The 143,215-nt window shown below is 43.4% G+C and overlaps 2 protein-coding genes and 3 pseudogenes across 2 annotated transcripts; all 5 read left to right on the top strand.

Annotated features, from left to right (window-relative positions):
* The first annotated feature begins 15,758 nt into the window (after positions 1-15,758).
* LOC141955017 (zinc fingers and homeoboxes protein 1-like) lies at positions 15,759-18,523 on the top strand (annotated as a pseudogene).
* A 13,507-nt stretch (positions 18,524-32,030) lies between these two features.
* Positions 32,031-42,324, top strand: LOC141954999 (zinc fingers and homeoboxes protein 1-like). Its single transcript, XM_074895072.1, has 6 exons — positions 32,031-32,089; positions 34,153-34,228; positions 36,821-36,963; positions 37,753-38,271; positions 40,548-40,680; positions 42,298-42,324. Exons 1-6 carry the CDS (start codon positions 32,031-32,033, stop codon positions 42,322-42,324), a joined length of 957 nt encoding a protein of 318 aa, XP_074751173.1.
* Positions 42,325-51,309: 8,985 nt separating this feature from the next.
* Positions 51,310-78,659, top strand: LOC141954998 (ATPase family AAA domain-containing protein 2-like). The gene is made up of 25 exons (XM_074895071.1): positions 51,310-51,379; positions 51,849-51,912; positions 52,912-53,019; positions 53,892-54,000; positions 54,223-54,338; positions 55,595-55,769; positions 57,014-57,102; positions 57,445-57,604; positions 59,191-59,281; positions 59,721-60,035; positions 61,298-61,424; positions 62,804-62,987; positions 64,536-64,721; positions 65,998-66,130; positions 66,265-66,473; positions 67,729-67,888; positions 68,342-68,464; positions 68,559-68,708; positions 69,882-70,280; positions 70,898-71,019; positions 72,984-73,112; positions 73,481-73,535; positions 76,377-76,429; positions 76,591-76,783; positions 78,520-78,659. The coding sequence occupies exons 1-25, from the start codon at positions 51,373-51,375 to the stop codon at positions 78,657-78,659; spliced, it is 3,597 nt and encodes a 1,198-aa protein (XP_074751172.1). The 5' UTR covers positions 51,310-51,372.
* Positions 78,660-95,245: 16,586 nt separating this feature from the next.
* Positions 95,246-98,010, top strand: LOC141955021 (zinc fingers and homeoboxes protein 1-like; annotated as a pseudogene).
* A 13,481-nt stretch (positions 98,011-111,491) lies between these two features.
* On the top strand, positions 111,492-121,505 carry LOC141955023 (zinc fingers and homeoboxes protein 1-like; annotated as a pseudogene).
* The last annotated feature ends 21,710 nt before the right edge of the window (positions 121,506-143,215 follow it).

Here is a 143,215-nt window from a genome sequence, read left to right as displayed (position 1 = left end):
GTTAAATGAATTCCCTTGAGCCGGTTAGAGGCAAATGCTGGTTTTTATAACTGAAATGATTGGCTTTTAACTTCAGGCTAGTGGTTCTTGTGTCTTTGCTAGACTGAAAATCCCTCTGTCACCACATTTGGGTAATGTGTCTGTATACTCTGATTGTCCCCAGACTTGCCTTTGTAAAACATAGCAGTTTGAGGTAGAGCTTTTCTTTGTGAGGCTCTCTCTCTTTCTACTCTCTTCATGTTTCTTATGACTCTCTTCTGGATTATTTCCTCTCTTACAACAGCCTTGATGACCATGTGCGTGGTTTAGCTGGATTCAGTGGCCTGGTGCCTAGCCTTAATTACTGTCACTCATGGCTGTTGGTCGTTATCTGCACAGACAGTATTTATCACTGCATACCAACATATCACTGGAGACTGTTAGAGCTGTGTATCGAACAGTTCTGCCTTCTGTAGATTTCTGAGTACTGAAGAATTTCTGTCGAATAATGGACTTTGTGTTATCATTAGGTTTCCTTTTGTTCCTGATGTACTGAAAAGACTGTTTCTTGTGTCTTTTGCTTCACTGAGCAGTCTATTGCACTTCACTTAAGCTTATTGCTATGCCTGAGCATGTCCGTGGGTTTTTGCCCCATTTGTTTACAGGTAGTCTAAGGGAAAGGATTAAATTTTGGTTAGCTTCTTCATCTAGTTATGATTGACACTGCTGACCCTTTTGTGTAGATGTGCCTTTAGAAGAGTCTTATTTCAAAAGCAGTCATCTATCTTTGAAGTCAGATTCTTTCCTCTAGTCTGAGTTCAGGATTTTTTCCACCTTTATGGAACTGGAACTTTTAAAGCAGCAAGTACATATAAACCGGGGTTTTATTCTGTTTGCACTTAATAAATATCACCAGGGCACAATGACTTGTAGCTAAGCTGTGGCTAATCATTATTTTGGTGATCGGTTTCTCTTTACGTGGCAAGCAGAGGTCTAGTCAAGAGTTCCATGGTGTCAAATTCAGTATTTTTATGTTTTCTAATTTTTAGAAATCCTGAACCTGTTGCAAAATTTACAGAATTAGCTTTTCAGTGTCTGATTATTAAATTAGAGTCCTGTGTGGTAACAGTTTTGGGGTCATGGCATGAGGGAAGGTTCTGAATGGACATGCTGTTCTCTTCTGGGTATTAACGGTCAATATTCCCTCTCCTTGTGCTTTAGATGTGGTGTCATTGATCCATGAGTGTCCAGGATGGTTCACCTCTGAGTTGTCAGTGACTTGTTTACAAGTGACGCAGTTTTCAGTATAGTACCATTTCCCCTTTTTCTTCTGTTTACTTTGTATTTCCTAAATAGGCAGCAATGTTGATCTTAGTGTTCTGCTCCTGTATCTCCCTACTGTGTGTCAGTAGCCTCACCTTTGTGAATACATACCTGTAAGAATACAATTTTCTGATGTTATTTTTTTAAGTTTCTGATATTGCCAAATTAGGCATTAAAGCAGCTTCTTTTCTCAGGCTATCAAAGGGATGTGATTACTTAAGTTTTCAGCATTATTAGTATCATCATTATTAGTTTCAATTAATTGTCTTTATTCTGATTCATCTTCTCTCCTTTTTTAAAATTTTTTTTGTGGCTAGTTCAGTACCTTTCCAAACATTCAACCCCCTTCGCTGCATAGACAGTTGTTTCTTTTTCTGTGGAGGTGGGAGCCACCACAAATGATACATTTCCTTATCCCGTACCAGCCAGATGGCATTTCACAATTCTGTGCCTTGCATCACTTTAACTGATGGTTCATTTCCAGTTCTATTGCCTTTCTGTCAAGGAACTAGAAGGAACTTTGGAAGGTCCACTCAAGTCTTTTTCATATCTTCAGAGTTCAATGAACTGTAACGTATTTCATAAAACAGTGTCTCTACTACCAGTGGATCCTTTCTAATCAGCTTCAGAAATCGGCCAAAACTGAGCAAAAGTCTGCTGCTGTTGCCTGTGGGAAGATGTGTACCAGGCTTTTATCCTGAAGAGCTTTGAGATCATAGTAGATGTTAAACTGCAATAGAATGCCGTGAAAAGTGTATAATCTAAAGGGGCAAGAACTGGAATGTAGAGTAGAGCATGCATTTATATTGTTAAAAATCTAAAAAGGGCAGTATCACACTAAAGCACAGAAACTAGGAAAATTGCCGATGACTAAAAGAGGAATGAATGCGGCTAGATGGAAGAATGTGTAGGAAAACTGGTGAAGCACTTTCAATATGCTGCTTTCTGCACTCCGTAAATTATGTCAAATATAGCAAAGAACTTAATGTTGCAAAAATCCTTTAGCAGCTTGACCTCTGCTTATGCCTAGCAAGTACAAAGGAGCTCAGTACCTTCTACTTCCAAAGAACCGCCTTCAGCTTGTGTTTGGAGCCATTTAAGAAAGTGAGTTTGGTATTTTAGGTTCACTCCGTGCAACTTGGCCTCCCTGGTGACATTCTGCAATCTGCTACTCACCCTCCTTACCCATTGGTCTCACTAGGAGTTGAAGTGCTGCCAGGGGACCCACAATTTGAAATCATTGCTCAAGCAAGCTTCGAAGGCTGACCGTTTTGTTTAAACTGTGGGCAAACAGAACTGTATCATGAGGCATACATAACACCTGTCCTTGCTCTTTGGCAAGGCCAGCATCGTTCAGTGAGCTCCAAATTCACCCCACCAGACAGAAGGACAGAAATGAGCTTTTGAACTTTCTAATGGTTATGATAAAAGTTCCACACATCCAGCACTCTGAATCTTCAAAGTGTCTTATGAACCATGTCTGTGTGCCCAGGTGGCCAAGAAGGCCAGTAGCATCCTGGCTTGTATCAGAAATAGTATGGCCAGCAGGACTAGGGAAGGGATCATCTCCCTGTACTTGGCACTGGTGAGGCTGCATCTCGACTACTGTGTTCAGTGCTGGGCCCCTCGCTACAAGAAGGACATTGAGGTTCTAGAGCATGTCAGAAGGGCAACGAAGCTGGTGAAGGGTCTAGAGCGCAAGTCCTGTGAGGAGCAGCTGAGGGAATTGGGTATGTGTAGCCTGGAGGAGGCTCAGGGGAGACCGTATTGCTCTCTACGTCAAAGAAGGTTGTAGCAAGGTGGGTGTTGGCCTTTTCTCCCAGGTAACAAGCGATAAGACGAGAGGAAACGGCCTCAGGTTGCACCAGGGGAGGTTTAGATAGGATATTAGGAAAAATTTCATTGAAAGGTTTGTCAAGCACCGGGACAGGCTGCCCAGGGAAGTAGTGGTGTCACCATCCCGGGAGACGTTTAAAAGACATATAGATGTGATGCTTAGGGACATGGTTTAGCAGTGGGCTTGGCAGCGTCAGGTTAATGGTTGGATTCTAAAATCTTTAAGGTCTTTTCCAGCCTAAATGAATCTATGAATTGGATAGGAAATAGCTTTCAATGTCAATTAGGCAATTGTGTAGGTTTCAAGGGCTGATTCCTTGTTTATAGGTGAGGAGTGCATTTATTTTAGCATTGTTTTACCTTACAAAGCTGCTAAGAACTCTATAGATGGGAATGCATGTTTGTATAGTCGCAGGCAGTCTTGGTAGAGGTCTCTAAGCTTGGCTTTCCTAAAAATTGAGATATATTAGCCTAAACAAAACATGGTACTAACATGATGGCCTTGCTCCCTGTGTTATAATGGAAGGGCATGCTTCCTGTGTCAAAGTGCTGTTGATTTTAAGCCTCTCCTATTGGCTCTGTGCATTGGTGTAAGGCTCTGTTTTGCTAATTCAGTCAAAATGAGATCTAGGAATATTGTATCCCCTAAGAAGAGGGGACACAATGGAGAAGGAGTCAGGAAAGAAAAATTATTACTACCTGAGCTGTAGAAGACTGGTAGTTAAACCTTAGTTACAGCTGTGTGCTTCTTGAAAATGCCCAGACTCCTGTTTAATCTTTAGAATACTTTCAAAGTAGAATACTGCCTTTTTATCCACAGGTCAGCTGCCTTCAGCAACATCAGCTGGAGCTGAGGGTGCTCTGCCAATCAGAGCTGTATCAGGAGTAACTACTGATTAGACAATAACTACAATTAGGCAGTAACTACAGGCACCTGGCAGCAGTTGCCACCTAACTAGGTGGAGCAAGTGGTAAAACTCAGGGGTTTCTGTTTCTCAGTAGGATTCTCAGCAATGTGAAACACATTTATAGCTTTGGTGGAATTTTTGGAGCATTCAGGACTGCACAGTGTCCAGCCTTGTTTGCAGTGTTGAGTACTTATGGCTCTCTGTCCTCCAGACTTCTCAGTGGGGGTCTGAACTGACAAAAGGTTCATCATACCTGGAGCGTCACATCAATTCAAGTTTTTTGTGCGTGGATCAGTTTGAGCAATTGGTGCCTGTACAAGATCTCTGCCGGTACTGTAGCTATCCGTTAAAACACGATGCAAACCCACACAACTTTACTCCTTGTATCTTATGAGTGGTTTTCAAATTTGGCTTCTTAATACGTTTTCCTTAAATTTATTGCAGTTTGTGGGTAAGTAAAGAACTATTTTTTATATTTCATTAAAATAAATAATTAAAGGTAGAATTTTTGGGGGGTGAAATGATTGCAGCTTTGGGTGTTTTATCTTACAGTCCACAAACATTAACTTTAAATACTAATTTAAATCCTAATAATTCTTGACAAGTAGCATTTTTTTTTTTTTTTTCCTCTAGTTTGTGGGTTCCTGCAGGGGAAAATAAGGCTTTGTTAATATCAGCTGTTTGTTTCTTTTGGGGAAAGGCAGGAAGTTGTGAGAAAAAAGAGTAATATTGAAGTAAAGTAAGTTTACTCTTTCCATATATAGTAGAGCAATAGTCACATGTGCACATCTTTAGAAATACATATATTAATCCTTGTCTATAATGTTCAGAGAGGGAGAGGTTTTATGTTTCTAAATACACGGAAATTTTACTTCAGAATCCTTTGCTTTGAAAGCTTTCCAGTATATTAATATCTGTGTGGATGATGACGGTGCATAAACCACACTCTGTGGTCACGTGTGCTTACTGACAAAGAGTGAGGAATGTTTTCACTGCAGTTCAGGCCAGATGCATATGGGCACGAGCTGGTTCTAAGGGCAGATTTGCGGATATATGCTCCTTTATTTGAGTGAATATCCTCTTTTGGGATGTAATCCTCATGAAGTTACTATCTGTGAATTAGCGAACAGGAGCCCTCTTCCTTACCAGGTAATGTTTAATTCCGGATGCTGCAGAGAGCTGGGGCTGAAGGTGTGAGCTTTCCGGGGGGTTGGAATTGAAGACTGCTCTGCACCGGAGCAGCTTCTCCGCACTACCTTATGCGGGAAGATTCAGCCTTTTCCACCCGAAACAACGAAATGAAAAGCTCAGTCAGCCATTTCATCTTGAGATACCCCGCCCTCCAAAACAAATACTAAAAAGATGATGTAGGTTTTGGCCCATGCATATCCCAGTAATTTCCACTGATTAAGTTGATGCTTGTAATTGGATCTAGACAGGCCATATTTTGCAAAAATATCTTTTTTCATCTCAGTAGAGGAAGTTACAAGATTTATATAGTCCCTTTGATATTTTATTTAACCAGTAACTGGTTGGGAAGGAAAGAGTGTGTTTAGTTTACCATTGTCCTAGATTTAGTTTTAATATCTAATGTTTAAATGAAGGGGGGGTTGATCTTTATTCTTAATGATTCATGCTGCCTCGAAGCACAGTGGTTTCTAGTTGTGTGCTGCCTTTCTCACTGGGGGATGCAAACAAAAGAACAGTAATTTCAGACTCCTCCTTCAGTTTCCAAGAGAACCTTAGCAGCTCAGGGATAGCTTTGAATTTTAAAAAGCATTTTTGTTCCAAATTATGTAGTGATTGCACACAAAATAGCAGTGCTGTAATATGCAATTTAGAACAAAAGCATGATGGTGCTCATTTGCTTTTAATACTGCTTTTTCCAGCGGAAAAACAAAAAGTGGATTCAGTTCCCATAAACCAGTCTTGCAAAATCCTCTCAAACATTTATTAGTCTAGACACAAAATATTCTCAACCGGCCTCAGATTGACAATGGCCAGGAAAAAAAAAAAAAAAAAAGGCGAGCTAATATTGTACTTGGCTGTCAAAAAAGGGAAAGGGGAGGAAAAAAAAGCTTGCCCCAGTGAACTAGTTACTAGTGAACCAGTAACATTTTGCTGGGGCCGCCTACAACAAGAGATGCATCTTATTCCCACGAGGTTTCCAGGCCTGCCTATTCTCTTATGCTAAACTTAGACACTCTCATAAACATTCTCCTTGAGTACCACACCCCACTCGTCATATCCTGGGCTCTTCTAATTTGGTTGATTCAAGAATGACACTAAACATGTTCATCTTGCCTCTCCTAACCAATCTTTGTATTCTCCCATCTCCCCCCCCCAGTTATCATTTGCCTAATGCATTAATTCAAAAACAATCCTAATATATGGGAACTGGCATAACTGATAGAATTAAAATTATTTAAAATAGGTGATTTAATCACAATTTAGATCTGTGTGTAGAGATCCTTGATTTGAAGTATTTCTTCTGATCTTGATTTGCATTTGAGCTTTTGCTAACTTTCATAAATGATGAATGATTCTCATTGTTTGATACTGTGGTGGTTTGAAAAACTTTGTTTTGTGAAGGGAGAAATTGTATCAGTGAGTGTTTATTTCATCTGTCCTTTACCTCAATGTACATTCAGAGTATTAATTTTTACTTTTTGGCAATTTCTTAGAAAACAGTGAATTATGCATATCTTGTTCTTCAGATAATGGTTAGTGCCTGTAATTCCCAATTTATGTCCTGTGGTTGGAAATGAAAATTTAGTTAAGAATTCCCCTAAACAGCATAACATGTCTGTATTATTAATTAAGCTACTGTAAATATGTAGAATATCAAAGAATACATTTATTCAAACATGGCTATTTTTTAATGAGACAAAATATGAAACTTTTTCATACTTCTTAGCTGAAATGTATTGTTTCTGTGATGTTGTATCCATGTCTGTTAAGGTTTGAGCTCTGGCAGAGCTCATGCTCAAATGTGAATTGGAGATTTTACACAGAAAACAACCTGTACTGCTTTTTCAATTTTGAGGCAGGACACTTCTGTCATTCAGAAAATAATTTGTGTCTTCACTCAGTGCAGATGTCTTCAAAGTGAGTGTCTGTCTGTAAGGTTAGTCCTTGACTGCCACTAATTCAGTGTTTTCACTAAGAATTTCCAGTGAAGATGATATGCTTCTAAAAAAAATAAATTATATGAACTACAACTGTCCATTTTAATACTGATTTTTTCCTCAGTGCTTTTATCCCATTAATAAAGACTTACCTCTTTACAGTTAGAACAGGACTTCAGGCAGTCATTGGTGCTCTTAATGAGGATGACTGGTTTAATGCTGGTAAATTAGGTAGGCGTTACTCATTGCAGTGAACGTGTTCAGTGTGTTCTTGACACATTAGCGTAAATTAACAAATTACTTCTAACTAAAACTGATTTTGATTTTCCTACTCTAAATAATAGGAGGTATAAACATAATATTGATTCTTTTCTTCCTTCACCCCCAACTCTGATGCTATCTTGTTTGGTGATGTGTAATATTTTTTTTAGGCTTTTCTGTTGCTTCTTAAATGTGTTTTTTATTAACACCTACAGTATTTAGAAATAAAATTCTACTGCCTATTCTCATTTAAGTCAGAGAGAGTATGATTTTGACCCTAGGATATTTATGCAGCTTTGAACGACCACTATATTTTAAAACAGAACTAATCCAATTTTTTGATGGTGTTTAAATCAAATGGAAATAAAAAAAAAAAAAAAGGCAAGCAGCCCCACAGCTATTCATTTTAAACACAGTGTTTTAGTTAGCTACATACTTTCCACTTAAATCCTGTTGTGCTAATTTTCCACCATTATACTAGCATGTGAGAGACAAAAAGCGAAACTGTGTAATCTGTTTTCGGTGATTGTCGCTGTCACTTCCCTGCCAGGACCGAACATGGGAGGCTTGTGTTTCTCCTGCAGGAGTTGCTCACATGACAGTCAGCTCCAGCAGAACAGGGCAAAAGGGGCAGCCCCTGGCTTGCCTCAGCCAGTGGCTCCCAAACTGGGGGTTGTCTCCTCAGCAGGGCTCTGAGCAGTTAGGAGAGGGGTCCCACGTGTCGTAGAAAGTAAGTCATGGAGGTGAGATTCACAGTCAGAGTTTGGGGCTTCATCCTGGATAACGATGGAGCGGGGAACCAGTCTGGTGAAAGACTTGATTCCTGCTGAGTTACTTTGCTGCTGCGTCGAAGGCCTTCGTTTGGGTGAGCTGGGAGCAGTGGGGGACAGCATTACTGCTGGGCTCCTAATCCAGCGGTGCTTGTGAAGCAGAACATGTGAAACACAGTCACTGCAAACCTCCTGCTCCCTCTGCCCTGGGCTGAGGTACTTGTTCTGGTCTACTGACTCTTTAAGACCCTTCATTACTCCGTGGTGACTTGAGTACGCAGTTACCTCTCTGACTTCTACGGGTGACCGTACTTCGAGATGCAGCTTTTTATTCCATGTGTTATACTTGGAAGGCTCTATAGCCCCCTGTCTTTTACTCTTTTTGTCACTGAGCTGATTGGCAGTAAACACTGTTTATCCACTCCGTGAATGCGTGATGGCGGGGGGGGATCCGTCTTTGTCGCGCACAGAATAAGACATTATCTCCCACAGAAATCAGTGGGAGCATCTACGGAGTACAGTACAGAACTCAGCAGGGGGGGTGGAGTCAGGTCACTGTTGCAAATTAAAATGCTTTGCTTTTCACAAAGGTTAGCTTGGTACACAGTGGTATTTTACTAGATAGATGAGACCTGCAGAGAGTGTTTATGTAGGCAGCTTGAGCTACCCTCCTTCCTTTTAGTTATAAGCTGAAACATCCAAAAATGGTGAGGAGAAAAATTAAGAGTAGAAGGGGCTTCTGGAGATCATCTAGTTCAGCGTCCTGCTCAAAGCAGAGTTAACTGTGAAGATAGAGTTGTTTGGGGTCTTACCAAGTTTTGAAAATTTCCAAGGATGGAAATTCCTTAAAAGTTCCCAGCAGATCTCTAAACCTCTCCAGACAACAGTTACATAAATTACAGGTCTGTATCCTGGTGTATGCAAGTCTGTGCGTACATGTGGAGCATGTAGCAGTGCCTATTAGGGTCACCTGGTGAGTCCATTGTAAGTCCTTGTTTTCGGTTTCTTATGACCATTGAAATGAGAATTTCTCACACATAGTTTCTATTTGGAGACTGCTTTTGTTCTCTGTTCGTTGAGTTTTGGGGGAACATTCAACTGGTTTAAGAGCAAAATTAACATCAAGGAGCGAAGCAAGGAAAGGCAATCTCAGTGTAAAAGCAGTATTACCATTCTTTTTCTGAACAGTTCTGTGCCTCAGGGACAGAGGAACTTGACAGAGGAACTTGAAATTTGGCAAGGATATAGCCCTGAGGTCTGAGAAATGCATTCCACTGTTTAAAAAAAAAAAAAAAGGCAGAATTGTGAATCATAATGTATCACTGCCTTTTGTATCCAAGGTAGAATTTTCGGGATCTTTTGTTACCTGCTTTTGATCATGCCTTTATGCCTGTCATGCACGCTTGCGAATGCCACTGGTCTAGCAGCAAGGTGTAAAAGTGTTGGGAGTTGCTAATCCCTGAGACCTAGTCCCACTTGTTTAAGGGTAGAGTGCTCCCAACACTGTTAATTACTGTTGAGAAGATACCGTTTTGCCATGATGACAGGCAAATATTAGTGAAAGTAGATAGCAGCCGATTTGAAATCTGGTTTCCAATGTGAGAAGGGCACATGTGGTTAGTTGCAATCAGTGGAGGAGGGGGAGAGGAGAGGGAGACAGTTTGTGCCGAGCTGCGTCACCTTCAGAAGTGTGGGGGTTCCTGTGTAGCATGAGGGATGATTAGAGAATGAGTAGGGCTGTCTAGCAAAGGAGACCATCTGCAGGACGGCTGCTTTGGTCTGTGAAGAAGCTGAAAGGTGTCTGGGGACACAAACTCTGGGAAGTAAAAGGAAGATCTTGTATTTCCAGCACTAGACTAGGGCCTGGGAAAACGAAGGTCTCTAGAAATTTTTTGTCTGGGAAAAAAGTGAAAGCAGATTCAAGTTGAAAGGAACATTTTGTGAAATCATGTCTGTGCCAGATAATTTCATTTTAAAGAAGAAAATCCCAGGAGAAATAAACCTTTTGTTTTGATGTTTTAAGGATTAACTTTTTTGATAAACAATTCCTAAAATGAATAATTTCCTTAGTGTTCAATTTTTTTTAAAAGCCAATATGAAAGATTTTCTGGGTTGAATTAAATGTTTGTTCAACCCAAAACACATTTGAAAATCTTTTCATGTCAGTAATTTGATTTCTTTCTCCTTTCCTTTTTCTGTGTAACAGCACAGCAAGCAAAACAAAACAGAGCTGTAACTATGCAAAAAAAAGTATCCCTAACTCTGCTGCCATTTTGTTGAGTATGATAAGCAGTCTGATACTCACTTTCAAGAATAATCGAGCAGACATGTCTGATGTTAAAAGCACTGAGTGCTCACAATTTGAATTGAACACTTCAGTGGTTAAAAAAAGAAAAAACAAAACCTGCTTGTATGAGGTTTAGCTACCAAGGTGACTGCATCATGTGAAAAATAAATGTTTATGTGACTGAGGAGCAGAGACACATACCATATATGTTAAAGGTACTTTGTCAGTGCACCCATGATTGTTAAGTACTTGCCATGTTTGATCAGTAGCTTCTATGTGATCAAATGTAAAAACTGGTGATGGCTTTGTGTGTCAAAAGCAGTGGCACAAGTTACTGTCCTCCCTGTAGAGATACCTGGGGGAAATTTTGTAATAGAGAAAGACAATCTAGGTTATTTAGTGGTCACTTCTGGCCTGATCTTCTAAGTTAGTTTGGTGGAACCTGCTCATCACCCATTAAAACCAGTGGGGATAGGGAGAATCCAAGAAAACCTACTCGCAGGTCCCGTGACAGGCTCCCTTCAGCCTCTGTTGGGCTTCGTGTTCTCTTCCCAGTGCTCCACATGGGTCTGGCTTTGGCATACCCTGAAACTGTGTGTGGGCAAGCAGTACAGTCGTTTTTGGAAGATGCCTCCCTTATTACAAATTGTAATGTGACAAGGACCCTAAGCATGCCCTTATCTTTGTAGCACACATGAAGTCCTGCTGAAATAATTTTGACAAGTTTTGTGCCTGTGTTGAATTAGAACCGGAACTAATTTAAAAACAGGGATGAGATGTGAATATTGCAGAGTTTAGGTAGAGAATTTGCCTTTATTTTGGAGTCATAAGCAGTAATGCCCCCCTGATCTTTGCAGATAATGAACAGCTGAAGAAAATGGCACTATAAAATTAAGTCCTTCACACACCTCGCTGAGAGGCAGTACGGATCATAGCAGATCAGCCTACACTGGGCTGTGTGCGGAATAGTTTTTGACATGGATATATCTACTCTGAATAAATGGTAATAGTTAGAAGGAGGCTAAACAAAGGATCAACGATTGCATGTTGTCATGGATTAATCAGATGCTATAAGAAAAAGACAAAATGTTTTCTGCGTTGAGAGAGATCGTAGGCAATTTGTAATCTAGGTGATTTTAAAAGTTAGAAACAGTTTCTATTGCTTCATCTTCTCCTGAGCCACTCTGTGCATGTTCTTAAAATGACATTTGGGTTTGGATTTTTTGTTGGCACACTTTTCCTGCACACAGGATGGAAGTGTCATACAGCAAGCAGGGAGAAATGCCTTTTCATAAAGCATACAACCTGAACACACAGTGAACACTTTCTGTAATCTCATTTGTTTTCTTGATGCATTGGTTACTCCTGTTTGGGGAGGGAAGGAAGAGGTAGGTAAAAAATTTGTGCTAGAAACAGATTCTTTTATGTGTGTCTTCTGCTGTCAACCCCTCATCTTTTCCTTCTCAAACTATAATCAAAAGGGGCAGAAGGTTTCTGCCTGCGTTTAGAATATTTATATAAATCTTTATCCAAATCTGCTATAGAGACTACTTTAAATGTTGAATTCCACTGTGGAGAATAAATCTATTTTGATCTTGAGAGAACAAGAATGCAACTAATTGAGAGTTTTGCTTCAGATTCTTTCACTGAAAAATTATGCTTCTAACATAAAGCAAACACCTGGGATATTTCATTACAAACCAAATTACACAATGTCAATATTAACAGCGAGGGATAAAAATACAGTCCAGATGAAAATAGAAAATCTTAAACAATGTTTTGGCTTGTCCCTTATATATTTTAGGGTCAAATACATGACTAAATAATCTGAACCATTCGTGATGATCTTCAGGAATTCATAGAGGATGGGGAAAGGTCTCAGAGGACCTGAGACAGACAAACATAGTACCTAGTCTTAAATGAGGGAGAGGCATGAGAAGAGGAGGAGAACATGTAGGGAATCACAGATCAGTTAACAGGATCTTCATTCCCAGGACAATACAGGAAGAATTTACTAAAAATCACTGTGTAAGAATGTAGAGAATTGGGAAAATGTTCTTAAAAAAGGTGGATTTGTCAAAACCGGACTATGTCAAGCCAATCTGGTTTCATTTTTTGCTGGAGTAATCAGCCTACTGGAACAAAATGTTGCAGACCTTACTGAAGCCAAGATAGATGGCAAGGTCCCACATGGCATTCTTGTGAGCAGTACAGGAGAGGTGTTCTAGAGGAAGTACAAGGCTGATGCATAATTGATTTGATAAACTACTTGAGTGCAAGTTTTCATAATCCCCTGGTAAACTGAGAGAACATGTCAAGCAGAGTGGTACAGATGGAATAATCCTGTTAGCGCCAAGGAGAAGAGAACGGAGGTTTCTGTAAAGTCTGTGGAGGAAAGAAGTCTAGGAAGGGTTGCAAGCATCTTGCTTTGTTGAGATTTCAGTGAATGCTGTCGTAGCTCTTCATTAAGCTCTGAATTAAACCGGGTTTTGAAATCACAACATCCTTAAAAAAAAAAAAAATCTTACATAGCATAGTCAGAAGAGCGTAGATGCAGCTTTCTTTTTCTGAGATGTGCTTGTGTTAAAGAAACTTATTTCTCCATTGGTAAACAGTGGAGGGGTAGGATAATCTGCCTGTGCACGATGAGCACAACTGAACCACAGCAGGTACGTGGTACAGAGATTTAGCTAAACGGCTGCAAATGCTGCAATTGCATATGGATCTGTAGGCTTGGAGACGCTGTGAATGCTATTGGGTAAATGAGGAGACTGGAGAAAAACGCTTACTGATTTATTGGACAGGTTTCCCATTTTATTTATCTCCGTCCTTATCTTGAACACGCTTCAACACTGCATGTCAGGTGAAATGTTGCTTTCACTTGGGCTCTGTGCCATCCCAGAACAGGACCTTTAGCAAGCTCTTATGTTCACTCATGCCGCCCTGCATGTAGATCCTACGTGCTGTGCTAGGGATGAGGCACTGTGGAGTACCGCAGTCGCTTTTTCAGACTGCAACTCGCAGTCAGCAAAGCTAGCTGTTAAGTAGCTTTTGAAAACGGGCATTTCTGGCATTTTAAAAATTTTACTCAAGATTGCAGAAAGATTAGGTAATACCACCCAGCTCTTCCCCAAGAGCATTGCTCAACATTGAGTCTTGGTAGTTGTCTGTCTTTTGTCAAGAGCCCTCTAGCCCCATAAAAAAAGCAGTATGGTTAGTAATGCTCTACCTCTTGTCCCTCAGGACACTGAGACAAATGGATCCATTTAGCTTTGCTTCATGATTCCTTCACTGCAAAGATAAATGAGATGGTGTGAAATGCATTATATAGGCATTAAAATAAATATCTTTTACACTTCTGTGTAGTTTTACAGACTGTCAGCATTAACTTGTAGAAGAAGGGTATCTTTCTGTTTCAGTACTATTAAATAATTGCCATCCCAGAATGATGATTACCCACAATTTATTGAGCACTGTCGGTGTCCTTAATACCATGTAACCGTATCCTTGGCATAAAAAGCCTATCGTGTCAGGCTGTGCACTTTGAATGTAAGCACAGAAGGAGTGCAGAGGGTGACTGTCAAAAACATTTGGGGAGGATTTTTATGAAAAAGTGAGGTGAGGCATACAGTTTCAAAAAAGCAGCTTATGGAACAGCACTGGGCAGCAGCTATGGATGAACAGTTTTGTCTTTTGCCTAAAGAAAAAATGGGAAGCTGAGAATTACTTATCTTCTTTCCTACCCACAAGTCCTGCTCTGCCATAATCAAAACGAAAGAATCTTCTTACCGTACAGTGAAAATAGTGTTTCTTTTCCCCTTCCCATTTCTTGTAACTGCATTTCTTCCTTTTACACTGTTCTTTTTCCTTTAAGACTTTGTCATGAACAAAGCTGGCCTTCTGTAACAGCTACTGAGTATTCCCCTTGAAGTTGAGCATGCCCCCACTTTGGGAAGTAGATGATGTTCCACTGTCTAAAAGTTAATGGTACCTATGGGATTTCTGTTATGAGAAATCAGTGTCTGATTTTATTTCAAGAAGAAAACTACTACAGAATTAAAACCCTCTGCAGAAGTTTGTGCATCATTTCCAACAGACTAGATCTGCTCCCTGTGGGATAAAATTCTCTCAAGTCTATGCTATTTAAGGTTACATTTATTCTCTGAATTTCTGTAGGCCTGAGATTTATTTGGTGGTACTTTAGATTTCTTAGAAATGGACAAGGAATTCTAAACATCATTTTATTTGGCTTCTGCTTGCTATATCAGTCTTCAATGCTTTTTTTTCTCCGGTACAGTTCACACAATCAGTCATGTCCCTGTTAATGCATAGAGGCGTGAAAACAGATTTCAGTTAATTGCCATGTGCTAGCAATCAACTTTTATTGGTTTGGGATTGGTCTTCAACTGGAGAATGACATTTGGGGAGCTAGGAAGAAAGGATAGTCATCTTTTGTCTGTCAAAGTGCCTTAAAAAAGGCATTGTTCTGCCTGTTTTCAGTCTTGGGATAAAGACATACTCATGTTTGCATATAGAATGCAATAGAAAAACACTCTTAGGCCTGCCTTTTCTGGGACCCTTCACAACCTCAGACATGAGGGACATGACAGAGTCAGTAGTAGAGATGTCATACTAGGGTTGAGTTTTTGATAGAAAGGACTTGAGCTCATGGGGCAGTCGAGAAATGTTGCCAGAGCTTAGGCAAAGCAGTTCAAAGGCAAGTTATATAGGACAACTGACCTCAACATTATGCCAAGAAAAAGGGTTCTGAAGACAGGGAAACAGTCAGAAGGTTCCCTGTCTTACACCATCCTGTGTTTTATGCCTTTCAGTGCATTGACACGCACGAAAACAGATTTCAGCCTACAGTAAGTGGATTGGATTTTGCCTTTCTTAACTTAGTTTGAGTAACTCTTTTTGGAATGGGTCTGCTGTTTTCAGGGGATGAACAGTGGCAGATTGAACCACAAAGGACTGAATTACCTTAAGCCAAAATACGTAGCAGAATAGAAATTACTCTTTAACTAATTCCACTGTCTCTTCTTTGCTACAGGTGGTGGATGTGGACTTTAAAGCAGTCTCTCTCAACATTTCATCCTCAACTATTTCTAACCTGATTGCACTACAAAAGGAAATCTGCTAACGGGATAAATGTTGAGACTTTACAAGAACTGACTTGAAGTACCGAAAGCCATTACTATTAATCAAGAAGAGCTTGAAGTTAGGTCTGTACCTGACCAGTCAGTATCATTCTCACATAACAGGCATGGCAAGTAAAAGAAAATCAACAACACTGTGCATGGTCTTAGCCAACGAGCAGGATCCGGATCTAGAAATGGTATCAGAGTTGGAGGAAGGACCACCTGTACTTGCGCCAGCAGATAACCCTACAGCAGAGAGCGTAACAAGTGATGAGGATGTTCATGAGTATGTGGATTCAGACAATCAGAAAAATACAAATAAAGTAGAATAAAGTAGAAGGTGGTTACGAGTGTAAATACTGTACTTTTCAAACTCCCGATCTCAATATGTTTATTTTTCACGTAGATTCAGAACATCCCAACTTAGTATTAAATTCATCCTATGTTTGTGTAGAATGCAATTTTCTTACCAAAAGATATGATGCTCTCTCAGAACATAATTTGAAGTACCACCCTGGAGAAGAGAATTTTAAGTTGACCATGGTGAAACATAGTAATCAGACAATCTTTGAACAAACAGTGAACAATCTCACTTTTGGCGGGAGTTTTGTTAGAGAAGAAAATGTTGAACAGGCTGACTCTTCTGAGGTCCCCTCATCAGGGATCTCAATCAGCAAAACTCCTATTATGAAAATGATGAAAAACAAAACTGAGAATAAACGTATTGCTGTTTTCCACAATGTAGTTGATGACATTGCTGGTGAAGAAAAGGGAACTGAAAAGGAGCCAAACTCTGAAGAAGTAGTAGAAAACCCACCACCAGCAGTTTCTGAGTCAAAAGCGAGCCATTCAGGTGTTTGCAGTGCAGCAGATGTGGCTAGTGCCGTAGTGACTCCAGCACCAGTGCTTCAGCCTGGGGTGGCACAGGTTATAACAGCCTTTACAGCTCCACAGAACTCAAACCTGATTCCAAAAGTCCTAATACCTGTAAATAGCATTCCAGCCTATAATACTGCTTTGGATAACAGTCCTCTTTTGCTTAACACCTACAACAAATTCCCATATCCAGCCTTGTCAGAAATCACTGTTCCACAGAACTCAAACCTGATTCCAAAAGTCCTAATACCTGTAAATAGCATTCCAGCCTATAATACTGCTTTGGATAACAGTCCTCTTTTGCTTAACACCTACAACAAATTCCCATATCCAGCCTTGTCAGAAATCACTGTTCTTTCCACTCAAGCTAAGTCACACAGAGGAACAGATTAGAATATGGTTTTCTGCGCAGCGTCTGAAACACGGTGTGAGCTGGACTCCAGAGGAAGTGGAGGAAGCAAGGAGGAAACAATTTAATGGCACGGTGCATACCGTGCCACAGACAATTACTGTTATTCCAGCACACATTTCTGCCGCTAGCAATGGTTTGCCTTCAATTTTACAGACATGCCAAATAGTTGGTCAGCCAGGACTTGTTCTCACGCAAGTTACAGGTGCAAATACGTTACCAGTAACAGCCCCAATAGCTTTGACTGTAGCAGGAGTCCCAAACCAAACACAGTTACAGAAGAGTCAGATTCACACTGCTCAGCCTGTTGCAGAAACCAAACAAGGAGCTGCTGTTCCAGCCCCTCAGCCTATCAAAAATGAATGCGCGCTGATGAATCCTGACTCCTTTGGAATCTGAGCGAAAAAAACTAAGGAACAGCTGGCAGAATTGAAAGTCAGCTACCTTAAAAATCAGTTTCCTCAAGATTCAGAAATTGTAAGACTTATGAAAATAACGGCCCTGACTAAAGGAGAGATCAGAAAGTGGTTCAGCGATACATGCTACAATCAGAGAAACTCAAAGAATAATCATGGGATTCATCTCAACAGTGATTCGTGTGCCACCATTGTTATTGATTCAAGCGATGAAATGAATGAGTCCCCAACGGGAGTCACTCCACAGAACAAGTCATCATGGAGCGCTTTTCCTGATTTCAACCAGCAGAAATTCAAAGAGAAGACTGCTGAACAGCTGCAGGTCCTCCAAGCAGGTTTTCTTAATAAGCCAGTCCTTACTGATGAAGAGATGAATAGGTTAATAGCCAAACTGACCAGGAGAGAGTTTGATGCCTGGTTTACAGAAAGAAGGAAATTGAATGTCTTGAAAGAAGAGGGAGCTGACTTGAACGAGAGCAATGCTGGCAGCTCAAAAGAAGAGACTGGAGAAACATCTGTGGGAGATGGAGCAGCAGGAGCCAAATCAGTGTATTCCACTTCAAGCAAAATAGGCAAAAAATCACCAGAGCAGTTGCACTTGCTTAAAAGTTCTTTTGTCCGTACTCAGTGGCCATCTCTACAAGAATACAACAAACTAGCAGAAGAAACTGGGCTCCCAAGATCAGAAATTGTGAGCTGGTTTGGAGATACTCGCTATGCTTGGAAAAATGGAGGATTGAAATGGTATTATTATTACTAGAGTGCCAATGCAAACAGTCTGATTGGCCGAGGCTTTGCGAGAAAGAGAGGAAAAGGAAGACTGAAGGGGAGGGGGAGGCCTCGGGGGAGACCTCAGGGAAGCACGAGGTTAAATTGCTGGGACAGAGGTGTGTCTGTCATAAAATTCAAAACTGGAACAGCAATCCTAAAGGACTACTATATGAAGCACAGATTCCTTAATGAGCAAGACCTCGATGAACTGGTAGCCAAATCTCACATGGGATATGAGCAGGTCAGAGAATGGTTTGCAGAAAGGCAAAGAGGATTAGAACTTGGAATAGAGCTGTTTGATAAGAACAAGGAGGAAGATGAAATGCTGGAAGATCAGGAAGATGAGGAAGAAACAGATGATAGTGATACTTGGGAACGCCCCTGACATGTTAAGCGTAAACTTTCAAAATCAGATTGACATGCCATTTGGGATTTGGGGGCCAAAACCCAACTAATTAGGTTGGATGTTATGGTGAAGAGCCAAATGATTTTTCATGGCCTTCAATTTAGCAAGCACCTGCTCAGCATTTTCCTTCTACATAAAAGAACATAGGCAAGTGTGGTGGTGCAATTCTTACCCCTCCCTGCCCTCCTTGCTGGGCTGCTTGGTGCCAGGTGTGATTCCATCCACATTCCCCCAAGCTATCCACCAATCTATGGAGATAAGGACTGATAACCTTGAGGAGCCTGGCTCCTGCCCCTCCCAATTGCTTGGAAAAGGTTATAATGGCCCATCATCTCCTGATGGCCTGACACACCTATGCCTGGGATGTGATCAGATGGAACAATAACAGGGTTGCATGTTATTCAAATTCTTGTGCAACTGCCGGAAGGCACCAGATAGTATTTGACAAAAGTCAGTTATCTTGGTTCCTATAAACTGCGACCACCAGAGAGACCCTTTGAGCTCTCCTGGATCGCAGCAGCCTGTGACCAGCATCTCCCCTGAGCTGGGACGCCTCTCAGGTACCAAAACCCTTAAGGTGTCGTCTGCTCCAGGTGGAAGGCCAGGGCGAAGTCCCCCCGCTCGAGTCTCAATTATCGCCCGTTGAGGAATGCCAAGGCATTGTGAGTATTTGCTCTAAACTCGAGAGGGAAATTTTCTTTGAGCTAGCTTCTATTTCACCTGTTTGTTGGTGGGGATGTGTGTGTGTGGGTACGTACCCTTACCCTTGTTCCTGTGTGCTTGTCCCTTTTGTGTTCATTTCACCAAATCCAAACCCCTTTGTTTCTGTATGTATATGTCTGGTTTGTGTATGTGCATGTACATATGTGTATAAACTAAGGTACCGTTAAGTAAGTTAGAGTGAATATTGTCATTTTAGAACCCGAATAAGTCGCTTTTCTTTCTGAGCTATTTTGTATTGACAAATAGTTGTTAGTTATTAATAAATCTAGATTATTTTTCTAAATCATTACCGTGTCAATACTTTCATCCGCGACAGCAAGATGCTACCTGTGCAGGCAACAACTATTTGCTTCCTTGCTACAAAGCGATGGACATCCTTAGGCCTAGCCTAGGACATGGGGTTATAAGTCAGATTCAGTTCAGCTCCTCCTCTTCCGCATTATCAACTGGAAGATTCATGTTCATCATTCATGTGACTGCTTCTCAATATTTAATTGCTTTATGTTGTTTAATTCAAAAAAAACCATAGACGTGTTTTTCGTTGATGTAGGAGAACATTGCCCGCTCATGAAGGATGAAAATGCAAAAACCTAAGATGTCTTTTTGCAAACACCACTTCACCTGAAAGGTTTCAAGGCCTGGGTTTATTCCTTAAGGAAAGAGTTCAAAACAAAAGAGAAGGGGAAAAGTGTGACAAAGGAATCAATGAACCTAGGGGTGAGGATTGCTTGGTTTAAGAATGCGAGGTGATTATGGCACCTTTTGTGTACCTTCAAAGTGTTTTGGGTTTACAGAACTTGTGCTGAAATGTTCTTTGTTGATAATTATTTAGACTGAATGAGTCTAATGCTAGAAGATGCTTTTTGTTACATTCAATCAGTGTATCCTACATCAATTTAATTTAAATGCCTGACAGACTTCGTGCAGTTGATAGTAACATTTGTTTTTAGCTTGTGCACTCTTTGTTGGAAATGGTAAGAAAAGTACGTATATTTCTAGCTGAAAAGAATAATTTCTTGAAAACTTACACTGAATTTTAAGGTAAACGTGAGGTGGAAGCTGCCTAAAAGCTGTTCAGAGTTGCTTGGAGTTCTCTAAGAATACACAGATACAGAGATGAAAAGCGTCTTTGGCTGCTAGTAAGAAAGTTTTTCAAGTTGTGGCTATGACATGATGTTTATTTCTCAAAAAAAAAAAAAAAAAAGAGGTTATATGGCTTTTAGATTCTTAGAAATTATAAACACGCTTGTGTTTAGTTGTTCTGAATAAGAATAAGAATAAGTGATAGCCCAGTTGAATGATTTGTGCGCAAGTTTAACCTAAATTCATCCTGACAGATTGAGCTCACCTCACCACTATGCTGATTGTTCTTGAGGCTACTGGGGAAACACACTTATTTTTAGAGGTAGTTTGATCTATGTGAAGTGAATGTCAGAAGTAGTTTAATCTGATACAGAACATCTACGTCTTGAACAAGTGTCTTTAAAACAGAGGGAGGGGGAAAAGAAGGCCATTTAGTCTCAACACATAGAACTCTGAGTTTGAATTAGCAACTTAAAAACAATGGGCCAAATTCACAGAAGTTAGTTTAGGCAGATGTCTGGCATCCTAGAAAACTGGCACTCTGAGGACAAGTAGTTTGTGTTCTTGCTACGATCAGTCTGTATTTTTTAGGGATGTTACTTTATACTTAGATGTCAAAAGGTGATGATGATTAATTGGTGCTGCTGTTATTGCCAGCATTGTCTGCTTTTATATTGACACTAACAGAAAGGATACTAGCAACCTCCTTTTGTACATCTGTCAGCATCTCCTCTGTAGGCTTCTGCATCTGATGACCAATGAGAGACAGATTAGTGTAGAGAAAATACATCCTAATGTTTCCACATTTCCAAGAACCTAATCTGGAATTACTCTTTCTTCCTCACTGTGATAACTGTCAAAAGACCAAGAAAGTCCTTTTAGTCATGATATTCTGAAACAGAGGAGCCCATGTTAGATCTGGGTTTTGTGCCTGGTAGTGGGTGAAACCCAGATCGAAGCAAGAAACGTCTGATGAAAAAAATATTAACTCGCCTTTCTCCCTGGACACTTGTAGCTGTCTTTCTGCTCGCAGGTTGAACAGGCTGCCTGAATTACAGGAGGATGTTGTCTGTGAAAGCCATTTCCTGCGGTGAGCTCTTCTGACTATTTGAGATTGCTGGAAAGAAAAAGGCAGTGGCTTTTGGTGTGTGTCATGAATTTGATGATGAAACTATTGCCTGGCTTCCAAGATTCAAATTGGTGAGGCACAAAGTAGCCAGTGGTGCTGGAGAGGACTAGCCAAGAATCCCTTGGTTTAACTTTGGAATGGGGGAGGAGCAAAACCATGTTGTCAGCATATTTCATTGAACTCTGTATGGATGTGAGATGCTGTAAGAGAGATCAGGGTCTGGCCTTTTCAGCATTGACTGCTCCGTGTGGTTGGGAGATACTCTTGTTTGGCTGGTAATGGTATGGATGAGGCTGTTGTAGATACCAGCAGATAGAATAAAGACTTATATTAGCTTCAAGCTCTGCTGGGAATAGGGGGTCAAAAATCTGGAGTTGCCTTAATCCTTAAGCTTGACCCAGAATTAATTTTCTTTTAAAAAACCCAAAACTAAAACCCGCCCAAGCAACCTGTCCATAATATCTCCACTTTTTGTTAGCAGAGACCGCATTTATATTATCATTAAATCCAGCCTTCTTTAAAAGATGAGAAAAAAATAAAGATCCAAGTTAATGATCTGATTAAACTGGGAAATTTTCCATTTTGGCAGTGTTCTGTTAAATAACACTCGTCTACAATGGTAGGCCTTAGCACATCTGGTCTGAAAAACACAGGAAGAGGAAATACATTGTTTATCAGACTAAATATAGTTGGATTGAATTTCTTCTTTCAGTAAAATGGTCAGAGATGGCGGCTAATGTATACTGGGCCAGATTTTCAGTTGCTGTAAATATTACAGTTCCACGTATTCCAGTAGTTATAATAGTATTTACAGCCCATTGAGGATCATCATCTCTGCAGAGTATAAAATTTAAATTAAGCCATGTGCTGTGGATCAGCTAATGAGAGATGCGGAGTGTCCACATTTCCTTTGGGCTACGTGCACACTGTAAGCCTTTCAGTTGTGCCAAGGATGAGAAAAATCTGGGTGAGTTCAGCCTAAAGAAAGCAATTGAATGCATTCATTATTGCTCCTAATCTGTCTGTTATTTCTCTTTGAACAAACAGAGTCCATCAGTTACCAGTTTATTTCATGTTTGCAGCACGTGTATTTGCACTGTGTACTGGGAGAGAGGGAAGCTCCTTCCGGAGGCCTCCTGTGTCAGGAGAGGAGCATTGGAAAGAGCTATCAGCATGCTGGTCTCTGTCTGTGAATTGTGGTTGTGGCTGGTGGGAACTCAAAGCTACTGGTAACAGTAGTTTAGCTCAGATTCATCTCGGCCAACCTTAGGCTGCTGTGCTCCTTGCATAGGTGCCCGAGGCACACTATATGGTCACTTGAGAGGAAAGAAATTGCCTGGTGGGTGGAGAGGATATGGCACCTTCTCATTCTACCGGTTACATACAGGAAACTTCCTCAACCTAAGCACATCAGCAAGTGTCTTTATGATGAACCTGAGCATTGCAGTGCTCAGCAGCAGCACGCCCCTGCAGCCTGGCTCCCTCCTGTAGCTTATGCACACCTGCAGGATGTTTTGGAAGCCACTTGGACTGAGCTGTGTTGACAGTGGGGAGCGAAGGGGCAAGAAAGTATGTCTACCCTGGGGTGAGTGTCCAATGTGGGGTTTTATGGATTTCCCTGCTTGGTGAAGAACTGTGTGTAGATGAGCCTGTGGTATGTTCTCTCTATTTGTGTGGAGCTTCACCTCTTAGGTTTGAGCCAGTTATGAACCAGCTTCCAGTGATTGTCATTGAGAGTGAGATGAAGAAACTGACCTTGCTCAGACCTTGCCTCTCGTTTGTTCTCAGTCTTCGTTGGGAGCACTGTTTCAGAATTCAGCTGTGAGCACCAGTTCCTTTAGAGCTAAGGTTGAGCTTTCCTCTCCGTCTGCTGTTTCTGCCAGGAGTACCTGATCTGATAACACCAGTTACTTGCTGTATCTAGAATTCAGCTAAAGGGAGAATAAAGATAATCCTGTGCCAGAATGGAGTGAAAGAAAGGGTTAAAAGAAAGCAAGTGGTGTCACAACTGGGTGAGGCATCCACCATCGTTGTATCATGCTGCTTCATGCCATGTTCTGCTCTTGCTTCTGAGTACAGTGAAGGAGCACAGTTCCATCTTAAACAGTGCTGTCTTCCCAGTATCAACCTCTCACTGACCCCATGGTTAGTGCTTGTTGTAAAAAGAAAGAGCTAGTCCTCCCTGGAGGTTTGAATGAACTAACAGAGTGCTGGCTTGTAAGAAGTGGAAAGAAGGGAAGATGTAGAAGCTTGAAGGCTTTTGCTTGCCCTGCACAATTCAGTTACCTAGAAGTTGATAAGCAAAGCAAATTTTACTCTTGTTCTGACAGAACAAGTAAAGTATTGCAATCACTCATTTTTAGAAATCTCTGTCTTGTTTTCAAAGCAAAGGAGAGGAAAGATATCTAGTACCTCATGATTAGAATTTAGTGGATTGTCTCTAATACAGTATAGTAAATGAGGCCATTCCCTTTTCAACCTTGTCCAGTACCTTTTTTTTTTTGGTTTTTTTTTTTGTTTTCATGCCATTATATGCAATATGGTCTGGCAGTAACTTTGATTATAGGGAAGGAAACTTGCAATGATGTCCTCACATGACATGAAATAATTTTTCTAATGCAAGATTTGCTGACTTTGGGCAAAAGCCTATTTTCCTCCTGCTCGCCAAGGAACTGTTGAGGCAGGCAAGTGCACTCCCTTCTCTACAGAGCAGAGAAAGCATTTCTGGAGCCCATACAAAGTGATTCATGGCTTTATGCAGTCCCCGTAGGCCAGAAAGCCTAAAGGTGCTGACACTTTTCCTCCTCCGTTTTCCTCTGAAATGAGAGCACAGCAGTAACTGACAACTAGTCTGTGGCTGCTGAGTAACCAAGCTGTAGCTTAAGGTGGGGAGCGTTTTCCCTTTTGCACTTAACAGAGTACTATGTATCCAGGCTGGATTTCAGCATTTGCTTCTGTAATTACAGCAGTATCGATTTGCATCCTCCACCTGAATGTATCTGTCTATATTCATATCTCCCAAGGAGAGAAGATAATCTTTAAGCTTCTGTAATATTAAATATCCTTGCTCTAACCTGAATGCACAAAAATAGAGTGCAATAACATATAGCTACTTTCTTTGATTTAATTTATTTTTTCTTGGAAAATAATTTTGCCTACATTCAGTGGTAATGAAAAGATGGTGGCTGTGATTAGAGAGCAGTGAAACTGTTGAGAGTTGTTCATGATGCTGATGTAAACTAGATATGGGAAGGGCTAGTAGAGGGCTTGGTTCCCTGCACTGAACAGTGCTGGATTACACCTATACTCTCCACCAAACTTGTAATGTAGATTTAGCAAGTAGCATGACACAAACTTACTAGGTCAAGTTACTTGAGGTTTGGTGATGTGTTAAAATTCTGTAGGAAAAGATTTTAAAATGAAAGATGTAGCAAGGTGAAAAATCCCCTCAATAGCTACTTATACACACTCAATAGCTCAAACTTTTGTATTGTTTTCCCACCTTTAAAAGGGGAGATTTTGAAGCACAGGCAGGTAACATCCAGTATTTTCAAGTTTAATGATTGGAGCTCTTGGGAGTTTTTCTCCTTCTGTGGTGAAGAGCATCTTCACTTTTTCAGTGGATAGTCATTGCAAATCTGACTTACATGACATTGTAAAATGTAGAGTGATAACTGAGGATCCTGTAGCACTTTTCATGAATTAAGGTGGGATTCTTCTGCATTTGAGCAAGACACTGCAGCTAGTCAGTATACCTAACAAATGCAAGCCCGTTGATCCTACATGCTTGGAGTTGGTCAGATGAACTGCACCCTGAACTTCATTGACTCTTAACATGTGGCTTGCAGGCAGACACGGACACTACAGACATCTGAAATTAGGTGAGGTGGATCTTCACCTGGGAGTGTGCTGGCTGGATTGCAGCACTTGTCTTTGTGTTGTAGTTAGCAATGGTACTTACCTCTGCTTCTGACTTGATGCTTGTTGGGAAGTGTGAGGCCTTTTTTTTTTTTTTTTTTTTTTTTTCCTAGAGCAGGTAGCACTACAGTGGTGAATAAAGTAACTGATCTTTGGCTATAATACTGTGGCCTAAAAATGATTTGGGGTTTCTCAAGTATTTTAGAGATAAGATTACTATATGAACATATGAACTATATGGATCGTGCATAACTTAGAATGTGTTAAGACACATAATATTTGTGTCCCAGATGATGAAAGTATTTCCTTATGCTTGTCCAATACTAGATACCTATCATGAAACTTTCCCTAAAGAACGTGCTAGAACGGCAGAAGATTCAAATCTTCATCTGTGATATGATAAACTGCAAGAGCTCTGTTATGATGTCAAAATATTCCCCCTGCCTCCAGTTCCAACTTACAAAGGTGTTTCCTATTTTGCATAGTTGGCTATCTGCATGTTTGCTTACAGTCTGTACAGAAATGCACTAAAGCTGAGTTGCCCTACCTGGGAAGGCTTTATATTGTATAGAAAATGTGGCACTAGGTACGGCTCTTCATGTGCACAGGAGAGTTAACAGGTGTCGATCTCGTTTACAGAAATGATGGCGCTTTGCAATTTTCTATAATATATTGCAATATACTTAAATGTCCTGTTTGACATGTGAAATGAAATTAAGGTAATGCATTGTTATATATTTGAAGTATGAGGAAGACAATTCACTCACGACCAGCAAGGTTTTTAGAGGGTGTCCAGTGTGTCGCCCTCTGTGATCTGTCTGTTGTATGTGATGTTAAAGGAAGCAACAATACTGTCACTGTTTAGAATGAAGAGTTTCTTTTGAATGATGCAATAGTCTACAGTGTCTTTCCTTTGTAGTTGCCCAGTGTGGTGAAGGGGAAGCAATTCTTGAAAAAGTTCAAGATAACTGGTTGACTGTGAATGGGCCTAATCTTTTGTGAAACCAAGAAAATTTTTGGACACACACAGGACTTGAATACCAAAAGGATTGGAACTTAGTGTTGTGCCAAAGTTAAACTACTGTAGTTGGCAGAAGTTCCGCACTGTAAATTGAAGACTGATTAAAAGCTTGTAAAAAAAAAAAAAAAAAAAAAAAAAAAAAATCACATTTTAATACAGTACATTTTTATTCTGATACGTAATGGAAACATTCTGTTTTAGACCTTTTTTGAAGAGGCTTCAGTGACCACTAGATTTTGTCCTCTTATGTTTTGTTTGGCCTAATACTATATGTTCTAGTAAAATGGGCTTTATTGCCTGTGTTCTTTGATATGTGATTAAGCTTATAGCTTTGAGTGGCCGAACATTTTACAGAGTAAAAGTCCTTAGAAACAGTATAACATAACTGATATTTCCGTGTCTTATTTATCAGGCTCTGCACAAACTTAGAAAGTTGTGCTGGACTTGTACAACTCATATACGGGAACGCAGCGTACTTCTGGATATTACAAACCTAAGCCTTTGTGGCAGTATGGATCTTGTCTTTGGATTTATTTTTGTTAATTTCTTGAGGCAAAGAGACAAATAAATGCTGCTGTAAAATATTTGTAATATTTGCCATTATTGCTTTCTGTAGCAATTACTGCTTTTGCTTCAACAGATAAAGAAAATAAATCGGAGATAGAAAATTCCTGGTAAGAGAAAGGATCATGTGGGAACTTCTGAAAATAAACTTTGTACCAAAAATTTGAAAAAAGAAATAATGGAATAAATGTCTCTTTACTGAGTGCGTGTGGTTTTAAGAGGTGATGTGGAAACCAGGAACCATGTCTATATGAAAATGTCAGAAACCAGCTCTTCTCAAATGTCTTTTTTTCCTGTTTCACAAAACTGAATTTCACTGATTCCTCAGACGCATTGAATTTGGAGAACTGGCTTGGCTGAACAGCCAGCGTGAGGTCAGCTTCACGTGCAAGTCAGTACAGCTGCTTGTTGCTGAACTGTTCTGCTGTGTCAGCAGGCCAGGGACTTTCACGTGATTTTTCTCATTAAGGCAGATGCTCTTTATTGCATTTAAAAGAGTAGAGGCGAGTAGGAACCACTTCCCTGCTGAAGTCCCTGTCAGTTGGACATCATGCTTCATGGCTGCTTTTGACATTAACATGTGCCTTTTCCTCAGAGAAGAAGGGTCTGAGAGGAGCACTTTCTGCACCTCTCTGGTGAGCCTGACTTGCTGTCACCCACAGAAGCTCCCCACCAGTGGCAGTGCCGCCGTCTTGCATCAGCATGGCGCATCACACCTGTCTACTCAACTGCTGGGCTCCAGCTGGAGGGCTCAAGACCCAGTCTTCCCTTCAGGACCCGGCATTGTGCCTGCAGACCTATCCCTGCCTGAGAAAAAGGTATTTAAGGAGGTACAATCACTCCTGTGCTGTAGTTTGTCAGTCCTGAAAAATTACATCCCTAGCTGAAGCAGCGACCTGTGTGCAGGCCTGGAGATGAGTGCTAGTACCCAGCAGAGCTTGGTGTTTGGCCAAATGGTTTTACTCGATCTGGGGAAAAAAAGAAAAAAAAAAAAGGGGGGGGGGGCGGGGGGAGGGAGAAAGAATGCTTATTCAAGACTCCGTCAGCTAATGAGGGAGTTATGAAAAGCCCTGGATTATGCACACAGTCACCTTTTTTAAAACAGTTACCTTTTTTGTTTACAGTGTTGTCAGCAATTCCAAAATGCTGCAATTCAGTCGATATTTTCACAAGAGACCAGCTGGCTTTGTGCGTTGTTTCCCCTCTCCCAGCCCCCTCTTCCCAGCCCCTTCCATTTTCCATTTGTTTTCATAACAATACTGTCAGCTACTATTTTTAGAAATTTAAAATACCAAGCTACTTTGGGCTCTGCCTTATTTTTCTCTTTATGCCAAAAAGTCCCCTCTAGAATGATGTTAAACTGCTCCCTGTGGTCTTGGTGTTGCTTTGAAATGCTGATGGTGGTGGTCTTCAGTCTGTTGCATGGTGGTTTCTAACATCTTTGTTTTTTAAATGACTTGCTGCACTTCATATACTGCAAAATGAAACCTTTGAATATTGTGTTTCTACTGCTGTAATGTTGAATTATTAGCATTGTGACTAATTCCTCTCCCATGTGTGTTTCTTTACAGGCTCAGTGCTGAGCTGGTGCTCATTACCTTAAAATACTTATTTGGTAGAAGGAAGAAAAGGTAGAAAAGGAACGCAAGTGTGTGTCACACCTAGTTGATTTGTGTCTTTGGGTGAAAATAAAGGTCAGTGTTGGCAGTAATTCTCCTCTTCGTGATTTTCAGTTTTCCTAAATGAAAGCCAAATATAAAAAAATGTAATTGCAGTGAAGCCTGTCTTAAGTGACTAACGTGGAAGAGGGTCCACAAAATAGACTCTAATAATGACGTGTTCTGAACTGAAGGACATGGTACAAATAATATTGCAATAGTAACTGCTCTCAGTCTTGCAGTTTCTTTCCAGCAGCTGGCCAGAGCCCCCAGGTGAAGTCCAGCTGCAAGGATGTCTGTGCAAGCATGGCACCCAGCACCCACAGAGTGCAGAAGCAGAGGCCCACGGAAGCCCTGTGATGGAAGTGGCTCATTTGTCTTAGTGACAGCATGAAGTTAAAAACTGCATCACAGATGTATGTTTTGTGGTGTTCTTGGCTCTAAATTCAATTTCACTTGCAATGATTTGTGGAAGGGAGCAATTGTGGGCAAAGTCCATTTTTTATTTCTACATTTTGTTTGCATTTGCTCATTGAGTAGTTCTTTCCCTGTGCTTTGCCTCACGCTTTCTGTGGGACTGATACTTGTACAAGGCAAATATGAAGCCATAGAAGCTAAATTTAATAGCTGTTTCCACTGGTCCTTTCCAACAGTGCAAAAGCTGCATGGGAAATGAGGCACCGGAGAATCAACAAACAGTTTGGTTGTTTCCCTTGTGGAGGCAGCCTCCCCTGCCAGTCTCCATATGGAAAAGGAAAGCAGGAATGGAAAAGCCCACGAGTTGTGCAGGTCGCTCAAGGGCAGTCCTGAAGCCCTGCATATATTTCTTCAATGTAGCAATTTTTTTTCTAACTCTAGATTTGTTTCTCATTGTTCCTGCAAGACAGCAGTATTGCAGTAAGTCAGCTCAGTGTAATGCATGTTATTACAGCAGAGGTCTACAGCAGCCAAGGCTGCTTAAGTGGTGTCCTACAGGAGTTGCCACCTGCGTTACTTAGCCCTGCCCAGTCCTGAAAACCACAGTAGTAAAGTTTTAACCTAGAGAGGTAACAAATCCACTGTGGTTTCCACACCCTGGTTTCATCATGAGTAGCAATTAAGCAACAAGTGTAACTGTGGCCATGGGAAGTTAATGAATTTTCAGAAAAACTGATAAAACTGAAAAAAAGGGCATAGAAGAAGGTATACAAACTTCACTGTGCCTAACACCGAATCTGTTGGGGTTTTTTACAGTTAGAACAGTAGACTGAGGATACCACACTTTGCCATGACTTCTGCATCCAGCTTGTATCTTCAGACCATGAAGGTACAACCTTGGTGCTTGTACTACACGGCTGAGTGAAGAGGTTCAGACACATGATTCACATCAGTACTGGAAATGTGCAGGCTTGTGCAGGAAGATCTTTGCTTTAGGATTCTCCCTGGCATCTGATCACCTTCTTCCTGACTCTCCAGAAACCTTTTTTCCTATTCTGTTTTCAACAGCATTCTGGTCAAAACCGAGGGTGTATTCATTTTGTTCATCATTTGTCATGCTAGACAGAAAATAGTTGCAAAACCCATTAACAGCTGAACACATCTGTGTGTGGTGCACCCTCTTGGCAATAACAACTTTTCTGGGTTTTGTGAGGCCCGAGGGGGAAGGATTATGGCCTAGTTAAGATGGCTTGCCAGGGTTTTGAAAGGTTGCACTGTTTTAAGGTAGAGCAGGCAAATGAACCATCTTTTGGGGGTTATGTCTTCTCCTGACTGTCCTAAGGACCCCTAAAAAACTTCTGGCTTCTGCTAATAACAAACAATTCTTGCTCTTTGATTTCCATGATGCATGACCCTTCACCTCCCCACTCATTTTCGTTGCATCTTACTAGAACTGTGGGGTGACTTGATAACTTCTAAAGGAACCAGATTCCATGGTTCTGCTCTTCTGGAGAGATGAGAATGCAGAAGGACATTCCCTGCCTGTTGAACTCAGTGCCTGTTTGAAGCAGTGCTGCCTGGGATCACCTCTTCCTGCCCGGTTTCTTGCCTGATGCCCTTCTGCTCGGCCCCTGGCCTCTGTGCTCACATGTTAATACTGCCCTAGTTTCAACGTACTCTTCTCTTTCCACAGTGTGTGAGGGTGCCAGAGCACTTTTCCCCTTCAAGAGTAAGGACTCATTTTAGTTCCTGTATTTGCCTTTGCTCAGTCCTGTTTTACCTTCCTCGAGGACGGATCTAGGTTAGCAAATGTAGCTTCTTGCTCACATTTGGCTGAACTGGCTTCTCAGCTAGCTTGAGATGGATGTTCATTCTGATCTACCAGGACTTTCTTTAAAGATGTACTGAGTTTGAGACAAGTATTATTTTTCTGAAATTTGGGTCAGTAGCTCTGGCTCAGGGGGTCAGGCTTCTGTCACCCTCAGTATGACCACTTACTGTTCCAGGACGATTGCTCTTGAGCTCTGCAGTTGCATCTCATACCATCATAGTAAGATATGCTAGAGCTCATCTGAGCTCATCAGAACTTTAACTGCAGATTTGTTTGCAGTTTGTAGTAGTGGTAACCTCTGTATGGCCCTAGCCATGAAATGTTATTTGTATTACCCTCCCGAGTTGGTCATGGACAATATCTCCTTATGTGTGACACTATGCTAAGAGGATGAAAGATGGTCTCTGCTGTAAAGAGCTTGCAATCTAAATAAAAAGCAAGAGACAAGGACACAGTGAGACAATGTCAGAAAATAAAGAGCTGCTCCCCTCTTTTCATGTTTAGGGAGAAGCCTATGACTGTCAAGAAAACTAATCTTCCCTCAAGGTATGAATATTTCACAGTGTCTGGAAGAATCCACTTAAGATTCAGGAGCCGCCCATCCTTTGAGGAGTGCTCGCTGTGGGCCTTACTGCCCTCTTCACTGCAGGCAGCTCTCTTGCTTTGAGGAGGGAACTAGTCTCTCCTTTGCTTTCTTCCAAGAGCAGCTACTTTCCAGCATATTTTAATAAAGCTCTAAACCATGTGAGAGCTGCATGGTCGATGTGTGTGGATAGTGCCTACCAAGGTAGGGCCCTAGTTGCTGACCAAGGTTTCTTGTTTCTACTGTGTGCTTGATGGTCTCTGAAAACTTTGTGGTGTACATGCTCCTGGCACAAGAGTGGCTGGACTGTGGCGAGGACCCATGGAGGCTATCACAATACAGATAACATCAGTAATTAGAGAAGCACTGGGGGAGAATTCTTCCAAATTAATTTTGCCTCAGAGTAGACTGGAAAACGAGGAGAAGAAGGGCTGTCGGGATCTAGACAAGCTTCATCTGCCATGCTGTATTTTCTTTCCTTGGCCAAGAGGCTCAGGCAATAGAGCAGTGTGACAAATTCCTGCCTATCGCTTGACTTGTCTTCACCACCCAGGCTGTGGGCTCTGGGCTCACCCTGACTGCAAGATGAAGCATGCTAGCCTGCCCCCAGTTACCGAGGTTGAAGCTGGGTCACAGCACCTCACCACCAGCGTAAGGAAGCATGCTCGTGTAAACAGCTACAGTAGCTTTGCTGATGCACGGGAACTTGTTCATCAACCACAACTTACTGGGGCCCGTTTGTTCTCTTGGTCTGATGTTCATGTGCAGAGCTGGTGGTTTAGGCTGATGGTGGAGTAATACCTTGGCTGCCTTTAGGAAGAGATTCATCTATGGCTTCTTTTATCCCTGAAGATGCCTACACAGCGCAGCTGCAGCCATGCAGGCTCTTGTAGGGCTCCTGTATCTCTGAGCCCCCTCAGAGCTGCCTCTTCCAGAGATTTCTCCTGTGTGAAGCCAGGGCTAACAGCACCGTAGCAAATCATGCTGTGCAGACTCAGGCAAACAGCTTTACTTAAGTACAGTGGGAATTTGTGTTCTGGCAGCTACATTGATGACTCGGGTCTTAGGGGAGAAATTGAGCAAATCTCCAGTGCTGACAAGGCACAGGAATTTCCTAAAGTTGCATTTTTTAATTTCTGTAATTAATACATGAGGAACCTTTTAAATGTCTGAGGGGAGGCAGGGGGAGAGCCAGGCAAGGGAGGAAGGAGGAAGAGAAGCAATTTTATGCCTGTGATTTATGACTGAAACCATGCAGTCAGCTGCTAGGCCCCCTGTGTGGTGCTCAGGAATCACTGCTCTCCTATCGCTGATTTACCAGACAAAGGCACTCTCTGTTGCAACACAGAGCCTCTGCAGACCACGCTGGTATCCTCAGAGGCCACGGCGGCTGAAACCCCCAGCCCGGGAGGACTCGGCAATCCAAGCTGGCAGCCAACCGGCTTCTCTGGGATTTGCCCCTGGGAGTGCCTTGCTCTTTGTGTTTTACTTTGAGCTGGGGCCACATTTCACTTTGATTACTCATGTTTCTTTTTTGTTTTTTCTTCTTTTTGATTTGTTCTTAATCGTCTTGCTGGATTTTCATGCTTTGCTCGTTAGACTGGTGTGTTGCAGCATGACTGGCAGTCCTGGAGGAGTGGGAAGGGAATAGGTGTGTCCAGTGTCCATGAGACATGCAAAAGAAGCCTCAATCCCCTTTTATTTTTTTGATCAAATCTACCTGCCAAAGTTGAGGTTCTACCCAGGGATTTATGCCAGCTGTTGCTACATCCAGTCATAAATATGGTGGCATGGAAAGATATTTTGGGCATGTATCCACTTAGAACAACAAAAACCCACATGTCTACTTAGAAAGGAAACCTTTAAAATTATGCATACAAGCAGTGCTTTGGCCTCAAAGACCGTTCTGGTATAGCCAGGTTCATTAGTCCATTTTGCAGGTTAAGGAAGTACAAGGATGACTTTTCAGCTCACCCTCTCCAAACCTGCGTGGTGATTAGATGGGACAAAATGGACCTTCCTGGGTGGATGGACTGGCAAGGTGGAAACAGCATTGCAGTACACTTAAAACACAGCACACTCTGTGCATGGTAGTATTGTGAGGCAGGGCAAACAGCTGAGGTAGCTACAACTTCACCTAGGTGCTGTTAATGAGGAATGGTGTGCCTGAAAATCTTTGTCTTGAAGAAGCTCTAGGATCAGTCTTCACTTAGTCATATCCCCTTTTGGGAAACCGTGTCTCAAAAACGCTGAGATTTCTCAAGTTTCCACCTTCTGCTTTGGAGCAGAAGTGAAATCAAATGGAAAAGTTACCAAAATACACTCCCACCCGCCCCCACGTAGGCACTGAGCCAAGATACTAACAGAACAACTCTGCAGTTATGCAATTAATTTATCAAAGCAGCTTGGTTTGACTATTTGTTACAAGATCTTACATTTCCATTACAGTGACTTGTGACCAAACTCCTTGCCAGAGCTGGGGAGGTGCGACAGCCCTGCTGCCTGTCCAGGGGTGCAAACCGCACCCGTTTACCGCCCCCTCCTAACACCGACAGGCAAACGCCAGAAACGGGGAGTCAGCCAGACGCTGCCCTGAGGCCGGGCCTTCCTCTGCTCTTGCTTCGCTCGGCGGGCTCGCCCCTGGAAGGCCGGCAGCACCCGGGCTGCCACCGCCGCCGTTTCCAGCCAGTGCCCCAGCTGGCTCTCCCCTCCAGCCCATGCAGCGGGGGAGAGCATGAGGCCTTCTCAGGGCGCCTGCCCCAGGCACACTACCGGCAGCAGGACTTTGAGGTATTTCCAGGGCTCTCACACGGCCTGGGGGTCTGAGCCGAGCCTGGGCCCTGGTGGGTGGAAGCTGTGGGGATAAACTGGGCTGAGCCTGTGGTCCCTGGTGCGCTGAGGAAACGTGTCTATTTATATAAAAGCCTCCCGGTAGAGCCGTGGCCTGGAGATGCTAGAGTGAGTGGCAGGGTTATATCCAGCTTGGTGGTTCCTCGTTTGTGCGGAAAGCATGACTGGCCCACGGGCAGGGGTGGTGACCTGGTGAAGAGCAGTCCTGCTGGCTGAGCTGCTGCCAGGCCACGATGGGTAACTGTTCTGGCAGGCTCCCCCAGCCAGATGTCATCTTTCCAGGAGTCAGTGTGAAGTCAATGTGAACTGGCCAGAAATGTTGTTCTGCACCCAGAGCTGATCCAGATCAGGCTTGCCCACCTGAGCAGTTCAGTGGTGAGCAGAGCTGGTGTTTGTGGCCGTGAAAGTCATAGTCAGCCAGAGGTGTGTGTGTGGATTTCTCTGCTCCTGGGGATAATACCATGTCCCACAAAGGCTGTCTCATCTCTTGTCAACCACCTGGCTGCTGCTCACCTTTTTCAGAGCTCCCCCTGCTGCCAGGTGAAAGCTGACCTTGGTTGTCAGGCTCGTGACAGTTGTCTTATGAGCCGCCTCATGAATTGCCCCACCTCTCTGTTGCTCTCTCTCTCTGGATGGCTGGTTGTGCCTTTGGGGTGCATTTACGTTTCTGTTTCTGCTCCTGCCTGATGTAGTCCTAGATCCTGTCCTCACTGCCTACTTTCTGAGCCTCATTCCTGATCATCCATGCTCTCCTGCCTTTATAGTCGTAGTTGCAGGATCCAGTCTTTTGTTACCTTGTTCCTGGTTGAAACCAGCCACTTCCGCCCTTGTTTCAGCTGTAATAGCTTCTTGTTCCAGGCTATATGGTTTGCATTACAGGCTCCCTGATTTCAAAGCCCTCAGGCCAGCTTCTAACTCCACTCCTTCTGCCTTGCCCACTGGATTTGTGGACCTTTTTGTATATCTCAGCTGGCACTGACTTCTGCTTTTTAATGTTATTCCAGTGCTACTGCTGCCTTGTCTATACACAACAGATGCTTGCCAGTCTCAGCTGAGACACCCTGAATGGATTCATAAAAGTGTGCTGAGAAGAAAGATGCCTCAGACGGAGGTCAGACATGGCTGCTGACCCTCAGGAAGAGCAGATTGCTTCTTGCTGTGTGCTGTGGTGCCCTCTCAGTGTAGAATGACACCCCTTCAGATCTCCTAGTGGAACAGACCATTGGTCCCTAACCCATTTCTGTCATGATGATCCATGTTAAAAATGTCTAGTCTTCAGTCCTATTGCTTAGCCTGGATCACTGTGACAGGACCAGAACCAGACTGCACATAAAATTACAGATTTGAGAGCACTGACCCTAGAAAGGGGGCTGGAAATGAATACATGGGGGTAGTAATCTCTTTGTTTGTTGTGAATACACTTTTATGTCAGCCTAGGCCACGTGATAAGAAATGCCAGGGACAGCAGTGATCTAAGCTGTGCCCATTTTTAAGATACAGGTGACTGTAGAATCTACTTGGAATTCGTAATGCCTGATTCTTGCCAGGTTATATCACTTTGTCCCGTAACAAGGCAAACAGGGGTGTCTTGCATTCCTTCTGTGATCCGTTTTGACCAGTGGCTGCTGCATTCTCTGGACAGAAGGGAGATGTCTCTTTTGGTCGAGAAGGAATGCAAGCTTAACACCAAGGAAGAAAAATATTTCAGCCATTTTGCTAGGAAGTATTTAGGGTATGTTGCCTGGAAGCTCTTTGTGTTAGAACCATTCAATTTTGCAAGGAATAATTAAATATTCATTGTGAGAGATTGGAGAATAAGCACTGCTCTTTAGTCTTCTGGTCTGAGCACTCACATGGAGGGGGAGGAACCAAGATCCCAGCCTTAGCTTCACTGAATACGTAATTTAATGTATTTAAATGTTAATTGGAGCCCCGTTGAATGCCCTGAGCATTAAGCTACAGAAGTATTGCTCATTCTTGTCTTTTTCCTTAACCCAATTAATATATAATTATTTTGTGCAAATTAGAACCACCCTACAGGAATGATAAAGATTCACCTTCCTTGCTGTATTCTCCGACTTGCTGATTATTCATGTGAGGTGAGGTACCTGCAGGTTCAAACCTTCCTGTGGACAATGATATGAATTTGAAACAAGGTCTTCCAAATTTAGGTTAAGTGCTCTGATCATTGAGTTGGTGGCTGGGGGAGGTACATCTTGCGTTGCAGATGATCCCTTCTGGATCAGTCCTGGTGAGGGAGAGGTGGACTGATGTGTAGTAAATCCTGCCAGGGCTTAAGCACGAGTTAGGATTGAGGTTGCTCATCACTGTCTAGATTTGACTGTGTAGTACCAGGGCCCTCGTCTGTTGCTGGCATAGGTGATAGCTGAGTCTGGAGAAATGAGAATGTGGACTTCAGCTCCTGAATTCCCTTTGTGACTGTAGTCATAACCAAAGCGTACTGTCAGGCTTGCCTTTAAATGAAAATCTCTTACTGTTTCGTTTGGCTTTTCTTTTTGTCGACACTACTAGAAAGCCCTGTGTGAATATTCAAACTGCTTACTACTCTTACCTCCCAGTAACATTGCAATGAGACAAGATGTCCAAGAGGGCCAGGCTCGGTGTTTATGTCGCTTAGGAAGGCATAAGGAGGCTCTGGATATTGCAGAAAAAATGGTAAATAATGCAATCGTTCTTTTAGATTTTGAATATTAAAATATTGCCAGTAGTTCCTTTATATGGACTATTTTCTGGAAAAATAATCTTCATGTGTACAATCCTTCAGGATGTTCAGTGCTCAGAGTATTTGGTAAACAGAGGGTAACTGTCACTGCAGATATAATCACTCTTTATAAATCAGAACACCCTGTACCACAATGAGCTCCCTGTGCAGGGAGGCTGCTAGTCCTGGAAGGGACTAAATATCATGCCCTGCCAGGCAGAATTAATGTAATGTAATAGGAAGTATAAGAAAGGGGATAAATGAATGCTTAAATCTTTCCACTATAAAAGGACGGCTCAAAACTCCCTTTTATTTCCATATACTCGCTGCCAAGCTGCCACCAAGAAGAGTATCTCACCACAAATTGAGTTTTTCCCATAAAGGAAAAAGTCCAGAGGCTCTAGAGTCTGCTAGAGTTTTACTGCTGCTGTTTATTTTACATAAAAGGTGTTTACGCTACAAAGAAGGGCAGCTGTATAAAACTCTGAAAGCATATAAACAAATGACAGCATTTGAGCCTCCTTGCCTTTCAGACTGGGACAGGGCAGCTGAAGGGAATGCTGTCAGCTTCATCGTGCATGATCTCTATCATGTATCGTTTAAAATTAAGAGCGCAGTTTTGTACAATTGAAAAATTACCTCTAGTGATATATGTGTGTCATTATTAAGGGAGACATTTTCTTAGGCTCTGAATGATGATTCTGTTCCACTCCTGGTTTTAATCTATTATCTTTTGTTTCTGGAGAAGCAGTGCTACTAACACAGATCACTTAACAATGGTTCTCAACCTGCAGTTTTCCATTTACCAGGGTCTGGAAAATGTAGAAAAAAAGATCACATGCCTGCAGCAACTGATCTGCTTACATCCTTTCAACCCTTGGTACTGGAAGTTACTTGCTGAAGTTTATATGAGCCTTTTACAGAGCTTGTCTTCATCAGTCATTCCAGAAACAAATATAAATCAGTCTGAAGAGGTTATTGTAAGGGGTGGTAGTTTCAAAACATCGACTGGAAGAGAGATTAATTTGCAGCCTCACAGATCAGACAGCCAGAAAGAAGACGCTTGGTCCGGCCTTGCTACAGAAACCAAGAGTGAGAATGCAGTGACTTGTAGCAGCAGCCAGGCTGTAAAAGAATTCCTCTGCGCTTCAGAAGAACTGGAAAGGATGGACGAAGGGGAACACACAGCCTCTGAGTCCTGGGAGCAGAACATGTCGAAGAAAGTTGGGATAAAGGCATGTGCCTCATTTATTAGAGCAAGGTAACTAAATGTATTCTTAGAATAATGTTAACTTTGCCCAATCGAGAACAATTTAAAGCATATTTTTCCCAGCCTTAATATAATATAATAAATAAAAATATTTATTTTCAGTTTACATTTTCAATTAAATGTTTGTTTTGGCATTGGCAATGCTAACTTAGAAGCACTCTGCTCTTGCTTCAGATCTTAAAAAACCAAATCCACAGCATGGTAGCTCCTGAGTGAAAAGAGTAAACCAGCGTCATACACTGTTGAGAAGTAAAGCGTTTTTTAATGGCCTTATTATATTAATCTTTTCAAGTAATTATATACAAAAGGGCTTGTTCTTCAACAAATGCTTCTGTTAGAGCATGGCTGTTTCCTGGTTTGGTATTAAAGATGCAGCAGCAGAAGTGCCCCAAAGGGAAGGCTAGCCAGTCTTCCTTCTGCGAGTGCCACCTGTCTTATTTGCTTGAAGCCTCATGCTTGAGCAAAAATATATTTTGTAATAATACCCCAATCTGCATAATGGATGAGGTTGAAAAATGAACTCTGTGACAGCTGATTGACAGGCCTGCATTAAAATGCTCTTTCCTTTTCTTCCCTCTGTTGCTAAAACTCTTGCACACAACAAAAATCCCCAAAGCGTAATCTGTCAAAGAGATAATTAGGAACTGGTTTTGTTAAAATAGTCTTGGATTTTTTCCCCCCCTCTTGCCTCTCAGTAATGTATGAGTCACTGAGAGTATTTAAAGCCATTTTATGAACTTCCACAAATGTTGACAGCGAACACCTGTTAGGGCAAGATTTAAGAAATGTAAAAAAAGATATAGTAGCTTCTAATTGTACTCAGGCTAAGAGATGGTGACTGTAATTGCTACTTGGGAGAAGTTAATAAATGTAGTACTGATATTTAATATTAAAGCTACATTCATATTAAAATAATCTGTGTTGCTTGTTTTGGTGTGTATAGTTCAGCATTGAGACAATTAAAAATTGTGGTATTTGCTTGCTTGGCTGCACAGTTTCACAAAATGTTATTGTGGTTTATATTTGCAGATACACTTGTCCAGGGTAAACTTGTCCCCTGCTCAGGGCTTATGCATTAAATAGGTTGTCTAATATTTTCAGGTCTGTTGGATTTTAAGTGCATGTTGCATAAACAGGTACAAGGTAAATTGCACCTGGAAAGGGGATGTTGGTATTGCTTTTTGTAGGAAATAAGGTTCTGTGTTAAAACATCATGAGCTCTTCTAGTTTTGTCAACCAAAAAAAAAAAAAAAAAAAAAAAAAAATTGGATAAATTGTTTTGTTTAATTTTTATTCTTTTTTTTACATTATGTTGATGCAAATTTTGAAACAAAAATGCTTTACAAATTAAAAATACTTTCTGTTTTTACTTTGAATTTCCCAGTCAAAACTTTATTGAAATTACAAATGGTTTACTGGCTCAGACTTATAAATTTTGATGTTTATAATGCTCAACTTTAATCTAAGATTTTCTCTTCATAAAAATACACTCCGTTATTGTAACACCTGCTTTGTTTAACCTTGGTAAATGTGATACAATTTGTTGTCCTATATGCATAAAGCTTGAGTTAAACATAGTTTCAGTCATGATACTGCTAAGTTCTAGTAGTCTCTTGGTTGAATATAGTTAGATATTTCCTCTGCTGACGTGTTTTACAGTCCTTGTGTGAGGATGACTCTGGAAACTGCCACTGCGCTCTCTGGTCGAGCAGTTGGTGATGGGGTCCCTCAGTGACACAAACCCACATTGTGAGCACAATGTCTAACCTTCACCAAATCATGGTGGTGACTTCTGGGGCACTGCCTTGAATATAAAACGGTGGTGAAAGCTGTTAGAAAATATTCCAGGGTTGGCCTATGTGGGGAGAATGAGATTTGTCTAAACCCCCAAAATTTCTAGCTTTTCAGGTTACAAAGTCAATCACTGCCATAGGCAAAAATGCACTGCTGTCTTGTTAGGCCTTAATAAGGATGTGGGACTCCTGATGTACTACAGTTAATGCTAGCAGATCCAAGCTTCACTTTGAAATTGTGTGATGGATGCATGGAGAGAAAAATGTTTGCACTTCTCAGTACTTCTGTGGTAGCAGGGGTATACCATACCCATAGTAGATTGATATGGATGTATTCACTTCTTTGCAGGTTTTGCAGTTAGCAAAAGTCAGGAAGAAGAGCCGTTCTTAAGTATTGTATTTTGGTTGGTTTTAGGTTTGCTGACTTGCTCTTTTGCCAGCTGTGCCTTTTTTGAACTGCCTTTTTTGTTTCAGGCTTTTACTTCAGCTTACTCGGTTACAGCAGTCATCCTTTGCGTTAGAAAATAACATAGAAGGTCAAAAAGAAATTGATGACAAAGTGGCACGACTTGGTTTCGGTGAAAACTCCTTGCTGTTGATGATCAAGGTAAGGGGATGTTTCACAGTGTGCAAGTTCTCAGCTACACGTAGGCTGGTTGAGGTACCTGAGCCAGTTCAGGCACAAAGTGTCTGTAAGCATGACACTCCCCTCAGGTAATTAACTGTGCCAGGAAACATGGTAAATTAGCTGGGACCAGTTGTCCTGGTAGTGCATTATCTGGAACTGACAGTGATAGCTATATAGCTTTTGGGAATGTTCAGGGTTGTTAAGTTTCTCACTGGATGTGTACTTGCAGATGCATCATCACTGTGAGTTTCTTGGGATGCAGATTTTATCTCAGGAATTTTAGATACCACAGAGTGAATCACAAGTATGAAATGGAAGTGGAGATTACTTTGATGACCACAGCAGTATTAAACACTTCCAGAAAAAGTATTAAACATTTTCAGAAGATGACAGAGACATCCTTTTACATTATTTCTTTGTCCTGTTTGATGTACTGGATTCTATTTTTAAAGAAATACAAAGGGGGAGAGTAACATTGCATGACTTTATTCATAGAGATTAAACATTTTTAGTGCCATTTATAGAATTTCTGACTTTTATTTTAAGGAATAAAAGGAAGCTAGTGAGATTCTAACTTCGCTGTCAGTCTTACAGCTTTAAGTTAGTGAGCACCAAGCCGTTGCCAGGGTGGCGGTAAGTCCTGTGGGATTTCACCGTAAGAGGGCAGCAGCATGTAGACTATCTCAGGTTTTGGGAAGCTTGGAAAAGAAACTTGTTTCCTTGCTTCCCTTGACACCTCCAGGAGGAGATGAGTGTTGGTGCCTTTGCAAGGTGAGCACTGAATGCAGAGCATTGGTGTTGAGAGATCCGCTGGCGCTCAGAGAGTAAAAGTCTCCCTGCACAAGCGTAGCCAGAAGCTGGGCGGGGTTGTGCAGCTCTGTAGCTTGGGCACTCAGTTCTCGGTGGTTACAGCAGAGTGCAACAGGCAGACAACTTGATCGTGACTTGGAAACTTCTGCATGGCATGTGGTTCATGTGTCAAGGGCTTTTCTTGTAAAAATCTGTTATCAATGTCATATTTGTTGTTTTCTCTGCAAGTTATTTTCTTGTTTCTCATCTTTCTGACTGAACAAGATCAGCAGGCATAAAAAAAAAGTGTATCTTCAGTTGCTTTGGTTTCCTGTGGATAAATGCTGTCCTCTCGAAGGAAATCTTTTATTGTTCCTCTGAAGGCAGTTATAAATGGAACAGAAATAGGAGAAAAACTCTACTAACTAGTTTTTAATCCCAGGACATGCATGTTCAAACTTGATTGCTCCTCAGAACCAATTTTGAAATAACAGGCTTTGGTTTTTTTCATTAAAAGACAAGTTTATATGAAAGACTTTGCTGCAATAATTTTTTAAAAGGATATCAAGTTATCCACAAGAAAAGCATGGCAGAGAGGAGCTTTAGCTTTGGAAGCTGATTTTCCACCCCCCCCGCCAAGAACTACTTCTTGGTGTAGAAGCAGTCCGAGGCTCGCCTGCCATTAGTTGTAACACTATCAAGACAGGAGAATTGAAAGAACAAACTTGCCTAAATGAGGCAGAATTTCCTTCTCAGCTCAACAGATGTGTTTCAGATAAAAGTGTTCTTATTTCCTTCTTTTCCTAGGAATTTTCCTCTGGCAAAATTGTATGATTCAAGGGACACTGTTTAAGATCGATGCGAAAAAAACATGTTGCCCTGTTCAGACTCTAGCTTTGATGAAAGCATGGAAATATTAAGTGAAAATGTCAGTCGAAGACACTTGATGAGGTATTGTATTTTGAGATGTCCAATCTCTGTTCATTTTATAGAATGAAGAGGAAAAGTGAAAGCATGCACAATGAGTCACATCATGATAAATCTACAGCTAAAAATCTGTGGGTGTATATGATTATGTTAATGTCAGTGCCAGTATCTTAGAACTAGAATCACTCTTCTTAGGAAATGTCTTTTGCTTGTATAAAAACCATGCCTCTTTCCCCAAATCCCTTGAGACTTCTCGTCCACTTTGGTTTGGTTTTGGAGATTATTTGCCCGACCCTGAGACTTAAAGATTTGCAGGTTTAGGGAACGTCCATCCCTATAAAACTCTTTGCACATGATAGACAGCAGACTTGGGGTCTGAATCCGTATGGTCCACAGGCTTTTATTTGCATGATGTGGAGCACTGGATTATAAACCTGAAGTTCCCTAGTCTTGAGGGGGGAACCATACAATGCGGTACGATACGATACAATACTTCTATACAATAATTCTAATCCAGTAATTCTTCTCTCCTCTGCCCTCTTTATTAATGTAGAGAGTTGGCAAAGCCGAACTCAGACCAAAAAAATGAAGACTATAAAGAAGGTAAGTAGTTGTAATTCCTTAGGATTCCTTTTTAGTCTGGTTTCTGAGAAGCATTGCATTTGGTCACTCTATTTAACTTGCCCCCAAAATCTTCTGAACACATCAGCCAGAATCGGCTGAAGTTGTGAGTATTGATATCTCCAAGATAGTGAATTTCCTATGAGTTTTGTGAAGAGAGGTAAGTGCAAATAGGAGGATGTGCTGTTAATTCCTTTCAGGCTGTGGGAGAGCACAGTGTGAATTCCAGCCTGTTCTTAGGCACTGGAGAATCTGTTCCTTAGCCTGGGTTTCTTGGTGACATAGATTTTTCTGGAGTTTGCAGGACACCAAGTAATGGAAAATCTGTCTTGCAGCTAGGAGGGAATGTTGCAGTATTGTCGTGGTTCAGCTAGGATAGGGTTAAGTTTTCTCCCAAGCAGGGGGAAGGGATCTCTAGCCGGGTTATTCACACCATGCTGATGTCAGGTCCGTCATGGCAGTGCGGGAAGCTTTCCTTTGTGGCTTTGGTGGCAGAAAGCACGCATGGCGGGCTGGCTGTATCCTTGCGGTATTTCTCTGTATATCTTTTGTCTCGTTTACTGTCATTACTGTTTGTTGTTGTTACTATCGCTACTGTTGTTGTTCAGATTGTTTTATTACACTGTTGTATTAAACTTCTTATTTTAACCCGGGGTTTGTGCCCTACTTGTGTCTGGGGGTGGGGGAGGGACAACGGCAACGTGGTCTCCGGTCCCAGCAGGGCCTAAACCAACACAAGTATTATCATAGAACAGTTTGGTTGGAAGGGACCTTAAAGATAGATCATCTAGTTCCAACCCCTTGCCATGGGCAGGGACACCTTCCACTAGACCAGGTTGCCCAAAGCCCCATCCAACCTTCCAGGGAGGGGACAGCCACAGCTTCTCTGGGCAACCTGTGCCAGTGCCTCACCACCCTCACAGGAAAGAACTTCTTCCTTATCTCTAATCTGAATCTACCCTCTTTTTTGAAGAGTTTAAAACCGTCACCCCTCGTCCTGTCCCTACACTCCCTGATATCGACTCCCTCCCCAGCTTTCCTTTAAGTACTGGAAGGCTGCTATAAGGTCTCCCCAGAGCCTTCTCTTCTCCAGGCTGAACACCCCCAACTCTCTCATCCTGTCCTTGTAAGGGAGGTGCTCCAGCCCCCCGGTCATCTTCTGGGCCCTCCTCTGGACCCACTCAAGCATGTCCTTCTTATGCTGCCAGAGCTGGACACAGCACTGCAGGTGGGGTCTGACGAGAGTGGAATAGAGGGGGAGAATTGCCTCCCTTAGCCTGCTGGCCACACTGCTCTTGATGCAGCCAAGGATACAGTTGGTTTTCTTGGCTGCAGATATACATTGCAGTGTCATACTGAGATGCTTCTCACCAACACCCCCAAGCCCTTCTCCACAGGGCTGCTCTCGTTCCACTCATTGCCCAGCCTGTACTTGTGCTTGGGATTCCCCCTACACTTGTGCAGAACCTTGCACTGGGCCTGACAGAAGTTCGTGAGGTTTGCACAGGCCCACCTGTCCAGCCTGTCCAGGTCCCTCTGCATGGCACATCCCTTCCCTCCAGCGAGTCGACTGCACCACCCAGCTTGGCATCATCAGCAGACTTGCTGATGGTGCACTCAGTCCCCCTGTCCATCTCTCCAGCAAACAGATTATTATATATTGCAATATTTTATGATATTGTAATACACTATAATATTGATTTCATTGTAGTGTTGTAATCTTTATTGTTTGTTTATACTATTGAATTAATTATTATAACATGCAAGTTAGAAAATAATTCAGTCAGGAGACGCACAAACCCACTGATGTCAGGAAGGTGTCCCTCGAGCTCAGCGATTCATCTTGGAACTGAATTGCCGTGCTGAGAGCACAGGAAGGCTCAGTGCTCCTAGGCTGTTTGCTGGCAGCTGGGAAAATCCGTTAGCTCCAGGCAGTGTCCTGCTAGCCTTGGGCTGTATGCGGGAAGGGACCTGAAATGCACTTTGTCTGTAGTAATTCAAGTTCTACCTGTGCAATGTACATTGTTATTTAATGAGCTCTGCCTTAGTGTTATTGTTGCTGATGATGAGAGGGAAGCATAGCTGTGTTTATACTGACTATCTCACTGATCTCTCCACTGTTTTAATTATAGTACAAGTAACAAACCCATGGCAAGTGATGGTGTGTGGTAAGTACTGGGCAGATCTTTCTTTGCAAGCAAGCAAGGGTTTGAGTTCTTTGGTATTTGTCTTGAGGAATTTCTTACCTTCTAGAGATTTTGTGTGATGATGGAGAAAATTAAAGTGATGCATGTTTAAACAGTGTACTAAAACCACGCATCTTAATGAGAGACTTCCCACGTAAACAATTTTTTAAAAAAACAATTAGATACAATTTTACATGGATGGAGCAAAAACACTTGATATGGAGTTATATTCGGGAAGAAGTAACTGCATGGAACAAAAGTTGTGTGTTTGTTTTCATCAGAGTGTCTTTTCAGTCTATTAAAAACTTGAGATACAGGTCGTGCTTTTAAGTAGGTAGTTTAAAGAGAAGTAATTTAAGCTGAATGCTGTGGTCACAACAATAACTTCCAATTCAGTATTTGAAGAAAAAACCCCAGTCCACTGCATATTTTCTTTACATTTTATTAGAGCAATGGTGAAATAAAGGGGAATAACGTATTTTCTGCCTCACAACATTTTATATACGAATGCATTTTAGTCACCAGAACATTGAAGATGAGAGCTGAAGCAAAAGCTGCAGGACAAGTCCATGAAGAAAATGAGGCTTTGGAAGTCTGCCGAAGCTGCAGACTTCGACAGAGTCATTACACCGCTACAAATCAGTCTGTTTTGTTTGACAAACTTATAACAAAGTAAGTGGGCTTTTTTTTCACCATCTTGCAAAAGTACTAAAATGAGCCTTATTAGCAAGCCTTTGTGCTATGGCATAATACTGGCTAGGGACTTTCTCCTTTGGACAGCAGAAAAAGGTGCTACTCGTGGCAGCCAGAGCTAGATGTATTCAGTGGTTAGGCTGAGACATGTCCACGTGCCCCTATGTAAACATTCCGTGCTACCATAGTTACCAGGCTAGTAGGTTCCACCACGTTCCGTAACTTGGAACTTTCTGGATCTTTCTAAGACCTGGTAGTGTTCAGCTGCTGTGGACCAGGTAGGGTCTGCTCCTCCTCCTCCTCCTATGCCCCTATGTCCTGTAATTGTTAATATACGGATTTATATAAGGTGGGAGCCTTTTTACTTCACAGCCAATCTGTTTAACCGATTTTTGGGGGAATACGTGCTTGTGGCTGTTTTAGACTTCCAGACATGCAAGTGTGTGGGGGAGGCTGTCTTTGGAAGGTGCTTCATTTGTAAAGACTCTGGGCACAGTTTACGTTTAAATTACGTTTAATTTTACGTTTAAAATCCCAGTCTGTTTTGGGATTGCCAGGTGCAGAGACCTCTTCACAGTAGAGCATCTCTTATGTGTGGACTGGGTGGATTTGCATGTTGTCTTGTGAACCCAAATGATCACTTTATGTTGTGATTTTTGGTAGCTTTAACTTGCCCTCTGAATCAATTTTCTTAGCATCCAAAGTGCCTTCTTAAATTTTAATTAACTTTTCTTCCATGCTTAATGAATATTTTTATAATGCTTGGTTAAGTTAAGCTACTGAGCAAAGTTTTATACAGCAAGGGAAGTAGTCCTAGTGTTTCTGCTTGTCTGTCAATGTCTTAATTCTCTTTGTGAAGCCCAGATGGACATTGTTTTCTGAAAGGTTTGTCAAGTGTAACAGCAGCAGCATGTTTTTTCCAGCATATATCGTCACGGAAAATCAACTTGAACCTTAAACTACGGTTAAGAGAAGAATAAGTAACCTGTTGTCTGAGGAAGGCTGTGAACTAAAAATGACAATGCTATCATGCAGAACAACTTAAGTGTTATTAAAAACTGCCATAATTTTTTTCTGATGCTATCACCTTCAAAGTTCTTTTTTTCCTACTAAGCCAGACTTTTTTTCAAACTGTTTAGCTAGAGAAAATAAACCTGAAAAGAGTATATGTTTGCAAGTCCTCAAAGCTTGTTCTTAAATCTCTCTATGCTCTTGCATGTCAACTTTTTATCTTAGTACTGCAGAAGCAGTCTTGAAAAAAATGGAGAAGATACGTAGACAGCAAGTGATGGAAGACTGTGAGATGTTCCGCAACACAAAAGTAAGATATTAATTTAATTTACTATTTTTGTATCAGCAGTGTATTTCACATAGGGAAACTAGTTGTAATTTTAATTTAGCTGAAATAACTTCTTCCAAAGAGTAGTGTAGTCTAAAACAACATTTGTTTTTGCTCTGTAATTATAGTATAATATCTTTCTCTTATAGTTATGCTACAGATATGCTCTAAGGGTGGAGGGAATATCTTCTTCAGAAGCCATGAGGTGGCAGTGAGATGCTGAAATCCATGTCTTCTACTACACTTTCTGAATTACCTTACGAATTTTGAATAGACACTGTTACAAACAGCTGTTTTAGGTCTTGGCTTTTCACTTCAAATCTTACTGAAAAATTAATTCATTGATGTTTGCTTCAGCTATGTTTGTTCTTGTGCCAGACTTGCCTGGGAGCTGAAGTACTCCTCTGTCCCTAGAGGAACTTCTGTTAAAATTATACACAGCAATCATATTTTCTATGTCTTATTTTTGCTCTGTTAAATTAAGTTCTTGCTGTCCTTTTGAATGACAGGCACTTCATTTCTTAAACATATTCATAGCCTACTTTTGTACTGTTTTATTTAGATCTGAAATCCTTTTTTTTTTTTTTTTTTTTCCTAATGAAACCATAATTGTCCCTAGTACTTTGTATATCATCTCTGAAATGCCTGTATGATTTTTTTTTGTCTGCTGGGAGATGCTTTTTCTTGTGTTCTGCCACACTCTTGGATTATTAATCTGTGACTGATTGATACACTTTGGTTTTGTATCTGGAGAAGTATTTAACTATCACGTGTCCTAAGTCCTATTTCAGAGCAGAAATTCTTGTCCTGAAATCGTGAGTGCCAGAATGATGTTCCTATTCTCTCTTCTTGTACTTAAATTTCATCTTTTGTGTATATGGAGTACCTCGATAGTGTTAATATAGAGGCTCCAAATATGCCCGTGTTAGGTTTTCTGCATATTTGTGACTGATCTTTCTTGTTTCTTTTAATTAGGGAAATCTTGATATTTACTCCCAAGGAGAGGAAGAAATCCGAACAGGTGGCAAAGAAATAGATGATAAGCCAAATGACATTGTAGGTTAGTTCTGTTTTAGATTTTCTTTACTGTGCTCTAGCCAAAAGCCTTGTCTTAAACAATTGAGATGAGCTGAACTACTGGGTGTTTGTTACCTCTTGAAACATTCTGTATTGTTGTTGACATTACGAGCCATAGTCATGGACTCTAGGGCTGTAGCGTAGTGTTCTCAGATCAGGTATTCAGAGAAAAAAAAAAAAAAAAAAAAAAGAAAAAAATCATTGCTTTTGCAAAATGCTTGCAAGATAAAAGGCAAGAGATGGCTGTGGACAGGTGGGAATACAAAGAACTGAACGGTGTTGCTCCGAATGAGAAAGAACGATCTTGCTACAGCACAAGCACGACAGTTTTCATGGTTTTGAACAGCACAGCGAGAGCATTTTGTGGAAGTCAGGTGGGCTGCCAGATGTGTATGGAAAGCTCCTCCCAAGTGTGAAGATCAGCAGGGGAGAAGATAGACGTGTTCCTTTTTGTGTTTATCAGTAGTCAGTGGAAGCTGCTGTCTGGGCAGTTAGTTAGGAGCTGTCATCCTGGTACTCATGGAAATACCATGAGGAATAAGGTTAAATTGTAAAAGGCCATCTTAACTTTATGTTTGAAGTGAGGAGGGGAAGACTTTAAGGTTTTAAGGAGAGTGATAGTTGTGATGAAGGCAGTCAGTGCAATGGCCCTTGCAGGAGTTTTCTGGGTGGAAAAGGAGGGGGTGAGACTGTACTTAAGAACAGAAGAGAATGTGGCAGTAGTTGAGCCCGTCAGTGTTAGATTTTGTGATAGATCTCTGCACACCCACAAGGGAGCTCAGAGGGACAGTGGCAGGAGGGAGAGTCCAAATAATACCCTGCTGGGCTACTGCCAGGGCCATCCCAGGGCCATCAGCCCATCCAAGTCCTATATGCACGAGCCCAGAGGAGCACAGGGGTGCACAGTGAGAGGCAGGGACCCAAATCAAGAAGGAGCAGCTCCCTTGTCTGGGCCCCTCTTGGGGCTGTCCCAGCAGAGCCATCAGCCCCAGTGTGCAGGTGTGAAACCCATCTGGATGAGTCGTTGGGAGCAGCTCTCCAAATGACATTTTGGCCTAAGGGATTACTGCCTAGAGGTGGGACATATTGTAGGATGCAGGGGAAGAGCAGTTTGCACAGGACTTATTATGGGATCTTTAGGGCAGGAACCAAAGGCAGAACAAGGGAGGGGTTGGGATAATTTCAGGAGGAACAAGAGTGGGAAAGTAGAGGGGCAAGAGGATAAAAAGGGCTGGTGACATGTCAACAGTTTGCTGGTCAGCACACTTGACTGATGGTGCCCTGCACCTGATCACCTCTCTGACCATCAGAACTTGAATAAGAGATGATTTGTGCAATAACCAGTGAGGGCAGTATCTTGTACATGTTACACAGACTGTGTGAGACCTGGCGATAGAACCTTACACTGGCAATAGAACCTTACAGAAAGGTTCAAGGTAAATGTCCAGGTGTCATTGAGCCCTGGGGTGATCTTGTTCCTAATCACGAACAGGCCTGAGAACAGTCCGTGGCCTGTCGTTAGGCCTATGATTAGATCTGACCTAGCCTGTGGCTCCCGATCAGACCTTCATGTAGAGCAGTGAGAGAACACTTGGAGCCATAGGAGTGGTCTGGTGAGAGGCTGACCTAAAGAAACCAAGGTAGGACAAGGCACGAACAAAAAGAAACATTAGGTATGCCAAGGCCGTTTGACTGGAGAGGGAGAAGGACAGGGGACTCATCATTTGGAGATTAGGAGTTAGGAGAATATCAACTCACGACTTTAGTAAGAGCAGCTTTAATAGAAGGCATGGGCATTCTAGAGGGAGGAACCGTATGGCTTGGTTCAGGTGTGTGGATCTCAGGCAGTTGGGCAGGAAAGACTTGTCCTTGTAGGTAGTATGTGGAATGGGAAGTAAGAGTGAGGCAATTAGTTTGGGATCAAAGTGCAAACTCTGGAATTTTAATTTAGGAAAAATCTAAAATGTAATTCTATAAGGAAAAGCATGCCAGGAAGGAGTGGGGCAAATATTTCAGTGCTGGTGTAAAGAAGATGAGTGGAGCAAGGGGAAGGACTAGAGAAGCAGAAAAACAGAGAAATTCATGCCTTTAAGAGGAGTATTGGAGTATCAGTGGCTGGGAATGGTAGTGATACCAAAACATTTTTTCAGTTTTCCATGTGCTGTCTATATATCTTGTGTATTACCTTGCATTCAGAAAGCAGTGCAACCTTTTGGGAAGAAAAAAAAAGGGTAGTTCTTTCCAAGGAATGAAATTCACTTACCTGTAGTGAGCGGGTAGGTAAACAGAGTGTGTCCATTCCTCACATGGTGTACAGCTATGAATGTGAGAGGTTGTTATGAATGTTAAGAACCTGCTAGATAATGATACTGCTTTTTTGCACTCTTACCATCTTTCATGAAAAAAACTTTGTTACTTTCCAGAAGCTAGTGGCATGAACTGTATGCCTTCAACATTGTTTTCTGATTGGGGAAATTCAAACCATTGTCCATTGCCCATTGTTGCTCATGTAATCTGTGGCAGAGGCAGCATTTGGAGCTAGATTACAACATGCTTACTCTTACCACTGTAGAGTATTAAAAACATTTCCTTGAAACACTTTCTCAAAAGAACAAGACTTTCTGAAATAGTGGTTTTCATAGGAGCTGCATCTTAGCTAATTGAGATGACAGAACTGTTGGTGTTAAGACTGATTAGAAGTCACCCAGCCATTGGTGCAAGGGCAAAACAATATCTGTTTTCATGCTCCTCTGTGTTTTCTGATTTCTGGCACGTGTTTTGTATAAACTGGCCTTAAGGTGTTGCAGGTTTTCAGATCTATTGTGTCCTTAACATTAACATAATAGTAGAACCTGTTAGGCATCTGTGTAGTGCATTTTTTAATCTAATTTGCAACAGTACTTAAAACCCATTTAATGTTCTGTCAATCAATGTACAGTAGTTTTATCGGAAGAAAGCGACGCGAAAGGTGATGGTGAAGACACTCAAAAGCGTTACAACTTTCGACAGAGGAAAACTGTTCAGCGCTATCAAGCTCCGATGGCAAGTACGTTATATGCATAGTTCCTCTTCAGACTAATTTCTTGCGTATGAGTGAGGTTTTGTGGAATGAAAATATATATACACACACTCCTATTTACATTTCTTACCTTCATTCTGCAAGTAAATTTTATTAAATACATGTATCCTGTGCACATGATCTTTCTTTGCCATTTGTCATACTTACTGTTGATTTTTGGTAAAAAAATTACCTACATATCCTTCGAAGAACAGTAATTAAACACACTTGATAATCTTCCCCTTGTGTTCTTCAGTTCTCCTTAAAAAGCAGGTATGTGTTTTTTCATTTATACTGTGCACTGATTTACAAAAAATGAAATCCCCTTCCCAAATCACTTGCAACTTCTTCTGAAATTAGAGATGGGTGAAACACATCATGTTTTCTGCCTCCTTCACTATCCTGCTTTCTCTTAAACTTGTCTGTAACATTGTTCTAAATTCTTTGCTTTCAACAGAACCGGAAGAGCGTAAGATGTATTTTTCAGGCCAGTCACAAGGGTCTTCCAGAAGAAATAAGAGGTTGGTGTATAGTTCTTCTATAGAATAGTGATAGTTCTTCTTTATCAATAGTGCCGTCAGTCACATTATTGAATGAAGCTTTCAAGGGTTTCTGTATTGGTGGTAATTACAAGTTAATAGTAGGATTATCGATGTGGTCTGAGGGTATAAAGACAACGAATGTTGGGGGGGAGGCTATACTTTTTATTAGCCATTAGATTTTTTAAAAAGGGATTTTTACTGCCTTTTTACTGATGCTACCTTATCACTGATAAGGTGATTATGGAGGTTGTGGCAGAGATTGTGGAACTGAGATTCTTTTATTGTGGAATTGAAGCCAGCATATCTGTCTGAAAATCATAGACTATTTAATCTTGAGGGATACAAATTATTTTCTTAAAATTGATGATAATAGAGGGAGAACCTGTATGGAAGTTTTAATTTTTTGTTGATCACTCAAATACTGATTCCTCTCTGGAATCAGTTAATTTTTCCGTAAGAAACTGTTCTTAAACAGGAAAAGTGCTAAATGAGTTTATAAATTGCAATAGTAATGACAAAGGGATTTTGGATCCTGTAACCGGTTAGAGCATGGAGAATGGGGTCTCTTGCTAGATAGGAAGCGCTTTGTTTTGCATCCTTGAAAGCAGACAGTTATGGAAGGAAGGGGTTTTGAAGACAAATTTTTAAATAAGTTAAAAAGGATTATGTTTCCCAGAGTGGATACATAATGCTAAGTGAGGTTCTGTTTGTGTGTGTGAGAAAGATTGGACAAAATGAGTAATCTGTTTATGAAATTTTGTGAACTGGTTAAACATTTTACCTTCCAAAGAAAAACTAAATTTTGCTGTCACAAGGAAAGTCATGTAATGTAACTTGAAATCAGATTCATTCATAAGAGTGAAACGATCTGGAAACTTAATAGATCTCAAAGTAAATTCTGCGATAGAATTCACTTAGATTTCAATATGACTTAGTGCGTACTTCAGTTTGGTTACTTGCTTGTTTCAATGTATGCAGACGGAGACAGGCAGTCCACGACAGTGATTCCTCATCCTCATCGTCATCTGAAGATGAAGAGCAGTTTGAGAGCCATAGGAAGAACACCCATAACAGAGATTTAAGAAGGTTAATGAAATTGGAGAATCTGGGAGGAGTTTGCATCTGCCTAACTGTGAAATGTTATCCTCTTCCTCTTGTGCACTTTCTAAACTGTCGCAATATCTAATCACATCTGTTGATAGTGACAACTGTAACTGGACTCTCTAAAACTGGATTTTTAGAATTGATTTTTAAGAAGCAATTTGATCTCTAGGTGGGAATGGTGGGAGGAACACTTATATCATGTTTTAATTACTGTGCTTTACAGAGGTTTATTCAGAAAGAAAACCACTGTAAAAAAAAAAAAAAAAGTTATAAATAGAGGAAATGACTGAGGTTTTCTTACATAACAAATGCTCTAGAAGAACTATTTTAATGACGGTTTAACAGATAAGTTTTCAGCCTGATGTCTTTCAGACCTGTGTGTCTTCTGGCACATATATCGTAAAGTCCTCAGCAAGTCCCAGCACTGGTGGACAGCCTTCATCATGTTAATCCACACTGAAATAAGTATCCCCTTGGGCTGTAACTTTTTGAATGTAAAATCTTTAAAAGATGTCAGTGTATTTTAGGGGGTTCTTCCATCACACGAGTCAAGGTCAGTTCATGGTCTCCACGTACAGCATAGCTGTTTCTTGCATTCATACTGGCGTGGATATTCGTAAGTGCTAAGAGTTGTTAAAATAATTAATGCTTTAATGTCTGGAGTGACCATTTTCCTTTATTTACTTATGGATATTAAATGTAAACCCATTTGAAGGAACATTTAACTATTTAGGAAGTTTCTGGTAATTCGTGAGGTTTTTGTGCATTCGCTTCCCATCATTGTAAAAGCAAAAATCTTCTAGCTGCATCGTAAGTTAGAAAGCGCCTTTCTCTTTCTCCTTAATTCAAAACAGGTGTCTTCCACTAAACTTTGGGAAAGATATGTTGAAGAGAATTCACAAGGATCGAATGAAGATTGGAACAGGTCTGTCTGATGGTGATCCAATGCAAACAGATGGTCTGGTAAGTATTTTTAGTTCATTGTGTCAGTGAATTGTTTACAGGGCTTATAAAAGCTTTCAATAACGTGCTGTCTACAGCTACCTTGGTTAACGGTTTTTCTCGAGCAATTTGAAACTGCCCAGAATGTTACATTTGTGCTGACATGTGATTTCTGATGGAACCTTATTGTGGGTGCAGCTTTCTTTAACATGCAAAAATGTGTTCTACTGAATTTATTTTTAGGTACGATTTGATGGTGTGGGTGGTCTTTCTGACCACATTGCAGCTTTAAAGGAGATGGTCATTTTTCCACTGCTTTACCCAGAAGTCTTTCAGGGATTGAAAATTCAACCGCCAAGGTAACAGACATTGCTTGAAACTATAATTCACTTGTTTTCCGTAGAATATTTGACTGAGGTATCAATATATTTACATGCTTCAAAATTTTCAGTGATGTTGATGAGGATTTTAGCAGTAGCAAAAAGTAATTTCTTGAAAATGGATAGAATCCAGAATACGTGTGGGCTCAAAGATTTAGTTTTTGGTGAGAATACACTTTAAAGGTGTCTTGCCTTTAAAAGGTGGCGTTATGTTGTTTTTGAGTGCTATGTACAAGTCAGCTTAATTAGTTTACAAGCAAGGAGGAGTTAATTATTGGTAGTCATGTGTGTTGCTTGGAAGTCGTCCACTTGTCTCTCCCACTGACTCTTTGGTTGTGTGGTTTTTTTTTTTTCAAGTGCTCAAGTAGCAATTTTACAATTGATAAGACTTGCAACTAGAACCTTGCAGTGTGTGTTTGTGTTCGGGCTAAAATAAGAATGTGTCCACTTCTTATACAGCTAAATTAGTTCTGCATTATGAGATGAAATTATTAGAGATCTAGTTGTTAGCTTTATATGCTCTTCGTCAGCAAAACTCGATCACGGACATTGAAATATGACTTTAAATTCTTTGCTTTCAGGAACTTAAAACTATTGCAAATAATCAAAATAAAATCTCTCAGTGTTTTGCTTCTTTCTTCATTGGAATTCTCTTGAAAGAGCAGTGTATTAGTTTTTTTAGATGAAGAGTATGTTTATCTGGAAATGCAGAATATCCTCCCAGCTTTAGAGTTCCTCCTCATTTATCATCAGCAATGGATGGTCTGGGAGTCCAAATCCAGTAACTTAAAGCTTTTTGAAGGAGAATGAAATGCTTTACTACCAAATCTTGATTCTTGTGAAAACAAGAATGAATATGCAGTGCATCACTAAAAACTGAACTGGTGATTCATGTTAGAGCCCCGTCTCATCCTTCACTGAAGTTTGTTCTTGTTTGGTTCCCCCGTGCTGTAACCACCCCTGTTGGTTTGTCATCAGTTTTGGAAGTGTCCTTGTGGATCTTTTCTCAGGGTTTTGTACATCTGTGTTATATTCTTTGTTCATTTTGTTTGCTGCCTTGTTGAATTGTGCAGGAACACAAAACTTCCATCCAATTTGTCTTTTCTCACACTTCAGCTGTTACTGCTGTTGTATAGATGAAATCTTTTATTTAGGAGAGAAGAGTTGTGCGTTTTAGGGATGGGGGTTGTAATGTTTTTTTTCTTAAATCTTTTTTTTTTTTTTTGTAATTGCAGAGGCTGCCTATTCTATGGTCCGCCAGGGACTGGCAAGACACTGGTGGCTCGTGCACTTGCTAATGAATGTAGCCAAGGTGGCAGGAGAATAGCCTTTTTCATGAAAAAAGGTGCTGACTGCCTGAGTAAATGGGTGGGTGAATCTGAACGAGAGCTTCGTATGTTATTTGATCAGGTAAGGTTGAAATGTGCTATGTGTTCTGAGCTGTAACTGTAATTTTCTGTGGTGAGTATTTTTAAGAACAGTTCACTCTTTTTTGTGTTTTGTCAGTTCCTTCCACTAAAATGGGATTGCCCGTGTTTCCTTTTTCAGTGGGTTTTTTTAGGGGCTTGAAATCTTGAGGTGTACTGTGAAAGATTAATAAACAAGAAAACCTCTCAAAGCAAACGCCCACCCTCTGCCACAAAATAAAACAAAAACGCACCACCAAACTTTCCCCCCCCCCAAAAAAAAAACCAGCCACAAAAAGGGTTTCAAGAGGCAAGAGATATGAATCATAGAACAGAATCATTCAGGTTGGAAAAGACCCTTGGGATCATCGAGTCCAACCATCAGCCCTGCTCCACGAAGTTCTCTCCTACACCATATCCCCCAACATCTCATCTAAACAACCCTTAAACATATCCAGGGATGGTGACTCCACCACCTCCCTGGGCAGCCTATTCCATTGTCTGACCACTCTTTCTGTGAAAATTTTTTTCCTAATGTCCAGTCTAAACTTCCCCCATTGGAGTTTAAAGCCGTTCCCCCTTGTTGTGTCACCTGTGAGAAGAGACCAGCACCAACCTCTCTACAATGTCCTTTCAGGGAGCTGTAGAGAGTGATGAGGTCTCCCCTCAGCCTTCTCTTCCTCAGACTGAACAGTCCCAGCTCCCTCAGTCTCTCCACACAGGATTTATTCTCCAGGCCCTTCACCACCCTCATTGCCCTCCTCTGCACTTGCTCCAGCACCTCGCTGTCTCTCTCGTATTGAGGTGCCCAAAACTGGACACAACACTCCAGGTGTGGCCTCACCAGTGCAGAGCACAGGGGGACTTTCACCTCCTTATGATATGGTGGCTTTAGATCAGAGGGAGAAAGATACAGGCTAAAAGCACGGTCATTCAAATTGATAATGGAAGCTTGCTTCCAGAACCTGTAATTGAATTAAGTCCCGGCTCTGTTCTCAGTGGTTGCCAAAGAGCTGTAAAAAGTACTGGTATGATTTGTTTCCTATCACCCAGTCTCAGGGGGGCTGACATAGGCTGCTGTCTTCTGTTACTCATGGCACTTACTCCATTTGCTCAATTAGTAGAGATCCCTGATGCTAGTCTGAAGATCTAGTTCTAGTGACCTTCCAACCATAACGTTTTTCATGCATTTTCTCTTTAAAATAGTGCTGGTTTACTTCTGTCAGCATTCCTGTGTTTTCATTCCAGGCCTACCGGATGCGACCTTCAATTATTTTCTTTGATGAGATAGATGGTCTTGCTCCTGTGAGGTCCAGTAAGCAAGACCAAGTTTACAGGTAGTACATTTTTTGTACCTACGTAGAAACTGCTCGATCTTTGTGAAAAGAAGATCACAACCTATTTAACTTTGTGACACATTCATTTATCCTGAAAACTTGTAATACAGTGCTACTACATTTCCGTTGATTTTTAAACAATAGTTGGAAACAATTCACTAAGCTTGAGATCAGCACAAGGCTTGTGTTACCTTATCTATTTTTTGTATGTCTTCAAATGAGTCACTAATCTGTTAAAAATCAACTAAAAGCTTATCCTTTTGGGGTGATCGTTGGAGAAGGCCATGTAAAACATAACAGAATTTACTAAACCAGTGAATTAAAATTATATCTTCCTGTTAGCTCTCTTGTTTCAACACTTCTGGCACTCATGGATGGCTTAAACAGCAGAGGAGAGGTTGTGGTAATCGGAGCCACCAACAGACTGGATGCCGTAGATCCCGCTTTACGAAGACCGGGACGCTTTGATCGAGAGCTCCTCTTCACCTTGCCAAATAAAGAGGTAAGAACTTAAACTGTCTTAATGCTAATGTAGCAGAGTCCATCTTTATAACAAAACCATGTAACAATGCAGTATCACTGAGCAGTTAAAATCAAAACTGGTTTTGTACAACGTGGACGAAAGAGGGATATCTGGAGAGACTGTCTTGTACTGTGGAGGGCAGATCTGATACTTGAATATTTATGATTAAGTTCTGTAATTAGTTCTGGTTTCACTGTGACCAGCCAAGAAAATGGGATGCTTCTATCAAATGTTTAAGAAAGATTGAATGTATGAATTGGCTACAAATTACTGCTATCTCATCTTGGAAATGAAAGAAATGGTGTGCACACAAGAATTTCATTTTTGATAACAAAAACCTTAACCAGGGTGCAGGAGTGAATGAAAATTTCCTGTTGCCAAAGCAGTTCATGCTTGCTTACTTATTTAATTCACTTGGGCACTTTCACCCTGAATTGTTCTTGCTCTTGGTTTGTGAAGGGGTAGCAGCTCTTCTGTGTTGGATTGTTCCCAGGCTGGGTATCCTGGGAGAGGTACTTATTAACAGGGATTTGGACAAAGGGGTGAAGGACGCTGCACAGGTGGAGGGCTTGGGAAGCTTCTAGCTCAACGGTGATAGCTAAGCAATGAAAGTATTATAGCAACCAAATAATAATAATATCATTCTAATTCTATTATAATTATTTAATTACAATATTATAGCAACCAAAACATATTGAAAGGGTGACGACAGCGTGCAAAACTGGAAGGCTGGTTTTGTGTTTTCCCTCTGGCTGTCACTGACACTTCTTTTTCTTTTATTAGTGCTTTTTGGAAAAAGGATAAAACACTTACTGGATTGAAGGCTGGTGAAAGTGCACTAAACAGTGTATTTAAAACAAACATGTGTCTCCAGTTTTTACCTGCTCTCAGCAACAGGAGAGGGGGCACCATGAAACAGATCAAATATGCTACTCCCTACTGTGGAAATCTAGAAATCTGCCCTAATTAATCTATGTACCAGGAAATACTTAAATGAAAGTCTTGCTAATTGGAGATGAGGATAGGCAACATTTGACACTTTCTGGATCAGTGACAGTAGTTTGAGTCATAATTATTATTCTTTGTTACAATTGTAGCAATTTGAAATGTTGTGCTAGGACTGTTTTCCTTGAATGCATCTGCAGAAAAGCAAATTTGATGAACTAATGAGACTGTCACCATGAAGTTTTGCTGAATTTGAGAGAATTTTCTTTGGTCAAAAATCTCTGTTTGCAAATAATTTAGTTATTTTTTCACTAGAGGTTCTTCCTTAGGACCATTAGGTCTTCTACTTGTGGAAACTTACTTTTTATGGAAGCTATAAATGCATTAGATTTCACTGCAGACCCCCAGGAAGAGTTTAATGTAACAAGTTGAGAATGATTAAATATTGTGCTTGAAAAAGCAGAGAGCATATTAACTGAACTTTAAAATTCTTAGAAGTTTAGTAGAGAAGAGAATTATTTGTATTATTGTGAGGTTTTTTGGGGTTTTGTTCTGTGGTTTTGAGGGTTTTTTTAAGAAAAAACCTGGGACAAACTAAAAGGCAACCATTCTGTTTCCAGTCTAGAAAAGAGATTATAAAGATTCACACGCAAGGCTGGAACCCTAAGCCATCGGACAGGTTTCTTGAAGACCTAGCTGAAAAATGTGTTGGTAAGTTTGAAAACTAAGTGAGTTACTGTATGTGACTGAGCCCCAAGGAATCTGGGCTTGTGTCAGGCTCTACCCCAGCTCTTGTGCCTTGCCTGCAGAGTGAGGCGGTGAGGCAACTGGCACGTCTTGGGAGCAAATAACGACAATGTCAGATGCTTCTTTTCTTTTGATTTTATTTTGTCTGTCAGAATGTTGAACGGGGTTTGGGCATCTTCCTTGGGAGCAAAGTTTTGACTGTGATGCTGCTTCATAAGTGCAGGATATCAAGCTGCAAACCACATAACAAAATTTCTCCGCAGTGCAGTCACTCTAAATTCTCTCTTAACCAGTTAATGTTGGGCTGTATACAGAGTCTTTCAGGGTTGCACTTTAGAAACCTTGGCCTTTACTTCTGTGTCGCCTGAAACTGACCTAACGTGATTCTTGTTTTGTTTATTAGGATACTGTGGTGCTGATATTAAATCGTTATGTGCTGAAACTGCCCTCTGTGCTTTGCGTCGCTGCTATCCTCAGATATACAAAAGTGATGAGAAACTGCAGTTAGATACCAATTCTATTAAAATAACAGCAAAGGATTTTGTCGTGGCTATGAAGAAGATTGTTCCATCTTCACAGAGGGCTGTGACTTCACCTGGGCAACCGCTACCCCCTATTTCAAAACCACTGCTTGAAAACACCCTAGCAGAAATTTTACAAGCCTTACAGAAAGTATTTCCCCATGCAGAGACTGCACTAAAGGAGAACCAACAGCAAGGTACAGCAAGAACATCCACTTTAAAATTCTGCCAGGGCAAAAGTTCTGGTTTGTGCAGTCAACATAGGCAAACCTCTCAGCTGTAACGATAGTAGAATGTGATAATATGCATGTGCACAGTGCTGCATGAGAGCTGTGAATGACTTGTCGTTTGGAATAGAGCGCTGTGTGTTCTCTGCTAGAGCACCCTGTTTCTGACAGTAGCTAACACGGTATTTGTAATTTCTAGAGATGGATCTAAAGTTTAATGTATGGGGCACCTCTTTCAAAATAAATGTGTAAATGGGGAGACAAGGGTATTTTTACATGAATGCTTCTAATTCCTGTCTGAAGACTGTCAGGACCACAAGACAAGGGGTTTAAGCTAAATACTGGTTTAGGTGTCATGACTTTTAACCATAGTCTCTGAATTGAAATGTTTGTGGATCACACTGTACACTTGCACGTGAGATCAGAATGTTCTAGGAGTGGATACTTCGGGGCTTGGCTTGCATAGCATATGTCACCTCATGCTCCTGACTGTATCAGCCCTGATCAGGTTTAGTCTGTCAGTTGGTGTGAGCAAGTAAATGTATCGACTCACTCCACTCCTGATTAATGGAAATTTGTGAATAGTTAGTTGTTATGCTCATTCCTGGAGAATATTCCACCAATATTGCTCCCAGTAGGTCTGGGAGATGTATTTGCATTGGGGAAAAACAGAGGCAAAACTCCACCAGCCAAATCAAAGCAGAGAGGCTCGGGGATTGGTAATGGCATTCTCTCTCTGCTGCCCGCTTTACCTTATCTCCTCCTTCAGTGATCGGCAAGGAGCCGTATTTAGTAGGTTATTATATTCTGACTTACTAGTCCGAGACAAATTGAAGTCTGTGGCCATCGCATTCATGCACTAATTGCATGAATCGCATTAATTGCTCCACATCCAGTGGGGGAACCTCCTCCAGAAAGAAGTAGCCTTATTGGGTTTTTCACGTGTCTGGGAACTACAGAAGTTGTTCCTAATCGTCTTTATTCTAAGGAAAAAAACCTCCAAGTTTTCACCAACAGAGGGATAATAGCTTACGCAAATCACGGGATGTAGGACAGCTTTGTAGAGACTTGTGCAGTCTCAGATCTGTGGTAGAATGAACTCCAGAAAATAGCTTTCAGCATGTGCCCTCAAATACAAGTGGTTTCCAACACTGAGTTAGAAGCTTGATTAATGGATTAATGTGATATTGAGAGATGGACTATTGAGGAAAGTTAACAAACTTATCTTTCAGACAGTTTAAATAATATTTTAAGAGATGATGTGATTGACAGCGATGAGGAATTACCATCAATCTTTGAAGATGAGCCAACTCATAATATGCCTGATAGACAAAAGGAAAGCCTCCTCACTTTCAGCAGGTAAATGTTTATCCCCTTTATGTTTATGTTTTGAAGATGGCTGGGTCTGTAAAGAGTTTTGATGTGAAGGGTGGTAGATGAAGGAGTAAAGCGGGGGGGGGGGGGTGTGGGGTGTGTGTGATCAGTCTTTGCAAGACGTAAGGGTGAAGGTCCAGCTGGTTACTAATGTTATAACGGAGTACATGATCATAACCCATTAAACTGAACGGCCCGGCCCTCTTTTCCCAAGTCAGTGGTCTACAGACTATTAGAACATGATTTAACCCATGGTATTCCTTGAAAGACTCAAGACCAGAGAAATGTGCTGTCTGTCCTTCTAGCTAAAAAACTCCTATGGATTTGTGTAGCCATCTTTTGACCTTCTACCTTCCAGGAGCGTTAAACCAGTAGCAAATTATGTAGCAGAAACAAAATTGAGAAAGGGCTCGTTAAAACACTGTGAGAAAAACATAAATGATGTCTGCATTTTGTAACTTTCACCTACTAAATTAATGTTAATCTTTTGACATTTTACTGTGGAAGTCGTATAAGCCAACAGTTGAAAAAAGAGATTCCTGTCATCCCTGTAGTGTCAGTTATTTTTCTCACTTTCTGTCACTGTGCTGTCCAGAAAATCTTTGGACTTGCTGAGCTTGGTTAGGTCTCTAGGATCTTGGACTTCACCCAGTAAAAGTACAACAGTATTGGGGTGGAAAAATCAAATGCTTTTCACAAATGTGTTTTGTGGGAGTAAAGCAACATGACTGAGAAACGAATGCACAATTCAAAGTGAAACAATTAGAGTGGCTGAATAAAACAAATCTAAATCTTCTACGTCTTCAGTATACCGCTGTAATTTAACCGATCCAACTGTGCACTTGAGATAACAGCTAATGTGTTTCAGTGCCCATGTTATTTTTTTTTCTAAAAATATGGTTCTGCCCCTTCCTTCCCACAATCTCCAGTAACTATGGCCAAATTTCAGCTAAACTTGACAGGTGTAGAGATCTCACAGTTACTTAAACTGGTGCGTATGGGTGGTGAAGAGATCCAGACTAGTGTGTGCTGAGAGTTGTTTTCCCCCATATCAGGTTACTGATGAGTTGTCATGTGTGTATTGAGCTGGACAGTCCCCCTGTGGAATTGAAGAGCTGGTACTTAACTGAGCCCAACGAAGAGCAGACACGCTGGGGATTGGCAGGTTTTCTTAGGGGAAGTAGGGTACCTGTTTGTAATAAAATGGGCTGTGATGGTCTTCCTGATCACAGGCCAGCTTCTTATTTGCTTGAAAATGGAGAGTATTTACCAAAAGAAAAAAGTGCATAGGAAAAAAAAAAAATAACATCTGTATGCCTATTCATCACGTCCTTTTCAAACTTACTTTCTCCTTACTGTTCTAGAAATGCTCATTATCAGCCGACATCTTGCAGGCCACGGTTCTTAATAACTGGAGATTCAGGATATGGGCAAGCTTCTCATTTGGCACCTGCAGTAATACATGCCCTGGAAAAGTTTCCAGTTTATGCACTAGACCTAGCTGTTTTGTTTAGTAGCGTCACGTCTCCAGAAGAAACATGTGCACAGGTATCTGTTTCCTCTTTAATCTCCTAAAATACATGAACTGTATGTAAACCAGTAAAGTAAGCAAAATTCATTGTTAATGGAGTTGGCCTGGCTTGAATGTGCTGTTAGGTTTACTTTTGTCTGAAAATCCGCTTTTTTTTCTAGATCGGATGACACTAAGGATGTTGTACATGCCCATATTTTCCATTTCAAATTAAACAGTGAGGATGTTGTTAGCAGCTGGAGAAGATGGGAGGTGCTGCTAATAAACGTCTCATTATGGCTAGGAATCCTGCCAGACTCGGTGGGATCCAGAATGTTGTTTTCATTGCTGCTTAAGACTCTGTGCTCCCAGGAGATAGCTCTGCATCAGCCCGACTGTTTGTCGTGCACTTTCTGTAGCCACCTTTTATATTGGTAAAGCAATTGAGGTTTTAGGGAAAAGAAGTGTTTCTTTTTTATACACATACAGCTGCCCTGCTGCAGTATATGCAGTAGAAGCATTAAGATTCATGGAACACTTGCATTGGTACTATGGTGTGGGTTCTTAACTAGAAAAATTAAATGTAAGCAGATTTAGCACTGCTTTCCTTTTTACTTGTAGGCAGGAAATCCATTTCATTGTTTGACATCACTGTATTAAAATATTCTGACCTTTAATAGCAGCTTTTCAGAGCTGTACAAGTAAGGACAGACACATTACATGGCCAGATACTCTTTAGTCGTATAAGAGGAGCAATTCCTTTCTTGTTATGTGGTGGTTGCACCTGAAGTCCTATAACCAGCATGTCTAGACGCTGCCCAGATATACCACATGCACTTCTCATCTTGTGACAGGCACTCCCAGAATACTGATAATCCCAAAGGGTGCATAGAGAAATTTGCTATGTGAAAGGACTGTTGCCATTCTCCTCATGCAGTAGGTGCATGTCTTCCTTTGTGGTTGAGGTACTACCTGTAGGAAATGGCTTGTGATCTTTCAAAGCATTGGGATCTGGTCTGATGGATCCTTTGGTAATGAGAGGCTGTGCGTGGCTGACCTATTCAGACAGGCTAAAGAAGGGTCACAAATCTTACAAAATGTACTTGAAATTATGAATTGTAACCAGGCCTCTTCTACAGTCTCAGGCCTCATCTTCTCACATAGGTCTTTGGTTGTTCTGACTCTGCTCCAGGCTGACTTGAATATGTGCCCACTCTGAATTGAAAATGGTGTCGCTGCAGTCATGTAGTGATTTACCCAGACTAGTACATCTTGCTGAAGGGTTATCTTGTTCTCCTGCTAGTCTTGGGCACACCACCACACCAGCTGAGTTGTGAAACACTTTAGGAGTTATCTTACGCCTAGGAAGTTTTGAAATCGGTCAGAAATTCAGATCTGTTTCTATCTGCGTAGCAATGTCTATATTTGAGTCAAAGTGAAACTTTTACCTTCTTGTTAAGAAGTTCTTCTTCTGCTGGTTTGTTTTGATGTTTTGGCTTCGTAAGATAGCTTGACTCTTAGTTTGACGTACTCGTTACCCTATTCTACATGGTTTAGTTTTCTCATCCAAGCTTTTCTTTTACCAGCTGATGCGAGAAGCTCAGAGAACAGCACCAAGTATCATTTACATCTCACATATCCATTGGTGGTGGGAGGCTGTTGGACCTACATTGAAAGCTACTTTTATAACACTACTGCGGAACATTCCAGCATTTGCTCCAGTTTTGCTGCTTGCAACATCTGATGTGTGTCATGCAGATCTCCCGAACGAGGTACTTCTGTTGATATTTGTCTTATTTTTTTTTTATTCACTTTCTTGTTAATTGATCAGTCCTTTAAGAACCAGAGTACTGTGCCCTGTTAAGCAAATTTACACTGTTAGTACTCAGGCACCCTAACCAGGTCTCTTAAAATTTGCTTAAATAAAACAATGCTGAAGGCATTTGTGTAAAGTGTTTTCTGAGTAAAGAGATTGACTTTGACCCAACTTTTCCACCTTCTCGCACATTCATGCTTATTAGACAGATGTATAAATTTACTTCAGATCATAATTCCAGTGACTTCTAGATAGTTAGGTATGTTCTTAGTCAAGAATATACAGTGTTTGCCATGTAAATGGGAAAAAGATATTTTTACTGAAAACCCTTTACTGAAAATGAAAGATCTTTTTACTGAAAAAATAGAGTGGTCACACCATTAATGACAGAATGTCATTTCAAATTTAAATACCTCCATAAAAATTTCAATCTCCATGTAAGTGAACGCTTTACAAATTAGAAAGCTACGTTCCAACTTCTCTAACTTGGTAGCAGATTTTCACCTGTATTCCTTAACACAATTCAGTAGGAGTACATGCGTGGCTTTCTAGACATCTGAGAGTGTGCATTAAAGAAAGGTGTTCCAAATGTGAATATGCTGCTCTGATTACCTTGTCTCAGTTACTGGGGGGGGGGGGGGGAGGTGTGTTTGCTTAGCTAGATGGTTTTATCATCAGGGGCTTTGAAACAGTTTAACTTTCTACAGAAGTTTTTAAGCTGTTAATAAATTCCTTCTAAATTAAGTATTGAAATTCCTTCCATACCTTTTGGTAGTAGAGATTGAAAAATGGGAGTAAAACTTGGAAGTATGCAACTTCAGACACCTCACTGAAATTAATTTTCAAAAAACCCAAACCAAAAAGCCCTCACTCATCTGCTGAACCCTGCCCGTTCCTTCTGTAGTTGCCATAAAGATTCAAACTAAAGGGCAGCAAGGCAGGTAAATGCAAAATCATCAGTCTTGGAGGTGGTGAATGTCACCACTTTATCAGTGTGTCATATGGTCCCTTTGCTGGGCTTGAGCTCTAGGGGAGTTTCTTAGAGAAGATACGTAATCTGCCGTGCTAACCTATGAAAATCTAGCCTTTTAAGGCCAAGAAGATAACTTTTTCACAGTTTGTCTTGTCTAGATGATTATTCGGTCTAATTTAGAAAGGTACTCATCTTTTTGGAAGAGAATATAAACTTGTGTAGCCTTCTATCTGTAATATCTTTTCTCCTCATGTTTTAGATAAAAGACTTGTTTATTAATGATTATGAAGTTTTCCAACTCCACTTGCCTAATAAGGACAAAAGAAGAAAGTTTTTTGAGGACTTAATTATAAATCAAGCTGCTAAACTTCCTGCATCAAAGGGCAACGCAGGTGAGGATATACTTCTCTAGCTGTAAGTTAATAGGTACACAGTATTTGCTGTGGTGGTAATTTTCTATCAATAATTTTCCATATGCTTATGTTTGAGTACCATAAATTGAGTAGAAGTTTCTGATTGATTTAAGCTTGTCAGCCACTGGAAGAACTGCCTGAAGAACTGCCTGTAGCACTGCCGCCTAAGCCTCAAGAGCTGACAGAGAAAGAAATAAGACAGCCGGAGGAGCAGAAGGAGGAGATGTTGCATCACCTTAGGGTTTTCTTACGGAATGTGACTCTCAGACTTGCCGCTGATGGATGTTTCAGAGCATTTACAAAGCCTGTTAACCCAGGGGAGGTAAATGACTGTTGTCCTTTAATACCATTTTATCCGTGTGTATTCATCATTTCTCTCTGTCTATTTCTCAGTGTTTGTGTTCTCTTTATAGGAAGGTTTATCTTTGTTTTTCGGACCATACTGTTCTGGTCTGTCAAGAAGCAGGAAGTGAATTTTGCTTTTGCTGACTCCTTGAGGCTCTCGAGTGTCTGTTACTTGACTATTCACTGGACGCCCTGGGTTCCTTCTAAAATGCCATTAGAATTTTAGAATATTTTAGTCAGAAGGGACCTGTGGCAGTCATCTAGTCCAACTACCAGTTAGACCAAACATCAACACAGTTTGCTCATTAAAAGGCTTTGACGTGTAGGCGTGTTACAGCACTGAAAAGCAGAGAGATCTCTTTCTTTATTCGAAACAGTATCTATAGGACTGTTTCAATAAAGTCTAAAGCTCTTTCACTGACTGTTGGTAGTTTCTTTGAGAACAAGAGTAGAAGCAGTAGTTTTAAAATAAATGTTAAGATTCTATTCTCCGTTTCATCTGGGGCTCCTCAGTATGAGATCAACCGTAAGGGCTGTATGGTTTCTTCTTCCTCCCATACACTTCTGAGTCTCTTTCTCATTGAATTTATTGAATAAGTCTAAGCCAGGGACATATACTTCCATGTCAGCTGTAGTTTTAATAGAGCTTTGAGTTTCAGCAAAGTCCTGCTCCCCTAAGCATCCACTGACTTGTTTTTCCCTTTACTTCTAGTTTCCGAGATGTGAATAATCTAAGCAAACATAGATGTCCTCACCTAAACTAGTCATTAGGCTCCTTTTATGGTCTGAGAAAAGAAATCAGCACCTCTGGGTCCAGTTAACTCATTCTAAACTAGATGTCTAGGACAGATGCTTCCATGGTGTAATTCCTGCAGCCTTTTCCTTGCCTCCAACAACAAAGAGAATCTTAGGTGGCTTCACTGAGAAAGGTTTCTTGGCTGGGATTTTCTGAAGCAAAGTGAAATGAATCCCACTCTGGGTGTCTGTTTTCTTCCCTGCCCCACACAGGCTTCTGACCTCCCTGCTGCTTTCTTTCCCTCTTCTGGTCTGTTTCTTCAAAGCCAGTTGAAGTAGCCCTTCTATTTTCAAGAAAAGAACTTGTTAATTTCTGTGTTTTCGGATGGATCGTAAATATTTGGGGTTTTTACAAAGTACTTTATTTGACTTTATTAAAATAATTAATTTTGGTAGACAATGTGTTAAATCTCTGAGCATGTTTATTTCATTTGTAGGCATCTGATTATGCCAGAGTTATTAAGCAGCCCATGGACCTGTCGACCATTCTTTCTAAGATTGACTTGCACCAGTACCTGACTGCAGAAGATTTTCTAAAAGACATTGATCTAATCTGCAGCAATGCTTTAGAGTACAACACAGCTGAAGATCGTGGAGGTGAGGATGTGTTTTTATCCTGGATTTGGAAAAATTTTAAATTTATAAATTGATAGATGTCATCTGTGGGATTAGATCATTTTAAACACCCACAGAGAGCGTTTCTTGCCAGGTTGCTAGTGTTGTAGCGTTGAACTACGTGGGTGTGAAATGGCGATAGAAGTGTTGATCAGTAACTAGTGCTTTTGCTTTAATAATTAACTCTTATGTTGGTTTATATATCTATATATAAATATATATATAAATATATATTTTTTTATATATATATATAAATATATATATATATGTGAGGATATATATATATATATATGTGGATATATATATATGTGGAAAATATGCACTGAGATAACCTTTCATAACCTACCTATGACAAGAACAAATCTTTCTAAGTAGTCAAAATAAAGGATTTCATTGGCTGGTAGAAAATACTCAGTTCTGCCTGTAAAATTTCAGGTTGCCTCATTAGGCACAGAGCTTGTACTTTGAGAGATACTGCATACGCCATAGTGAGGGCAGAACTGGACAAAGATTTTGAACAATGCTGTGAGGCGATTGAAGAATCTCGTAAGGAAAGAGGTATGTTTTTTGACGCTAAGGACTTTAATACTTGTCTTAGTATTTGTGACCAACAATGCAAGACACAATTCTTTGGTCTCTTCTTTCCTGCAAGGCTGTAGCTCTTCAACATATACTCCATCTTACTGCTGTGCAATGCCAAAGCCGAACTCTGTTCCTGGGTATAAGGAAACAGAACCAAAGTGTAATGAAAAAATGAAGATGCCAGCAGCACCGATAAATTCCAGTACACCCTGCTCTAAAGGCAAGTGGCATTTTATTCACACTTTCTTGGAGACGGTGTTAAAGTCAACAGTGCCTTCTCTGTTCTTATCACATAACAGGTTACTGTGATGCCTGGTTCTTCATGCCAGAGTCATCATATTTTTTAACTTGCTTCAAAATATGAGATAAATCCAGAGATCATTCATTCAGTATGGTTATGAAGGTCAAGTACAGTGGTTAGTTTACATCGTAAGATACTGGCCTTGATGGCCCAACTGACATGTAATGGCTCCTAAATTGCTACCTCTTGAAGCCAAAAATGTTGTACCTGGCAGTTGCTGAACAATCAACTAGTTCTTAGTTATATAATAACAGCATTTTTCCCTTTCCTGCCCAGAAATGCTAAACTCTATGCTCCCTCTTCCTGTGATTTCCAATTGAAGGGGGAAAGGGGAAAAAAAATAGGGGAACAATCATGATAGATATGTAAAGGAAAGATCATGATTTCCTCACTCTTCCTGTGAAAAGGACATGAAAGAACAAAGGGACTTGGGTGTCTCCGTTAAAGCACATGACATAGTGTGAAGTTTCCTGGGTCTCACTGGCATGACTGAGAATTTTGCCATTGACTTCACCCATATGCTTTGAGCGGTACTCCCTGAATACAAAGAATGGTGGCTTTTTCTGGAAGGCGAGAATGCGAATTATGTTTTAAACAAGGTTAACTGAATCAGAAAGCGTATGAGGCATAAGTGTTTACGGACAATGTTTTCTCCAGTAAATATTCCCTTAGAATTGTCTCTTTAACTCTGCCCAACACACATTTAGCTTTTGAAGTTTACAGCTTTAAAACGGATTTGAAGAAGGGCTTGTCTCCAAACGCTTTTCTGTTTATCTAGATTAATTCACGGAGTAAGACAGTAAGCAACTTCACCTAATAACCTTGCTTTGCAGTAATACTTCCTATCAAAAGTAAGAATTTTCTGCTCAAAAAATCTTGAAGCTGATGGTTTTGTGAATGGAAAAATCTAATAGCAAATTGACCTCATTAATTTGCAACTCTTTCTCTAGACACATGTAGGGAGACAGACACTGGTACTTGAGCTTCTTTGATCATTTTCCCTGTAAGTCAAGTAAGATGAGGATGCTGGATTTGGAAGGACGAACTGCTTGGGTAATGTTTTGGATTACTTTTTCTGGTATCCCTTTGTAGGTGTATCAAAAAGAAAATACAAAAAGAACAAAGGCTCTTTGGGTATCAGGGCAAAGAGGAGGAATTTTCAGTTCAATAAAGAAAATAAAGTTCCGGAAGAGCAAAATGAGGTAGAGAGCAGTGAAGAGTCTCCAGAAAAACATGTTTCTAATATGGATCACGCTGAAGTTGAGCCCACACGGGATTACTCTGTGGAAGAAAATGAAAATGTACTTCGAGAACGACAGAAAAATGGGAATGAAAATAAATCTGGGGCAGAAGATGAGACATTTTTCCTTTTCACAATGCCTGCTTTTGAAAAGAAGAGTGTCGTGCTTCCTGAACCTTCAGACCTAGGAATGAACAGTGAAGTGATGGCTTGCCAAGTAGCAGAATGTTTGGAAGAAGGAAATTCAAATGGTAAGTGAAAGGTCAAACAGGTCATGTAGCTCCTTTTTATTCCTAAGAGGGTTACACTACTTAGTAGGATTTGGTCATCTTTAATGCCATTCTGTTATTGCTGCTGTATCTCCCTAGAACCAGCACTCAATGTTTCTTGCATAATGATGCCGCTCCTTTAGTTATGCTAGCCAAACTCATGGGTTTTTGCAGCTGCTGTTTTTTTGATTCTGAGGTGTGTTTTTCAAATGGCACCAAGCTGTGCTTCAAGCAGTGTGGAGCCAGAGTCACATGTGGAATAGAAGACATATGTCCTAAAGTTTGCAATGTAAGATGTGTTTCCTAGCCTGAATTACTTTGCAAGTTTTACCATGCAGTGCTGTAATGGCAATGTGACGATATTTTTTCCCCTGCTGCCTTCCGTAGTGCTTTTTTTTTTGTGTCTGAGTTGCTGATTTTTATGGATCAGTGACTTTTGCCAGAAAGAAAGTGAAAGTCAAGCATTTATCAGTGAAAAAATGGTAACAGTTTTGTCTCTGTCATTCCAGAAAGAACTGTGTTCCAGGTACAGGATACTTCACTGATACTGTATTCCAGATAAACAGAAATTCTGACTTAAGAAATTTGTGTCATTCCAGATTTCTGGGTATGCTCTGTAATTCATGAAAGATATTCTCCGGTCAAAGAGCAGCAGGTGATACATGTCAAGCCATCCACGGGGACTGCCACACAGCCAACGATTGTCGATTACCAGTTCACAGTAAGTCTAATTTCTGTTTTGTTAATACTGAAGCGGGACGTTTTGTTGCTATGAGTACAGTTGCCAATTAAATGCCAATTAAACAATGGCAATTAAAACAATATATGGGGAGGATATATAGCTTGTGAAGTAATTGAACTGGTAATGGGCTATGACTGTTGTGTTTCCACACCTGGTGTAGACTGTTGTTCTTGCTTTTGGTGAACTAAATTTTAGGAAACTGGGTTCTCCCCTCATTTTTTTAATTTAAGAGGACTTGCTGAATTTTAAAATAGCCCACTGACAACCTGCTGGTACTGTTGGTTAGTGATGTCCTAACAGTTTCTGTGATGGATTTGGGGGTTTTGGTTTGGTTTCTTGCAGGTTTTTATTTATTAGGAACCTGAAAAGGACCTCTATTTCTACAAGTGATGACTTTAAACCTGAAGTTACCAGGCTGGCATAAAGCTCATCATGGCTAAAATACGAATACCTGCTTTTCTGAAATTCTTTCAAAATCCAGTGTTAGAATTTTGCATTCATAGTTACAGTGTGATAAGGATTTTCCAGTCTCTTGTAGGAGAGAAGTTGCTATCCTAGGCTACAACTGGGGAAAGACTTAAAGATGGGCCCAGCTGCAGGGAGTAAAAGAGGTTCCTTAACATGAATTGGAGAGGGTAGAAGAAGGACCTGATCTTCAGGGAATATTGCAGTGAGGAAAATTAAGAAAATGGCTAGGTTGCAGTCCTGGAAGTTGGCCAATGCAGAGGAGGGCTGCTGTTTACCTGCCATGATGAGAAAGGGAATATTACATGGATATTTCCCCTGTTTGGGAAATTGTGGCCAGACAGGAATCCCCTTTGGTGAAGGGGCTCGTCAGCACAGTTCTGTCATATTTTTAAGCTGTGACTTAATTTGTAGAGGTGAAACTAACTTTTTAAAGCTGGCTTCCTACAGAAGCAGATTTCAGGGAGGGGGTTTTGTTCATGTCTTCCTGTGTATGCAGAGGAGCCACATAGGTTTTTCATAGAGTCAGGGTGCTAATAATGTGCTCCAGGGTTATTGTCCACTTGGCAGGTGGTAAGTACGATAGAGCCTTTGTATATGTTTCAGCTGCAAGGAGTGACACAGTCATGAAATGCATCTGATGTGAGGCAGCCAGACTTTGGCGATGGGCAGTTGTGAGGCAGTAATACTTTCATTTGGTATGGCTGCTCTGTTAAGCTAATCTTCACAGCCTCACACACCACCCAGATACTAAACAACTACAGCAGGGGAAGAAGGTGCTGCCACTCCCTTGTTCCTGTTGCTTTCCCAGAGATTATCACATTCACATCTTTACCAGAAACAACTATGTGAGAGATGGGTCATCTGCTACAGGCAGAGATACTCTACTAGTTTATCCACTCGTCAGTTTAAAGGCGGGAGCTAACGGATCTGACTTTGCTTTCTGATGTGCTTCAGACACCTGAGCAATGTGTTCTGCCAGCAGCTGTAGGCACAGTACACGTTCAGGTAATGGTGAGCCCCTAAGGATGCTTCTGTTTCCAGCTGGCACAGCTGTATCTAGAAGATCCATTGTGTGGTGCCCTGCATTGCAGAAACAGTTTCTCTCATGAAATGCAATGGTGGCTTTGCTGTGGCAGCTGCCCTACAACAAAGTGGATTGTGTCATTCCCTGCTGTTCTGGAAGCAGTTGATTCACAGTTATGATTGTTGATGTGATTCATCAGTAATAAAGTATTGTCTGAAATTTAATCCTTCCTTTTTTCTGAAGTGTGAAAAAAACCAACCTCATTTTCTCCAGTTAAATCTTGTGAGGTATTTTATCTGTTCTCTGAAGCATCACTCATTTTATTTAACAATATAAGGAAGTAGGATGTCACTTGTGTTGTGCTGTTACTGTTTAGCTTCTAAAAACATAAAGAGCCTATGCAGAGGTTCTTGCACTATTCTCAACTTGCTGTTTCCATTTTTTTCTTCAGCAACTGTTGCATTTTGTCACTGTGGCAACTGAGAACTTCAGTATATTTCAGCTGGAAAAACTCTATGCTGTTCTTAGTCACTGCATTTACCAACATCGGAAAGATTACGACAAAACCAAATTAGCGAAGGTACGTTTTTCTTGTCTTATAGCACTTTCCATCACTGTTATGCATGTGTGTGTTACGCATGTACATGTACTCTAGACATCACGCTTACTTAGCATGACTCTTTGCTGCCTAGTTACCTGTGTGACAAGACTTTTTCATTTGTCTGGAAGACATTTATCCGTATTGCAAAACCATTGTTGTATTTGGCATAATTGTTGGCAGCTTCAGCAGGAAAAGGCTTGAAGTCAAGGGGTACACCCACACAGCCCTCTCAAAAGCAGTTAACCTCAGTCTGTCAGTAGTGCTTCTCCAGAACCTTTTTAGGGGCGGGTGGCTGTGAAATGAGGGCGCTTTTCTCAACCTGTTGCTTCCTCTTTCTCCCCTTATAGGCAGAGGTGGTGATACTTCATATAGCAGTCATTCCGTTCTTGAAAAGAAATTTAAGTATGAGACATAACAAGACTTTGAGACTCTCCTGTAGTCTCATCTTAACCTTTTTTTAACTAGTGTGACTCAAGCATCTTTAATTTGACATAAGGGGTGTTTTCTGCCTATGCTGGTTTAATGCCGAGTCAAATTCTCTGATCTCTTCCTGTAAGAGAGGCTCTCTGAGTTGTCAGAACTCAGCAGAAACCGTCCAGAGGCACCCATGGTCCCAGTCTGGCATTTCCAGTATCAAATCCATTTAGATAGGTTGGATATTCAGTCTTCAGATTCAAGATCATTGAATCCAGTTGTCTCCGAGATGCTTGTGCCTTAGAGAGATAAAATTCTTCATGCCTCTCAGTCTGCCTTAAAGAAGAGGAAGCCTCTTCTCTTTGGCCCTGGTCATCTCAATCCCTTCTTCCCACCTGGTAAAGAGTTAGAACAGACACTCCATTCTGATTGTGCAACAGTGAGGATTACTTGGATCCAGGGAGCCCATTCCTGAAATATGTGCCCGTCTTTCATCCCATAGAATGACGTAGTTTAGCATGAGAAGGGATTTATTTACGTTATCTCAGGGCTTGTGAGCTTTTGTGACTTAACTTTTAATGCTTAAATTAAAAGTGACTGGGTTTCTTTGTTTTCTGCTTCTACCTTTAGCTTTAACATATATAACAATATCTCGTATTCAGAGTGACTGTGCAAATCAGTCAGGAACGAGCTCTGCTGTATGTAGAGATGGACTCTGAGGAATTACTTGTTAGAGTGCAGAAAGTAACATTTCCAGCTTTTAGCTGTGGCTTTTCAGGAACTGCCTGCTCTTTCTAACTGTTGAAAGCACTGTTGATGCAGATCCATAGAGTCTCCTTAGCCTCCTCTCTGTTTTGGATGCATAAGGGTGTGTTTGAAGCTACTAGTGGGTATAGAAAGACATTGTGGTGGTGATACCCTGTGTATTTGCTAAGTATTACTAAGATTTTCATGTATGTACAGATTCTTTTTATGAAGACATAAACAGAGTTCTTAAGCATATATTCATGCTGACTGCTACTGTCTTTTTTTCTTAATAGGAAATGAAGAAAGAAATTGCAGCCTTCAGTTATGCTCAGTGATAAAATTGATTTCAGCATACTTTGTGATGTTTTCATTCCATGTTGTTATATGTGTGTAATTCAACAAAGGTTACTTCTGCGTATTTATACATATATTATATAGATCTTAAAATACTTTCTTAATAAATTTTAAGTGCTTTGATAGTTTTGTCCTATATATAGAAATGTACATATATGTGGCATACTGCTGTGATTGCCTTTGGAATGCTGCAGATCTGAATATCTCCCAGATAATTTCAGTACCTTTCTTTAAAAGAAAACTGTTGAAAAGGTGATATGCTTTTATCACTGTTTTCCACATTGTGGGAATACATTTTTCTGAAATAATCTGTGGGGTTGTATAGTCCATGGCTTATTACATAAAGGTTTAAACCACGTCTCATTTTGGTATATGAAAAGTAAATCCTTTAGAAACCTCTTCACACATTTCAGAGGGAGGGTTTTTTTAATTACCTGATAGCACCTTAAGTGGTTTTCATAGAGCAACAACCTGAAGAATGTGGGAGAAACACTCCTTCCACAAATGTAAGAACTTCTGCTGTGGCCTATTTTTGCCAGTCAGAATAGCCTAACTTGAAACAAAGCAAGATTTACCCCTCTAACTTGCTAAGGTAAAGTTTATTCTTGCTTGTAATGACAATCTCGATACTGGGGAGTAGCATTTTAATAGAAATTGCTAGTTGCAGATGAGGTGATCTTGTAGTTGAATTAATTTGTAACTATTTTTCTAGTAACCTGGAGAGAATTGTATCTCCTTATTACATAGAAGTGAATATATTGTTCGTGATAAATATATTTAGAATAAAAGCAAAGCAATAGCCCATTTTGAAGATTTATGACTCTTCAAACCAGCACATTTCTCAGTTAATTGGACAGAGTTATTTTTTTAAAATTAATATTAAGATAGGCAAAGCTTAATTTTATGAGAATAAAATTTTGTATCAGTTGCAATAAAATAGGTGGCACTAGACTTTGCTCTTGTGTTAATGTCATCTCACATACAGAATGTCTGGTGATAGTGAATGCCTAACTGCAGTCCCTCTGTGTGTGTTTGGTTTCTTATGTTTTAGCTTTCTTTTTTTTTGTTTCTTTCTAGTGTGTTTGTCCAAACCTACACAGAATTTTTTCATCTATCTGTGTTGTTTGGATGAGTATTGATAAAAAATGAATCCCCTTGTTGGGTTTTTTTTGTCTGCTCTACCTACTTTCATCGCAAAGTAATTTTTATCATTCAAAACCTTACCCTTAAAAACCACTGTGAGTCTGAAGACTTCAAAATAAGGACTGTATGTGAGCAGCTTACCCCCATCTTGCTGTATTGGTTATACAGCAAAGGCAAGTCCAGGAGGAAGAAAATCGACACTGAAAACTTGCATTTCAGTGTAATGTGTTCCATTGGAAATGTAATACAGGAGTTAACGTCATTTTTCCTTCTCTTGGTCTCCACCTTGGCTGCTGTCACCGATTCTCGATGGGACTGTGGGGGTGGTTCGCCGACCGTGTTCCCCAAGATTACGCTTGGAAAAACTGAACGGGAGTGACTGGAAATGAGGAACCAGGAACATTACTGGGATTGGAACTTTTGCTCTTCCAAGCTTTGATCAGACTCCTTCCTGTTGCCAGTCTCAACAGGATACTGTACCTATGCAGTTTTAAAAAAAAATTATAATGGTGTAAATCTTGATCTTCCATGACCAATGGTTAACTCTTTAACAGTTCCCATAAGCCACCTCTTTCTCTTTCTCAGGGAAACAATCACATTTTACTGTCCGAACTAAAAAGGCAAAGAGTGATGAAAGAGTACGTATAAACACAACATTTTTGAGAAGCAGGCAGGGGGAGTTTAATAAATATTGACTAAAATATCTAGGTATGTACTAAAGGAAAAGGTCCCCTTTCTCCAAGTTCTGTAACAAGACAGAAAAAAAAAAAAAATAACGGGTGTGTGTTTTTTTCCTCAGAGTCGTTCCCTCTGCACTCCTCGCCCCTGGATTGGGTCTGTGGAGCCTGCGGCAGTGTTCTCCCTCAGCGACAGCTCGGGGCGCCTGAGGGATGCTCGGGGCTGGCGGTGGCAAAGCCGCTCTCCCGGGGCTGCGGCCGACGCGGTCCTCAGCGCCCGCCTGGGTGTGTGGCGGGAGGGTGCTGTGATAGGTGGTAAGCTGACTGTTCATCAAATTCAACAAACTGTAATATGAACTATTGCATATTGTGTAATACTAACAACAAATGCTTCATTGAACTAACCTGATAGTGTAAAAAAAAAAAAAGTGACAGGAAGGAGGGGGGGGGACAACAAGAGAAGAAGCATCTGTATGTCAGAAGATGTGGAGAATTGCAGGCGCATAATTGAATAAAACAGGAGGATGTTCATGACCATGAATCTCATTATGCAAAGAGATTACTGGGCCTAGATTGATAAGAACACTACAGACTCAAGAGGATCATCACATTCCAAGCTACACCGTGAGGAGGACCCACAGCCTTCCTCCCAGAAGACCACCCCCCACGATTTGAAGACCCCTGACCGTAGTTTTAACAACTTCTGTGCAAGCCTAAAGGACTGATAAGCTAATTACCATATGAAGCGGGAGTAGGCGGGTTCAAGTAATGAATATGTATAGGTGTATAATGACTATGTAATACTTTGTAGTATAAGATTGAAACAGAGTGCCCTGGAGGGTGCGGTCCGTTGTTGGAGCAGGAGACTCCCCGGCCGCCCAGCGCTGTTTCGCTTGTTGCCGCTTGCTAAATAAATAAATTGGGAACTCTGACTCAGCCAGTTTTAAGAACTCAGTTCATAACGGGTGCCAGCGCGGAGCCGAAGTTTGCCGGCGGAGGAGCAGGCCGCGAGGGCGCCGCTGCCGCCCGGCCACTGCCGGCCCGTCGCCCCCGTTCTTCCCTGCCGCAGCCGCTGCGCGCCGGCACCTCGTCGGGAAGAAGGGCGAGGGGACGCCGGCGGCCCCCGGGCTGCGGCGCCGGGGCAGGTCCCCCACGGCCGGCCGCTCCTCGGCGGAGCCGGGCCGCCCTCCAGCGGGTGTCTGCCGCCTGACGGGCGGGGCGGCGGCGGGGCGGCTCCGGCCCCGGCCCCGCTCCCTGCTGGGGAAGCCGGGGCACCGGCCGCGGCTGCCCGACCGCCCCGCGCACCCGCCCCGGGGCGGCGAGGCGCCGGGAGGATGCGAGCGGGCGCCGCGGGAGGCGGCGAGGCGAGGGCCCGGGCGGGCGGCGGCGCTGGGAGTTCCCGGCTCACCCGCCGCCCCCCGCCCTAGGAGCGGGGCGGTCGTCGGTGAAGCGCAAGATGGCGGCGCGGCCGCGAGCGGAGGTGGCGGGCGGGCAGGCCGGCGGGCGGGGCGGGCCGAGGGGCGAGGCGGAGCGGCGCCGTCAGGCAGGGGCTCGCGTCTCCCGCCGGCGCGGGCGGAGGGGCGGCTCTTGTCGCTAGGAGGTGGGAGGGCGACCCCCCCGCCCGGGGAGGCGTGCTCCCCGCACGGCCCCGCGTCCCCGGGGAGCGGGCCGGGTGCTCTCCCGGCGGCGGCAGGGCAGCGACGGCGGGTCCTGCCCGGCGGGGGGGCCGGGCCGGGCCCGGCGGGGGCTGCCGCCCCGCTGCCGCCCGCGGGGTGGGCGCGGTGGGTCGGCCGCGTCCCGCCCGCCTCCCTATTGTCTGGGGCTGCGGGCGAGTGGCTGGCGCTGTCCCTGCGGCCGGGAGGCGGTGGCGGCGGGGGGTGTCGCCGGCCGGGTGCGGCGGGCTCCGGGCTGCCTGCGGGGGGAGAGCCGGGGCGTAACTTCGCAGCGGACTGCTCCGTCCCTCCCCCGGCCCGGCCCGCAAGGGGATTAAACCCCTTCGAGCCCGACGACCGACCGTCTCTCACCCCTGCGCTTCCCTTTGCTCGCCGCAGGGCGGAGGAAGATTCGGCGGACTCGCCCGCCAGAAAGGAGAGGCCAGCAGTTCAATCCCGGGGCGCCCGCAGGAGCTGGCGAGTTCCCGCCCGGTTTCCCGGGCTGCGTGCCCCTGCCGGCTCTCGGGCTGACGGACTGACCGACAGACAGACTGACGGCAGCCGACGAGCCGTGAAGTGCTGGCTCCGGAGTTGTCTTGCATCCCGTGGCGTTGCGGAGTGGGTGTGAGCGTGGAGGAACAGTGCGGTGTCTGTGCAGGCCAGGTTGGGAAAGATGTCTGGCTTGTTCTTCTGGGGGTGTCTGGGTCTTGGGGCGCCTTCTGACGCTCGGCTCTCCCCTAGATCAGGATGAGCAGCACGGGAGATCAACACCGACTTCAATAAACCGTGTATGGCGGCAGTTCTGGATCTCTGACAGGGCTCAGAGTATCTGCAGTAGTGACCGTTATCGGGTAGGTATTTGTGCTTGATTTCCAAGCTGCTTGGACTTGTTGGTAGGTCAAAGTTTACTTTGCCCCGTGTCACGTGAAATAGTGAAGGCTGAGATGTCTCTTGGTCTGCAAGCTGGAATAGGTGCCGCTTCTACACTGGATAAGTAGGGAGAGTGTACTCGGCGTGTCGAAGTGCATATAAACATTGTATAAATAAAAAGTGCATTTTGTTATGAAACTTGTTACGTGAAAACAAATACTCCGTTAAAGATAGGAGTGAAAAAAAGAATGTTAAAAGCTGTGCTCTTGGCTTTGACCAGCAGTCTAGTTTTTGTTTGGCTTTGCTTAGAAGGATTTCACACAGAAAAAATAAAGCTTGCGAGTACTTACAGAAACCCTGTTTAAAGCAACCTGCGTGACGCAAGCTCGGGGGCTGCCCTGAATTGGGACCTCTTTGAGTGAGCACGCATCATTTAGAAAACCCTTTTGTTACTGTCTTTAGGTGTTGCCAGCAAGGCAGTCTATTTCACTTGTATTGTTAAATGAATTCCCTTGAGCCGGTTAGAGGCAAATGCTGGTTTTTATAACTGAAATGATTGGCTTTTAACTTCAGGCTAGTGGTTCTTGTGTCTTTGCTAGACTGAAAATCCCTCTGTCACCACATTTGGGTAATGTGTCTGTATACTCTGATTGTCCCCAGACTTGCCTTTGTAAAACATAGCAGTTTGAGGTAGAGCTTTTCTTTGTGAGGCTCTCTCTCTTTCTACTCTCTTCATGTTTCTTATGACTCTCTTCTGGATTATTTCCTCTCTTACAACAGCCTTGATGACCATGTGCGTGGTTTAGCTGGATTCAGTGGCCTGGTGCCTAGCCTTAATTACTGTCACTCATGGCTGTTGGTCGTTATCTGCACAGACAGTATTTATCACTGCATACCAACATATCACTGGAGACTGTTAGAGCTGTGTATCGAACAGTTCTGCCTTCTGTAGATTTCTGAGTACTGAAGAATTTCTGTCGAATAATGGACTTTGTGTTATCATTAGGTTTCCTTTTGTTCCTGATGTACTGAAAAGACTGTTTCTTGTGTCTTTTGCTTCACTGAGCAGTCTATTGCACTTCACTTAAGCTTATTGCTATGCCTGAGCATGTCCGTGGGTTTTTGCCCCATTTGTTTACAGGTAGTCTAAGGGAAAGGATTAAATTTTGGTTAGCTTCTTCATCTAGTTATGATTGACACTGCTGACCCTTTTGTGTAGATGTGCCTTTAGAAGAGTCTTATTTCAAAAGCAGTCATCTATCTTTGAAGTCAGATTCTTTCCTCTAGTCTGAGTTCAGGATTTTTTCCACCTTTATGGAACTGGAACTTTTAAAGCAGCAAGTACATATAAACCGGGGTTTTATTCTGTTTGCACTTAATAAATATCACCAGGGCACAATGACTTGTAGCTAAGCTGTGGCTAATCATTATTTTGGTGATCGGTTTCTCTTTACGTGGCAAGCAGAGGTCTAGTCAAGAGTTCCATGGTGTCAAATTCAGTATTTTTATGTTTTCTAATTTTTAGAAATCCTGAACCTGTTGCAAAATTTACAGAATTAGCTTTTCAGTGTCTGATTATTAAATTAGAGTCCTGTGTGGTAACAGTTTTGGGGTCATGGCATGAGGGAAGGTTCTGAATGGACATGCTGTTCTCTTCTGGGTATTAACGGTCAATATTCCCTCTCCTTGTGCTTTAGATGTGGTGTCATTGATCCATGAGTGTCCAGGATGGTTCACCTCTGAGTTGTCAGTGACTTGTTTACAAGTGACGCAGTTTTCAGTATAGTACCATTTCCCCTTTTTCTTCTGTTTACTTTGTATTTCCTAAATAGGCAGCAATGTTGATCTTAGTGTTCTGCTCCTGTATCTCCCTACTGTGTGTCAGTAGCCTCACCTTTGTGAATACATACCTGTAAGAATACAATTTTCTGATGTTATTTTTTTAAGTTTCTGATATTGCCAAATTAGGCATTAAAGCAGCTTCTTTTCTCAGGCTATCAAAGGGATGTGATTACTTAAGTTTTCAGCATTATTAGTATCATCATTATTAGTTTCAATTAATTGTCTTTATTCTGATTCATCTTCTCTCCTTTTTTAAAATTTTTTTTGTGGCTAGTTCAGTACCTTTCCAAACATTCAACCCCCTTCGCTGCATAGACAGTTGTTTCTTTTTCTGTGGAGGTGGGAGCCACCACAAATGATACATTTCCTTATCCCGTACCAGCCAGATGGCATTTCACAATTCTGTGCCTTGCATCACTTTAACTGATGGTTCATTTCCAGTTCTATTGCCTTTCTGTCAAGGAACTAGAAGGAACTTTGGAAGGTCCACTCAAGTCTTTTTCATATCTTCAGAGTTCAATGAACTGTAACGTATTTCATAAAACAGTGTCTCTACTACCAGTGGATCCTTTCTAATCAGCTTCAGAAATCGGCCAAAACTGAGCAAAAGTCTGCTGCTGTTGCCTGTGGGAAGATGTGTACCAGGCTTTTATCCTGAAGAGCTTTGAGATCATAGTAGATGTTAAACTGCAATAGAATGCCGTGAAAAGTGTATAATCTAAAGGGGCAAGAACTGGAATGTAGAGTAGAGCATGCATTTATATTGTTAAAAATCTAAAAAGGGCAGTATCACACTAAAGCACAGAAACTAGGAAAATTGCCGATGACTAAAAGAGGAATGAATGCGGCTAGATGGAAGAATGTGTAGGAAAACTGGTGAAGCACTTTCAATATGCTGCTTTCTGCACTCCGTAAATTATGTCAAATATAGCAAAGAACTTAATGTTGCAAAAATCCTTTAGCAGCTTGACCTCTGCTTATGCCTAGCAAGTACAAAGGAGCTCAGTACCTTCTACTTCCAAAGAACCGCCTTCAGCTTGTGTTTGGAGCCATTTAAGAAAGTGAGTTTGGTATTTTAGGTTCACTCCGTGCAACTTGGCCTCCCTGGTGACATTCTGCAATCTGCTACTCACCCTCCTTACCCATTGGTCTCACTAGGAGTTGAAGTGCTGCCAGGGGACCCACAATTTGAAATCATTGCTCAAGCAAGCTTCGAAGGCTGACCGTTTTGTTTAAACTGTGGGCAAACAGAACTGTATCATGAGGCATACATAACACCTGTCCTTGCTCTTTGGCAAGGCCAGCATCGTTCAGTGAGCTCCAAATTCACCCCACCAGACAGAAGGACAGAAATGAGCTTTTGAACTTTCTAATGGTTATGATAAAAGTTCCACACATCCAGCACTCTGAATCTTCAAAGTGTCTTATGAACCATGTCTGTGTGCCCAGGTGGCCAAGAAGGCCAGTAGCATCCTGGCTTGTATCAGAAATAGTATGGCCAGCAGGACTAGGGAAGGGATCATCTCCCTGTACTTGGCACTGGTGAGGCTGCATCTCGACTACTGTGTTCAGTGCTGGGCCCCTCGCTACAAGAAGGACATTGAGGTTCTAGAGCATGTCAGAAGGGCAACGAAGCTGGTGAAGGGTCTAGAGCGCAAGTCCTGTGAGGAGCAGCTGAGGGAATTGGGTATGTGTAGCCTGGAGGAGGCTCAGGGGAGACCGTATTGCTCTCTACGTCAAAGAAGGTTGTAGCAAGGTGGGTGTTGGCCTTTTCTCCCAGGTAACAAGCGATAAGACGAGAGGAAACGGCCTCAGGTTGCACCAGGGGAGGTTTAGATAGGATATTAGGAAAAATTTCATTGAAAGGTTTGTCAAGCACCGGGACAGGCTGCCCAGGGAAGTAGTGGTGTCACCATCCCGGGAGACGTTTAAAAGACATATAGATGTGATGCTTAGGGACATGGTTTAGCAGTGGGCTTGGCAGCGTCAGGTTAATGGTTGGATTCTAAAATCTTTAAGGTCTTTTCCAGCCTAAATGAATCTATGAATTGGATAGGAAATAGCTTTCAATGTCAATTAGGCAATTGTGTAGGTTTCAAGGGCTGATTCCTTGTTTATAGGTGAGGAGTGCATTTATTTTAGCATTGTTTTACCTTACAAAGCTGCTAAGAACTCTATAGATGGGAATGCATGTTTGTATAGTCGCAGGCAGTCTTGGTAGAGGTCTCTAAGCTTGGCTTTCCTAAAAATTGAGATATATTAGCCTAAACAAAACATGGTACTAACATGATGGCCTTGCTCCCTGTGTTATAATGGAAGGGCATGCTTCCTGTGTCAAAGTGCTGTTGATTTTAAGCCTCTCCTATTGGCTCTGTGCATTGGTGTAAGGCTCTGTTTTGCTAATTCAGTCAAAATGAGATCTAGGAATATTGTATCCCCTAAGAAGAGGGGACACAATGGAGAAGGAGTCAGGAAAGAAAAATTATTACTACCTGAGCTGTAGAAGACTGGTAGTTAAACCTTAGTTACAGCTGTGTGCTTCTTGAAAATGCCCAGACTCCTGTTTAATCTTTAGAATACTTTCAAAGTAGAATACTGCCTTTTTATCCACAGGTCAGCTGCCTTCAGCAACATCAGCTGGAGCTGAGGGTGCTCTGCCAATCAGAGCTGTATCAGGAGTAACTACTGATTAGACAATAACTACAATTAGGCAGTAACTACAGGCACCTGGCAGCAGTTGCCACCTAACTAGGTGGAGCAAGTGGTAAAACTCAGGGGTTTCTGTTTCTCAGTAGGATTCTCAGCAATGTGAAACACATTTATAGCTTTGGTGGAATTTTTGGAGCATTCAGGACTGCACAGTGTCCAGCCTTGTTTGCAGTGTTGAGTACTTATGGCTCTCTGTCCTCCAGACTTCTCAGTGGGGGTCTGAACTGACAAAAGGTTCATCATACCTGGAGCGTCACATCAATTCAAGTTTTTTGTGCGTGGATCAGTTTGAGCAATTGGTGCCTGTACAAGATCTCTGCCGGTACTGTAGCTATCCGTTAAAACACGATGCAAACCCACACAACTTTACTCCTTGTATCTTATGAGTGGTTTTCAAATTTGGCTTCTTAATACGTTTTCCTTAAATTTATTGCAGTTTGTGGGTAAGTAAAGAACTATTTTTTATATTTCATTAAAATAAATAATTAAAGGTAGAATTTTTGGGGGGTGAAATGATTGCAGCTTTGGGTGTTTTATCTTACAGTCCACAAACATTAACTTTAAATACTAATTTAAATCCTAATAATTCTTGACAAGTAGCATTTTTTTTTTTTTTTTCCTCTAGTTTGTGGGTTCCTGCAGGGGAAAATAAGGCTTTGTTAATATCAGCTGTTTGTTTCTTTTGGGGAAAGGCAGGAAGTTGTGAGAAAAAAGAGTAATATTGAAGTAAAGTAAGTTTACTCTTTCCATATATAGTAGAGCAATAGTCACATGTGCACATCTTTAGAAATACATATATTAATCCTTGTCTATAATGTTCAGAGAGGGAGAGGTTTTATGTTTCTAAATACACGGAAATTTTACTTCAGAATCCTTTGCTTTGAAAGCTTTCCAGTATATTAATATCTGTGTGGATGATGACGGTGCATAAACCACACTCTGTGGTCACGTGTGCTTACTGACAAAGAGTGAGGAATGTTTTCACTGCAGTTCAGGCCAGATGCATATGGGCACGAGCTGGTTCTAAGGGCAGATTTGCGGATATATGCTCCTTTATTTGAGTGAATATCCTCTTTTGGGATGTAATCCTCATGAAGTTACTATCTGTGAATTAGCGAACAGGAGCCCTCTTCCTTACCAGGTAATGTTTAATTCCGGATGCTGCAGAGAGCTGGGGCTGAAGGTGTGAGCTTTCCGGGGGGTTGGAATTGAAGACTGCTCTGCACCGGAGCAGCTTCTCCGCACTACCTTATGCGGGAAGATTCAGCCTTTTCCACCCGAAACAACGAAATGAAAAGCTCAGTCAGCCATTTCATCTTGAGATACCCCGCCCTCCAAAACAAATACTAAAAAGATGATGTAGGTTTTGGCCCATGCATATCCCAGTAATTTCCACTGATTAAGTTGATGCTTGTAATTGGATCTAGACAGGCCATATTTTGCAAAAATATCTTTTTTCATCTCAGTAGAGGAAGTTACAAGATTTATATAGTCCCTTTGATATTTTATTTAACCAGTAACTGGTTGGGAAGGAAAGAGTGTGTTTAGTTTACCATTGTCCTAGATTTAGTTTTAATATCTAATGTTTAAATGAAGGGGGGGTTGATCTTTATTCTTAATGATTCATGCTGCCTCGAAGCACAGTGGTTTCTAGTTGTGTGCTGCCTTTCTCACTGGGGGATGCAAACAAAAGAACAGTAATTTCAGACTCCTCCTTCAGTTTCCAAGAGAACCTTAGCAGCTCAGGGATAGCTTTGAATTTTAAAAAGCATTTTTGTTCCAAATTATGTAGTGATTGCACACAAAATAGCAGTGCTGTAATATGCAATTTAGAACAAAAGCATGATGGTGCTCATTTGCTTTTAATACTGCTTTTTCCAGCGGAAAAACAAAAAGTGGATTCAGTTCCCATAAACCAGTCTTGCAAAATCCTCTCAAACATTTATTAGTCTAGACACAAAATATTCTCAACCGGCCTCAGATTGACAATGGCCAGGAAAAAAAAAAAAAAAAAAGGCGAGCTAATATTGTACTTGGCTGTCAAAAAAGGGAAAGGGGAGGAAAAAAAAGCTTGCCCCAGTGAACTAGTTACTAGTGAACCAGTAACATTTTGCTGGGGCCGCCTACAACAAGAGATGCATCTTATTCCCACGAGGTTTCCAGGCCTGCCTATTCTCTTATGCTAAACTTAGACACTCTCATAAACATTCTCCTTGAGTACCACACCCCACTCGTCATATCCTGGGCTCTTCTAATTTGGTTGATTCAAGAATGACACTAAACATGTTCATCTTGCCTCTCCTAACCAATCTTTGTATTCTCCCATCTCCCCCCCCCAGTTATCATTTGCCTAATGCATTAATTCAAAAACAATCCTAATATATGGGAACTGGCATAACTGATAGAATTAAAATTATTTAAAATAGGTGATTTAATCACAATTTAGATCTGTGTGTAGAGATCCTTGATTTGAAGTATTTCTTCTGATCTTGATTTGCATTTGAGCTTTTGCTAACTTTCATAAATGATGAATGATTCTCATTGTTTGATACTGTGGTGGTTTGAAAAACTTTGTTTTGTGAAGGGAGAAATTGTATCAGTGAGTGTTTATTTCATCTGTCCTTTACCTCAATGTACATTCAGAGTATTAATTTTTACTTTTTGGCAATTTCTTAGAAAACAGTGAATTATGCATATCTTGTTCTTCAGATAATGGTTAGTGCCTGTAATTCCCAATTTATGTCCTGTGGTTGGAAATGAAAATTTAGTTAAGAATTCCCCTAAACAGCATAACATGTCTGTATTATTAATTAAGCTACTGTAAATATGTAGAATATCAAAGAATACATTTATTCAAACATGGCTATTTTTTAATGAGACAAAATATGAAACTTTTTCATACTTCTTAGCTGAAATGTATTGTTTCTGTGATGTTGTATCCATGTCTGTTAAGGTTTGAGCTCTGGCAGAGCTCATGCTCAAATGTGAATTGGAGATTTTACACAGAAAACAACCTGTACTGCTTTTTCAATTTTGAGGCAGGACACTTCTGTCATTCAGAAAATAATTTGTGTCTTCACTCAGTGCAGATGTCTTCAAAGTGAGTGTCTGTCTGTAAGGTTAGTCCTTGACTGCCACTAATTCAGTGTTTTCACTAAGAATTTCCAGTGAAGATGATATGCTTCTAAAAAAAATAAATTATATGAACTACAACTGTCCATTTTAATACTGATTTTTTCCTCAGTGCTTTTATCCCATTAATAAAGACTTACCTCTTTACAGTTAGAACAGGACTTCAGGCAGTCATTGGTGCTCTTAATGAGGATGACTGGTTTAATGCTGGTAAATTAGGTAGGCGTTACTCATTGCAGTGAACGTGTTCAGTGTGTTCTTGACACATTAGCGTAAATTAACAAATTACTTCTAACTAAAACTGATTTTGATTTTCCTACTCTAAATAATAGGAGGTATAAACATAATATTGATTCTTTTCTTCCTTCACCCCCAACTCTGATGCTATCTTGTTTGGTGATGTGTAATATTTTTTTTAGGCTTTTCTGTTGCTTCTTAAATGTGTTTTTTATTAACACCTACAGTATTTAGAAATAAAATTCTACTGCCTATTCTCATTTAAGTCAGAGAGAGTATGATTTTGACCCTAGGATATTTATGCAGCTTTGAACGACCACTATATTTTAAAACAGAACTAATCCAATTTTTTGATGGTGTTTAAATCAAATGGAAATAAAAAAAAAAAAAAAGGCAAGCAGCCCCACAGCTATTCATTTTAAACACAGTGTTTTAGTTAGCTACATACTTTCCACTTAAATCCTGTTGTGCTAATTTTCCACCATTATACTAGCATGTGAGAGACAAAAAGCGAAACTGTGTAATCTGTTTTCGGTGATTGTCGCTGTCACTTCCCTGCCAGGACCGAACATGGGAGGCTTGTGTTTCTCCTGCAGGAGTTGCTCACATGACAGTCAGCTCCAGCAGAACAGGGCAAAAGGGGCAGCCCCTGGCTTGCCTCAGCCAGTGGCTCCCAAACTGGGGGTTGTCTCCTCAGCAGGGCTCTGAGCAGTTAGGAGAGGGGTCCCACGTGTCATAGAAAGTAAGTCATGGAGGTGAGATTCACAGTCAGAGTTTGGGGCTTCATCCTGGATAACGATGGAGCGGGGAACCAGTCTGGTGAAAGACTTGATTCCTGCTGAGTTACTTTGCTGCTGCGTCGAAGGCCTTCGTTTGGGTGAGCTGGGAGCAGTGGGGGACAGCATTACTGCTGGGCTCCTAATCCAGCGGTGCTTGTGAAGCAGAACATGTGAAACACAGTCACTGCAAACCTCCTGCTCCCTCTGCCCTGGGCTGAGGTACTTGTTCTGGTCTACTGACTCTTTAAGACCCTTCATTACTCCGTGGTGACTTGAGTACGCAGTTACCTCTCTGACTTCTACGGGTGACCGTACTTCGAGATGCAGCTTTTTATTCCATGTGTTATACTTGGAAGGCTCTATAGCCCCCTGTCTTTTACTCTTTTTGTCACTGAGCTGATTGGCAGTAAACACTGTTTATCCACTCCGTGAATGCGTGATGGTGGGGGGGGATCCGTCTTTGTCGCGCACAGAATAAGACATTATCTCCCACAGAAATCAGTGGGAGCATCTACGGAGTACAGTACAGAACTCAGCAGGGGGGGTGGAGTCAGGTCACTGTTGCAAATTAAAATGCTTTGCTTTTCACAAAGGTTAGCTTGGTACACAGTGGTATTTTACTAGATAGATGAGACCTGCAGAGAGTGTTTATGTAGGCAGCTTGAGCTACCCTCCTTCCTTTTAGTTATAAGCTGAAACATCCAAAAATGGTGAGGAGAAAAATTAAGAGTAGAAGGGGCTTCTGGAGATCATCTAGTTCAGCGTCCTGCTCAAAGCAGAGTTAACTGTGAAGATAGAGTTGTTTGGGGTCTTACCAAGTTTTGAAAATTTCCAAGGATGGAAATTCCTTAAAAGTTCCCAGCAGATCTCTAAACCTCTCCAGACAACAGTTACATAAATTACAGGTCTGTATCCTGGTGTATGCAAGTCTGTGCGTACATGTGGAGCATGTAGCAGTGCCTATTAGGGTCACCTGGTGAGTCCATTGTAAGTCCTTGTTTTCGGTTTCTTATGACCATTGAAATGAGAATTTCTCACACATAGTTTCTATTTGGAGACTGCTTTTGTTCTCTGTTCGTTGAGTTTTGGGGGAACATTCAACTGGTTTAAGAGCAAAATTAACATCAAGGAGCGAAGCAAGGAAAGGCAATCTCAGTGTAAAAGCAGTATTACCATTCTTTTTCTGAACAGCTCTGTGCCTCAGGGACAGAGGAACTTGACAGAGGAACTTGAAATTTGGCAAGGATATAGCCCTGAGGTCTGAGAAATGCATTCCACTGTTTAAAAAAAAAAAAAAAGGCAGAATTGTGAATCATAATGTATCACTGCCTTTTTGTATCCAAGGTAGAATTTTCGGGATCTTTTGTTACCTGCTTTTGATCATGCCTTTATGCCTGTCATGCACGCTTGCGAATGCCACTGGTCTAGCAGCAAGGTGTAAAAGTGTTGGGAGTTGCTAATCCCTGAGACCTAGTCCCACTTGTTTAAGGGTAGAGTGCTCCCAACACTGTTAATTACTGTTGAGAAGATACCGTTTTGCCATGATGACAGGCAAATATTAGTGAAAGTAGATAGCAGCCGATTTGAAATCTGGTTTCCAATGTGAGAAGGGCACATGTGGTTAGTTGCAATCAGTGGAGGAGGGGGAGAGGAGAGGGAGACAGTTTGTGCCGAGCTGCGTCACCTTCAGAAGTGTGGGGGTTCCTGTGTAGCATGAGGGATGATTAGAGAATGAGTAGGGCTGTCTAGCAAAGGAGACCATCTGTAGGACGGCTGCTTTGGTCTGTGAAGAAGCTGAAAGGTGTCTGGGGACACAAACTCTGGGAAGTAAAAGGAAGATCTTGTATTTCCAGCACTAGACTAGGGCCTGGGAAAACGAAGGTCTCTAGAAATTTTTTGTCTGGGAAAAAAGTGAAAGCAGATTCAAGTTGAAAGGAACATTTTGTGAAATCATGTCTGTGCCAGATAATTTCATTTTAAAGAAGAAAATCCCAGGAGAAATAAACCTTTTGTTTTGATGTTTTAAGGATTAACTTTTTTGATAAACAATTCCTAAAATGAATAATTTCCTTAGTGTTCAATTTTTTTTAAAAGCCAATATGAAAGATTTTCTGGGTTGAATTAAATGTTTGTTCAACCCAAAACACATTTGAAAATCTTTTCATGTCAGTAATTTGATTTCTTTCTCCTTTCCTTTTTCTGTGTAACAGCACAGCAAGCAAAACAAAACAGAGCTGTAACTATGCAAAAAAAAGTATCCCTAACTCTGCTGCCATTTTGTTGAGTATGATAAGCAGTCTGATACTCACTTTCAAGAATAATCGAGCAGACATGTCTGATGTTAAAAGCACTGAGTGCTCACAATTTGAATTGAACACTTCAGTGGTTAAAAAAAGAAAAAACAAAACCTGCTTGTATGAGGTTTAGCTACCAAGGTGACTGCATCATGTGAAAAATAAATGTTTATGTGACTGAGGAGCAGAGACACATACCATATATGTTAAAGGTACTTTGTCAGTGCACCCATGATTGTTAAGTACTTGCCATGTTTGATCAGTAGCTTCTATGTGATCAAATGTAAAAACTGGTGATGGCTTTGTGTGTCAAAAGCAGTGGCACAAGTTACTGTCCTCCCTGTAGAGATACCTGGGGGAAATTTTGTAATAGAGAAAGACAATCTAGGTTATTTAGTGGTCACTTCTGGCCTGATCTTCTAAGTTAGTTTGGTGGAACCTGCTCATCACCCATTAAAACCAGTGGGGATAGGGAGAATCCAAGAAAACCTACTCGCAGGTCCCGTGACAGGCTCCCTTCAGCCTCTGTTGGGCTTCGTGTTCTCTTCCCAGTGCTCCACATGGGTCTGGCTTTGGCATACCCTGAAACTGTGTGTGGGCAAGCAGTACAGTCGTTTTTGGAAGATGCCTCCCTTATTACAAATTGTAATGTGACAAGGACCCTAAGCATGCCCTTATCTTTGTAGCACACATGAAGTCCTGCTGAAATAATTTTGACAAGTTTTGTGCCTGTGTTGAATTAGAACCGGAACTAATTTAAAAACAGGGATGAGATGTGAATATTGCAGAGTTTAGGTAGAGAATTTGCCTTTATTTTGGAGTCATAAGCAGTAATGCCCCCCTGATCTTTGCAGATAATGAACAGCTGAAGAAAATGGCACTATAAAATTAAGTCCTTCACACACCTCGCTGAGAGGCAGTACGGATCATAGCAGATCAGCCTACACTGGGCTGTGTGCGGAATAGTTTTTGACATGGATATATCTACTCTGAATAAATGGTAATAGTTAGAAGGAGGCTAAACAAAGGATCAACGATTGCATGTTGTCATGGATTAATCAGATGCTATAAGAAAAAGACAAAATGTTTTCTGCGTTGAGAGAGATCGTAGGCAATTTGTAATCTAGGTGATTTTAAAAGTTAGAAACAGTTTCTATTGCTTCATCTTCTCCTGAGCCACTCTGTGCATGTTCTTAAAATGACATTTGGGTTTGGATTTTTTGTTGGCACACTTTTCCTGCACACAGGATGGAAGTGTCATACAGCAAGCAGGGAGAAATGCCTTTTCATAAAGCATACAACCTGAACACACAGTGAACACTTTCTGTAATCTCATTTGTTTTCTTGATGCATTGGTTACTCCTGTTTGGGGAGGGAAGGAAGAGGTAGGTAAAAAATTTGTGCTAGAAACAGATTCTTTTATGTGTGTCTTCTGCTGTCAACCCCTCATCTTTTCCTTCTCAAACTATAATCAAAAGGGGCAGAAGGTTTCTGCCTGCGTTTAGAATATTTATATAAATCTTTATCCAAATCTGCTATAGAGACTACTTTAAATGTTGAATTCCACTGTGGAGAATAAATCTATTTTGATCTTGAGAGAACAAGAATGCAACTAATTGAGAGTTTTGCTTCAGATTCTTTCACTGAAAAATTATGCTTCTAACATAAAGCAAACACCTGGGATATTTCATTACAAACCAAATTACACAATGTCAATATTAACAGCGAGGGATAAAAATACAGTCCAGATGAAAATAGAAAATCTTAAACAATGTTTTGGCTTGTCCCTTATATATTTTAGGGTCAAATACATGACTAAATAATCTGAACCATTCGTGATGATCTTCAGGAATTCATAGAGGATGGGGAAAGGTCTCAGAGGACCTGAGACAGACAAACATAGTACCTAGTCTTAAATGAGGGAGAGGCATGAGAAGAGGAGGAGAACATGTAGGGAATCACAGATCAGTTAACAGGATCTTCATTCCCAGGACAATACAGGAAGAATTTACTAAAAATCACTGTGTAAGAATGTAGAGAATTGGGAAAATGTTCTTAAAAAAGGTGGATTTGTCAAAACCGGACTATGTCAAGCCAATCTGGTTTCATTTTTTGCTGGAGTAATCAGCCTACTGGAACAAAATGTTGCAGACCTTACTGAAGCCAAGATAGATGGCAAGGTCCCACATGGCATTCTTGTGAGCAGTACAGGAGAGGTGTTCTAGAGGAAGTACAAGGCTGATGCATAATTGATTTGATAAACTACTTGAGTGCAAGTTTTCATAATCCCCTGGTAAACTGAGAGAACATGTCAAGCAGAGTGGTACAGATGGAATAATCCTGTTAGCGCCAAGGAGAAGAGAACGGAGGTTTCTGTAAAGTCTGTGGAGGAAAGAAGTCTAGGAAGGGTTGCAAGCATCTTGCTTTGTTGAGATTTCAGTGAATGCTGTCGTAGCTCTTCATTAAGCTCTGAATTAAACTGGGTTTTGAAATCACAACATCCTTAAAAAAAAAAAAAATCTTACATAGCATAGTCAGAAGAGCGTAGATGCAGCTTTCTTTTTCTGAGATGTGCTTGTGTTAAAGAAACTTATTTCTCCATTGGTAAACAGTGGAGGGGTAGGATAATCTGCCTGTGCACGATGAGCACAACTGAACCACAGCAGGTACGTGGTACAGAGATTTAGCTAAACGGCTGCAAATGCTGCAATTGCATATGGATCTGTAGGCTTGGAGACGCTGTGAATGCTATTGGGTAAATGAGGAGACTGGAGAAAAACGCTTACTGATTTATTGGACAGGTTTCCCATTTTATTTATCTCCGTCCTTATCTTGAACACGCTTCAACACTGCATGTCAGGTGAAATGTTGCTTTCACTTGGGCTCTGTGCCATCCCAGAACAGGACCTTTAGCAAGCTCTTATGTTCACTCATGCCGCCCTGCATGTAGATCCTACGTGCTGTGCTAGGGATGAGGCACTGTGGAGTACCGCAGTCGCTTTTTCAGACTGCAACTCGCAGTCAGCAAAGCTAGCTGTTAAGTAGCTTTTGAAAACGGGCATTTCTGGCATTTTAAAAATTTTACTCAAGATTGCAGAAAGATTAGGTAATACCACCCAGCTCTTCCCCAAGAGCATTGCTCAACATTGAGTCTTGGCAGTTGTCTGTCTTTTGTCAAGAGCCCTCTAGCCCCATAAAAAAAGCAGTATGGTTAGTAATGCTCTACCTCTTGTCCCTCAGGACACTGAGACAAATGGATCCATTTAGCTTTGCTTCATGATTCCTTCACTGCAAAGATAAATGAGATGGTGTGAAATGCATTATATAGGCATTAAAATAAATATCTTTTACACTTCTGTGTAGTTTTACAGACTGCCAGCATTAACTTGTAGAAGAAGGGTATCTTTCCGTTTCAGTACTATTAAATAATTGCCATCCCAGAATGATGATTACCCACAATTTATTGAGCACTGTCGGTGTCCTTAATACCATGTAACCGTATCCTTGGCATAAAAAGCCTATCGTGTCAGGCTGTGCACTTTGAATGTAAGCACAGAAGGAGTGCAGAGGGTGACTGTCAAAAACATTTGGGGAGGATTTTTATGAAAAAGTGAGGTGAGGCATACAGTTTCAAAAAAGCAGCTTATGGAACAGCACTGGGCAGCAGCTATGGATGAACAGTTTTGTCTTTTGCCTAAAGAAAAAATGGGAAGCTGAGAATTACTTATCTTCTTTCCTACCCACAAGTCCTGCTCTGCCATAATCAAAACGAAAGAATCTTCTTACCGTACAGTGAAAATAGTGTTTCTTTTCCCCTTCCCATTTCTTGTAACTGCATTTCTTCCTTTTACACTGTTCTTTTTCCTTTAAGACTTTGTCATGAACAAAGCTGGCCTTCTGTAACAGCTACTGAGTATTCCCCTTGAAGTTGAGCATGCCCCCACTTTGGGAAGTAGATGATGTTCCACTGTCTAAAAGTTAATGGTACCTATGGGATTTCTGTTATGAGAAATCAGTGTCTGATTTTATTTCAAGAAGAAAACTACTACAGAATTAAAACCCTCTGCAGAAGTTTGTGCATCATTTCCAACAGACTAGATCTGCTCCCTGTGGGATAAAATTCTCTCAAGTCTATGCTATTTAAGGTTACATTTATTCTCTGAATTTCTGTAGGCCTGAGATTTATTTGGTGGTACTTTAGATTTCTTAGAAATGGACAAGGAATTCTAAACATCATTTTATTTGGCTTCTGCTTGCTATATCAGTCTTCAATGCTTTTTTTCTCCGGTACAGTTCACACAATCAGTCATGTCCCTGTTAATGCATAGAGGCGTGAAAACAGATTTCAGTTAATTGCCATGTGCTAGCAATCAACTTTTATTGGTTTGGGATTGGTCTTCAACTGGAGAATGACATTTGGGGAGCTAGGAAGAAAGGATAGTCATCTTTTGTCTGTCAAAGTGCCTTAAAAAAGGCATTGTTCTGCCTGTTTTCAGTCTTGGGATAAAGACATACTCATGTTTGCATATAGAATGCAATAGAAAAACACTCTTAGGCCTGCCTTTTCTGGGACCCTTCACAACCTCAGACATGAGGGACATGACAGAGTCAGTAGTAGAGATGTCATACTAGGGTTGAGTTTTTGATAGAAAGGACTTGAGCTCATGGGGCAGTCGAGAAATGTTGTCAGAGCTTAGGCAAAGCAGTTCAAAGGCAAGTTATATAGGACAACTGACCTCAACATTATGCCAAGAAAAAGGGTTCTGAAGACAGGGAAACAGTCAGAAGGTTCCCTGTCTTACACCATCCTGTGTTTTATGCCTTTCAGTGCATTGACACGCACGAAAACAAATTTCAGCCTACAGTAAGTGGATTGGATTTTGCCTTTCTTAACTTAGTTTGAGTAACTCTTTTTGGAATGGGTCTGCTGTTTTCAGGGGATGAACAGTGGCAGATTGAACCACAAAGGACTGAATTACCTTAAGCCAAAATACGTAGCAGAATAGAAATTACTCTTTAACTAATTCCACTGTCTCTTCTTTGCTACAGGTGGTGGATGTGGACTTTAAAGCAGTCTCTCTCAACATTTCATCCTCAACTATTTCTAACCTGATTGCACTACAAAAGGAAATCTGCTAACGGGATAAATGTCAGTTCTTGTAAAGTCTCAACTTGAAGTACCGAAAGCCATTACTATTAATCAAGAAGAGCTTGAAGTTAGGTCTGTACCTGACCAGTCAGTATCATTCTCACATAACAGGCATGGCCAGTAAAAGAAAATCAACAACACTGTGCATGGTCTTAGCCAACGAGCAGGATCCGGATCTAGAAATGGTATCAGAGTTGGAGGAAGGACCACCTGTACTTGCGCCAGCAGATAACCCTACAGCAGAGAGCGTAACAAGTGATGAGGATGTTCATGAGTATGTGGATTCAGACAATCAGAAAAATACAAATAAAGTAGAATAAAGTAGAAGGTGGTTACGAGTGTAAATACTGTACTTTTCAAACTCCCGATCTCAATATGTTTATTTTTCACGTAGATTCAGAACATCCCAACTTAGTATTAAATTCATCCTATGTTTGTGTAGAATGCAATTTTCTTACCAAAAGATATGATGCTCTCTCAGAACATAATTTGAAGTACCACCCTGGAGAAGAGAATTTTAAGTTGACCATGGTGAAACATAGTAATCAGACAATCTTTGAACAAACAGTGAACAATCTCACTTTTGGCGGGAGTTTTGTTAGAGAAGAAAATGTTGAACAGGCTGACTCTTCTGAGGTCCCCTCATCAGGGATCTCAATCAGCAAAACTCCTATTATGAAAATGATGAAAAACAAAACTGAGAATAAACGTATTGCTGTTTTCCACAATGTAGTTGATGACATTGCTGGTGAAGAAAAGGGAACTGAAAAGGAGCCAAACTCTGAAGAAGTAGTAGAAAACCCACCACCAGCAGTTTCTGAGTCAAAAGCGAGCCATTCAGGTGTTTGCAGTGCAGCAGATGTGGCTAGTGCCGTAGTGACTCCAGCACCAGTGCTTCAGCCTGGGGTGGCACAGGTTATAACAGCCTTTACAGCTCCACAGAACTCAAACCTGATTCCAAAAGTCCTAATACCTGTAAATAGCATTCCAGCCTATAATACTGCTTTGGATAACAGTCCTCTTTTGCTTAACACCTACAACAAATTCCCATATCCAGCCTTGTCAGAAATCACTGTTCCACAGAACTCAAACCTGATTCCAAAAGTCCTAATACCTGTAAATAGCATTCCAGCCTATAATACTGCTTTGGATAACAGTCCTCTTTTGCTTAACACCTACAACAAATTCCCATATCCAGCCTTGTCAGAAATCACTGTTCTTTCCACTCAAGCTAAGTCACACAGAGGAACAGATTAGAATATGGTTTTCTGCGCAGCGTCTGAAACACGGTGTGAGCTGGACTCCAGAGGAAGTGGAGGAAGCAAGGAGGAAACAATTTAATGGCACGGTGCATACCGTGCCACAGACAATTACTGTTATTCCAGCACACATTTCTGCCGCTAGCAATGGTTTGCCTTCAATTTTACAGACATGCCAAATAGTTGGTCAGCCAGGACTTGTTCTCACGCAAGTTACAGGTGCAAATACGTTACCAGTAACAGCCCCAATAGCTTTGACTGTAGCAGGAGTCCCAAACCAAACACAGTTACAGAAGAGTCAGATTCACACTGCTCAGCCTGTTGCAGAAACCAAACAAGGAGCTGCTGTTCCAGCCCCTCAGCCTATCAAAAATGAATGCGCGCTGATGAATCCTGACTCCTTTGGAATCTGAGCGAAAAAAACTAAGGAACAGCTGGCAGAATTGAAAGTCAGCTACCTTAAAAATCAGTTTCCTCAAGATTCAGAAATTGTAAGACTTATGAAAATAACGGCCCTGACTAAAGGAGAGATCAGAAAGTGGTTCAGCGATACATGCTACAATCAGAGAAACTCAAAGAATAATCATGGGATTCATCTCAACAGTGATTCGTGTGCCACCATTGTTATTGATTCAAGCGATGAAATGAATGAGTCCCCAACGGGAGTCACTCCACAGAACAAGTCATCATGGAGCGCTTTTCCTGATTTCAACCAGCAGAAATTCAAAGACAAGACTGCTGAACAGCTGCAGGTCCTCCAAGCAGGTTTTCTTAATAAGCCAGTCCTTACTGATGAAGAGATGAATAGGTTAATAGCCAAACTGACCAGGAGAGAGTTTGATGCCTGGTTTACAGAAAGAAGGAAATTGAATGTCTTGAAAGAAGAGGGAGCTGACTTGAACGAGAGCAATGCTGGCAGCTCAAAAGAAGAGACTGGAGAAACATCTGTGGGAGATGGAGCAGCAGGAGCCAAATCAGTGTATTCCACTTCAAGCAAAATAGGCAAAAAATCACCAGAGCAGTTGCACTTGCTTAAAAGTTCTTTTGTCCGTACTCAGTGGCCATCTCTACAAGAATACAACAAACTAGCAGAAGAAACTGGGCTCCCAAGATCAGAAATTGTGAGCTGGTTTGGAGATACTCGCTATGCTTGGAAAAATGGAGGATTGAAATGGTATTATTATTACTAGAGTGCCAATGCAAACAGTCTGATTGGCCGAGGCTTTGCGAGAAAGAGAGGAAAAGGAAGACTGAAGGGGAGGGGGAGGCCTCGGGGGAGACCTCAGGGAAGCACGAGGTTAAATTGCTGGGACAGAGGTGTGTCTGTCATAAAATTCAAAACTGGAACAGCAATCCTAAAGGACTACTATATGAAGCATAGATTCCTTAATGAGCAAGACCTCGATGAACTGGTAGCCAAATCTCACATGGGATATGAGCAGGTCAGAGAATGGTTTGCAGAAAGGCAAAGAGGATTAGAACTTGGAATAGAGCTGTTTGATAAGAACAAGGAGGAAGATGAAATGCTGGAAGATCAGGAAGATGAGGAAGAAACAGATGATAGTGATACTTGGGAACGCCCCTGACATGTTAAGCGTAAACTTTCAAAATCAGATTGACATGCCATTTGGGATTTGGGGGCCAAAACCCAACTAATTAGGTTGGATGTTATGGTGAAGAGCCAAATGATTTTTCATGGCCTTCAATTTAGCAAGCACCTGCTCAGCATTTTCCTTCTACATAAAAGAACATAGGCAAGTGTGGTGGTGCAATTCTTACCCCTCCCTGCCCTCCTTGCTGGGCTGCTTGGTGCCAGGTGTGATTCCATCCACATTCCCCCAAGCCATCCACCAATCTATGGAGATAAGGACTGATAACCTTGAGGAGCCTGGCTCCTGCCCCTCCCAATTGCTTGGAAAAGGTTATAATGGCCCATCATCTCCTGATGGCCTGACACACCTATGCCTGGGATGTGATCAGATGGAACAATAACAGGGTTGCATGTTATTCAAATTCTTGTGCAACTGCCGGAAGGCACCAGATAGTATTTGACAAAAGTCAGTTATCTTGGATCCTATAAACTGCGACCACCAGAGAGACCCTTTGAGCTCTCCTGGATCGCAGCAGCCTGTGACCAGCATCTCCCCTGAGCTGGGACGCCTCTCAGGTACCAAAACCCTTAAGGTGTCATCTGCTCCAGGTGGAAGGCCAGGGCGAAGTCCCCCCGCTCGAGTCTCAATTATCGCCCGTTGAGGAATGCCAAGGCATTGTGAGTATTTGCTCTAAACTCGAGAGGGAAATTTTCTTTGAGCTAGCTTCTATTTCACCTGTTTGTTGGTGGGGATGTGTGTGTGTGGGTACGTACCCTTACCCTTGTTCCTGTGTGCTTGTCCCTTTTGTGTTCATTTCACCAAATCCAAACCCCTTTGTTTCTGTATGTATATGTCTGGTTTGTGTATGCGCATGTACATATGTGTATAAACTAAGGTACCGTTAAGTAAGTTAGAGTGAATATTGTCATTTTAGAACCTGAATAAGTCGCTTTTCTTTCTGAGCTATTTTGTATTGACAAATAGTTGTTAGTTATTAATAAATCTAGATTATTTTTCTAAATCATTACCGTGTCAATACTTTCATCCGCGACAGCAAGATGCTACCTGTGCAGGCAACAACTATTTGCTTCCTTGCTACAAAGCGATGGACATCCTTAGGCCTAGCCTAGGACGTGGGGTTATAAGTCAGATACAGTTCAGCTCCTCCTCTTCCGCATTATCAACTGGAAGATTCATGTTCATCATTCATGTGACTGCTTCTCAATATTTAATTGCTTTATGTTGTTTAATTCAAAAAAAACCATAGACGTGTTTTTCTTTGATGTAGGAGAACATTGCCCGCTCATGAAGGATGAAAATGCAAAAACCTAAGATGTCTTTTTGCAAACACCACTTCACCTGAAAGGTTTCAAGGCCTGGGTTTATTCCTTAAGGAAAGAGTTCAAAACAAAAGAGAAGGGGAAAAGTGTGACAAAGGAATCAATGAACCTAGGGGTGAGGATTGCTTGGTTTAAGAATGCGAGGTGATTATGGCACCTTTTGTGTACCTTCAGAGTGTTTTGGGTTTACAGAACTTGTGCTGAAATGTTCTTTGTTGATAATTATTTAGACTGAATGAGTCTAATGCTAGAAGATGCTTTTTGTTACATTCAATCAGTGTATCCTACATCAATTTAATTTAAATGCCTGACAGACTTCGTGCAGTTGATAGTAACATTTGTTTTTAGCTTGTGCACTCTTTGTTGGAAATGGTAAGAAAAGTACGTATATTTCTAGCTGAAAAGAATAATTTCTTGAAAACTTACACTGAATTTTAAGGTAAACGTGAGGTGGAAGCTGCCTAAAAGCTGTTCAGAGTTGCTTGGAGTTCTCTAAGAATACACAGATACAGAGATGAAAAGCGTCTTTGGCTGCTAGTAAGAAAGTTTTTCAAGTTGTGGCTATGACATGATGTTTATTTCTCAAAAAAAAAAAAAAAAAGAGGTTATATGGCTTTTAGATTCTTAGAAATTATAAACACGCTTGTGTTTTGTTGTTCTTAATAAGAATAAGTGATAGCCCAGTTGAATGATTTGTGCGCAAGTTTAACCTAAATTCATCCTGACAGGTTGAGCTCACCTCACCACTATGCTGATTGTTCTTGAGGCTACTGGGGAAACACACTTATTTTTAGAGGTAGTTTGATCTATGTGAAGTGAATGTCAGAAGTAGTTTAATCTGATACAGAACATCTACGTCTTGAACAAGTGTCTTTAAAACAGAGGGAGGGGGAAAAAAAAGGCCATTTAGTCTCAACACATAGAACTCTGAGTTTGAATTAGCAACTTAAAAACAATGGGCCAAATTCACAGAAGTTAGTTTAGGCAGATGTCTGGCATCCTAGAAAACTGGCACTCTGAGGACAAGTAGTTTGTGTTCTTGCTACGATCAGTCTGTATTTTTTAGGGATGTTACTTTATACTTAGATGTCAAAAGGTGATGATGATTAATTGGTGCTGCTGTTATTGCCAGCATTGTCTGCTTTTATATTGACACTAACAGAAAGGATACTAGCAACCTCCTTTTGTACATCTGTCAGCATCTCCTCTGTAGGCTTCTGCATCTGATGACCAACGAGAGACAGATTAGTGTAGAGAAAATACATCCTTATGTTTCCACATTTCCAAGAACCTAATCTGGAATTACTCTTTCTTCCTCACTGTGATAACTGTCAAAAGACCAAGAAAGTCCTTTTAGTCATGATATTCTGAAACAGAGGAGCCCATGTTAGATCTGGGTTTTGTGCCTGGTAGTGGGTGAAACCCAGATCGAAGCAAGAAACGTCTGATGAAAAAAATATTAACTCGCCTTTCTCCCTGGACACTTGTAGCTGTCTTTCTGCTCGCAGGTTGAACAGGCTGCCTGAATTACAGGAGGATGTTGTCTGTGAAAGCCATTTCCTGCGGTGAGCTCTTCTGACTATTTGAGATTGCTGGAAAGAAAAAGGCAGTGGCTTTTGGTGTGTGTCATGAATTTGATGATGAAACTATTGCCTGGCTTCCAAGATTCAAATTGGTGAGGCACAAAGTAGCCAGTGGTGCTGGAGAGGACTAGCCAAGAATCCCTTGGTTTAACTTTGGAATGGGGGAGGAGCAAAACCATGTTGTCAGCATATTTCATTGAACTCTGTATGGATGTGAGATGCTGTAAGAGAGATCAGGGTCTGGCCTTTTCAGCATTGACTGCTCCGTGTGGTTGGGAGATATTCTTGTTTGGCTGGTAATGGTATGGATGAGGCTGTTGTAGATACCAGCAGATAGAATAAGGACTTATATTAGCTTCAAGCTCTGCTGGGAATAGGGGGTCAAAAATCTGGAGTTGCCTTAATCCTTAAGCTTGACCCAGAATTAATTTTCTTTTAAAAAACCCAAAACTAAAACCCACCCAAGCAACCTGTCCATAATATCTCCATTTTTTGTTAGCAGAGACCGCATTTATATTATCATTAAATCCAGCCTTCTTTAAAAGATGAGAAAAAAATAAAGATCCAAGTTAATGATCTGATTAAACTGGGAAATTTTCCATTTTGGCAGTGTTCTGTTAAATAACACTCGTCTACAATGGTAGGCCTTAGCACATCTGGTCTGAAAAACACAGGAAGAGGAAATACATTGTTTATCAGACTAAATATAGTTGGATTGAATTTCTTCTTTCAGTAAAATGGTCAGAGATGGCGGCTAATGTATACTGGGCCAGATTTTCAGTTGCTGTAAATATTACAGTTCCACGTATTCCAGTAGTTATAATAGTATTTACAGCCCATTGAGGATCATCATCTCTGCAGAGTATAAAATTTAAATTAAGCCATGTGCTGTGGATCAGCTAATGAGAGATGCGGAGTGTCCACATTTCCTTTGGGCTACGTGCACACTGTAAGCCTTTCAGTTGTGCCAAGGATGAGAAAAATCTGGGTGAGTTCAGCCTAAAGAAAGCAATTGAATGCATTCATTATTGCTCCTAATCTGTCTGTTATTTCTCTTTGAACAAACAGAGTCCATCAGTTACCAGTTTATTTCATGTTTGCAGCACGTGTATTTGCACTGTGTACTGGGAGAGAGGGAAGCTCCTTCCGGAGGCCTCCTGTGTCAGGAGAGGAGCATTGGAAAGAGCTATCAGCATGCTGGTCTCTGTCTGTGAATTGTGGTTGTGGCTGGTGGGAACTCAAAGCTACTGGTAACAGTAGTTTAGCTCAGATTCATCTCGGCCAACCTTAGGCTGCTGTGCTCCTTGCATAGGTGCCCGAGGCACACTATATGGTCACTTGAGAGGAAAGAAATTGCCTGGTGGGTGGAGAGGATATGGCACCTTCTCATTCTACCGGCTACATACAGGAAACTTCCTCAACCTAAGCACATCAGCAAGTGTCTTTATGATGAACCTGAGCATTGCAGTGCTCAGCAGCGGCACGCCCCTGCAGCCTGGCTCCCTCCTGTAGCTTATGCACACCTGCAGGATGTTTTGGAAGCCACTTGGACTGAGCTGTGTTGACAGTGGGGAGCGAAGGGGCAAGAAAGTATGTCTACCCTGGGGTGAGTGTCCAATGTGGGGTTTTATGGATTTCCCTGCTTGGTGAAGAACTGTGTGTAGATGAGCCTGTGGTATGTTCTCTCTATTTGTGTGGAGCTTCACCTCTTAGGTTTGAGCCAGTTATGAACCAGCTTCCAGTGATTGTCATTGAGAGTGAGATGAAGAAACTGACCTTGCTCAGACCTTGCCTCTCGTTTGTTCTCAGTCTTCGTTGGGAGCACTGTTTCAGAATTCAGCTGTGAGCACCAGTTCCTTTAGAGCTAAGGTTGAGCTTTCCTCTCCGTCTGCTGTTTCTGCCAGGAGTACCTGATCTGATAACACCAGTTACTTGCTGTATCTAGAATTCAGCTAAAGGGAGAATAAAGATAATCCTGTGCCAGAATGGAGTGAAAGAAAGGGTTAAAAGAAAGCAAGTGGTGTCACAACTGGGTGAGGCATCCACCATCGTTGTATCATGCTGCTTCATGCCATGTTCTGCTCTTGCTTCTGAGTACAGTGAAGGAGCACAGTTCCATCTTAAACAGTGCTGTCTTCCCAGTATCAACCTCTCACTGACCCCATGGTTAGTGCTTGTTGTAAAAAGAAAGAGCTAGTCCTCCCTGGAGGTTTGAATGAACTAACAGAGTGCTGGCTTTCAAGAAGTGGAAAGAAGGGAAGATGTAGAAGCTTGAAGGCTTTTGCTTGCCCTGCACAATTCAGTTACCTAGAAGTTGATAAGCAAAGCAAATTTTACTCTTGTTCTGACAGAACAAGTAAAGTATTGCAATCACTCATTTTTAGAAATCTCTGTCTTGTTTTCAAAGCAAAGGAGAGGAAAGATATCTAGTACCTTATGATTAGAATTTAGTGGATTGTCTCTAATACAGTATAGTAAATGAGGCCATTCCCTTTTTAACCTTGTCCAGTACCATTTTAATTTTTTTTTTTTTTTCATGCCATTATATGCAATATGGTCTGGCAGTAACTTTGATTATAGGGAAGGAAACTTGCAATGATGTCCTCACATGACATGAAATAATTTTTCTAATGCAAGATTTGCTGACTTTGGGCAAAAGCCTATTTTCCTCCTGCTCGCCAAGGAACTGTTGAGGCAGGCAAGTGCACTCCCTTCTCTACAGAGCAGAGAAAGGATTTCTGGAGCCCATACAAAGTGATTCATGGCTTTATGCAGTCCCCGTAGGCCAGAAAGCCTAAAGGTGCTGACACTTTTCCTCCTCCGTTTTCCTCTGAAATGAGAGCACAGCAGTAACTGACAACTAGTCTGTGGCTGCTGAGTAACCAAGCTGTAGTTTAAGGTGGGGAGCGTTTTCCCTTTTGCACTTAACAGAGTACTATGTATCCAGGCTGGATTTCAGCATTTGCTTCTGTAAATATAGCAGTATCGATCTGCATCCTCCACCTGAATGTATCTGTCTATATTCATATCTCCCAAGGAGAGAAGATAATCTTTAAGCTTCTGTAATATTAAATATCCTTGCTCTAACCTGAATGCACAAAAATAGAGTGCAATAACATATAGCTACTTTCTTTGATTTAATTTATTTTTTCTTGGAAAATAATTTTGCCTACATTCAGTGGTAATGAAAAGATGGTGGCTGTGATTAGAGAGCAGTGAAACTGTTGAGAGTTGTTCATGATGCTGATGTAAACTAGATATGGGAAGGGCTAGTAGAGGGCTTGGTTCCCTGCACTGAACAGTGCTGGATTACACCTATACTCTCCACCAAACTTGTAATGTAGATTTAGCAAGTAGCATGACACAAACTTACTAGGTCAAGTTACTTGAGGTTTGGTGATGTGTTAAAATTCTGTAGGAAAAGATTTTAAAATGAAAGATGTAGCAAGGTGAAAAATCCCCTCAATAGCTACTTATACACACTCAATAGCTCAAACTTTTGTATTGTTTTCCCACCTTTAAAAGGGGAGATTTTGAAGCACAGGCAGGTAACATCCAGTATTTTCAAGTTTAATGATTGGAGCTCTTGGGAGTTTTTCTCCTTCTGTGGTGAAGAGCATCTTCACTTTTTCAGTGGATAGTCATTGCAAAACTGACTTACATGACATTGTAAAATGTAGAGTGATAACTGAGGATCCTGTAGCACTTTTCGTGAATTAAGGTGGGATTCTTCTGCATTTGAGCAAGACACTGCAGCTAGTCAGTATACCTAACAAATGCAAGCCCGTTGATCCTACATGCTTGGAGTTGGTCAGATGAACTGCACCCTGAACTTCATTGACTCTTAACATGTGGCTTGCAGGCAGACACGGACACTACAGACATCTGAAATTAGGTGAGGTGGATCTTCACCTGAGAGTGTGCTGGCTGGATTGCAGCACTTGTCTTTGTGTTGTAGTTAGCAATGGTACTTACCTCTGCTTCTGACTTGATGCTTGTTGGGAAGTGTGAGGCCTTTTTTTTTTTTTTTTTTTCCTAGAGCAGGTAGCACTACAGTGGTGAATAAAGTAACTGATCTTTGGTTATAATACTGTAGCCTAAAAATGATTTGGAGTTTCTCAAGTATTTTAGAGATAAGATTACTATATGAACATATGAACTATATGGATCGTGCATAACTTAGAATGTGTTAAGACACATAATATTTGTGTCCCAGATGATGAAAGTATTTCCTTATGCTTGTCCAATACTAGATACCTATCATGAAACTTTCCCTAAAGAACCTGCTAGAACGGCAGAAGATTCAAGTCTTCATCTGTGATATGAAATGATCAACTGCAAGAGCTCTGTTATGATGTCAAAATGTTCCCCCTGCCTCCAGTTCCAACTTACAAAGGTGTTTCCTATTTTGCATAGTTGGCTATCTGCATGTTTGCTTACAGTCTGTACAGAAATGCACTAAAGCTGAGTTGCCCTACCTGGGAAGGCTTTATATTGTATAGAAAATGTGGCACTAGGTACGGCTCTTCATGTGCACAGGAGAGTTAACAGGTGTCGATCTCGTTTACAGAAATGATGGCGCTTTGCAATTTTCTATAATATATTGCAATATACTTAAATGTCCTGTTTGACATGTGAAATGAAATTAAGGTAATGCATTGTTATATATTTGAAGTATGAGGAAGACAATTCACTCACGACCAGCAAGGTTTTTAGAGGGTGTCCAGTGTGTCGCCCTCTGTGATCTGTCTGTTGTATGTGATGTTAAAGGAAGCAACAATACTGTCACTGTTTAGAATGAAGAGTTTCTTTTGAATGATGCAATAGTCTACAGTGTCTTTCCTTTGTAGTTGCCCAGTGTGGTGAAGGGGAAGCAATTCTTGAAAAAGTTCAAGATAACTGGTTGACTGTGAATGGGCCTAATCTTTTGTGAAACCAAGAATATTTTTGGACACACACAGGACTTGAATACCAAAAGGATTGGAACTTAGTGTTGTGCCAAAGTTAAACTACTGTAGTTGGCAGAAGTTCCGCACTGTAAATTGAAGACTGATTAAAAGCTTGTAAAAAAAAAAAAATAATAATCACATTTTAATACAGTACATTTTTATTCTGATACGTAATGGAAACATTCTGTTTTAGACCTTTTTTGAAGAGGCTTCAGTGACCACTAGATTTTGTCCTCTTATGTTTTGTTTGGCCTAATACTATATGTTCTAGTAAGATGGGCTTTATTGCCTGTGTTCTTTGATATGTGATTAAGCTTATAGCTTTGAGTGACCGAACATTTTACAGAGTAAAAGTCCTTAGAAAGAGTATAACATAACTGATATTTCCGTGTCTTATTTATCAGGCTCTGCACAAACTTAGAAAGTTGTGCTGGACTTGTACAACTCATATACGGGAACGCAGCGTACTTCTGGATATTACAAACCTAAGCCTTTGTGGCAGTATGGATCTTGTCTTTGGATTTATTTTTGTTAATTTCTTGAGGCAAAGAGACAAATAAATGCTGCTGTAAAATATTTGTACTATTTGCCATTATTGCTTTCTGTAGCAATTACTGCTTTTGCTTCAACAGATAAAGAAAATAAATCGGAGATAGAAAATTCCTGGTAAGAGAAAGGATCATGTGGGAACTTCTGAAAATAAACTTTGTACCAAAAATTTGAAAAAAGAAATAATGGAATAAATGTCTCTTCACTGAGTGCGTGTGGTTTTAAGAGGTGATGTGGAAACCAGGAACCATGTCTATATGAAAATGTCACAAACCAGCTCTTCTCAAATGTCTTTTTTTCCTGTTTCACAAAACTGAATTTCACTGATTCCTCAGATGCATTGAATTTGGAGAACTGGCTTGGCTGAACAGCCAGCGTGAGGTCAGCTTCACGTGCAAGTCAGTACAGCTGCTTGTTGCTGAACTGTTCTGCTGTGTCAGCAGGCCAGGGACTTTCATGTGATTTTTCTCATTAAGGCAGATGCTCTTTATTGCATTTAAAAGAGTAGAGGCGAGTAGGAACCACTTCCCTGCTGAAGTCCCTGTCAGTTGGACATCATGCTTCATGGCTGCTTTTGACATTAACATGTGCCTTTTCCTCAGAGAAGAAGGGTCTGAGAGGAGCACTTTCTGCACCTCTCTGGTGAGCCTGACTTGCTGTCACCCACAGAAGCTCCCCACCAGTGGCAGTGCCGCTGTCTTGCATCAGCATGGCTCATCACGCCTGTCTACTCAACTGCTGGGCTCCAGCTGGAGGGCTCAAGACCCAGTCTTCCCTTCAGGACCCGGCATTGTGCCTGCAGACCTATCCCTGCCTGAGAAAAAGGTATTTAAGGAGATACAATCAGTCCTGTGCTGTAGTTTGTCAGTCCTGAAAAATTACATCCCTAGCTGAAGCAGCGACCTGTGCGCAGGCCTGGAGATGAGTGCTAGTACCCAGCAGAGCTTGGTGTTTGGCCAAATGGTTTTACTCGGTCTGGGGAAAAAAAGAAAAAAAAAAAGGGGGGGGGGCGGGGGGAGGGAGAAAGAATGCTTATTCAAGACTCCGTCAGCTAATGAGGGAGTTATGAAAAGCCCTGGATTATGCACACAGTCACCTTTTTTTAAACAGTTACCTTTTTCGTTTACAGTGTTGTCAGCAATTCCAAAATGCTGCAATTCAGTCGATATTTTCACAAGAGACCAGCTGGCTTTGTGCGTTGTTTCCCCTCTCCCAGCCTCCTCTTCCCAGCCCCTTCCATTTTCCATTTGTTTTCATAACAATACTGTCAACTACTATTTTTAGAAATTTAAAATACCAGGCTACTTTGGGCTCTGCCTTATTTTTCTCTTCATGCCAAAAAGTCCCCTCTAGAATGATGTTAAACTGCTCCCTGTGGTCTTGGTGTTGCTTTGAAATGCTGCTGGTGGTGGTCTTCAGTCTGTTGCATGGTGGTTTCTGACATCTTTGTTTTTTAAATGACTTGCTGCACTTCATATACTGCAAAATGAAACCTTTGAATATTGTGTTTCTACTGCTGTAATGTTGAATTATTAGCATTGTGACTAATTCCTCTCCCATGTGTGTTTCTTTACAGGCTCAGTGCTGAGCTGATGCTCATTACCTTAAAATACTTATTTGGTAGAAGGAAGAAAACGTAGAAAAGGGAACGCAAGTGTGTGTCACACCTAGTTGATTTGTGTCTTTGGGTGAAAATAAAGGTCAGTGTTGGCAGTAATTCTCCTCTTCGTGATTTTCAGTTTTCCTAAATGAAAGCCAAATATAAAAAAATGTAATTGCAGTGAAGCCTGTCTTAAGTGACTAACGTGGAAGAGGGTCCACAAAATAGACTCTGATAATGACGTGTTCTGAACTGAAGGACATGGTACAAATAATATTGCAATAGTAACTGCTCTCAATCTTGCAGTTTCTTTCCAGCAGCTGGCCAGAGCCCTCAGGTGAAGTCCAGCTGCAAGGATGTCTGTGCAAGCATGGCACCCAGCACCCACAGAGTGCAGAAGCAGAGGCCCACGGAAGCCCTGTGATGGAAGTGGCTCATTTGTCTTAGTGACAGCATGAAGTTAAAAACTGCATCACAGATGTATGTTTTGTGGTGTTCTTGGCTCTAAATTCAGTTTCACTTGCAATGATTTGGGGAAGGGAGCAACTGTGGGCAAAGTCCATTTTTTATTTCTACATTTTGTTTGCATTTGCTCATTGAGTAGTTCTTTCCCTGTGCTTTGCCTCACGCTTTCTGTGGGACTGATACTTGTACAAGGCAAATATGAAGCCATAGAAGCTAAATTTAATAGCTGTTTCCACTGGTCCTTTCCAACAGTGCAAAAGCTGCATGGGAAATGAGGCACCGGAGAATCAACAAACAGTTTGGTTGTTTCCCTTGTGGAGGCAGCCTCCCCTGCCAGTCTCCATATGGAAAAGGAAAGCAGGAATGGAAAAGCCCACGAGTTGTGCAGGTCGCTCAAGGGCAGTCCTGAAGCCCTGCATATATTTCTTCAATGTAGCAATTTTTTTTCTAACTCTAGATTTGTTTCTCATTGTTCCTGCAAGACAGCAGTATTGCAGTAAGTCAGCTCAGTGTAATGCATGTTATTACAGCAGAGGTCTACAGCAGCCAAGGCTGCTTAAGTGGTGTCCTACAGGAGTTGCCACCTGCATTACTTAGCCCTGCCCAGTCCTGAAAACCACAGTAGTAAAGTTTTAACCTAGAGAGGTAACAAATCCACTGTGGTTTCCACACCCTGGTTTCATCATGAGTAGCAATTAAGCAACAAGCGTAACTGTGGCCATGGGAAGTTAATGAATTTTCAGAAAAACTGATAAAACTGAAGAAAAGGGCATAGAAGAAGGTATACAAACTTCACTGTGCCTAACACCGAATATGGTGGGGTTTTTTACAGTTAGAACAGTAGATTGAGGATACCACACTTTGCCATGACTTCTGCATCCAGCTTGTATCTTCAGACCATGAAGGTACAACCTTGGTGCTTGTACTACAGGGCTGAGTGAAGAGGTTCAGACACATGATGCACATTTCCAGTACTGATGTGAAGGCTTGTGCAGGAAGATCTTTGCTTTAGGATTCTCCCTGGCATCTGATCACCTTGTTCCTGACTCTCCAGAAACCTTTTTTCCTATTCTGTTTTCAACAGCATTCTGGTCAAAACTGAGGGTGTACTCCTTTTGTTCATCTTTTGTCATGCTAGACAGAAAATAGTTGCAAAACCCATTAACAGCTGAACACATCTGTGTGTGGTGCACCCTCTTGGCAATAACAACTTTTCTGGGTTTTGTGAGGCCTGAGGGGGAAGGATTATGGCCTAGTTAACATGGCTTGCCAGGGTTTTGAAAGGTTGCACTGTTTTAAGGTAGAGCAGGCAAATGAACCATCTTTTGGGGGTTATGTCTTCTCCTGACTGTCCTAAGGACCCCTAAAAAACTTCTGGCTTCTGCTAATAACAAACAATTCTTGCTCTTTGATTTCCATGATGCATGACCCTTCACCTCCCCACTCATTTTCGTTGCATCTTACTAGAACTGTGGGGTGACTTGATAACTTCTAAAGGAACCAGATTCCATGGTTCTGCTCTTCTGGAGAGATGAGAATGCAGAAGGACATTCCCTGCCTGTTGAACTCAGTGCCTGTTTGAAGCAGTGCTCCCTGGCGTCACCTCTTCCTGCCCGGTTTCTTGCCTGATGCCCTTCTGCTCAGCCCCTGGCCTCTGTGCTCACATGTTAATACTGCCCTAGTTTCAACGTACTCTTCTCTTTCCACAGTGTGTGAGGGTGCCAGAGCACTTTTCCCCTTCAAGAGTAAGGACTCATTTTAGTTCCTGTATTTGCCTTTGCTCAGTCCTGTTTTACCTTCCTCGAGGACGGATCTAGGTTAGCAAATGTAGCTTCTTGCTCACATTTGGCTGAACTGGTTTCTCAGCTAGCTTGAGATGGATGTCCATTCTGATCTACCAGGACTTTCTTTAAAGATGTACTGAGTTTGAGACAAGTATTATTTTTCTGAAATTTGGGTCAGTAGCTCTGGCTCAGGGGGTCAGGCTTCTGTCACCCTCAGTATGACCACTTACTGTTCCAGGACGATTGCTCTTGAGCTCTGCAGTTGCATCTCATACCATCATAGTAAGATATGCTAGAGCTCATCTGAGCTCATCAGAACTTTAACTGCAGATTTGTTTGCAGTTTGTAGTAGTGGTAACCTCTGTATGGCCCTAGCCATATAATGTTATTTGTATTACCCTCCCGAGTTAGTCATGGACAATATCTCCTTGTGTGTGACACTATGCTAAGAGGATGAAAGATGGTCTCTGCTGTAAAGAGCTTGCAATCTAAATAAAAAGCAAGAGACAAGGACACAGTGAGACAATGTCAGAAAATAAAGAGCTGCTCCCCTCTTTTCATGTTTAGGGAGAAGCCTATGACTGTCAAGAAAACTAATCTTCCCTCAAGGTATGAATATTTCACAGTGTCTGGAAGAATCCACTTAAGATTCAGGAGCTGCCCATCCTTTGAGGAGTGCTCGCTGTGGGCCTTACTGCCCTCTTCACTGCAGGCAGCTCTCTTGCTTTGAGGAGGGAACTAGTCTCTCCTTTGCTTTCTTCCAAGAGCAGCTACTTTCCAGCATATTTTAATAAAGCTCTAAACCATGTGAGAGCTGCATGGTCGATGTGTGTGGATAGTGCCTACCAAGGTAGGGCCCTAGTTGCTGACCAAGGTTTCTTGTTTCTACTGTGTGCTTGATGGTCTCTGAAAACTTTGTGGTGTACATGCTCCTGGCACAAGAGTGGCTGGACTGTGGCGAGGACCCATGGAGGCTATCACAATACAGATAACATCAGTAATTAGAGAAGCACTGGGGGAGAATTCTTCCAAATTAATTTTGCCTCAGAGTAGACTGGAAAACGAGGAGAAGAAGGGCTGTCGGGATCTAGACAAGCTTCGTCTGCCATGCTGTATTTTCTTTCCTTGGCCAAGAGGCTCAGGCAATAGAGCAGTGTGACAAATTCCTGCCTATCGCTTGAGTTGTCTTCACCACCCAGGCTGTGGGCTCTGGGCTCACCCTGACTGCAAGATGAAGCATGCTAGCCTGCCCCCAGTTACCGAGGTTGAAGCTGGGTCACAGCACCTCACCACCAGCGTAAGGAAGCATGCTCGTGTAAACAGCTACAGTAGCTTTGCTGATGCACGGGAACTTGTTCATCAACCACAACTTACTGGGGCCCGTTTGTTCTCTTGGTCTGATGTTCATGTGCAGAGCTGGTGGTTTAGGCTGATGGTGGAGTAATACCTTGGCTGCCTTTAGGAAGAGATTCATCTATGGCTTCTTTTATCCCTGAAGATGCCTACACAGCGCAGCTGCAGCCATGCAGGCTCTTGTAGGGCTCCTGTATCTCTGAGCCCCCTCAAAGCTGCCTCTTCCAGAGATTTCTCCTGTGTGAAGCCAGGGCTAACAGCACCGTAGCAAATCATGCTGTGCAGACTCAGGCAAACAGCTTTACTTAAGTACAGTGGGAATTTGTGTTCTGGCAGCTACATTGATGACTCGGGTCTTAGGGGAGAAATTGAGCAAATCTCCAGTGCTGACAAGGCACAGGAATTTCCTAAAGTTGCATTTTTTAATTTCTGTAATTAATACATGAGGAACCTTTTAAATGTCTGAGGGGAGGCAGGGGGAGAGCCATGCAAGGGAGGAAGGAGGAAGAGAAGCAATTTTATGCCTGTGATTTATGACTGAAACCATGCAGTCAGCTGCTAGGCCCCCTGTGTGGTGCTCAGGAATCACTGCTCTCCTATCGCTGATTTACCAGACAAAGGCACTCTCTGTTGCAACACAGAGCCTCTGCAGACCATGTTGGTATCCTCAGAGGCCACGGCGGCTGAAACACCCAGCCCTGGAGGACTCGGCAATCCAAGCTGGCAGCCAACCGGCTTCTCTGGGATTTGCCCCTGGGAGTGCCTTGCTCTTTGTGTTTTACTTTGAGCTGGGGCCACATTTCACTTTGATTACTCATGTTTCTTTTTTGTTTTTTCTTCTTTTTGATTTGTTCTTAATCGTCTTGCTGGATTTTCATGCTTTGCTCGTTAGACTGGTGTGTTGCAGCATGACTGGCAGTCCTGGAGGAGTGGGAAGGGAATAGGTGTGTCCAGTGTCCATGAGACATGCAAAAGAAACCTCAATCCCCTTTTATTTTTTTGATCAAATCTACCTACCAAAGTTGAGTTTCTACCCAGGGATTTATGCCAGCTGGTGCTACATCCAGTCATAAATATGGTGGCATGGAAAGATATTTTGGGCATGTATCCACTTAGAACAACAAAAAACCACATGTCTACTTAGAAAGGAAACCTTTAAAACTATGCATACAAGCAGTGCTTTGGCCTCAAAGACCGTTCTGGTATAGCCAGGTTCATTAGTCCATTTTGCAGATTAAGGAAGTACAAGGATGACTTTTCAGCTCACCCTCTCCAAACCTGCGTGGTGATTAGATGGGACAAAATGGACCTTCCTGGGTGGATGGACTGGCAAGGTGGAAACAGCATTGCAGTACACTTAAAACACAGCACACTCTGTGCATGGTAGTATTGTGAGGCAGGGCAAACAGCTGAGGTAGCTACAACTTCACCTAGGTGCTGTTAATGAGGAATGGTGTGCCTGAAAATCTTTGTCTTGAAGAAGCTCTAGGATCAGTCTTCACTTAGTCATATCCCCTTTTGGGAAACCGTGTCTCAAAAACGCTGAGATTTCTCAAGTTTCCACCTTCTGCTTTGGAGCAGAAGTGAAATCAAATGGAAAAGTTACCAAAATACACTCCCACCCGCCCCCACGTAGGCACTGAGCCAAGATACTAACAGAACAACTCTGCAGTTATGCAATTAATTTATCAAAGCAGCTTGGTTTGACTATTTGTTACAAGATCTTACATTTCCATTACAGTGACTTGTGACCAAACTCCTTGCCAGAGCTGGGGAGGTGCGACAGCCCTGCTGCCTGTCCAGGGGTGCAAACCGCCCCCGTTTACCGCCCCCTCCTAACACCGACAGGCACACGCCAGAAACGGGGAGTCAGCCAGATGCTGCCCTGAGGCCGGGCCTTCCTCTGCTCTTGCTTCGCTCGGCGGGCTCGCCCCTGGAAGGCCGGCAGCGCCCGGGCTGCCACCGCCGCCGTTTCCAGCCAGTGCCCCAGCCGGCTCTCCCCTCCAGCCCATGCAGCGGGGGAGGGCATGAGGCCTTCTCAGGGCGCCTGCCCCAGGCACACTACCGGCAGCAGGACTTTGAGGTATTTCCAGGGCTCTCACACGGCCTGGGGGTCTGAGCCGAGCCTGGGCCCTGGTGGGTGGAAGCTGTGGGGATAAACTGGGCTGAGCCTGTGGTCCCCGGTGCGCTGAGGAAATGTGTCTATTTATATAAAAGCCTCCCGGTAGAGCCGTGGCCTGGAGATGCTAGAGTGAGTGGCAGGGTTATATCCAGCTTGGTGGTTCCTCGTTTGTGCGGAAAGCATGACTGGCCCACGGGCAGGGGTGGTGACCTGGTGAAGAGCAGTCCTGCTGGCTGAGCTGCTGCCAGGCCACGATGGGTAACTGTTCTGGCAGGCTCCCCCAGCCAGATGTCATCTTTCCAGGAGTCAGTGTGAAGTCAATGTGAACTGGCCAGAAATGTTGTTCTGCACCCAGAGCTGATCCAGATCAGGCTTGCCCACCTGAGCAGTTCAGTGGTGAGCAGAGCTGGTGTTTGTGGCCGTGAAAGTCATAGTCAGCCAGAGGTGTGTGTGTGGATTTCTCTGCTCCTGGGGATAATACCATGTCCCACAAAGGCTGTCTCATCTCTTGTCAACCACCTGGCTGCTACTCACCTTTCTCAGAGCTCCCCCTGCTGCCAGGTGAAAGCTGACTGTGGTTGTCAGGCTCGTGACAGTTGTCTTATGAGCCGCCTCATGAATTGCCCCACCTCTCTGTTGCTCTCTCTCTCTGGATGGCTGGTTGTGCCTTTGGGGTGCATTTACGTTTCTGTTTCTGCTCCTGCCTGATGTAGTCCTAGATCCTGTCCTCACTGCCTACTTTCTGAGCCTCATTCCTGATCATCCATGCTCTCCTGCCTTTATAGTCGTAGTTGCAGGATCCAGTCTTTTGTTACCTTGTTCCTGGTTGAAACCAGCCACTTCCGCCCTTGTTTCAGCTGTAATAGCTTCTTGTTCCAGGCTATATGGTTTGCATTACAGGCTCCCTGATTTCAAAGCCCTCAGGCCAGCTTCTAACTCCACTCCTTCTGCCTTGCCCACTGGATTTGTGGACCTTTTTGTATATCTCAGCTGGCACTGACTTCTGCTTTTTAATGTTATTCCAGTGCTACTGCTGCCTTGTCTATACACAACAGATGCTTGCCAGTCTCAGCTGAGACACCCTGAATGGATTCATAAAAGTGTGCTGAGAAGAAAGATGCCTCAGACGGAGGTCAGACATGGCTGCTGACCCTCAGGAAGAGCAGATTGCTTCTTGCTGTGTGCTGTGGTGCCCTCTCAGTGTAGAATGACACCCCTTCAGATCTCCTAGTGGAACAGACCATTGGTCCCTAACCCATTTCTGTCATGATGATCCATGTTAAAAATGTCTAGTCTTCAGTCTTATTGCTTAGCCTGGATCACTGTGACAGGACCAGAATCAGACTGCACATAAAATTACAGATTTGAGAGCACTGTCCCTAGAAAGGGGGCTGGAAATAAATACATGGGGGTAGTAATCTCTTTGTTTGTTGTGAATACTTTTTTATGTCAGCCTAGGCCACGTGATAAGAAATGCCAGGGACAGCAGTGATCTAAGCTGTGTCCATTTTTAAGATACAGGTGACTGTAGAATCTACTTGGAATTCGTAATGCCTGATTCTTGCCAGGTTATATCACTTTGTCCTGTAACAAGGCAAACAGGGGTGTCTTGCATTCCTCATTGTGATCCGTTTTGACCAGTGGCTGCTGCATTCTCTGGACAGAAGGGAGATGTCTCTTTTGGTTGAGAAGGAATGCAAGCTTAACACCAAGGAAGAAAAATATTTCAGCCATTTTGCTAGGAAGTATTTAGGGTATGTTGCCTGGAAGCTCTTTGTGTTAGAACCATTCAATTTTGCAAGGAATAATTAAATATTCATTGTGAGAGATGGGAGAATAAGCACTGCTCTTTAGTCTTCTGGTCTGAGCACTCACATGGAGGGGGAGGAACCAAGATCCCAGCCTTAGCTTCACGGAATACGTAATTTAATGTATTTAAATGTTAATTGGAGACCCGTTGAATGCCCTGAGCATTAAGCTACAGAAGTATTGCTCATTCTTGTCTTTTTCCTTAACCTAATTAACATATAATTATTTTGTGCAAATTAGAACCACCCTACAGGAATGATAAAGATTCACCTTCCTTGCTGTATTCTCCGACTTGCTGATTATTCATGTGAGGTGAGGTACCTGCAGGTTCAAACCTTCCTGTGGACAATGATATGAATTTGAAACAAGGTCTTCCAAATTTAGGTTAAGTGCTCTGATCATTGAGTTGGTGGCTGGGGGAGGTACGTCTTGTGCTGCAGATGATCCCTTCTGGATGATCCCTTCTGGATCAGGCCTGGTGAGGGAGAGGTGGACTGATGTGTAGTAAATCCTGCCAGGGCTTAAGCACGAGTTAGGATTGAGGTTGCTCATCACTGTCTAGATTTGACTGTGTAGTACCAGGGCCCTCGTCTGTTGCTGGCATAGGTGATAGCTGAGTCTGGAGAAATGAGAATGTGGACTTCAGCTCCTGAATTCCCTTTGTGACTGTAGTCATAACCAAAGCGTACTGTCAGGCTTGCCTTTAAATGAAAATCTCTTACTGTTTCGTTTGGCTTTTCTTTTTGTCGACACTACTAGAAAGCCCTGTGTGAATATTCAAACTGCTTACTACTCTTACCTCCCAGTAACACTGCAATGAGACAAGATGTCCAAGAGGGCCAGGCTCGGTGTTTATATCGCTTAGGAAGGCATAAGGAGGCTCTGGATATTGCAGAAAAAATGGTAAATAATGCAATCGTTCTTTTAGATTTTGAACATTAAAATATTGCCAGTAGTTCCTTTATATGGACTATTTTCTGGAAAAATAATCTTCACGTTTATAATCCTTCAGGATGTTCAGTGCTCAGAGTATTTGGTAAACAGAGGGTAACTGTCACTGCAGATATAATCTCTCTTTAGAAATCAGAACACCCTGTACCACAATGAGCTCCCTGTGCAGGGAGGCTGCTAGTCCTGGAAGGGACTAAATATCATGCCCTGCCAGGCAGAATTAATGTAATGTAATAGGAAGTATAAGAAAGGGGATAAATGAATGCTTAAATCTTTGCACTATAAAAGGACGGCTCAAAACTCCCTTTTATTTCCATATACTCGCTGCCAAGCTGCCACCAAGAAGAGTATCTCACCACAAATTGAGTTTTTCCCATAAAGGAAAAAGTCCAGAGGCTCTAGAGTCTGCTAGAGTTTTACTGCTGCTGTTTATTTTACATAAAAGGTGTTTACGCTACAAAGAAGGGCAGCTGTATAAAACTCTGAAAGCATATAAACAAATGACAGCATTTGAGCCTCCTTGCCTTTCAGACTGGGACAGGGCAGCTGAAGGGAATGCTGTCAGCTTCATCGTGCATGATCTCTATCATGTATCGTTTAAGAGCGCAGTTTTGTACAATTGAAAAATTACCTCTAGTGATATATGTGTGTCATTATTAAGGGAGACATTTTCTTAGGCTCTGAATGATGATTCTGTTCTACTCCTGGTTTTAATCTATTATCTTTTGTTTCTAGAGAAGCAGTGCTGCTAACACAGATCACTTAGCAATGGTTCTCAACCTGCAGTTTTCCATTTACCAGGGTCTGGAAAATGTAGAAAAAAAGATCACATGCCTGCAGCAACTGATCTGCTTACATCCTTTCAACCCTTGGTACTGGAAGTTACTTGCTGAAGTTTATATGAGCCTTTTACAGAGCTTGTCTTCATCAGTCATTCCAGAAACAAATATAAATCAGTCTGAAGAGGTTATTGTAAGGGGTGGTAGTTTCAAAACATCGACTGGAAGAGAGATTAATTTGCAGCCTCACAGATCAGACAGCCAGAAAGAAGGCGCTTGGTCCGGCCTTGCTACAGAAACCAAGAGTGAGAATGCAGTGACTTGTAGCAGCAGCCAGGCTGTAAAAGAATTCCTCTGCGCTTCAGAAGAACTGGAAAGGATGGACGAAGGGGAACACACAGCCTCTGAGTCCTGGGAGCAGAACATGTCGAAGAAAGTTGGGATAAAGGCAGGTGCCTCATTTATTAGAGCAAGGTAACTAAATGTATTCTTAGAATAATGTTAACTTTGCCCAATCGAGAACAATTTAAAGCATATTTTTCCCAGCCTTAATATAATATAATAAATAAAAATATTTATTTTCAGTTTACATTTTCAATTAAATGTTTGTTTTGGCATTGGCAATGCTAACTTAGAAGCACTCTGCTCTTGCTTCAGATCTTAAAAAACCAAATCCACAGCATGGTAGCTGTGAACAACCTCAATCTGAGTGAAAAGAGTAAACCAGCGTCATACACTGTTGAGAAGTAAAGCGTTTTTTAATGGCCTTATTATATTAATCTTTTCAAGTAATTATATACAAAAGGGCTTGTTCTTCAACAAATGCTTCTGTTAGAGCATGGCTGTTTCCTGGTTTGGTATTAAAGATGCAGCAGCAGAAGTGCCCCAAAGGGAAGGCTAGCCAGTCCTCCTTCTGCGAGTGCCACCTGTCTTATTTGCTTGAAGCCTCATGCTTGAGCAAAAATATATTTTGTAATAATACCCCAATCTGCATAATGGATGAGGTTGAAAAATGAACTCTGTGACAGCTGATTGACAGGCCTGCATTAAAATGCTCTTTCCTTTTCTTCCCTCTGTTCCTAAAACTCTTGCACACCACAAAAATCCCCAAAGCGTAATCTGTCAAAGAGATAATTAGGAACTGGTTTTGTTAAAATAGTCTTGGATTTTTTCCCCCCCTCTTGCCTCTCAGTAATGTATGAGTCACTGAGAGTATTTAAAGCCATTTTATGAACTTCCACAAATGTTGACAGCGAACACCTGTTAGGGCAAGATTTAAGAAATGTAAAAAAAGATATAGTAGCTTCTAATTGTACTCAGGCTAAGAGATGGTGACTGTAATTGCTACTTGGGAGAAGTTAATAAATGTAGTACTGATATTTAATATTAAAGCTACATTCATATTAAAATAATCTGTGTTGCTTGTTTTGGTGTGTATAGTTCAGCATTGAGACAATTAAAAATTGTGGTATTTGCTTGCTTGGCTGCACAGTTTCACAAAATGTTATTGTGGTTTATATTTGCAGATACACTTGTCCAGGGTAAACTTGTCCCCTGCTCAGGGCTTATGCATTAAATAGGTTGTCTAATATTTTCAGGTCTGTTGGATTTTAAGTGCATGTTGCATAAACAGGTACAAGGTAAATTGCACCTGGAAAGGGGATGTTGGTATTGCTTTTTGTAGGAAATAAGGTTCTGTGTTAAAACATCATGAGCTCTTCTAGTTTTGTCAACCAAAAAAAAAAAAAAAAAAAAAAAATTGGATAAATTGTTTTGTTTAATTTTTATTCTTTTTTTTACATTATGTTGATGCAAATTTTGAAACAAAAATGCTCTACAAATTAAAAATACTTTCTGTTTTTACTTTGAATTTCCCAGTCAAAACTTTATTGAAATTACAAATGGTTTACTGGCTCAGACTTATAAATTTTGATGTTTATAATGCTCAACTTTAATCTAAGATTTTCTCTTCATAAAAATACACTCCGTTATTGTAACACCTGCTTTGTTTAACCTTGGTAAATGTGATACAATTTGTTGTCCTATATGCATAAAGCTTGAGTTAAACATAGTTTCAGTCATGATACTGCTAAGTTCTAGTAGTCTCTTGGTTGAATATAGTTAGATATTTCCTCTGCTGACGTGTTTTACAGTCCTTGTGTGAGGATGACTCTGGAAACTGCCACTGCGCTCTCTGGTCGAGCAGTTGGTGATGGGGTCCCTCAGTGACATGAACCCACATTGTGAGCACAATGTCTAACCTTCACCAAATCATGGTGGTGACTTCTGGGGCACTGCCTTGAATATAAAACGGTGGTGAAAGCTGTTAGAAAATATTCCAGGGTTGGCCTATGTGGGGAGAATGAGATTTGTCTAAACCCCCAAAATTTCTAGCTTTTCAGGTTACAAAGTCAATCACTGCCATAGGCAAAAATGCACTGCTGTCTTGTTAGGCCTTAATAAGGATGTGGGACTCCTGATGTACTACAGTTAATGCTAGCAGATCCAAGCTTCACTTTGAAATTGTGTGATGGATACATGGAGAGAAAAATGTTTGCACTTCTCAGTACTTCTGTGGTAGCAGGGGTATACCATACCCATAGTAGATTGATATGGATGTATTCACTTCTTTGCAGGTTTTGCAGTTAGCAAAAGTCAGGAAGAAGAGCCGTTCTTAAGTATTGTATTTTGGTTGGTTTTAGGTTTGCTGACTTGCTCTTTTGCCAGCTGTGCCTTTTTTGAACTGCCTTTTTTGTTTCAGGCTTTTACTTCAGCTTACTCGGTTACAGCAGTCATCCTTTGCGTTAGAAAATAACATAGAAGGTCAAAAAGAAATTGATGACAAAGTGGCACGACTTGGTTTCGGTGAAAACTCCTTGCTGTTGATGATCAAGGTAAGGGGATGTTTCACAGTGTGCAAGTTCTCAGCTACACGTAGGCTGGTTGAGGTACCTGAGCCAGTTCAGGCACAAAGTGTCTGTAAGCATGACACTCCCCTCAGGTAATTAACTGTGCCAGGAAACATGGTAAATTAGCTGGGACCAGTTGTCCTGGTAGTGCATCATCTGGAACTGACAGTGATAGCTATATAGCTTTTGGGAATGTTCAGGGTTGTTAAGTTTCTCACTGGATGTGTACTTGCAGATGCATCATCACTGTGAGTTTCTTGGGATGCAGATTTTATCTCAGGAATTTTAGATACCACAGAGTGAATCACAAGTATGAAATGGAAGTGGAGATTACTTTGATGACCACAGCAGTATTAAAAACTTCCAGAAAAAGTATTAAACATTTTCAGAAGACGACAGAGACATCCTTTTACATTATTTCTTTGTCCTGTTTGATGTACTGGATTCTATTTTTAAAGAAATACAAAGGGGGAGAGTAACATTGCATGACTTTATTCATAGAGATTAAACATTTTTAGTGCCATTTATAGAATTTCTGACTTTTATTTTAAGGAATAAAAGGAAGCTAGTGAGATTCTAACTTCGCTGTCAGTCTTACAGCTTTAAGTTAGTGAGCACCAAGCCGTTGCCAGGGTGGCGGTAAGTCCTGTGGGATTTCACCGTAAGAGGGCAGCAGCATGTAGACTATCTCAGGTTTTGGGAAGCTTGGAAAAGAAACTTGTTTCCTTGCTTCCCTTGACACCCCCAGGAGGAGATGAGTGTTGGTGCCTTTGCAAGGTGAGCACTGAATGCAGAGCATTGGTGTTGAGAGATCCGCTGGCGCTCAGAGAGTAAAAGTCTCCCTGCACAAGCGTAGCCAGAAGCTGGGCGGGGTTGTGCAGCTCTGTAGCTTGGGCACTCAGTTCTCGGTGGTTACAGCAGAGTGCAACAGGCAGACAACTTGATCGTGACTTGGAAACTTCTGCATGGCATGTGGTTCATGTGTCAAGGGCTTTTCTTGTAAAAATCTGTTATCAATGTCATATTTGTTGTTTTCTCTGCAAGTTATTTTCTTGTTTCTCATCTTTCTTACTGTCTTTGCAGGCTATGGGGCTGGATCTCATAGCAGAAAAACTAAAAGAGGAATTTCAGGGTGAGGTAAAATGCATAGGCCCTTCAGTGTCATCATTGGTAACTGCGTCAGCCACAGAATTTTAAATCAAATGGTTCGGTAATCTCCAAGATGATTTAAGCCACTTGGATAGACAATTTGTGCTGGTTTATGCCCTGCCAGGACCGGAGAGCACGTTGCCGTTGCCCCTCCCCCACCCGCAGCCGGTCGTGCTGGAAGTTAGGCACAAACCTGGGCTAAATAAGAAGAAAGTTTAATACAACAGTGTGATAAAACAATCTGAACAACAACAGTGGCAATGGTAGCAACAACAAACAGCAACAGTGAACAAGACATACGATATACAGAGAAATACCGCATAATGGTCACGGAGCAGTTCCCCGCCACCAAAAAGCCAAAGAGAACCAGGACACAATTCTGTTCAGATATATATCTCCTACCTTTGGCAACTTAAAGGTTTTGTTGTATTTATTCTCATATCTCTAAATGATTATGGAATTATATATGCAATAAAGTTCATATTACATTTAAAAATAATTCTTATTGTATATATTTTAAGAATATGTATAAATGTCTGCATTTAAACTCTTAACATCTCATAATTTTCTTTGATTTGTTTGTATTAAAATAATAAGGAATCCAGTATAAAATCGAGCTCTCAGTACAACTTTCAGAGGTAGCCATACATCGTAAACCTCACCATGTTTTGCTTGAAGAGCCTGTAATTTTTTGAGGCGTGCGATGTCGGTGTGATGGAAGGCTTCCTTTATGATGTCCAGTTTGAAAGTTTCTTGGTATCAAATTCTATGTTGTTGCATTTAGAACCATGGAATCAGCCATTTTAAAAATTATTTTTTAAAATATTTCTTGATTAATTGATGTTATGGTGATATCCTGTTCAGAGATGGATAGAGATCTTAAATATATTTATGCTGGAAAATTGTCAATAAGAATAATTCCATATGTTTTAGGAAAAAATATCAGTGGTAAATACTTAATTTAGAACTGGAAGGAGATTTTCTTTCTTCAAAGGTAAGTGTTCTTAGCAGGCACAGAACTAGCTATAGTCTTGTCAGCTCCCTCGCTAAGCGCACTGGAGAAAAACTGTCAAGGTTGTTTATATGTACTGAAGACTGTTTAGTCAGATCACATCCTTTGTAAAACCCTGCAAGGAAGAAAATCTTTGCTGTGAAAGCTGGCAGTGTTGTTTATGCATTGTACAACCTTATGTTATGCTTTCAGTTGATAATGACACCACTTTGCTTTATTTTCTGAAGCACTGATGCTCTGAGCTTCGGGCTTCTACAGAAGAAGCCAGATATTATCCTGCAGTTTCTTTTGCTTGAAATAATTTGCATTTGAGGCAAACAAGGTGTGCTCTTCCCACATCTTCTCTTAAACTGTGAGACTTAAATTCTTTGTAGCTTTTTGTAAAAGTGTTCTTTAATGGATATAGTTTAAAACTAGGAATCTCTTAGACATAATTTGCTGTGACTTTTCTTCATGTTTTCCTGTGTTTTCTTTATGAAGTACTAAAGAGTGCTGAAACATTAAATAACTCACAATTTAATGGTAATTCACCATATGTGAATTACATTTGTATCTGCAATTTTTAGGTGAATTTAAAGCTTTTAGACACTGGTTAGGGAACCCGTCACTAACCCTTGGTGTGATGTAGCACTCTGCTAAGTTGACCGTGAAACCTCTCCGGAAAAATGGAATAATGCCTTCAGCCATGTCAAATTATCTCTGATCGCTTGGTGACTTCATGCAATTAAACCACATCCTGGTCAGCTTGTTACGAAAGATGATGACTTGGCAAGTATACTTGGGTAAGCACTAATGCACTAGAATATTTGGTTGAGTCATGCATGTGCTTTGCTAGGTGGAAGTTTTTGTGTACGTGTGTAGAGCACTATATTCAAATGGCAGTGAAACCCGCCTGAAGGGCTGGGGATGCTTTTAAGACTAACTGGTGTTACAAGTTTTCAGTAGGGACTGTCCACAATGTGCTGTAAATTAATTACAATGTTGGCATCAACAGTAGAATGTCTTATAGAAAAGACAGAGCAAGTGTGGAAAGCTTAATGCCAAATATGTCAAAAAAAACTGGAACAGGGACTTCACCTGGTTTCTCCTTAAACTTACAGTCATGAGTAGCCACATGTAATTTGTTCTGCCACAACTCTCGAGTAGGTTCAGTAGTTAGGACACCAGAACACAGCTCTGTGGAACCAGGTCTGTATAGATATTTCATGGGAACTTGCCAGATGATTTGGCTCCACAGTTTAGAAGGTAGAAATAAATTTGGAGCTGTTTTAGTAGCAAATTAAATGCTTGCCAAATGTTGTCATTTTGTGACCACTATGTCCAAAATACACAGTGGCTAGCCGAGGTGATTTGGGGACTTTGGTGAGTGTGCACATTGTTTGATTTGAGGTTGTCTCTTAGACTGGAAGCACAACAGTTAGCTCCCCACTGGTTCCGGGAGTGGAAGGCAAATTGCAGTTCTTAAGAACAGGCAGTATTTTCTCAAACATAACAATGAAGTAAAAATGTTGTTTTTAACTACTCAGAGGAAACAACATGAATGTTGTTCAGAACATGTCGCATAGTTACCGTTCCAAATACCCAGTGTTTATTTCACTGGGGCTATGAAATATTCCTTTGCCCCCCTTGTGCCTAGCTATCTCTCATCTCAGCTACTTCAATTCCTCCTTTTTTGGCCTGCTTCTCACTTTTTTGGCATGCTGCTTCTATCTTCAGTTTTCTGTTTCTGATCATATTGCACAAGGGGCTTTGCATTTCCATCTTGCTTTTGAATGCCACATCATTGCTTCTATGTTCTGCACAGTTCTACATCTGCCTGTAATAGATTTCTTCATGTTTTGGCTCTTACATTATTATTGGTATTAGTACATGCACCAGTACTCCATGCTGAGTTAAACAGCAAATTTTAGGATTGCAAACTGCAAGTGAGAATCCGTTAACAGTTACTGAGGTTTGATTTTGATGTTTTAACACTTGTTCATATTACAGATGCTTTGGGAAGGACCCTCTGACCCTGGTTCTGATGTTTCTGAAATGATTGCTGTGTACAAACACAATCTAATTGTGTGTCCTGCTATTGTTTGCATACAGCTGGCTTTGAGGTGAGGGAATGTGTTAGTGCTGTAACTAGCAACATTAACACAGTTTTCTCCATCACAGAATCATAGAATGGTTTGGCTTGGAAGGGACCTTCAAAGATCATCTAGTTCCAACCCCCTTGCCATGGGCAGAGACATCTTACACTAGACCAGGTTATTCAAAGCCCCGTCCAACCTGATGATGAACACTGCCAGTGATGGGGCATCCACAACTTCTCTGGGCAACCTGTTCCAGAGCCTCACCTCCTTCACAGTAAAAAATTTCTTCCTTATCTCCAGTCGAAATCTACTTGATGTGCAGTGGTCCAGGAAGGAAGAACACCTGGGTGCTCTTTATTTTCTAAGAGGAACAACAAGGGCAGACCAGGGTGCTCTGTTTTTTGTTTGTTTGGTTGGTTGGTTGGTTTTTGTTTTTGGTTTTTTGTTGGTTTGTTTTTTTTTTTTTTTTCAAAAGAAGTAGTCTGTGGAAGAACCAGCAAACTGGTAGCAATGGATGGTGAGAAAGCTAAGCTACTCAACTTTTTTGCCTCAGTCTTTACTGGCAACCTCTCTTCCCACACCTCTCGAGGCAGGGGCTGGGGAAGCAAAGTCCATCCCACTCTAAGAGAAGATCAGGTTCTTGACCACCTGCAGAACCCGAACGTACAAAAGTCTGTGGGACCTGACGAGATGTGTGCCAGAGTCCTGAGGGAACTGGCTGATGTAGCTGCCAAGCAACTCTCCATGATATTTGAAAAGTTACGGCAGTCAGGTGAAGTCCCTAGTGACTGGAAGCAGCCTGTGGAGAAGCAGTCAGTGAAACGCTCCCAAGGAGCACAAGCAGCAAGCACAGGGGACGTCCTTGAGCCCGTGCTCCTCTGGGTGCTTTCTGTGTGGGCAGCGATTGCACACACCCCCCCATGTTACCTACCTCCAGCAGCAGGCACACGGCCAGGCATCAGGCTTCACACTCAAGTGCTTTAATGGGCAACACTCGCAGGACGCCAGCAGCAGAACCATCGCTGAACCAGAAGACCTGCAGGGCCGGTTTGGGCTTGGGAAAGGACATGGGGACGGTCTGGAAAGCCTAGCCAAGCCCAGCCTATTCATCCAGCTTGCTTCCAGGGTGTGAACGCAGGGGCAGCAGTGGGTTCGGGGTGCCCTGGAAACACATGCTGGCGTGTGAGCAATGCCTACAGATGGTCCCTTGGGCAATGCAACTTGCTGCTTTGCTTTCTGCTCCCCACGGTGAAGACATGCACACCAACCAGCCCCGAGAGGAGGGTCCCCATTGCTGCTAACAGCAGTGGTGCTCTAATGGCAGAGCTGCTGTCTGGAAACCCCCAGGGGCCTTTGCTGTGCTCTGCAGGGACCCATGTGGGGCCATAATTACACTCCAGAGTACCCCAGGGCCTTACCCAGGCTCTGCAGGGGCCTGTGCAGGGCCCAAATGACCCTCCAGAGCACTCCAGGACAATAGCTGGGCTCAGCAGGGAGCTTTGCACCCTTAATACCCCTCCAGACTGCCTCGGGGCCTCATCTGGGCTTTGCTGGGGCCCGCTGGAGGCCCCTGCTGCCCTCCAGAGGTCCCCCCCTTCCACAAAATTTAGAAATTACAAAAAAAAAAATCACTTTTAAGTTCACTTTGTAAATATTCTGGAGGTTGATACAGGCTACATTTATTTATGCTTTTTAGCCCTCGCCACCCACATCTAGATGCTCTTCATCTTCCTCCAAAATAGGCAAGAGACCAAACATGTAATAAACAAGGATCATTCCAGTTCTTGTTTTGCAGGTCAACATCTGAATCTTCTTCAGCAAAAGTAGAGGGGATGAATCCTCTTGTGCCATCCACCAGCTCTCTCCCTGCCCAAGGACGTAAACAGCTTGTCCAGCAGTTAGAGGAAGCTAGTTCAGGCTGCCCACTGCCACCATCAAAAGGATCGTAGTTGTACCAAGCTATGAATGTTCGAAGCTTTCCCAGTTCTTGTCCCAGAGCCTGCCGGATGACAGACTGTTGTTTGTCTGCTACTGGTTCTTCGGTCTCACTTGCGGGGTCCTCCTCTGAAAGAAGGCGGGACCCAGGACTGTCCTCTGCCCAAGCTGACTCTGAGGGGCCCTGAAACCAATTCTCTGGTTCACTCACCTGGGCTCAAAACAGTTGTTGGCTTCTCCATGGTCCCTTGTTATTTCTCTCCGAGCACTTTCTGCCACGTCTCGGGGCTTTCAGTCAGCTCTGCAGCTTCCCAGCAGGTTTGCAGATGGCTGATGGTTTGGACGGCAGCGTTTCCCTCCTCTCCACTCACATCTGTTCAGGTCAGTGTTTTCAGCTTGAACCTTTCTGCCCAGAGCATATGCCCACAGAGGTGAGAATTTTCTTCAACCAGTCTGGTGTTTTCATCTGTCATCTCCAGAAGCTGCACCTCTAGCTCCTCACACCTTTGACTTAAACTGCTATAAGTGGAAAGAAAGTAGCAGAGAATTCCCGGCTAGCAGCTTCCCTGTGGCGGGGAAGTGCAAACGTACACGTTTTCGGCCCAAAACGCGTTTTTGGGTGAAAACGCACACCACGTCTCTTTCTGAGTAAAAGCAAGCACGGAGGACGAGAATCGCTTTTGCCCTGCGTAGCGTTCCGGGCAGCGGGTAGAACCAGGCAGAGAATTCCCGGCTAGCAGCTTCCCTGTGGCGGGGAAGTGCAAACATACACGTTTTCGGCCGAAAACGCGTTTTCCGGTGAAAACGCACACCACGGCTCTTTCTGAGAAAAAGCAAGCACGGAGGACGAGAACCGCTTTTGCCCTGCGTAGCGTTCCGGGCAGCGGGTAGAACCAGGCAGAGAATTCCCGGCTAGCAGCTTCCCTGTGGCGGGGAAGTGCAAACGTACACGTTTTCGGCCAAAAACGCGTTTTCAGTCGAAAACTTACACCACGTCTCTTTCTGAGAAAAAGCAAGCACGGAGGAAGAGAATCGCTTTTGCCCTGCGTAGCGTTCCGGGCAGCGGGTAGAACCAGGCAGAGAATTCCCGGCTAGCAGCTTCCCTGTGGCGGAGAAGTGCAAACGTACACGTTGTCGACCGAAAACGCGTTTTCCGGTGAAAACGCACACCACGGCTCTTTCTGAGAAAAAGCAAGCACGGAGGAAGAGAATCGCTTTTGCCCTGCGTAGCGTTGCGGGCAGCGGGTAGAACCAGGCAGAGAATTCCCGGCTAGCAGCTTCCCTGTGGCGGGGAAGTGCAAACGTACAGGTTTTCGGCCGAAAACGCGTTTTCCGGCGAAAACGCACACCACGGCTCTTTCTGAGAAAAAGCAAGCACGGAGGACGACAATCCCTTTGGCCCTGCGTAGCGTTCCGGGCAGCGGGTAGAACCAGGCAGAGAATTCCGGGCTAGCAGCTTCCCTGTGGCTGGGAAGTGCAAACGTACACGTTTTCGACCGAAAACGCGTTTTCCGGCGAAAACGCACACCACGGCACTTTCTGAGAAAAAGCAAGCACGGAGGACGAGAATCGCTTTTGCCCTGCGTAGCGTTCCGGGCAGCGGGTAGAACCAGGCAGAGAATTCCCGGCTAGCAGCTTCCCTGTGGCGGGGAAGTGCAAACGTACACGTTTTCGGCCGAAAACGCGTTTTCCGGCGAAAACGCACACCACGTCTCTTTCTGAGAAAAAGCAAGCACGGAGGATGAGAATCGCTTTTGCCCTGCGTAGCGTTCCGGGCAGCGGGTAGAACCAGGCAGAGAATTCCCGGCTAGCAGCTTCCCTGTGGCGGGGAAGTGCAAACGTACACGTTTTCGCCCGAAAACGCGTTTTCCGGCGAAAACGCACACCACGGTTTTTCTGAGAAAAAGTAAGCACGGAGGACGAGAATCGCTTTTGCCCTGCGTAGCGTTCCGGGCAGCGGGTAGAACCAGGCAGAGAATTCCCGGCTAGCAGCTTCCCTGTGGCGGGGAAGTGCAAACGTACACGTTTTCGGCCGAAAACGCGTTTTCCGGCGAAAACGCACACCACGTCTCTTTCTGAGAAAAAGCAAGCACGGAGGACGAGAATCGCTTTTGCCCTGCGTAGCGTTCCGGGCAGCGGGTAGAACCAGGCAGAGAATTCCCGGCTAGCAGCTTCCCTGTGGCGGGGAAGTGCAAACGTACACGTTTTCGGCCGAAAACGCGTTTTCCGGCGAAAACGCACACCACGTCTCTTTCTGAGAAAAAGCAAGCACGGAGGATGAGAATCGCTTTTGCCCTGCGTAGCGTTCCGGGCAGCGGGTAGAACCAGGCAGAGAATTCCCGGCTAGCAGCTTCCCTGTGGCGGGGAAGTGCAAACGTACACGTTTTCGGCCGAAAACGCGTTTTCCAGCGAAAACGCACACCACGGCTCTTTCTGAGAAAAAGCAAACACGGAGGACGAGAATCGCTTTTGCCCTGCGTAGCGTTCCGGGCAGCGGGTACAACCAGGCAGAGAATTCCCGGCTAGCAGCTTCCCTGTGGCGGGGAAGTGCAAACGTACACGTTTTCGGCCGAAAACGCGTTTACCTGCGAAAACGCACACAACGGCTCTTTCTGAGAAAAAGCAAGCACGGAGGACGAGGATCGCTTTTGCCCTGCGTAGCGTTCCGGGCAGCGGGTAGAACCAGGCAGAGAATTCCCGGCTAGCAGCTTCCCTGTGGCGGGGAAGTGCAAACGTACACGTTTTTGGCCGAAAACGCGTTTTCCAGCGAAAACGCACACCACGGCTCTTTCTGAGAAAAAGCAAGCACGGAGGACGAGAACCGCTTTTGCCCTGCGTAGCGTTCCGGGCAGCGGGTAGAACCAGGCAGAGAATTCCCGGCTAGCAGCTTCCCTGTGGCGGGGAAGTGCAAACGTACACGTTTTCGTCCGAAAAAGCGTTTTCCGGCGAAAACGCACACCACGGCTCTTTCTGAGAAAAAGCAAGCACGGAGGACGAGAATCGCTTTTGCCCTGCGTAGCGTTCCGGGCAGCGGGTAGAACCAGGCAGAGAATTCCCGGCTAGCAGCTTCCCTGTGGCGCGGAAGTGCAAACGTACACGTTTTAGCCCGAAAACGCGTTTTCCGGCGAAAACGCACACCACGGCTTTTTCTGAGAAAAAGTAAGCACGGAGGACGAGAATCGCTTTTGCCCTGCGTAGCCTTCCGGGCAGCGGGTAGAACCAGGCAGAGAATTCCCGGCTAGCAGCTTCCCTGTGGCGCGGAAGTGCAAACGTACACGTTTTCAGGCGAAAACTCGTTTTCGGCGTAAACGCACACCACGGCTCTTTCTGAGAAAAAGCAAGCACGGAGGACGAGAATCCCTTTAGCCCTGCGTAGCGTTCCGGGCAGCGGGTACAACCAGGCAGAGAATTCCGGGCTAGCAGCTTCCCTGTGGCAGGGAAGTGCAAACGTACACGTTTTCGGCCGAAAACGCGTTTTCGGCGAAAAAGCACACCACGGCTCTTTCTGAGAAAAAGCAAGCACGGAGGACGAGAATCGCTTTTGCCCTGCGTAGCGTTCCGGACAGCGGGTAGAACCAGGCAGAGAATTCCCGGCTAGCAGCTTCCCTGTGGCGCGGAAGAGCAAACGTACACGTTTTCGCCCGAAAACGCGTTTTCCGGCGAAAACGCACACCACGGCTTTTTCTGAGAAAAAGTAAGCACGGAGGACGAGAATCGCTTTTGCCCTGCGTAGCCTTCCGGGCAGCGGGTAGAACCAGGCAGAGAATTCCCGGCTAGCAGCTTCCCTGTGGCGGGGAAGTGCAAACGTACACGTTTTCGGCCGAAAACGCGTTTTCCGGCTAAAACGCACACCACGTCTCTTTCTGAGAAAAAGCAAGCACGGAGGACGGGAATCGCTTTTGCCCTGCGTAGCGTTCCGGGCAGCGGGTAGAACCAGGCAGCGAATTCCCGGCTAGCAGCTTCCCTGTGGCGGGGAAGTGCAAACGTACACGTTTTCGCCCGAAAACGCGTTTTCCGGCGAAAACGCACACCACGGCTTTTTCTGAGAAAAAGTAAGCACGGAGGACGAGAATCGCTTTTGCCCTGCGTAGCGTTCCGGGCAGCGGGTAGAACCAGGCAGAGAATTCCCGGCTAGCAGCTTCCCTGTGGCGGGGAAGTGCAAACGTACACGTTTTCGCCCGAAAACGCGTTTTCCGGCGAAAACGCACACCACGGCTCTTTCTGAGAAAAAGCAAGCACGGAGGACGAGAATCGCTTTTGCCCTGCGTAGCGTTCCGGGCAGCGGGTAGAACCAGGCAGAGAATTCCCGGCTAGCAGCTTCCCTGTGGCGGGGAAGTGCAAACGTACACGTTTTCGGCCGAAAACGCGTTTTCCGGCGAAAACGCACACCACGTCTCTTTCTGAGAAAAAGCAAGCACGGAGGATGAGAATCGCTTTTGCCCTGCGTAGCGTTCCGGGCAGCGGGTAGAACCAGGCAGAGAATTCCCGGCTAGCAGCTTCCCTGTGGCGGGGAAGTGCAAACGTACACGTTTTCGGCCGAAAACGCGTTTTCCAGCGAAAACGCACACCACGGCTCTTTCTGAGAAAAAGCAAGCACGGAGGACGAGAATCGCTTTTGCCCTGCGTAGCGTTCCGGGCAGCGGTTAGAACCAGGCAGAGAATTCCCGGCTAGCAGCTTCCCTGTGGCGGGGAAGTAGAAACGTACACGTTTTCGGCCGAAAAATCGTTTTCCGTCGAAAACGCTCACCACGGCTCTTTCTGAGAAAAAGCAAGCACGGAGCACGAGAACCGCTTTTGCCCTGCGTAGCGTTCCGGGCAGCGGGTAGAACCAGGCAGAGAATTCCCGGCTAGCAGCTTCCCTGTGGCGGAGAAGTGCAAACGTACACGTTTTCAGCCGAAAACCAGTTTTCCGGCGAAAACGCACACCACGTCTCTTTCTGAGAAAAAGCAAGCACGGAGGACGGGAATCGCTTTTGCCCTGCGTAGCGTTCCGGGCAGCGGGTAGAACCAGGCAGAGAATTCCCGGCTAGCAGCTTCCCTGTGGCGGGGAAGTGCAAACGTACACGTTTTTGGCCGAAAACGCGTTTTCCGTCGAAAACGCTCACAACGGCTCTTTCTGAGAAAAAGCAAGCACGGAGGACGAGAATCCCTTTTGCCCTGCGTAGCGTTCAGGGCAGCGGGTACAACCAGGCAGAGAATTCCCGGCTAGCAGCTTCCCTGTGGCGGGGAAGTGCAAACGTACACGTTTTCGGCCGAAAACGCGTTTACCTGCGAAAACGCACACAACGGCTCTTTCTGAGAAAAAGCAAGCACGGAGGACGAGGATCGCTTTTGCCCTGCGTAGCGTTCCGGGCAGCGGGTAGAACCAGGCAGAGAATTCCCGGCTAGCAGCTTCCCTGTGGCGGGGAAGTGCAAACGTACACGTTTTTGGCCGAAAACGCGTTTTCCAGCGAAAACGCACACCACGGCTCTTTCTGAGAAAAAGCAAGCACGGAGGACGAGAACCGCTTTTGCCCTGCGTAGCGTTCCGGGCAGCGGGTAGAACCAGGCAGAGAATTCGCGGCTAGCAGCTTCCCTGTGGCGGGGAAGTGCAAACGTACACGTTTTCGTCCGAAAAAGCGTTTTCCGGCGAAAACGCACACCACGGCTCTTTCTGAGAAAAAGCAAGCACGGAGGACGAGAATCGCTTTTGCCCTGCGTAGCGTTCCGGGCAGCGGGTAGAACCAGGCAGAGAATTCCCGGCTAGCAGCTTCCCTGTGGCGCGGAAGTGCAAACGTACACGTTTTCGCCCGAAAACGCGTTTTCCGGCGAAAACGCACACCACGGCTTTTTCTGAGAAAAAGTAAGCACGGAGGACGAGAATCGCTTTTGCCCTGCGTAGCCTTCCGGGCAGCGGGTAGAACCAGGCAGAGAATTCCCGGCTAGCAGCTTCCCTGTGGCGCGGAAGTGCAAACGTACACGTTTTCAGGCGAAAACTCGTTTTCGGCGTAAACGCACACCACGGCTCTTTCTGAGAAAAAGCAAGCACGGAGGACGAGAATCCCTTTAGCCCTGCGTAGCGTTCCGGGCAGCGGGTACAACCAGGCAGAGAATTCCGGGCTAGCAGCTTCCCTGTGGCAGGGAAGTGCAAACGTACACGTTTTTGGCCGAAAACGCGTTTTCGATGAAAAAGCACACCACGGCTCTTTCTGAGAAAAAGCAAGCACGGAGGACGAGAATCGCTTTTGCCCTGCGTAGCGTTCCGGGCAGCGGGTAGAACCAGGCAGAGAATTCCCGGCTAGCAGCTTCCCTGTGGCGGGGAATTGCAAACATACACGTTTTCGGCCGAAAACGCGTTTTCCGGCGAAAACGCACACCACGTCTCTTTCTGAGAAAAAGCAAGCACGGAGGACGAGAACCGCTTTTTCCCTGCGTAGCGTTCCGGGCAACGGGTAGAACCAGGCAGAGATTTCCCGGCTAGCAGCTTCCCTGTGGCGGGGAAGTGCAAACGTACACGTTTTCAGCAGAAAACGCGTTTTCCGGCGAAAACGCACACCACGTCTCTTTCTGAGAAAAAGCAAGCACGGAGGACGAGAATCGCTTTTGCCCTGCGTAGCGTTCCGGGCAGCGGGTAGAACCAGGCAGAGAATTCCCGGCTAGCAGCTTCCCTGTGGCGGGGAAGTGCAAACGTACATGTTTTCGGCCGAAAACGCTTTTTCCGGCGAAAACGCACACCACGGCTCTTTCTGAGAAAAAGCAAGCACGGAGGACGGGAATCGCTTTTGCCCTGCGTAGCGTTCCGGGCAGCGGGTAGAACCAGGCAGAGAATTCCCGGCTAGCAGCTTCCCTGTGGCGGGGAAGTGCAAACGTACACGTTTTCGGTCGAAAACGCGTTTTCCGGCGAAAACGCACACCACGGCTCTTTCTGAGAAAAAGCAAGCACGGAGGACGAGAATCACTTTTGCCCTGCGTAGCGTTCCGGGCAGCGGGTAGAACCAGGCAGAGAATTCCCGGCTAGCAGCTTCCCTGTGGCGGGGAAGTGCAAACGTACACGTTTTCGGCCGAAAACGCGTTTTCCGGCGAAAACGCACACCACGGCTTTTTCTGAGAAAAAGCAAGCACGGAGGACGAGAACCGCTTTTGCCCTGCGTAGCGTTCCGGGCAGCGGGTAGAACCAGGCAGAGAATTCCCGGCTAGCAGCTTCCCTGTGGTGGGGAATTGAAAACGTACACGTTTTCGGCTGAAAATGCGTTTTCGGCGAAAACGCACACCACGGCTCTTTCTGAGAAAAATCAAGCACGGAGGACGAGTATCGCTTTTGCCCTGCGTAGCGTTCCGGGCAGCGGGTAGAACCAGGCAGAGAATTCCCAGCTAGCAGCTTCCTTTTGGCAGGGAAGTGCAAACGTACCCGTTTTAGGCCGAAAACGCGTTTTCCGGCTAAAACGCACACCACGGCTCTTTCTGAGAAAAAGCAAGCACGGAGGACGAGAACCGCTTTTGCCCTGCGTACCGTTCCGGGCAGCGGGTAGAACCAGGCAGAGAATTCCCAGCTAGCAGCTTCCTTTTGGCAGGGAAGTGCAAACGTACCCGTTTTAGGCCGAAAAAGCGTTTTCCGGCGAAAACGCACACCACGGCTCTTTCTGAGAAAAAGCAAGCACGGAGGACGAGAATCGCTTTTGCCCTGCGTAGTGTTCCGGGCAGCGGGTAGAACCAGGCAGAGAATTCCCGGCTAGCAGCTTCCCTGTGGCGCGGAAGTGCAAACGTACACGTTTTCGGCCGAAAACGCGTTTTCCGGCGAAAACGCACACCACGGCTTTTTCTGAGAAAAAGTAAGCACGGAGAACGAGAATCGTTTATGCCCTGCGTAGCCTTCCGGGCAGCGGGTAGAACCAGGCAGAGAATTCCCGGCTAGCAGCTTCCCTGTGGCGGGGAAGTGCAAACGTACACGTTTTCGGCCGAAAACGCGTTTTCCGGCGAAAACGCACACCACGTCTCTTTCTGAGAAAAAGCAAGCACGGAGGACGAGAATCGCTTTTGCCCTGCGTAGCGTTCCGGGCAGCGGGTAGAACCAGGCAGCGAATTCCCGGCTAGCAGCTTCCCTGTGGCGGGGAAGTGCAAACGTACAAGTTTTCGGCCGAAAACGCGTTTTCCGGCGAAAACGCACACCACGGCTCTTTCTGAGAAAAAGCAAGCACGGAGGACGAGAATCGCTTTTGCCCTGCGTAGCGTTCCGGGCAGCGGGTAGAACCAGGCAGAGAATTCCCGGCTAGCAGCTTCCCTGTGGCGGGGAAGTGCAAACGTACACGTTTTCGTCCGAAAACGCGTTTTCCGGCGAAAACGCACACGACGGCTCTTTCTGAGAAAAAGCAAGCACGGAGGACGAGGATCGCTTTTGCCCTGCGTAGCGTTCCGGGCAGCGGGTAGAACCAGGCAGAGAATTCCCGGCTAGCAGCTTCCCTGTGGCGCGGAAGTGCAAACGTACACGTTTTCAGGCGAAAACTCGTTTTCGGCGTAAACGCACACCACGGCTCTTTCTGAGAAAAAGCAAGCACGGAGGACGAGAATCGCTTTTGCCCTGCGTAGCGTTCCGGGCAGCGGGTACAACCAGGCAGAGAATTCCCGGCTAGCAGCTTCCCTGTGGCGCGGAAGTGCAAACGTACACATTTTCGCCCGAAAACGCGTTTTCCGGCGAAAACGCACACCACGGCTTTTTCTGAGAAAAAGTAAGCACGGAGGACGAGAATCGCTTATGCCTGCGTAGCATTCCGGGCAGCGGGTAGAACCAGGCAGAGAATTCCCGGCTAGCAGCTTCCCTGTGGCGCGGAAGTGCAAACGTACACGTTTTCAGGCGAAAACTCGTTTTCGGCGTAAACGCACACCACGGCTCTTTCTGAGAAAAAGCAAGCACGGAGGACGAGAATCACTTTTGCCCTGCGTAGCGTTCCGGGCAGCGGGTAGAACCAGGCAGAGAATTCCCGGCTAGCAGCTTCCCTGTGGCGGGGAAGTGCAAACGTACACGTTTTCGGCCGAAAACGCGTTTTCCGTCGAAAACGCACACCACGGCTCTTTCTGAGAAAAAGCAAGCACGGAGGACGAGAATCGCTTATGCCTGCGTAGCGTTCCGGGCAGCGGGTAGAACCAGGCAGAGAATTCCCGGCTAGCAGCTTCCCTGTGGCGGGGAATTGCAAACGTACACGTTTTCGGCCGAAAACGCGTTTTCCGGCGAAAACGCACACCAGGGCTCTTTCTGAGAAAAATCAAGCACGGAGGATGAGAACCACTTTTGAGCTGCGTAGCGTTCCGGGCAGAGGTTAGAACCAGGCAGAGAATTCCCGGCTAGCAGCTTCCCTGTGGCGGGGAAGTGCAAACGTACACGTTTTCAGCCGAAAATCCGTTTTCCGGCGAAAACGCACACCACGGCTCTTTCTGAGAAAAAGCAAGCACGGAGGACGAGTATCGCTTTTGCCCTGCGTAGCGTTCCGTGCAGCGGGTAGAACCAGGCAGCGAATTCCCGGCTAGCAGCTTCCCTGTGGCGGGGAAGTGCAAACGTACACGTTTTCGGCCGAAAACGCGTTTTCCGGCGAAAACGCACACCACGTCTCTTTCTGAGAAAAAGCAAGCACGGAGGACGAGAATCGCTTTTGCCCTGCGTAGCGTTCCGGGCAGCGGGTAGAACCAGGCAGAGAATTCCCGGCTAGCAGCTTCCCTGTGGCGGGGAAGTGCAAACGTACACGTTTTCGGCCGAAAACGCGTTTTCCAGCGAAAACGCACACCACGTCTCTTTCTGAGAAAAAGCAAGCACGGAGGACGAGAATCGCTTTTGCCCTGCGTAGCGTTCCGGGCAGCGTTTAGAACCAGGCAGAGAATCCCGGCTAGCAGCTTCCCTGTGGCGGGGAAGTGCAAACATACACGTTTTCGGCCGAAAAATCGTTTTCCGTCGAAAACGCTCACTACGGCTCTTTCTGAGAAAAAGCAAGCACGGAGGACGAGAATCGCTTTTGCCCTGCGTAGCGTTCCGGGCAGCGGGTACAACCAGGCAGAGAATTCCCGGCTAGCAGCTTCCCTGTGGCGGGGAAGTGCAAACGTACACGTTTTCGGTCGAAAACGCGTTTTCCGGCGAAAACGCACACCACGGCTCTTTCTGAGAAAAAGCAAGCACTGAGGACGAGAATCGCTTTTGCCCTGCGTAGCGTTCCGGGCAGCGGGTAGAACCAGGCAGAGAATTCCCGGCTAGCAGCTTCCCTGTGGCGGGGAAGTGCAAACGTACACGTTTTCGGCCGAAAACTCGTTTTCCGTCGAAAACGCTCACCACGGCTCTTTCTGAGAAAAAGCAAGCACGGAGGACGAGAATCCCTTTTGCCCTGCGTAGCATTCCGGGCAGCGGGTACAACCAGGCAGAGAATTCCCGGCTAGCAGCTTCCCTGTGGCGGGGAAGTGCAAACGTACACGTTTTCGGCCGAAAACGCGTTTACTGGCGAAAATGCACACAACGGCTCTTTCTGAGAAAAAGCAAGCACGGAGGACGAGGATCGCTTTTGCCCTGCGTAGCGTTCCGGGCAGCGGGTAGAACCAGGCAGAGAATTCCCGGCTAGCAGCTTCCCTGTGGCGGGGAAGTGCAAACGTACACGTTTTCGGCCGAAAACGCGTTTTCCAGCGAAAACGCACACCACGGCTCTTTCTGAGAAAAAGCAAGCACGGAGGACGAGAACCGCTTTTGCCCTGCGTAGCGTTCCGGGCAGCGGGTAGAACCAGGCAGAGAATTCCCGGCTAGCAGCTTCCCTGTGGCGGGGAAGTGCAAACGTACACGTTTTCGGCCGAAAACGCGTTTTCCAGCGAAAACGCACACCACGGCTCTTTCTGAGAAAAAGCAAGCACGGAGGACGAGAACCGCTTTTGCCCTGCGTAGCCTTCCGGGCAGCGGGTAGAACCAGGCAGAGAATTCCCGGCTAGCAGCTTCCCTGTGGCGCGGAAGTGCAAACGTACACGTTTTCAGGCGAAAACTCGTTTTCGGCGTAAACGCACACCACGGCTCTTTCTGAGAAAAAGCAAGCACGGAGGACGAGAATCGCTTTTGCCCTGCGTAGCGTTCCGGGCAGCGGGTAGAACCAGGCAGAGAATTCCCGGCTAGCAGCTTCCCTGTGGCGGGGAAGTGCAAACGTACATGTTTTCGGCCGAAAACGCGTTTTCCGTCGAAAACGCTCACCACGGCTCTTTCTGAGAAAAAGCAAGCACGGAGGACGAGAATCCCTTTTGCCCTGCGTAGCGTTCCGATCAGCGGGTAAAACCAGGCAGAGAATTCCCGGCTAGCAGCTTCCCTGTGGCGGGGAAGTGCAAACGTACACGTTTTCGGTCGAAAACGCGTTTTCCGGCGAAAACGCACACCACGGCTCTTTCTGAGAAAAAGCAAGCACGGAGGACGAGAATCGCTTTTGCCCTGCGTAGCGTTCCGGGCAGCGGGTAGAACCAGGCAGAGAATTCCCGGCTAGCAGCTTCCCTGTGGCAGGGAAGTGCAAACGTACACGTTTTCGGCCGAAAACGCGTTTTCCGTCGAAAACGCTCACCACGGCTCTTTCTGAGAAAAAACAAGCACGGAGGACGAGAATCCCTTTTGCCCTGCGTAGCATTCCGGGCAGCGGGTACAACCAGGCAGAGAATTCCTGGCTAGCAGCTTCCCTGTGGCGGGGAAGTGCAAACGTACACGTTTTCGCCCGAAAACGCGTTTACCGGCGAAAACGCACACAACGGCTCTTTCTGAGAAAAAGCAAGCACGGAGGACGAGGATCGCTTTTGCCCTGCGTAGCGTTCCGGGCAGCGGGTAGAACCAGGCAGAGAATTCCCGGCTAGCAGCTTCCCTGTGGCGGGGAAGTGCAAACGTACACGTTTTCGGCCGAAAACGCGTTTTCCGTCGAAAACGCTCACCACGGCTCTTTCTGAGAAAAAGCAAGCACGGAGGACGAGAATCCCTTTTGCCCTGCGTAGCGTTCCGATCAGCGGGTACAACCAGGCAGAGAATTCCCGGCTAGCAGCTTCCCTGTGGCGCAGAAGTGCAAACGTACACGTTTTCGGCCGAAAACGCGTTTACCGGCGAAAACGCACACAACGGCTCTTTCTGAGAAAAAGCAAGCACGGAGGACGAGGATCGCTTTTGCCCTGCGTAGCGTTCCGGGCAGCGGGTAGAACCAGGCAGAGAATTCCCGGCTAGCAGCTTCCCTGTGGCGGGGAAGTGCAAACGTACACGTTTTCGTCCGAAAACGCGTTTTCCGGCGAAAACGCACACCACGGCTCTTTCTGAGAAAAAGCAAGGACGGAGGACGAGAACCGCTTTTGCCCTGCGTAGCGTTCCGGGCAGCGGGTAGAACCAGGCAGAGAATTCCCGGCTAGCAGCTTCCCTGTGGCGGGGAAGTGCAAACGTACACGTTTTCGGCCGAAAACGCGTTTTCCGGCGAAAACGCACACCACGTCTCTTTCTGAGAAAAAGCAAGCACGGAGGACGAGAATCGCTTTTGCCCTGCGTAGCGTTCCGGGCAGCGGGTAGAACCAGGCAGAGAATTCCCGGCTAGCAGCTTCCCTGTGGCGGGGAAGTGCAAACGTACACGTTTTCGGCCGAAAACACGTTTTCCGTCGAAAACGCACACCACGGCTCTTTCTGAGAAAAAGCAAGCACGGAGGACGAGAACCGCTTTTGCCCTGCGTAGCGTTCCGGGCAGCGGGTACAACCAGGCAGAGAATTCCCGGCTAGCAGCTTCCCTGTGGCGGGGAAGTGCAAACGTACACGTTTTCGGTCGAAAACGTGTTTTCCGGCGAAAACGCACACCACGGCTCTTTCTGAGAAAAAGCAAGCACGGAGGACGAGAATCGCTTTTGCCCTGCGTAGCGTTCCGGGCAGCGGGTAGAACCAGGCAGAGAATTCCCGGCTAGCAGCTTCCCTGTGGCGGGGAAGTGCAAACGTACACGTTTTCGGCCGAAAACGCGTTTTCCGTCGAAAACGCTCACCACGGCTCTTTCTGAGAAAAAGCAAGCACGGAGGACGAGAATCCCTTTTGCCCTGCGTAGCGTTCCGGGCAGCGGGTACAACCAGGCAGAGAATTCCCGGCTAGCAGCTTCCCTGTGGCGGGGAAGTGCAAACGTACACGTTTTCGGCCGAAAACGCGTTTACCGGCGAAAACGCACACAACGGCTCTTTCTGAGAAAAAGCAAGCATGGAGGACGAGGATCGCTTTTGCCCTGCGTAGCGTTCCGGGCAGCGGGTAGAACCAGGCAGAGAATTCCCGGCTAGCAGCTTCCCTGTGGCGGGGAAGTGCAAACGTACACGTTTTCGTCCGAAAACGCGTTTTCCGGCGAAAACGCACACCACGGCTCTTTCTGAGAAAAAGCAAGGACGGAGGACGAGAACCGCTTTTGCCCTGCGTAGCGTTCCGGGCAGCGGGTAGAACCAGGCAGAGAATTCCCGGCTAGCAGCTTCCCTGTGGCGGGGAAGTGCAAACGTACACGTTTTCGGCCGAAAACGCGTTTTCCGGCGAAAACGCACACCACGTCTCTTTCTGAGAAAAAGCAAGCACGGAGGACGAGAATCGCTTTTGCCCTGCGTAGCGTTCCGGGCAGCGGGTAGAACCAGGCAGAGAATTCCCGGCTAGCAGCTTCCCTGTGGCGGGGAAGTGCAAACGTACACGTTTTCGGCCGAAAACGCGTTTTCCGTCGAAAACGCACACCACGGCTCTTTCTGAGAAAAAGCAAGCACGGAGGACGAGAACCGCTTTTGCCCTGCGTAGCGTTCCGGGCAGCGGGTACAACCAGGCAGAGAATTCCCGGCTAGCAGCTTCCCTGTGGCGGGGAAGTGCAAACGTACACGTTTTCGGTCGAAAACGCGTTTTCCGGCGAAAACGCACACCACGGCTCTTTCTGAGAAAAAGCAAGCACGGAGGACGAGAATCGCTTTTGCCCTGCGTAGCGTTCCGGGCAGCGGGTAGAACCAGGCAGAGAATTCCCGGCTAGCAGCTTCCCTGTGGCGGGGAAGTGCAAACGTACACGTTTTCGGCCGAAAACGCGTTTTCCGTCGAAAACGCTCACCACGGCTCTTTCTGAGAAAAAGCAAGCACGGAGGACGAGAATCCCTTTTGCCCTGCGTAGCGTTCCGGGCAGCGGGTACAACCAGGCAGAGAATTCCCGGCTAGCAGCTTCCCTGTGGCGGGGAAGTGCAAACGTACACGTTTTCGGCCGAAAACGCGTTTACCGGCGAAAACGCACACAACGGCTCTTTCTGAGAAAAAGCAAGCACGGAGGACGAGGATCGCTTTTGCCCTGCGTAGCGTTCCGGGCAGCGGGTAGAACCATGCAGAGAATTCCCGGCTAGCAGCTTCCCTGTGGCGGGGAAGTGCAAACGTACACGTTTTCAGCCGAAAACGCGTTTTCCAGCGAAAACGCACACCACGGCTCTTTCTGAGAAAAAGCAAGCACGGAGGACGAGAACCGCTTTTGCCCTGCGTAGCGTTCCGGGCAGCGGGTAGAACCAGGCAGAGAATTCCCGGCTAGCAGCTTCCCTGTGGCGGGGAAGTGCAAACGTACACGTTTTCGGCCGAAAACGCGTTTTCCGGCGAAAACGCACACCACGTCTCTTTCTGATAAAAAGCAAGCACGGAGGACGAGAACCGCTTTTGCCCTGCGTAGCGTTCCGGGCAGCGGGTAGAACCAGGCAGAGAATTCCCGGCTAGCAGCTTCCCTGTGGCGGGCAAGTGCAAACGTACACGTTTTCGGCCGAAAACGCGTTTTCCGGCGAAATCGCACACCACGGCTCTTTCTGAGAAAAAGCAAGCACGGAGGACGAGAACCGCTTTTGCCCTGCGTAGCGTTCCGGGCAGCGGGTAGAACCAGGCAGAGAATTCCCGGCTAGCAGCTTCCCTGTGGCGGGGAAGTGCAAACGTACACGTTTTCGGCCGAAAACGCGTTTTCCGGCGAAATCGCACACCACGTCTCTTTCTGAGAAAAAGCAAGCACGGAGGACGAGAACCGCTTTTGCCCTGCGTAGCGTTCCGGGCAGCGGGTAGAACCAGGCAGAGAATTCCCGGCTAGCAGCTTCCCTGTGGCGGGGAAGTGCAAACGTACACGTTTTCGGCCGAAAACGCGTTTTCCGGCGAAATCGCACACCACGGCTCTTTCTGAGAAAAAGCAAGCACGGAGGACGAGAACCGCTTTTGCCCTGCGTAGCGTTCCGGGCAGCGGGTAGAACCAGGCAGAGAATTCCCGGCTAGCAGCTTCCCTGTGGCGGGGAAGTGCAAACGTACACGTTTTCGGCCGAAAACGCGTTTTCCGGCGAAATCGCACACCACGGCTCTTTCTGAGAAAAAGCAAGCACGGAGGACGAGAACCGCTTTTGCCCTGCGTAGCGTTCCGGGCAGCGGGTAGAACCAGGCAGAGAATTCCCGGCTAGCAGCTTCCCTGTGGCGGGGAAGTGCAAACGTACACGTTTTCGGCCGAAAACGCGTTTTCCGGCGAAATCGCACACCACGGCTCTTTCTGAGAAAAAGCAAGCACGGAGGACGAGAACCGCTTTTGCCCTGCGTAGCGTTCCGGGCAGCGGGTAGAACCAGGCAGAGAATTCCCGGCTAGCAGCTTCCCTGTGGCGGGGAAGTGCAAACGTACACGTTTTCGGCCGAAAACGCGTTTTCCGGCGAAATCGCACACCACGGCTCTTTCTGAGAAAAAGCAAGCACGGAGGACGAGAACCGCTTTTGCCCTGCGTAGCGTTCCGGGCAGCGGGTAGAACCAGGCAGAGAATTCCCGGCTAGCAGCTTCCCTGTGGCGGGGAAGTGCAAACGTACACGTTTTCGGCCGAAAACGCGTTTTCCGGCGAAATCGCACACCACGGCTCTTTCTGAGAAAAAGCAAGCACGGAGGACGAGAACCGCTTTTGCCCTGCGTAGCGTTCCGGGCAGCGGGTAGAACCAGGCAGAGAATTCCCGGCTAGCAGCTTCCCTGTGGCGGGGAAGTGCAAACGTACACGTTTTCGGCCGAAAACGCGTTTTCCGGCGAAATCGCACACCACGGCTCTTTCTGAGAAAAAGCAAGCACGGAGGACGAGAACCGCTTTTGCCCTGCGTAGCGTTCCGGGCAGCGGCTAGAACCAGGCAGAGAATTCCCAGCTAGCAGCTTCCCTGTGGCGGGGAAGTGCAAACGTACACGTTTTCGGCCGAAAACGCGTTTTCCGGCGAAATCGCACACCACGGCTCTTTCTGAGAAAAAGCAAGCACGGAGGACGAGAACCGCTTTTGCCCTGCGTAGCGTTCCGGGCAGCGGGTAGAACCAGGCAGAGAATTCCCGGCTAGCAGCTTCCCTGTGGCGGGGAAGTGCAAACGTACACGTTTTCGGCCGAAAACGCGTTTTCCGGCGAAATCGCACACCACGGCTCTTTCTGAGAAAAAGCAAGCACGGAGGACGAGAACCGCTTTTGCCCTGCGTAGCGTTCCGGGCAGCGGGTAGAACCAGGCAGAGAATTCCCGGCTAGCAGCTTCCCTGTGGCGGGGAAGTGCAAACGTACACGTTTTCGGCCGAAAACGCGTTTTCCGGCGAAATCGCACACCACTGCTCTTTCTGAGAAAAAGCAAGCACGGAGGACGAGTACCGCTTTTGCCCTGCGTAGCGTTCCGGGCAGCGGGTAGAACCAGGCAGAGAATTCCCGGCTAGCAGCTTCCCTGTGGCGGGGAAGTGCAAACGTACACGTTTTCGGCCGAAAACGCGTTTTCCGGCGAAATCGCACACCACAGCTCTTTCTGAGAAAAAGCAAGCACGGAGGACGAGAACCGCTTTTGCCCTGCGTAGCGTTCCGGGCAGCGGGTAGAACCAGGCAGAGAATTCCCGGCTAGCAGCTTCCCTGTGGCGGGGAAGTGCAAACG

This window comes from Athene noctua, unplaced genomic scaffold, assembly GCF_965140245.1.
Source record: "Athene noctua unplaced genomic scaffold, bAthNoc1.hap1.1 HAP1_HAP1_scaffold_66, whole genome shotgun sequence".
In the NCBI taxonomy this organism is placed as follows: domain Eukaryota; kingdom Metazoa; phylum Chordata; class Aves; order Strigiformes; family Strigidae; genus Athene; species Athene noctua.
Note: the sequence above shows the minus strand (reverse complement) of the source record. Positions and strands in the feature narration are given on the sequence as shown.

Bases quoted from the DNA above. Each gene is read 5' to 3' on its own strand.
- LOC141954999 (XM_074895072.1), top strand. From the start codon at position 32,031: ATGCTAGCCTGCCCCCAGTTACCGAGGTTGAAGCTGGGTCACAGCACC. The intron at 32,090-34,152 runs GTAAGGAAGCAT...TCTCCCCTCCAG, and splicing joins CACAGCACCTCACCACCAGC to CCCATGCAGCGGGGGAGAGC. The intron at 36,964-37,752 runs GGTAAATAATGC...CTTTTGTTTCTG, and splicing joins CTGGATATTGCAGAAAAAAT to GAGAAGCAGTGCTACTAACA.
- LOC141954998 (XM_074895071.1), top strand. The intron at 57,103-57,444 runs GTAGTACATTTT...TCTTCCTGTTAG, and splicing joins AAGCAAGACCAAGTTTACAG to CTCTCTTGTTTCAACACTTC. The intron at 64,722-65,997 runs GTACTTCTGTTG...CTCATGTTTTAG, and splicing joins ATGCAGATCTCCCGAACGAG to ATAAAAGACTTGTTTATTAA.